Here is a 144179-nt window from a genome sequence, read left to right on the forward strand (position 1 = left end):
ATCCATTTCCATGAGGCAGCGGCAGGCAGTTTTACTCTGAGGGCAGGGGCCTGACTTCACAGCCCTCATACACCTGCCGCCCATGAGTGCCTGTTTATAATCAGGAGCCCAAGGCCAGAGAAGGGATCACTGACCCTCATCTAGCTAAGAAGTGGGGTCCAAACTAAAGCGGATACCTGCCCTCATTCCCTGAGAACGGCTGTTTTCGGTAGGTTCCACCTCCTTGATTTATTTTATTGTTTTGTGGTCTGTACACGATTCATATCTTTTAAGCCAAGTTAAGAGGGAATTTCCCCTGCAAATAAACACAAGCTGAATTGAGGGTGATGGAGAATCGGGCTAAGGGGACCAGGGATCCCGCCCGCCCCTCCCAGCCCAGCAAGGACCAGCCAGCGGCTGCTTGGGTTTCTGGAAACCTGTCCAGAGAATGCGTGTCATGTGTCTGTAGCTGAAACGTGAGGCAGAATAGCAAAGAACAGCAAAGAGGTCTGTCTCCTGAGGCTCCAGAGTAAGTGGTAAACTCACAAGTTAAAGACGCCTTGTGAGTCTGAGTTGAGGGCAGATGGCACATCGATTGAGCAGCAGAGAGACAACGATGCTCAATGCTGATAGCAGAACAACTAATTAATCCCGGAGGACGATGCTCTCCAGCTCCCCCAGGGAGTACAATTTAGCTCCAAGCTGCCGTTTTCCATTACTCCGCAGTATCACTGAGAAACATTAAGGTACATTTTCTATTTGTTACACCAGACGTTATACAAGCAATTTTCTCAATGTTGCGATACGTGTTAAGATTGAGTCTTGTTCATGTAACCACACTGATCTCGTAGAAGCTTTGGACCAGCAGACCTGGTTGATCTGTCAGACTGTTTATCATTTGATTTTTATTTCTTGTCCTCACAAACTATAACGACTTCATCAAACTTAAAATATATTTATTCCTTCAAAGAAGAGTCCCAACTTAACCATTATTACCAAAAAATTGTGTAAAAAAATAAACAACAAAATTGAGATAAATGGAAAAGAGGGCAGAGGAAAAATAAATGCTATCAAGAGAAGAGTTCCTATTCAGCGTGTCTGTCTTAAAGATCATGTGAACTTGATGTGGGTGGAAAGGTCAACACTGAGGTTCTAGCGCCTAATTCTTCTTCTTTTTCCAGGTACAACTGACGAAAAGTATACATATGAAAGATGCACAACGTGATGACTTGATACTACATATGCAGGGTGAAATCATCACCACTGTCAAGCTAATTAACACATCCATCCCCCATGCAGTTACCTCTTTTTTCCTTTCTTTCTTTGTAATTCTTGAGGTTTAAATGGTTGTTTATGTATAAAGAAATCAATGTCTGTGTTACCACACTGATAGGCCTCAAGGGAACCCTTAGCTGCAATTTTGGAAAAAAAAAACCCATTTTCTTGACTAGATTCAATTGAGACCACATCATTGTAAAAATGATGCTGATTGGTTGAACACAGAAATAGAAAAGGTCAATTCTCAAAAAATTATTTGTAACAGTGTATAGAAGGAAGTGGGAGCGAAACCTTAGGAAAATAGATCAGAAAACGTAATAAGCCACAGATCCGGAAAGAACGGTGTCCGCCACACCACCAGCTGGGAGCCAATAGGGAGGCTTCTGTGACCCGGAGTGAAGTAATGGGCACAGATAGAATCGACATGAATTCTAAGATTCTGGAAGGGCTGGGGTGGCCCTCTAACTGGGGATCTTTTTCAGGTGGGAATTCCAGCAACATTATGTAGATGCCCCTGCGAGGAAGTATGACCCAGCCAAAGCCGTTCAAGTGAAGGGCCAAAAGAGTGGGCTTGCGGGAGGGGTCCCTGTGGGGCTTACATCTTTCAGGCTGAGAAAAGCGCGGAGGCTCCGACAGGTTCCCAGCAGCTATGGGCCCAGATAGAATTGAATAAGAATAAGAATGTGGGATGAAACAGAATGTTCAGGAAAGGGAACACAAACAGTATTAGAGGGATGAGAATATGCGCTTCCTTCCGGGGATCAAGAATCCATTAACATGGGAAATAAGGTACACAACCAGCGCTGTACCATCAGACTCAACACACCTCATAGAAAATATGAGTAAACACTGGTTCCAGGAAGACGTGATGGTATAAAGTGGCTTCCACCTCTTAGAAGAATCGAAAAACGGCTCCATGGACAAGGCATGATGTGAGGGCTCCTCTGATAAATGGAAAAAGGGAGAAATAGAGGAGAGGGGCATTTGGGAGACAGAGCAGCTGGAGGGAGCTCCAGCAGAGAAGAGGGTTAGGACCGACGAAGGGCAGACGCTCTTCTCCAGAACAGAGGTGGAGTGTCAGGGCAGCCCTGACAGACGGGCAGGGCTCCTCTAGACCACGTGTGTGCAGAGCGACACAGTGTGTTATATCAAATGAAAGGCAGGCTGAGGATCTGCAGGAAACAGGGAGTCAGGTAAAGAGGTTTGAACAGTTGCTTTCTTTTTTTTGTTTGGTATGATTCCATTTTTTTAAATTGAAGTCTAGTTGATGTACAATAGTATATAAATTACAGGTGTAGAGCATAGTGATTCACAGTTTTTAAAGATTATACCCCATTTATAGCTATAAAATATTTGCTATACTCCCTGTGCTGTACAGTATATCTGTGTAGCTTATTTTATACATAGTAGTTTGGACCTCTTACTTCCCTTCCCCTGTCGTGCCCCTCCCCCTTCACTCCCCCCACCCCCACTGGTAACCACTAGTTTGTTCTCTACATCTGTGAATCTGTTTCCTTTTTGTTATAGTCACTAGTTTGTTGCATTTTTTTTAGATTCCACATATAAGTGAGATCAGACAATATTTGTCTTTCTCTGTCTGGCTTATTTAAGGTGGCATAATGCCCTCCAGGCCCATCAGCGTTGCTGCAAATGGCAACATTTCCTTCTTGTTTATGGCCGAGTAGAACAGAAACTTTCTTTATCAATGCTTTGCTTCCGGTAATTAATTGTGCAACAGGCGGTTTTGGGAGGAGTCGGAGGATGAGGGCCCAGGGAGGAAGCCAGGGAGAGTCTTGGTCAGAGGGATGAAAGGCTTGAACTGTAAGGGCACAAAAAGATGGGAAAAGGGAGTGTCAATTATAAATGATGAGATGTTCACATTGCTCCTGCTCTCTCACCTGCCCCTCAGCCAAGGCCACTCTCCATTCTGGAATCCGTCACAGCCTCAAGGAAGAGAAGAGCCTCTCAAGGATGGTCTACATCAACATTCAAGTAAATACCAAGATGTAGGCTGACTATCAAGTGAAATCATTTAGTTAAAGAACATGACGTTTGGTAAGTTAAGAGATCATCTCTCTGGGGCATTCCCGGTGGCACAGTGGTTAAGAATCCGCCTGCCAATGCAGGGGACATGGGTTCGAGCCCTGGTCCGGGAAGATCCCACATGCCGCGGAGCAACAAAGCCCATGCACCACAACTACTGAGCCCGCATGCCACAACTACTGAAGCCCACATGCCTAGAGCCCGTGCTCCACAACAAGAGAAACCACCTCAGTGAGAAGCCCGCGCGCCACAACGAAGAGTGGCCCCCGCTCGCCGCAACTAGAGAAAGCCCGTGCACAGCAACAAACACCCAACGCAGCCAAAAATAAAATAAATAAATAAAATTTTTAAAAAAAGAAAAGAAATCATCTCTCTGCAGAAACTCCCACTCATCTTTAAGTAGTGTCCCAGACAGAAAGCTCGTAGCAGACAGCGCTACGAGAAATCACGTCTGTGGCCTAGAACATAATCTAAGATGGACTGGACGGCCAGAAACGCTGCGACCCACATGAAGGAATCCGCATGTGTGAGAGCCCATGTCCCCTGCGTTACCCTTTAAGGCTGGGACTTAATTAAAACACGTCCTCACCTGCCATCTTTATACTCACACTCCCTAAGAGTGCCCTTCCGAGAAACATGGCAGACAAGGGTAATGCAGAAAAACTCCTCCTACAAATACCCAGAACTGCTGTTACTACAATTTTTTTTCATATGTAAAGGACTGTGAAGCCCCTGGTGGCAGGAGCAGAGGGCCTGGAAACGTGGCCTAGGCCGGGGTCCCCAGGCCGCGGACGGCGGCTAAGACGCACTGCCAGCTGAACACGGGAACTTCAGGCCTAAGAAGTGAATTCTTGCTGGGAAAATGCAACGTTCGCCGCCTCCATTGCTTCATGCAAAGCTGTAATGAGCAGCGATCACATGAACTGACCGCTGTGCGGTGGGGGGCGCGGGGCTGGGTGGTCCCAGCGCTCCCGGGGTGAGGGGCGAATGAGCGGGTGACGAGCGAGCACATGGCTGGAGCCCGACAGATCATTTTCTCAAAAGACCATAAGGCAGGTAGCAGTGGCAGTGGCGTAGGAGTGGGAAATACTTAAGCATCCCTTTACTTAGGTAGCCTAGTTGATAAACAGGAGCACTTGCTTTTTCTTTTTCTTCTTTTAATCTTTAGAAGGGAAAACAAGGAGACATATTGCCCGGGCGTTTTCTTCCAGTGGTCAAAAGAACTGGGGCATCTAAAGTCACTCTAACCACCAGATGACAGCCTTGAGCGGGGTCTTGAAGGGGTGGGGGCCCCAAGGCCCCGGCCACCAGGTATAGCAAGCACCACGCCCACCCACCGGCTGGAGCAAGCGCCGCCCACTTGTAGGAAAGGCCCCACCCACCTTCTGGAGAAGCCCCACCCACCGGCTGGAGCAGGCTCCCCCACAGCAGCCCTTCCTTTCCCAGCATGGGCCGCCCTGGGCCTCCCGCCTCCGTTCACCCAGAGCGCTGAGCTGTCTGGGGCCTGAATGCTCAGAAGGTTTGTCCCTGGATTCCAGGTCCCTTCTAGCCCCTTTGCTGTCCCCAGGGTCCTGACTCCCTGTCTGGTTAATGAACGCCCTGCTGAACTTAAGGCGTCCTCCATCCCTTCAGAGCCGGCTTCCTGCAGGTGGCAGGTGGTCTCAAAGGCGACCTGCTTCTCTGTTTCTCACCTGGTGGTCTCCGGGGGTCAGCCATCCTTTACCACGTTGTGATCTGGTTCTTTAAACGCTCTCCGTGGTTCAACTAGGACATGGGAACAAAGCTAGGACATGGACATCCTGGACGAAGGAGCCGTCCCTGAAACCAGAGAACCTGCTGGAGCCCAGATTCCACCAAGCCTCCGGCAGCACTGCAGGTGTGTTTGCCCAGCCCACCTGCGCCTGCACTGCATCCGCCCTCCGCGCGCCCACTGGCTGGCAGCTGAGGTCTTGAACTGACTCCTCGTCAAAACGACAGACAGAGAAGCTGCTGTCCTAAAATTCAGATCTGAGAAGTACTTTAGGCAGCTTTTGAACTGCCTGAAAAATCCCAAGAACCTGTTGAAAAGGAGTCTTCTGGAAAGTCCCGCATACGAGACGAAAGCTGAGCGTCATGATGGCGGGGCCCGAAGTGTGCTGGGGAGCTGGTGATGCAGTGACACCCCTGTGGTACGTGGATGGAGCTCAGCTGGAGAACTGCTGGTCCCACGTTTACAGATTAGGAAACTGAGGCACAGAAAGATAAAGAAGATTTGCCCAAGGTTGCTGTGCAGCTGGGTTCTGACAGAGCCAGGACTAAATACTGAGCTCTCCCTGCGATGCTGTGTTCACCGCTTTTCTACGGCAATGTATTAAAAGCAACGAAAGAGACGACGTTTGCATTACCGGAGAAGCGGAGGAACATCTTTAATAAAATAAAAGCAGATACATTAGTGTGGCTGGGGAGTGAGAGCTGGAGTAGGGAGCGGAGTGATGAACAGGAAGCAGAGGAGCAGACATGGTGTGGCCTTGGCGTCATAAAGCTGCTTTGGGGACTGTTTATCTTCATTTTCGTTTTTAATATACCCCTTTAATGTACCTCTTTTATATGCCCCCTTTGTTTAAAAAATACCATCATAATTCTATGCAAAAATGAGGCTTAAATGGATTTTCAACTATCTTAAGCCAGAAAAAAAATAAAAAAAGAGATGGTTATGTGTAATCTTTTGTTCCATTTCTTATTTAACTATACGTCCAAGGGGCAATAAAAATTAAAAGGGATCCCTCAAACTAACCATGTTTGTTCACTATGAGACAAAAGGTGATAGGGATTGCTAATGCCCCCTGGCAGCCTCCTCTCCCAAACATGCATTGTGAAAAAGTCCTTTGAAAAATCGAGAAGCAGGGCAACCATTGAGAAAGTACTCAAGGACAAACAAGGGCACCTGGGAGATCACAGCTCCCCGAAGATCCAGAAACTCCTCTGGTTCAGATCCCACCCCCTCACCCGATAGCTCCGCAGCATCATTGGCTTCCCATCATCTTGGGAAAACTTCCAATGCTGTAATTTACTGCTTTGAAAAATGAGGGCGCCTGCTGCGTTTGACATGCCTCTTTGAAACACGGAATATTTAAAATTCATACCCCAAACTTAATGTATAGATAGATCACATCTTTTTATGACTTCACTGATGTAATGAGAGCCTTGTAATATCTCACAAGGTATGTTTTATTCCTTCTAATGCATATCACGTGAAGATTAAGAGGCTGTATTATTGCCTTCACAATGACCTGCTATTTCCTGGACACAGTAATTGGCCGGACCTGTCCTTGTCACTGGGATAAGCATAATGCCTTTAATAATTTTCCATTCACTAAGCGATGTGTTTGCATCAAAAAGATGGATCTGGTTTGCCCGTGCAGGCAGGCGTTCGGCACCTGTTCTCCGAGTGCCATCTAGAGGTTTCAGGGCCCCGAGCACAGGAACTGACTGGGAGAGCTTTCTCCACGTTCATTAATTTAGCACTGGGAGCTTGTTCCCGAGGCTGAGAACTAGTATCTCTAAGAGCTGGGTTGGCTCATCACTTCACTCCAAGCGGGAACTGTGGGAATGCAGCCGAGAGGGTGCCGGCAGAAAGGGGCTGAACCTGGGTCTGGGGCAGATTCGCACTGAGGACAAAGAAACCCTTTGAAGCCGCCAGTACTCATCTGAGCTTAAAACACAGCGGCGCGCAGGAGCGGGCCTTGGAAAGGCTGTTATATTGAGTTCTTTTTCCAGCAAACAAGATGCACATCAAAGGTGATGCGAGGAAAGCAAAGGCTTTTATGAAAACCCTGCCGGTAGTGCATCCTTTCAGCCCACCTGCCTTCTGAGTGACCGGCCACCATCCTGTCCCCCTGCCCGCGGGCGGCCGTGCTGCGTCTCTGAGCTGCAGCCCGAGGGGTCACAGGTCACGGGAGCTCCCGTGCCATCGGCTGCCACTGCCCGGAGGGACCACGGTCGCCAGGCTGGTGTGTGAGGCTGATCCTGCCGTGTGTTTGCGTGTGACGTGGCACCAAGTGGAGAGAAGTGTGAGGCCAGGCGTGGCGCACTGCTTCACACCAGAGCCACAGTGTGACCTGCGAACGTCCGTGATGGAGAGGTAAGCGTGACCCATGTCGCTATGGAACTATTGCCACTAATTACCCACAATCCCCTCTTCTACTGCTGAGGCAGCAAACCCACCCTTTTGAAGGAAAGGAGGTACGAGCCCAGCATCCCCAAGCAACGCCTTAGTTTGAAATGAATGCTTAGGGAGCGTGGGGACAGAGAGGCAAACACCCTCCTGCGGCTCCGCAGCTGCACGCAAGCAGCCATGAGGGTGGGGACAGGCCCCGACTCGTGGGAAACTTCCCTGAAGAGAAATGGTGAAGAGCGGCCTCAGATTTGACATAAAATCACAGAAAAGATGGTTGAGAAAAAGCAACAAAGTGTGGATGAGGAAAAAGAGGAAAAAAAGCCAAGAGGAAAGTAATCTGGCTTAAATACTAAACGTTACTATTAAGTAGTCCCACAGTGATGGCCGTAATGAGAGCACGCACGTTCGCAGCACTTGCTGTGCACCGGCACCGGCCCCAGCGCCTTCTCTGTGCTCGTCACGTGACCACCAAGCTTCATCCGGAGCCTGCAGGTCAGGTTCACCACTGTCCCCGCTTTACAGCGGACGGAGGAGGACCTGAGTCGGTGACTGTGCCCAGCGCTCAGAGCGAGGGTGGCAGAGGCAGTGTCCTCAGAGCTCAGGCGTCTGGGCCCTCTGGCCCCTCGGTGCAGAGGCGCTGGGAGCTTAAACAGGGACATGGTGGGGGGATGGGGAAGGGAGGGCGGAAGAGTTGGGGCGGGGAAAGAGTGGATGCTTATCTCTAAAGAATAAACTAACCTGCTTCAAATCTGACCTGAACTCCCCGGGCTGTGGTTGCCACTGGGAGACGCCTGGAGTGACGCTCTGGCGCCCACAGAGACTGGGAGACGGGGCCCTGTCCTCCTGATGGTCGCATCGCAGAGGGGCTCCAGGGCCCGGGCTGTGAAACCGGCAGAGGGGAAGGCTTCCCTGCATCTCTGAGGGAGTCACAGGTTCAAGTCGAGTCGGGGGAGGGGGGGGGTGGGCGGGGAAGCCTGCCTAAGGTCACCAAATGGAGGGCAGCCGTAGGGCCGTCTGGGTCAGAGTCTGGAAATTTCCAGACGGTTTAAAGAGAAGACGCTTTGGAACTGGTGGGCCGTCGGCTGGCCACGGTGGACGGGATCAGTCCAGCGGTGAGACCACAAAGTGGTTTCATGAAATTAATGTGACTTCTGCCATCTTCCTACTGGTTTCTCATAACTGTCCAACAATCACATAATAACCAGTAAGTCAATTAAAAAATAACCAAAACACAGAACACAAAGTGGGACCTTCCTCTCTTGACGCCGCCTGACCATCTGCTGAGGACCTCCTTTCCCAACATCCAGCTTGGAAAGGTGAGCTGAGGTCAGGCCCCGCCAGGCCTAGGCTCCCCCGTTCCTGGAGAAAATAAGGAGAACCGCGCTGGTCTGACCTCCATAGACGGCCCCCCTTACCTCTCCCCCCTGAGAATGCGAAGGCACCCCAACTTCCCAGTGTCCTTGATCACATTCCTAATGCAGCTCTCACCCTTGCTGGGAGCCCACCTTAACAGAACCCCAACTTCTCTCAAGCACTAGCCCAGAGCCCCAAACATGAGAAACAACTTTCTGTGAAGTAGAAACAAAGCCTTCACTCTCCGGTTACCGACTTTTTCCCCCCGTCGATAGACACACAAACGGACCTTCACTTAGTTAAAAAATTGTTTGAATCCATTTTTTAAAAAACACTTTCATAAGTATCCAACCACTAACGAGACACTCTCAGATATGTCACAAATGTGCGTCTGTTCATTTGTTTCATGCCCATCGTTAATGCAAGTGTACTTTTTATGAAATTTCTCAATCTATTTATGGTTTTTAATTTTCTAAGTCATTAACATTCACATGTGGATTCTCACTGCACTTCTGGGTGAAAACGTTTCATGGAAAAAAACCCACACATTTTACTGAAAGCAGCACATTTGTCACGGGCTGAATGAGGCAGACGTATGAAATACAAGCCCTAGTAATGGCACCATCCACACTCTCCACCACAGGGGTAACTATCCAGCACGGGCCTCCTTTTCTGAAAACGGAAATGCAGGTGGGATCAGCATAAGGAATGGGCTTCATTTTCATGTTTATTGACTAAAGAAAGTGGCAGATTCTTTTAGGAAGGGCGCTGGTGTCCAGGATTCACCTGACAGAAGGTGAGGGGGACTGAATCCTACGCAATCAGGACCCGCCCTGGTCCTGGGCGCTCTGACTGCAGGAAGCTCTGCTTTGGCCCAAAAGCCCTTCCGAAGCTTGAGAAGCGAGCCACGCAGCTTCCTTCTGGCCAGGCCTGAGGGCAAAGAGGTGAACGTGAATGAGGTAACTTCAAAATTATTGCTTAAAAATAGGATATGGGCAATCTCAATGCCCAGTTTGAGAAGACGCAAAATCTCTGTATTTCCCACGTGAGTTGAACAAGATAACACAGACGTTTCCCCTGGGTGTATTGAAATATGACTGACGTATAACATTGCATGAGTTTCAGATGTAGGATGATTTGACACGTGTGTCTACTGTAAAACGGTGACCCCGCCATAGCCTCAAATCACATAGTTACTCTTTCTTTTTCGTGGTGAGGACATTTGAGATTTGATCTCTTAGCAACTTTCCAGTATACAATGGAGTATGATTAACTATAGTCGCCAGGCCGTGCGTGAGACCCCCAGAACTTACTCATCTTGTAACTGGAGGCTTCTGCCCTTTGACCAACATCTCCCCATTCACCCCCCAGCCCCTGGTAACCACCATCCTGCTCTCTGTTGCTGAGTTCAGCTTCTTTAAATTTCACGTGGGAGATCATTCAGTGTGTGTCTTTATCTGCCTGGCTCTTTCATTGAGCACAACGCCCTGGACATCCATCCATGTCGTTGCAAATGGCAACATTTTATTCTCTTTTATGGCTGAGCAGTATTCCACTGTGTGTGTGTGTGTGTGTGTGTGTGTGTGTGTGTGTGTTCACAAATATGCATCACATCTTCCTTCTCCACTCACCCTTGATGGGCACCCAGGTTGCTGCCATGTCTTGTCTATTGTGAATAACGCTGCAGGGAGCATGGAGGTGCAGGTATCTCTTCAAGACAGTGATTTCACTCCCTTTGAACGTACACCCAGAAGCAGTGACATATTCTTTGGGTGATAAGCAGCTAGTAGGAATGTTTAAGCTACAAAACAATGTTTCGGTCTGTGGTCCCCTTAGTAGGTCCTGTCTCAGCTCTGGAAGCTGACGTCTGGTAACATCATCAGTTTGGTAAAGCGTCATTTTTACAAATGCCGAGTCACACTTCAATCCTTTACGTTCCCACCTGCTCAACCTGTTCTCCTCCCAGATGAAGTCTTCTTCCATGGTTGATTCATATGCATTTATACCTAACAATTCTCATGAGATGGCCAGAGAGCTAGACATTTTTAACTGATGGTTGATTTCTTTAGAAGCCTCCATTCCACCCTCACCTACCACATTTCATAATCATATGAATCTGAAATTCACTCTTTCTATAACTGAGCTATCCGAATGCATGTCACACTCACTCGTAAAAGGCATCATTTCCCTCCATTTTTGTAGATACAAGAAAACAAGACTTAAAATAATCCAAGTGTGTGTGTGGGGGTGGTGGTGGGTGGGATGAACTGGGAGATTGGGATTGACATGTATACACCAATATGTATAAAATAGGTAACTAATAAGAACCCGCTGTATAAAAAAACGTATACCATTTATGATACGATCGCAAAAAAAAAGAAAAGGTACATGGGAGGGTATTTTCATCTGTCTTTGTGTCTGATTATATTTTTAGTAAACCTTTATTCTACCTTAAAAAAAAAGAGTACCTTATGCTATGATAATTAAATATTATGTTTTCCAAAAAAAAAGAATCCAAATGACTTGCCCGTAATAAAAAGCCGGCCGTTCGCTGAGCTGGAACTCGGTGCTGGACCTGGGCTCCAAGCACTGCGTTTCTGCAAGGAGTCGTCCTTACCAAGGCCTGAGGTCGTGAAACAGAGGCAGATGTGTCTCATCACGAGCTTTCATACCGAGGCAGGAGTGAACATGAAGCCACATGTGAACTTGACACCTGCGGTATTAGGGGACAAAGGTCACCGCAAACTTCAAATGACCCGGAGGAAAGTCCTCACAAGATTCCAGCCGGCGGATGCTGAGAGGTCGGAGGAGGTACGGGTGACATCCAGACAAAAATCCCCAGAAAGGGGACTCCCCACACCAGGTGCCAAACACAGAACATGGTGTTCAAGCTGAATCTGGACAATTTAGGAATAAGAAAAAATAAGGACAGTAAAATATTACAATCCACTGAATAAAACAGGAACCCGTAGGTCCAATCTGAGGGTGATAGATAAATACAGACATAAACACAACACATAAACCCACGCCTGACGGGGAGGGGACCCTTGCTCAGAGCCGGATGCTGAGTAAGAAGCCTGGAGGGTGCAGCTGTCGGAAGCAACACCCTCCTCAACCATCGGAACGAAGATGGATTCAGACGAGACTTATCAGTGGGCGCTAAAATCGGGTGGGGAAGCGCCGAGGAGCGGGGTGTTTACATGGTCCTAAAGTGCCCCCGCAGATGGTGGCCTGTGAGCCGCACGGGGACACAGAGCGGCTGCCCCGGGTCGCACGTTGGAATTCAACTTCCAGTGAAGGACGGCGGGATATTGTGCTTCTGGACGTGCCCCCCGGGGAGACCACCGCACCCTGTGGTAGCGGGCTGGCTGATTTTGTGTGTCACCTGGGCAGGGCTGAGGGATACCCAGAGAGCTGGGAAAACAGTGTTTCTGGGCGTGTCTGTGAGGTCGTGTGTCTGGACGAGATCAGCATCTGAACCTGCAAGACTGAGTGAAGGCCATCCTCCCCAGTGTGTGCGGCCTCATCCAATCCACTGAGAGCCCGGACAGAACAAAGAAGCCGGGAAAGGGAATTCGACGTCGGTCTGCGCCCGCCCTCGACTTCGGAGCGCCTTTTTCTCAGGTTCTGAACTCAGACCAGGAACCCCATCCGCCCCAGATTCTCAGGGCTTGGGACCCAGAGGGAATTTTACCACGGCTAAACAGAAATGACTACTTAAACTAAAAAATAAGCAAGTTCTTTCTAACTCAATAAAGGTCAAATATAGAGAAATCTGCCTGGGTCTACCCTTGCCAACGATGTTCTCGGAAACACTGGTGGGCTTTGCAGTAATAAGAAACTCAGCTAAAGGTCACCTGTGCAACAGAAGAGGTCAAAATGATTTTAAAAATTCGTATCGAGACTCACAGAAGCCTGCTCAGCTGGCTGGCATTATGAGGGACGTACTTACATTTCAGGATTTCTTTGATTACCTTAGGAAAATATAATCCAATGTCACAGAGTTTGGATTGGCCTTAATGACACAGAGAGAGAATATTCTGGACTCTCAAAGCTTTCTCTGTTACGGAGCAATATGTTTAATACAAAACTAAAATACAGAGATAGGATTTTTACGCCAGAGGAATTTCAGCCTCTTTCCAAAAAAAGGGGAAAAGTTCAAAGAAAGGATATGTTCATCCCACACATTTTTAAATCTTCACCAAGAGATCTTCTGTAAACAGCCAAGTTTCACTTTTCCCCCCATGACCACTACTGTGGTTGTTTCAAATGAGTTTTCTTCTCTTCGAAATGCCTTAATTAACACACTCAAAAAGGATGCGGCCATCTATGTATTGTGTTTTCCTGACAGAGATTTTACATCCAGTGGACATTTCTAAGCCCGCATGAGACGTAACCTTCCCAGTCCAGTAGCCTCGGGCCCAAGTCCTAACGGGGAAGCTGCTGGGGATAGCGGGCTGTGCTGGGAGTCTGGTCCCCGCCCCAGGCTCCCGGCTTGGGGTGCATCACCTGCTTGCTCCAACTGTGAAGCTGCACCGTGACCCGTAATTAAACAAGCCAGAGGGGAGCAGGCAGATGTGCTGGGGACGCGATGGTACAGGAGAGACACCGCAAGTTGCCTTTTAAAGTTTTATTCACCTGAAGCAAGAGAGAGCTGAGAGTATGGAGGCACACACGCTATCCCACCAGCATTTCAGAGCCCCTAGGCCTGAGGGCACTAGAGGGCACGACCCCAGCGCAACGTCAGCTCACCTCCAACCCACCCCGTCCAGCGCCTGCAGACACAGTGGTGCAGCCTCCCGGAAAACATCCACGTTTCAGCTTAGAAGGACAGAAACCCCTAATCGCCAAACATGAAGACTAAAACCGTAACGCACGATTGACTATCAAGCCACGCTGGACGCCGCGGGCCCTTGTCACCTGCTGGGAACAAGCACCCGTGCCGTCTGTCTCCTGGGCCGCCCCTCACTGGGTGGGCGAGGACGCGGACGCGGGGATGAGCTTGGGCTTGGCCTGCTGGGGCAGCACCACGTCGGGGATCTTCTCCCCGTGCTTGTATACGCTGACCGTCACGTCGATCTTTTCGCCCCCGTACTTGTTCTTGACATGGATGCTGTACTTGCCCGAGTCCTCGGAGGTCACGCCCTTGATGGTCATGCTGACATACTTGGCCTGCTCCACCTTGACCAAGAAGTGGTCGCTCAGCTCGATGTCCCTGTCGTTCTTGAACCACATCACGTCCGGGTCCGGGTTCCCGAACACCGTGCAGGTCAGGTTCAAGGTCTTGGGGGGAGGGTGGGCAGAGAGGGGAGAGTTAGAGAAAGAAAAGCCTGGCGGCCTCCGAGCAGCCTGGGCCCTCCACCCACTCAGCTATTGATCTGCCCTTCAGGACATTTATTTAGTCAACACGCTCTTTATGTATGTAGGCACCACACTAGACACCAGGGATCCAAAAAGAGCAGGAAGTTCACAACTTCCTGGGGCAGCTGGAGAGAAAACTCAAAGGTAACCTTTTCTATTTATTCCCAGATCTAATCCATGTGTAAGTTGATTAAAGAATTTGAAGGCAATCAAGCTCTGGGTTTTTCAGTAGATATTTTTAGCCTGGTTCTAAATTTCCTTTATATTCAGACTCATGGGTTCCCTTTACCAGTTCTTCTGGCAAATCCAGAGACTGCATTGTCTTATGATAAACTGCATTGTGGACACTTAGCAAAGCATGCTTTCGGTCCAGGATAAAGTAAAAACTAGTGCTAAACCCTCAATCCATGACCTGCAGGTACAGCTCGCCAGGTTTCCCTCAGCTGCTAACGAAAAGGGCTCTACATTTTCGTGTTTTGGCCTAATAAAAATTCTCTCAAGTAGCTATGTCCCCGTGACACTGAGATGGAATCACTCAAGCACCCAGAGAAGTACCAATTAGATATCAGTAATTCCAGTGACAGGTGACCAATGATAACTCCAATAAATGGTTTCCCTTATACACCCCAAATGACCTTGACAACTGGAGCGGAGATTGCTCTTTTTATTTCACACGTGACAAGGCGGCTCCCACCTTCACACGAGGCGGGTGGGTCGTGTGGGCGAGGGTGTGGGTGGGGCCCGCCTGCCCCTTCATTCACGCCCTCGACCGGCCCCCGGGGACCCGTGGCTTCAGAGCCAGGTGGACACCGGGGCTGGAAACACCGGGTGTCACAAACACACCATGTAATGTATCTCCCCATGGTGGGAAAGGTGCTCTGTGTGCATTCGGAGGGTTAGACTATTCCCTCCTTTGAGGACACAAGTTTCCCAGAGGCAGCCTGGGCCCAGCAGGACCCAGGACGCCCCCCTCCACACCGGCTGCTGGCACTGGGCCTGCCGTGGGGACCCCCCGCTTCGGCCGCCCTCCCTGGGCACCCCGTTGCCTGCCTTCACCTTTCCCTCCATTATGGTCACCACGTCGGGTAAGCCGCCGAGCACCTTGCCGCGATCTGCAAGAGCAAAGCGACTCTGCTGAGAAAACCGTCCACGGGGACGATCCTGGGGGTCGGGCCCTGGGCTGAGCACCGAGGCGCACAACAACAACAGGAGCTGGGAGGAGAGCGCTGGCCCGGGAGAGGACACAGGGCAAGGCACACCGTAGCGGGGACCCGTGCTAAGGTGCAGGGTGGGAGCAGAGGGTAAGTGACTCTGAGCACGAGGGTCGTGAAACGGTCGAGAGGAAACGCGGCCGTGAGCCAGGCATGAGGAGGAAAGTCTCACCAGGGGCTCAACACAGGGCAAGCCCCGTCCTTCTGTAATTTAGTCGGGAACTGGGGGCTTGGCCTCTAGAGAGGGGATTTTGCAGGGGGATGTATTGCAGGTATATTTTCATTTTCTGTCTACTGTGATGCTCTGACATCGTAAGTCCCGCCTGGCTGGGCAGAGACAACCCCCCGCCAGCCAAGGGCCCAGCCAGGAGCCCGCCTGGGACCTATGCCGACAGCCCGGCCAGGCCCGGCCTCCTCCGCCTGCCCCGCCCCCGGGGAGGTGGCCCTCCTTTGCCCGAAACACCCGGGCCGGGTGCCCGGAGGCTCGGGGCAGCCCTGTCGCCCAAAGCCCGGCAAAATCACTAAAAGCAGCCAATCGTACATGTTCCCTCCGCCCCGCCTGCCTTTCCTCTGGAAACCCCAGTAAAGGCCGTGGCCTCAGTCTTCCCTCCGTCCTGTCCTCTGCCCCCTGACCCCCTGGCCATCCTCCCACGTGCCCGGAGTGGCCCTGCCTCTAGGACCCGAGAGCCCAACAAACCGTCCTTCCTGGGCCTGTCCTGAGCCTCCTCCGGCGGCCGCTCCTGACTGACCAGCTCGTGAAAGGACACAGAACAGGTGGTGGAAGGTGAAGGCAGAAAGGAGGCCGGGGGGGGAGGGGGTGGCGGAGCTGGAAGGCGGGCTGTGGGGAAGCTGGGGATGAGCAGCTGAGAGCAGCAGGGGCTGTGGACAGTCCTGAGGGTTTCCAAGCGGGCAACAGGTTTGCTGTCTATTATTTAATGCACAAAATGAACACCCTTAAGTACAGACCCTCTGCCCCACCCAAAATAATATTTTGTGCTTGTTATAATCGAACATGTACTTACTTTTCTCTGCAAAAGCAGCTGCCCTGGAAATTAAAGGGGGGCAGAGAACAGAGAATAAAAGAGTCATGAGCAAATGCTATCAACCAAAAGCATCACACATTTCAGAGGTTTCTTAGAGATGAAAGCAAAATGAACAAGGAAACGTGTTTGCTTCTCCTAGAAGAACACATTCGGGTCACAGGGTCTGAGGACGTGTATGTATGTACTTTTCCTGCCATTTCCCACTGCCCTGTCTTCCAGCTGATAAAACTCACAGAAAAGTTTCTTTTTTCGCCAGATTACATTGGAGATTTTTAGATATTTTTGAAAATGTTGGTATTTGATTTACCTAAATCGTCCATTCATCCATTCATCAAATATTAACTGAATAACCTAGTATGAGACAAAGACTGTTCTCCGTGTCGGATGCTCTAAACTTTACACACATGTTTAGAAATCCCCAGTTATTCTTTAAAAAGTTGCTCTAAACACTGGGATATTGTTCAGCTAAAAATAAATGATAATTTTCTGTACCTTCCTCTCAATTTTGCTGTGAACCTAAAACTGCCCTAGAAATATAAAGTCTTAAAAAAGAACCTAAATATATAACATTAAAAAATTGCTCTGTGTGATGTGTTGCTATAATTATGCCTATTTCAGAAATTCAGCATTTAAATTCATTTAAATTAACCCAGGGTTGGGCTTCCCTGGTGGCGCAGTGGTTGAGAGTCAGCCTGCCGATGCAGGGGACGCGGGTTCGTGCCCCGGTCCGGGAGGATCCCACATGCCGCGGAGCGGCTGGGCCCGTGAGCCATGGCCGCTGAGCCTGCGCGTCCGGAGCCTGTGCTCCGCAACGGGAGAGGCCACAACAGTGAGAGGCCCGCGTACCGCAAAAAACAAACAAACAAAAAAAAACCCCAGGGTTATTATAACTCTAAAATTAATTGATAGATGCATTTACAGTTTAGAAGAATGCCTTCTTCTAAACACGGAATGGCTTAAATTGTTATTTTTAATCCCAGTTCCTAGGAAGATCACATTCCTTGGGTGAGCTAGGCGTCCACAGATGTTCCCACACTCGGCCAAGATGACACCACGTCATCTGGAACCCAGACGGAAACATAATAGCCAAGCATGCAAATCTTACTTGAGCTGCTGGAATTCGGCAAACGCTTCATCAAAAGCTGCAAGGAAATATTTTGTACATTAGTAACCGTTTGAACGTGCTCGGCTTTTACTCATTCCCTTAGCTGCTCTGCTCGTGACTTGTTTGCTTAATGACACAGCCAAATGAATAAAGTAATGTTCTCTGAATGAAAGTGGTAAAATCAGATAGCTTCCCTCTCAGCATCCTTGATCACTAAGCTAATCCCTAAGTACAAAATTACTAGGTGCTAAAGAATAATGATCTTACCTTGACCGGACAGGTCAAGTGACCGTTGATGGGTATCTTGGCCGTCAAAAATCTCGAAGGTGTATTTCCCTTTATCCTTCTCGGTGGGCTCGCAGATCTTCAGCCAGGCCATCTCCTCACTCCCACCAACTCTCATGTGCTCACCTGATGCAATCTTAGCATCCCTTTGAAAAAGTCACAGGGACATACTCAATTTAGAATCTCATATTATATGCACAATACCTGTGGGGCAATATTACACATCTTTCAGGGAGAGCCTCCTCTAACTGGCTGGAGCTGGTGTCATCATAGATTTTTCTGGATATTATACATTTACTAACTACATCAGCAGCTCAGCTCTGAAAACCTTCTGAAATTAAATCTGATACTTAGTTTTTAAAGATACCTTGTGGTTTAACATATGCTTATTGGTAATAGGTAATAGACTCAAATACTCTAGACTGTATGGCATTTTTCTGCTCAAAAAGTTAAAAATAGAGTCACCATGTGATCCAGTGGATGCACACCCAAAAGAATTGACGGCAGGGGCTCGAACAAATATTCGTACACTCATGTTCATAACAGCGCGACTCACAGTAGCCAAAAGGTAGAAACAACCCAAGTGTCCATCGACAGGTGATGGATAAACCAACTGTGGTCCACCCGTATAACAGAATATTATTCAGCCTTAAAAAGGGAGGAAATTCTGACACCTGCTACAACACGGACGGGCCTGGAGGACATTATGCTGAGTGAAAGAATCCAGTCACAGAAGGAGAATGACCGCGGCATGGGCTCAGCCAGGACGAGGGGTGAACGCTGCACTAGAGGGGGAGTCCACCAAACGCCAAACCACACGCAACCCGCTGGGCGCCCTTCTCAGAGCCCTAACCCCACCTGGGCTCTAGCGCAGGAGCCCACGGCCCCCTGAGCCAGCATGTGCACCGCCTGGCGCGTGACCCTGAGCTCAGCTCCAGAAAGGAGCCACCCGCCTTCCATCCTAAGCCCTGACCTGAGTTCTGACCCTGCCTCTGTCACAGTCCCGACACCTTGCTGGACTGGGCACAAATGCTGTTCCCAGACACCATGTGAAGCCACCCGCCAGCAGAGGGCCGGCAGCAGACACCCCCCCCCCACCTGGCTCCCCCTCCCAGCTCAGAGCCCCCAGCCTGGCTCCACCCCTGGGGTGAATTCCAGAACCCTCCCTGATCAGCAGTCCCACCCTCACCCTACACCCGCTAAGGCTGGCTTCTGCTGAATTAGCCAACTTATAAGAAGGCAAACAAGTCCTGGTAGCAAAGCACAGCTGCTGGCTGCACTGAATTTGTTATCACTGTTACCCCCTAGACAGTGACTTTGGCTCGAAGGACTATTTGTTTGTTATTGTTTTGGGACTTAAATGGGCCAAGTGGATAAAACCTCTTCCTTGGTTTTATTATTGGATCACAAAACATGCCCAAATCCCTTCACTCCCAACTAAATTTAAAACATCTTACGTTAAGGTAAGAAAGAGGAGGATGGAAGAAAGCCTAGGTGTGTCTGCTCGTTTGTGCGAAAGAAACCCAGGAGATGGGTCCCTGCAGGGTGTGGGGAGGGGCTGGAGGAGAGGGTGGGGAGGGGTGGTGGGCGCACCTGCGCAGCAGCCCCGCATCTCCCCTCCCGCAGGGAGCTCCAGGCTTCACTGAGATTTTAGGGGCCTCTGCATGTGAAATTTCCTGGTTGAATTAAAATCCAAAGCGTTTTCTTCTATAAAGAGGCCACGCGGCATCTTCAGTGGCTGTGATGCTTCTAAGTCTTCAGCGGTCCATACTTAGCAATTGGAGGTCTAGCCCTTTCTCGATGACAGAGTAATTTCACCTTCGAGCAAGAGAACAAAATCCTTTTGCGAAGGGATCTGCTGAGTTCCCCTTCGTATGCTTCTAACTCGTTTGAGATAGGTTTCAGCATTTCTTCTAAGTGGCCCTCGATGTCTTACTCAGCATTTCGTCAAAGAACAATCGGCCTTGCTGACGCCCACATTTCCCCAAATCCTCACCATTCTCTACTGATTTCTCGCCACCCACTGGCACAGAATGTTCAGGTCCACAGCTCGAGTCTCCCTTGGGCGTCCCTGACTCTGTTAGGTGGGCCATTTAGCATCCAGCAGCACATTGTATTTCTTTCTTTTTTAAAAAATAAATTTCATTATTTATTTCATTATTTATTTATTTTTGGCTGTGTTGGGTCCTCGTTGCTGCACGCGGGCTTTCTCTAGCTGCGGCGAGCGGGGGCTACTCTTTGTTGTGGTGCACAGGCTTCTCCTTGCGGTGGCTTCTCTTGTTGTGGAGCACGGGTTCTAGGCACGTGGGCTTCAGTAGTTGTGGCACGCGGGCTTCAGTAGTTGTGGCACACAGGCTCAGTAGTTGTGGCTCCCGGGCTCTAGAGCGCAGGTTCAGTAGCTGTGGTGCACGGGCTCAGCCACTCCGCGGCATGTGGGATCTTCCCGGACCAGGGCTCGAACCCGTGTCCCCTGCATTGGCAGGCGGATTCTTAACCGCTGTGCCACCAGGGAGTTCCCGCAGATTGTTATTTCGACAAATGTGTTACATTATTCTCTATTTTTCCAAGTACTGCCTCACAAGAACTTACTTAATAGTCAAATAGTAAAAAGTAACCAAGGTTATAGCTCGGTGACAGAATATAACTATAAAATAAAGTTTAACATAGCATTGAATACTATGTAATAGTCAAGTAGTAAAAAATAACTAAAGGTTATATTTTAGTTATTAAAGAACTGAAGAAATACTTGTGTTGATTCTGCTTGGAGAAGAGAAGGCATGGCAACAACCACGCTCAGGAGTCCGTGGAAATCTGCCACACGACCGTGAGCTCTGTTGGTCTCTAGGGATGGTTTCTTCTGATACAACTTTTTTGACGAGGCAGACGTGTGATCCAAGCCCTTATCTCTCAGTCCGTCTGTCGGCCTGCAATCAGTCCCCTCCTTTCAGCTGGATGGCCCTCAGCACCGTAGTGGCCAGAATCAGACCAACTAGTGTTCGATCCCTGCTCTTTCACTTACTAGTTGTGTGACTTTGAACAAATGATTTATCTTCCGCTTGCAAAACCTCAGTTTTCACATCTATAAAATGTGAGTATTAACACCAAGCTCATGGGGCTTTTGTGAGGGTTAAATGAAATCATGGGTGTGACGTGTATAACACACGGTAACACAACATACGTGTACCCGCGTGCCCGGGGACGTGTTCCCGCGGGATGTGGCATGTATTTAAACTCTGCACACCCGGCACCCAGCACAGAGCGAGCCGTGCCCTGGGAGGCAAAGCTGGAGAAGCAGCAGCCTCCTGCAGGGGACAGACGCGTTTACCAGGGAAGATAAGACCCTTATCACAGCTGCACACAACTTACTGAAAGATGATAGGCTGTAAATAACAAAGAAGCCCAGAGAAGGAAGTGATTCATTCTCCATTTCCAGGAGAAGGTCCGATTCAGCTAGAAATAGACATTTACTCATTGGTTTTAAAATATATATCCTTATCAACAATTACATCACAAAACTACACCAGAGTTTCAATCTTCAAAGCTCCTGTTATTGGAATCCTCTAGAAAAAGCCACTTCCCCACAAACCCCTTAGTATGGGATCTGCAGTGACTGCACCCGATACAGATCTCCATACTAACTACCAAAAACAGAGATGCAGGATTCCAAACACAGATGCACTAAGACGTCAGTACATCTTCTTAGTTTATGCTTCTGATCATAACTAACAGCTAAGACAAAAGCATAGCACGTCAAAATGTAAATAGGGAAAAGATATCCCAAGACATTTATCCATTCAGCACTTTGGTTTACTCACGAATAGATTTACCTCAATAATGCTTTTACAAGTAAAGTAGTCATAAGCATGAAGTTTGCCTTTTGAAATGTTAATTAGGGAAAATAACATCTAAAGGCACGATGTGGACGCTCTGAGGTCCCAGTCCATGGAGGAGCAGATGACTTTGGTATATGGACATCACTGAAAACTTGGCCTGCAAGTGTTGCCCATGTCCTCAGGTTAGAGACAGACACCACGGTCCCCGCTCCATCCGCCCCCTCTGACGGGGTGCATTAGAGATAACCCTGGGGGGATGGTCGGAAGGGCAGACCCCCAGGGGCTGGGGGCAGGCACTTGTCCACACGCTGTGACCATAATGAGAGTCTCCAGTGTTTTAGTAGCGAACATGCCCACCTGGACAGGCAACCAGCAGCAGACATGAAATACAGAGAAAACCTGCTGTTTGTACAGGGTTTCATCCCTCTCGCTTTCTTCTTTTACGTACAATTAAGTTTGTTTTGGTCCTTTTCTCTTTAATCAATCTAGTGAGAAACCAACAGACTGGAAATCTGGAGCACCTTTTCCAAATATTATTTTTCTATTAGCTCTGCTGGATTCCAGACAAAATGTGTGTCAACAGTAATTATCTTTCTCCTTCTCCACCCCCCACCCCCTGCCCCCCCAGTTTCTGTGATGGTCCCACCCCGAGCCCAAGGCTGTCATCATTTCTCAAAACTACAAAGTCTTGAGCAGACTTGGCTATGAACACATGTCCCAGCTGTAAGCCCTGGGCACCGCCCCATGGATGGCATGGCCACAGTCCACGGCACATGGACACTTACTTGTGGTACCAGTTCACTTTCATTTCTTCGGTGAAATATTTCATGAAACACTGAAGTCTTATTTCTTCTGCGGTGCAGAGTATCTTCAGTGGAGAAGCAGAGGCTCCTGCAGAAAATAAAACATACTCAGATCTGAGGAAAGCAGTCTGTGCTGTGTGAGGATGGACAAGCCCTGTGGCCAGGTTACATCCTGCTGTAAATGCATCCTCACGCATATATTCTAACATCCGTCAGCCACAAATCCTTACAATTTGCCCAGGCCATGTTCATTCATTAAATAAGCTTTTGCCACACCAAAATTATCTGAAAATCTCTTTGACAATAGCATCAAGGAGCTCAAATGGCCCCAAGAAAATATTCCCTAAGGGCACTTCTCACATCCCTGACCACTTCCATCCAGTCATTACCACAGGAATCAACTTATAAATTAGACCACACACAAGCTTCCCACATAGATGAGATTCCAAACTGATGGGGTCTGCCCTGTCTGCAAGATTGCACCCACCTTCTTGCATCTCCCCACTCCTTCTTCCTTGCATTTGCTAAAATAACCTTTCCCCTGAAGGGAATGGAGCCTCTAGGCACTCAATCCCCTATAGAACTTTCTGGAAAATCCATGTAAATGATGCAGGGATGGGAATCCCCTCATGGACCTCCGTGGCTGGAGCCCGTCTAGCTGAATGCCCCACCTCCGTGGCCTCTGGCGTCCTCTTTCTCTCTACTCCTGCCCAGAGAGAAAGGCAGAAAATGATTTTTCCAAACCCATTCCTCCGCTTTGCTTCTCCCTACATGGGGGAGGGCAGTGGGCTGACCAGATGCAGAGGGTAACAAGCTGCACATCCCTGAGCACAAAAATACGGAAATGTTGCAGTCTTAAAGAGGCCAAATAGCTTCAAGTCGAGGGTCATTTTTCAGACTACACTCGCAGTTGATAAATGATCACGAGCCCACAAGGTTTTCCAATCAAGTGGGGAGGAGGGAAAGGTACAATCCATGAAACGGACAGACAGAAGGAGAGCAGTTCTCAGCTCAAATGCAAGGATGGTGCCTGGCACTTTCCCTAAATACTGAGAATCAAGCCCTGCACACAGAATTAAACGCTACCCCACAGAACCAGATGGGTTTCATTTCAGCTAGAAAATCAACAGATAATTAACTTCGCCCACCACAGGGAGGAAAGGATGGCAGGATGCATGTTCCAAGTAATCAGATTACAGGAGCCTGATTTCCAAGAATGATGCTGACCAGGGCAACGTGACCTAGGAAGCTGTATCCCTATTTTCTGATTTTATATCCGCTGCTTCCTTACTGAGCCTTGATTTTGAAGGCTTAAGGGGCATTTGTACCTTATTAGACAAAATTTAACCAGATAGGTATTTAATCTACACAGTCGCCACACCAAAAGTAAGTTCTGCCATTGGTGTTTTCTGTTTCACAACTGATTCTGAAAGTTATTTGATTAGACATCTCAGAGTTCTATAAATATTAAAAGTGAAGGTATACAGTTTAAGCTTGGCCCCTTTTAGGCAAAATACACCTTAGACATTTTTGTAAAATTGAAGGATTGCCAACGTTAAAGAGCTGGGTGGGTAACGTCTTAGAATACACATCTCGTGATGAGGGGGGAGTTCCGAAGTGCCGTAGAAGGAAGGCTGGACTCCTAATCTAGGGACACGAGAATACTCTGCTAGTGGTTAACTGAGTGACCTAGGACAAATCACACAACTTCTCGGTGACCAGAGTCCTCATCTAGATAATGTGGGTCTCTTCCAAGGTTCTGCAAAAATACAAAGAGTCCCTCAGCACGTCTTGTCAGATACAGTTAATGGAGATGCCGAAAACCTAACCAAGGACTTTGAGTCTCCAATTGTGCTTTCTCCATCTCAAAAGTCAGCATGGAAATGAAGAGAAATGTCAAAGGCATGCACACACATACACACAAAGCATTATCCACGCAGAGAACTGTAACTTTGGCATCAACTTTTATAACGGGTTTGTTTGCAGCCAGAGAATTATAGAACTTTACATCTGGATGAGAACTTGGATGTCGCCTTGTCCAAAGTCCTTATTATAAGGATGAAGAGGTTGAGGAACCCTAACTCTCTCTATAACAGCAGGTTTGCTTCGCAGCCAAGCACAGCCTTTAACCTTCGGGACACGAAGAACAAACAGTTCTGTTCTGTGGGCTGCTAGCTGACCCGGCAGGAAAGCCTCCTACACTCTGCCACCCACAAGCCACTGCAGGATCCTCTCTGTGGGATCAGGGTCGGGAAGGAGGAAGCCCGGGAGGCTGACGTGAGGATCCCATATTTATCCAAAGCCTCTAGTTAGCCCTGAAATTCGAACAAAATTTGGGGGGGGTCCCCAAGAAGAGCCACTGATTGCTTCCCAACATGCAAACCCCAGAGGCTGTTTGGTCTTAGAAGCTCCGGGAACACTGTCTCCCCACACCCCGCCCCCCCAAGCTGTGAAGGGAAATTTGGTTTAAAAGCCAAGAAAACGAATAGGGAAATGTTTCTGTGCTCCAGGAAACAGGAAATCACTGTTTTGACAGCTCTCTACTTGAAAATTCAGAAGGACTCCTTACATCAACCCAGTATTACACCTGATGCTGCTCCGTGGAGCTATAGAATTTGACCCAAAATGCCTCTCCCGGGTGGAGCTGGACCCTCGTTCAACAGGCAGAGGCCACCAGGCACCCAACACGCATGGCGAGACCGTGACTCACGTCACAGCATCCAAGTGACTGTCAGCAGAGCACGGGGGACGCGTACCCATCTTCACTCCGGCTGTTTCAGGAGTGGCACGCTCAGCGCTGTCTGCTATCGGTTAGACCAACTCGGGGCTGCATCAGGTCTAAAAAGCCACTGATTGCAGGTGACAAGAGCCAACTTGGAACCCGCGCAGGAATCATGGCATCTTCGAGGATTAAGAATATTCCTGGGGGGCGGGGGGCAGGTGGAGGAGAAGTGAGGGTGTGTGTACGTGTGAGCATGTCTGAGTATGTGCCTGGGCTTCAGCACCCCCAAGGGCTCTCAGAAGACACAGAAGAGGCAGAGGCACAGCTTCCCTGAGGTCAGAGGTCAGAGGACAGAGGATGGAGGTGACCGAGGTCCCTGATGGATGCAGCAAGGGGACGTGGGAACCACAGATGTCACACCCGGACCGACACCCCAGGCGGCCACGACACCTCAGGGCTGCGGGGAAAGCCCACTGCAGCCTGAGCGGGACGGCCGGGGCAGCTCTGGGATAATGGGCCACGTGCGTGGGCTGCGGAGAAGCCCCCGCTTGCTACTAACACATCCACCTCGTAGATCGAGTAACGCTTGCTCTGCTCCTTTCCGGCTGCAACAGCACTGAACATGCAGCGTCCAGTAGACCCGGGGCCTGGCTCCTCGGGAGGACAGAGGCTGAAACGTGATGCCGTGTGTCCCGTGCCTTCTCTCTGCCCACCACACTCTCAGTGAGACGCACGTGGTCCTTCCAGGCTCGGGCATCTGGGACCCAAGATCACGAGAATACAATAGGAAACTGCCTTCTGTGTTGCTCTGTCCCCTTCACTGGTCCCTTCACTTTTCAAGACACCACGACCATTCGCATCACCAATGTTACAGGTCACATGATGCTTTAATGCAAGGTCATCCCATGGAGCATAAGCGTGAAGCCGCCTTTCAAGTGGCTTAATGTACCTTCGCAAAGTGGCGTGTACACCATGGAGCGGCATTCGGCCCATTAATAGTCATCAGCAGTAAAACTCATTGAAAATGTGGTCACCTACGCGACAAGCAAAAGCAAAGAGCGACAGTCTACCTTGCGGGGACGTTTTGAGAGAGTGATGAAAAAATAAACGTCAGAAGTTTTCCAGAAGAATGACCAAAAACCCTTACGGGGCAGCAGCTGAGCTCAGACCTGGGAGAGATGTGAGCTTCTGGTCCTGACTCTAGCTGCCAGAGCCCCGTGGTTAAGCCACCTAACTGCTCCGGGCCTTAGATGCCTGATCTGATGACATCAATTAGGTCACCTCTAGAAAGCCCACAGCCGTAAAGTTTTATAATCAGCAGAAAGCCCTCTACAAATATAAGCTATTATTATCAAATTAATAACCAACATCTTTGTTCTCACAGTTTCCATGGAAGGGTAAATAGAGAGGAAGAATTTATCTGCAAAGCTAAGAAGTGGTTTAGTATGTATTAAACCAGACACAAAACCAGAGGCTTCAAAATTCATCATCGCTATTCAGCATTTGTAACGCAGACGCTGAGAGCAATTATGGACAAAGCATCATCGGAGTTGACCTAAGGCAAATTACAAGAAGTGGCTAATTAGGGAGTCCAAACTGAGTTTGTTTTGTCTCTCTTAATATTTTTTTTAAGAAAAACATATTCTGCATATAATGCCGAAAACCCCTTTAAAAAGCATCACCGAGGCGGTCAGATAACTGTTCTGCCGTTGAATCTGGGGCCTGTTCACAGGAGATGCACTGTGGTTCCATTAACTGTGGAAAATGCCCTTCTCGGGAAATAGCAATTTTAGCACCAAAATGACTTGAAAGTTAGAAGGCATTTACTTACCACAGACTCTACTCATGGCCAAAATCATATCCTCGTACACTGAAAGGAAGAAGGAAACGTATCATTACGATGTCTAATTTTATCAGCAGCATTTTCATGTTTAATTAAATTGATACAGGAAATCAGGATGTTCATTTGAAAAATGAAACATTAAAATGGCGATAGTTAGCCATAAAAGGCTCATGTGTGGCGATAAATCCTTCTGATCTATTCACTTTTTAAACAAGGAATATTTTGCTCGACATAAATCCGACCATACATTTAATTGAACCTCTTCATCACTGTTTCGATCACTTTAATACATTTGTCACAAGATAGAACTTGGCTCCTGAAGGTGAACTAAGACAGCATTTCATTGAAGCCCAGAGTAATATCATACCTTGTTCTAAAACACTCAAACAGCTTTGAATGCAACTCAAGTACAAATCTATTTTCTCTTCCTGTGTCCCCGCTAAAGAAACAATATGTACTAAGGATACAGATGCTGTGCCTTTATCACACAGTTCATCCTGCTGGCGAAGTGGATTTCCTTTTAGTAGAAGGAAGAAGGTTTTATTCTACCTTTGCCAGCTATCTCAAGGACAGACACATCTTGACCTCTCTCGTCTTTCAAGGTTGCCTTATATTCACCATGGTCCTTCTTTGACAACTGCAAATAAAACACATCCCATATGTACATAAAACTGACGCCATGATACAAAATGTAATACAGGCTGATACATTCTCTTTGCAAACCATGGAAATTTAGGAGGCAAACTGGGAGATAATGCAGAATTCACAGGTTGTTTGAGAGAACTTTCTTATCTTGTTTCTATCTCTTTTCTTTAACACAACGTACCTTTGGTAGGAACAGCTCACAGACCCCCTTCTCCAGATCAGGCAACTTTTCCGGTTCATACAGAGCATCATCCTTTAGCCATTTGAAAACGGTTTCCTTCTTGGTGTTCGCAACCTATAAGACAGGAATCTTACGTTGAGTATGTGAATCGCTGTGGCTCATGAGAAAAAAGTCTACTCTGACTTGAAATCACAGACCTAAAAAAAATCAATTTTTATTATGGACAGTCTCAGACAAATGCACATGGGAAAGCTGTCGGTTCTAATAATAGCAAATACATTTCTAAATTTCAGCTTCTCAAATAATTAAGCCCTGACAGTTCCATTCAGAAGAACAAATGATTCCTCTTTGTGCTAACCCATGAAATTAGACGGTGCAAGGTTTTTTGGTTCATGTGAGATATCAATAATAAAGGCAAGATGTAAGCAGTGTATTTTAAATTTATAAATAATATAAAATATCATTACTGGTCTATAAAACTGTTGAGTGACTGCTTTTTTGGCAACATGACACTGCGGACACACAGACGCAGGGGAAAGAAAGTTTAACACAAAACGAGCCCACTGGGCACGAGGACTTTCCTGCTATAAAATTCCTCGAAATTCAATCTCTGTCATAAGCCTGAACTCGAAACTCAGCTTTGCAGAATTCCAAAGATGAGTAAGCATCTCAAGTCACATGCTCTGACCTACACGTCCCACGAAGAAGAAGAATTCTGGCTCTGTTGGAGCGGAACGTACTGATCACATCGAATTGTGTGACACGGACCATTCTGCATTCACATCCCATACAGACTCAACAACAGAGATGTCAGCGACAAAAAACAAATTACAAACATTGAGAGCACGTGATTAGTTCCGAGAGTGTAGCAGTGCAACGTATTTTAGACTTCCCGTAGCAGCTACGTCAGCTGCTGTCGTTGGTGACAGCCCTGGGGGACAATCCCCAGACGGCAGGGCTCCGGAATGTTCTACTCGCACTTGCACACGGGGCACAGCAGCATGCCCGATATGGAGAATAATTCCATACATGTTTCAGAGTAAGTGCAGGGCTGTCTCCCGCTGGTCTGGGAGCTAGGCTCTTCCTTCTGAAGCCAGGACCACGTGGTGACAGTCAGGATGGAGCGAAGCTAAACAATCCCAGCAGACGATGTCCTTTGTCCTAACACCTCAAAATCTCCCTTGTGTCCGTTTCCACGCCAAGCCAATCCCCGACTCTCCCCCACCTTAATTCAGCACTGCTGCCTCTTACTCTCATTTTCCAAGATACTTACACTGTCGGTCCTTGGGTGCTAAATAAAAACCTTTCCAATGACCTTCAGCCTCTGTTCTCTAAAACCTGTATCCTCAGTTACTTTATTTGTCCTGTAGCTCGGGGTGCGGGTGGCGGCGGGGAGGGGGGGTGTCTTTTGTCCCCAAATAACTCATTTGTCGCTTCTCTGAACTCTCTGCAATGTCTCTACCACTGTTTCTTTTTCTTTTCTTCCTTCCTTCCTTCCTTCCTTCCTCCCTCCCTCCCTCCCTCCCTCTCTCTCTTTCTTTTTGGCTGTGTTGGGTCTTTGTTGCTGCGCGAGGGCTTTCTCTAGTTGCGGTGAGCGGGGGCTACTCTTCGTTGTGGTGCGTGGGCTTCTCATTGTGGTGGCTTCTCTTGTTGCGGAGCACGGGCTCTTGGCACGCACGCTCAGTAGTTGTGGTTCACGGGCTCAGTAGTTGTGGTTCACGGGCTCAGTAGTTGTGGCACGCAGGCTTCAGTAGTTGTGGCCCACAGGCTTAGTTGCCCCGCAGCATGTAGGATCTTCTCGAACCAGGGCTCAAACCTGTGTCCCCTGCGTTGGCAGGCAGATTCCTAATCGCTGCGCCACCAGGGAAGTCCTCTACCACTTTTTCAATACGCGCACCTCACATGCACGTAAGTATCTAGGAAAAGGTCACAACAGTATCACTCCTGAGACACGGGGCCCTGCCCGACTCTCACGGTGTCTGAGTGTACCCTCCCCAAAGCTTAACTGGAGGTGTGTGAGAAATCTCTCTCCCAGATTTCCTTCCGTTCATGACTGAGGTTTCTCTTGCCTTAAACTTTTCTTTTAAAAGATGGTTTTCTGTAAAGTTATAATATGAATACGTCCACACATTGATTTTTCTCCATGTGTTTTGTTATGTAAGTAAATAGAACAATAACCACCTGCCAAAGTATTATTAGGCAGAAACCTATGTGGAAGAAGGGTTCACGGAATCCCAGGAGTGATGGGACATGAGTATGCAGGCTAGGTGGGTTAAATTGCAAAAGACTCACCTCTCAAGCAATAGTTATTCAGTTTCTCCAATATCTGTGTTTAAAGACTTATGACTCACTTTGATCAGGGAACTTATAATATTATCAAATATTCACAGGAGGGCCTACACCATGTCAGAGCACATGGGGAGCCTATTTGTCCCACTGCCATTGTGAGCATGTACTCAGGACACCCTTGTCAGAAAAAAGGCCAACTGACCACAACATAGCCGCTGCCTTAATTGACATTTACCACCGTGTATGTTTAAGGTGTACAATGTACACAACTTGATACACGTATATATTGCAAAAATGGTTCCCACAGTGAGGTTAGTTAACACATCCTTCACCTCACATGGCTACCACTGTGTATGTGTGAGCGGTGAGAACACGCAAGGTCACTCTCTCAGCAACCTTCAAGTATATAATACAGTGTTATTCGCTCCAGTCACCACGCTGGGCATTAGACCCCAGAACTTACTCATTTCATAACTGGTAGTTTGTACCCTTTGACCAACATCTCCCCCACCCCTTAGCAACCACCACTTGTTTCTATGAGTTTGGCTTTTTTTAGATTCCACCTATAAGTGAAATCATGTCGTGTCTGTCTTTCTCTGTCTGACTTACTTCACTGAGCTTATTTCCCTCAAGATCCATCCATATTGTTACAAATGGCAGAATGTCCATCTTTTTTATGACTGAATAATATTCCTGTGTGTGTGTGTGTGTGTGTGTGTGTGTGAGACATCTTCTTTAGCCATTCATTCATCAGCAGACCCTTCGTTGTGTCTTCATCTTGGCCATTGTGAGCAATGCTGCTACGAACACATGGTGCAGGTGTCTCTCCACAACAGTGACATCACTTCCTTGAGATGGACTCCCAGAGGTGGGATCGCTGGATCGTATGGTAGCTCTATTTTTTTTTTTTTTTTTTTGCGGTATGCGGGCCTCTCACTGTTGTATCCTTTCCCGTTGCGGAGCACAGGCTCCGGACGCGCAGGCTCAGCGGCCACGGCTCACAGGCCCAGCCGCTCCGCGGCATGTGGGATCCTCCCAGACCGGGGAACGAACCCGTGTCCCCTGCATTGACAGGCGGACTCTCAACCACTGCGCCACCAGGGAAGCCCTGGTAGCTCTATTTTTAATCTTTTGAGAACCTCCGTACTGTTTTCCCACAGTGGCTGCACCGATTTACATTCCCACCAACAGTGCACGAGGGCTCCCTTTCCTCCACAGTTTTGTCAACATTTGTCATTTCCTGTCTTTTTGATGATGGCCATTCTGACAGGTGGCCTTCACCCTTGATTTGTCTTCTGTTTTCCTGCTCAGCGTCTAAACATGATTGAATGTCCCCATCCAGCCAGCGGGGAGAGAAGGACTTGACCCCCACGTCCACGACCCGCTGGGGCTCCCAGGGTGTGATGGGCTCAGCTCAGTCTTCACCCATCTTCCATCCCATCAGCCAGCGCCGTTCAGACTCCCAGCCCCCGGCCACCAGCCCACCCGGACAGGCGGCAGGCCCCGCGTCAGCCCTCGCCTCACTCAGGACGCCGCTGTGCGGTCTTCACTCCTTGAATTCCTCACCTTCCTCATTCCATGAAGCCACTTCTTGTTTCTCCTCTTACTTCTCTGAGGACTTCCCCTCGGTAATTCCCTTAAAAATCCTTCTCTCCTGTTCTACTCTGACAACATGATATTTTCCAAAATTCTCCAAGTTTCCGTTATCTTTCTGTCTCTAAAGGCTGACCTTCAGCAAACCTGACCCACGGGCGTCGTGCTCACCGCCACGCGTGTCCTGCTACCTCATAAGCCTCCACAGCAGAGCTTCAGCTTGCTGTGAGGGCCGGGCTCACGGTGCGCTGGTTATACCATATCGCCTGTGCTACAGGCGTAACCAACGAAGTTCTTGCAAAACTGAATTTATCCTCAAAATCCTCAGACTTGGTCCTGCCCCTGCAGTGCCGGTTAGTATCACAGCACCACCTGGTCTCCAAGACAGAGACCTAAGATCGTCCAAGACACTGTCCTCGCTCACATCCAATTACTCACCGACTCCTGCCGGAACCGTAGCTCCCCAACAGTCTTCCAGTGTATCTCCTACTCTGTGCACGTGACCACTATGCTCGTCTGAGTTCCCATCTCTCATTGAGCCTCTTGGGCAGCCTCCCCTCCGGCCTTAAGAAACAGCCAGAGTCATCACGTTCCTGAAAACCCCAAAGGCAGGCTCCCCGCCGTCTGCAGACCAGAGTCCACCTCTGCCCTGCTGGATGCCCTCTGGTCCAGCCCCCAACTGTCTTACCAACCTTATGTATTTCTTATTGTGGTAAAATACAGATGACATAAAATTTACCATCTTCACCATTTTTAAGTATACAGTTCTGTGGCATTACGCACATTCACGTTGCTGTGTAACCATCACCACCGACCATCTCCAGAACTTTCTCGTCTTCCCAACCTGATACTCTGTCCCCATTAAACACTGACTCCCTACCCCCATCCTTCAGCCCCTGGCCCCCTCCATCCTACTCTCTATGAGTTTGACTGCTCTAGGGACCTCACGTAAGTGGAATCATACAGGGTCTGTCCTTTCGGGTCTGCCTTATTTCACCCAAGGATCATCCGTGTTGTAGCAGGTAACAGGATTTCCTTCCTTTTTAAAAGGCTGAATGACAGTCCGCGAATTTACCACATTTGTTTATCCATCCATCGATGGGCACTTGGGCCACCTCCACACTGGGTTATTGTGAATCGCGCGGCCACCATCATGGTGCACACGTATCTATCTGAGGCTGGATCGTATCGTAATTCCACCCATTACTTCTGAGGAGCTGCCATACTGCTCTCCACAGCGGCCGACTCATAATTCACCCTCTAACGCTGCGACTCCTAGTTTCCCACGCGGCTGTTTCACAGTTCAGCCTGTGGGAGCAGTTTCCACCCTCGTCGACCTGTATCCTTCTCAGTCATCCCCCCGCACTCAGCTCAGGACCACCCTCGCCGACCTGTATCCTTCTCAGTCATCCCCCCGCACTCAGCTCAGGACCACCCTCGCCGACCTGTATCCTTCTCAGTCATCCCCCCGCACTCAGCTCAGGACCACCCTCGCCGACCTGTATCCTTCTCAGTCATCCCCCCGCACTCAGCTCAGGACCACCCTCGCCGACCTGTATCCTTCTCAGTCATCCCCCTGCACTCAGCTCAGGATTCACCGCTTTGTTGACTTGTCTGCTTGTTTACCTCTCTTGTCTGTGAGTAGCTTGGGAACAGAAATGATGCACGATCGAGCTTTCCCCACAGCCTCTTCTTCTACAGAGACAGCCATGTAGCAGGGGCTTGTTAACTTAAAGTCTGTTCCCCAAAATACAGGTTTTTATAGTTAGTAGTGATTCAGGCTTACTTTATTACTGAATTGCTCAAACAAAAACTTAAGAGCATCTTATTCCCCAAACATACCTTTTATTTCCTAAAGAAATCATATGAGCAGCATAGAAATTACCAGATACATTTCACCATAGCATTCTTTCCCATATGTTCACTTACTGAAATCTTAAATAAATATTTTATAAACTACCTACTTGAATCTCCGTTCCGTTGCCCCTGTAATCTGTTGACAGAGACCACAGACGAGACTGAAAGTCTGAGTACCACCCGCCCCTAATCCAACCCCCTGCGCTTCACCACCAGTGTGATCTGAACGTAGCTGCTCCCTGACTGTCTCCACTGTCACGAGAATGGGAGTCTCACTCTCTCCTGGCTAGAACCGATTCCTCACCTTACAGACCAGCCGGACTTCACAATCTTCTGTAACATCCCAGTGCAGATACTCAGCGAAATGAGGGCCTGGCGGGGAAAAGGGAAAAAAGTTTAAATAAAGGAAAAAAATGTACACATATACACACACACATACAAATGCATTTTGGGCAGAAGAAAGTAGCTGTTCAGTCTGAAACCAAGATAATTTAATAAAACTAATTTTCAGGGCTCCGCAGTCAGTGTGTGCAATACTGATACTGAAATCTCTATTTCTAGCTGGGTGATGCTGTCTGATCTCTCCTTCTCGGTGATGTCTAATAGCTATTGCTCTTTAGCAGGAAGAATAATGAAATATTATATTTTTTTCTCAAGACGTGTGTCTAACAACATCCAACAGCATGGTATAAAAAAACGTTAAAATAGGAGAACTAATTGAGGTAAGATGAAGAAAAAGGCGTTTGACCTAGCAAGTATGTCAACACATGATATTTATATAGCATTTGAAATCAAAGATTAATTTATATATCTTTCAAAAATATCATTTTTACTTAATATAAATGCAGAAGTCATATGCTAATAATACATTCAACACAAAAATACAAAGCAGTTTTAGAAAGTATTTATTGATTTCTTCCATATAAATACATCCTACAAAGTTGTAGGAATCATATTGTAGAAATGAGTAAAATAAACATTTTTGACTACTAAAAATAACTTAAAACAATAAAAATAATGTCTTCATTTTATATTTTAAAAGCTGTATTCTAACTTCTTTTCAAAAACTATAGAAATCCCATATAAAAATATTTTTCAAATAAACCCTTGGGTTGTAGTTCAGTTTCTAAAATTTATCCATTTTCCTTTGTATCTAGTTAATATGCATTTTTATTTTTTACTTATTTATTTATTTTTAATATGCATTTTTAAAACGATATATTTAAAAAGTATTGTTTGTAATTAAAGTGAAACATCTAAAAGTTGAAAAGTTCACACACTTTTAAGTAAAATAACAAGCTCCTGGCTATTGGAACTGGGTCTACTGCCCTCTCTCCGTTTCTCCTAATAATCCCCCCAACTCACCCACCCCCATTCTTTATTCCTTTTTGTCACAATCACTGGACTCCATCTGGACGTGTAATGGAGGCACCCTTTCCTTATCACTGCAGGAAAATACCAACACTCAACAATAGATTCCAGGGCTTTTCAAGGTAGAGGCAAGAGAAAATACCGATGAAATAATGGGAAAGGTCAAAGAACAGAAGAGAGTCCAAACTTCTACAGCTAAGAAGTGGTCTGACTTCTCAATCATTTAAAATCGAAGTTAGAGTCGTTTGGCATTAAGTAGGATCTGCTCCAAGCAAATGCTCAAATCCTAAACCTTTGTCTTGTGCTAGTAGTGGTGGGGAAGCCAGCCAACCACCTACCTTGTTTCCTGAGAAATTCCTTTCTTTGAAATTCAGCCTCTTCTAGGACAGCCTTGAATGCTAAATCCAATATTTGAGGGGAAACAAATAGAAATGAAATACATTTGCTTCTCTCTGGTTGAAAGAATTTGCTTTGAATTTTCCTTTACAGACACATGAAGACCTTCCACACAGCATACCGTCTCCGATGAGGACCAGAGAAGACTGACTTTTTGCTTTTCCGTCGTGAATCTGCACAGTGTAGGTGCCTTCGTTTTCAATGGTAAACTGACCCATCACCATCTCGATAAGGCCAGTTGACTTGTCACACTTGATTCTGTGTGTCTGGGAGCACAGAAGGAAGGGGAGAATTCCACCGTGAAATTCCTCCCTCCAGTTTTCTTGCTGGCACCTAACGGTTGCATCAACTATTGTATCTTAAGGGATCATGGTGCCCCAAAAACACACAAAAAGAAATTTCAGCCACTGAACCTCTCGGTGAACCAAAGAGCAAACGAGGGACCTCTTGGTGAACCAAAGATCAAACGAGGGACATTCGGTGATGAAGCCCTAGGTCTGCGTGGGGAGTGACCTACACACGAAGAACCCAGCAGAAACTCTGCACACTCCTCGGGAATGTGCACCTGATGTGAGGTAACTCAGCACACGGGGGAAAGAGAACGGGGCGCCCTTGGCCATGTCCGATCACAAAACCACAGGCAACAACCAACCATCTCCACGGCCGCGAGGGCTTCAGTCTCGGGGACTCTGGGGACACGGGCATCACGACTGGTCGCCCCCACTCAACACCGCCACCAGCACCAGGGTTGAAGGTGCCCAGGCTCTGCATCCCCCATCCGGGCAGCCTCCAATGGGGACCCTTTCCCGGTGCCGCCCGTCCAGAGCTCACGTCTCCCTCAGACTCTGCTCTCATCGCTTGTGATGAGCTACAGAGACTGACGTGTGGTTGCGAATGGACCATGTCTTGTTATTCCACCCTTGGATACGATATCTGCAATCAAGCAGGGGTCAGGGAGGCAGAAGGAGCACATCCAAAGAATGACTCGTCTTCGATGCAGCCATCATTCAGGGCAAGGACAGCACAGGGACCGGGGCTCCCCTCAGGAACACGACTCACAACGCCACAGAAGGGCTGCTTCCTCTGGCCTTGACCCCCCCAACGCTACGCCCAGAATGAACAAAAGCATGACAACCTTTGCTGGTGACCTTTCCTGCAGGCATTCCTGCTTCCTTCCAGAGGAGCCCAGCTGGGATTTACGCAAAGGCTTCCCAGCCTGAGTAATGAGCCGTCCCAGGAAGGTGGGGCTGTGGGGTGAGATGAGCGAGTCATCGCCAGTAACCTGTGGTCAGCAGCCAACAAACAGGACGAGAGGGAGGAAAGGCCACTCCTTGCCCCGAGAGCCTGCACTCCTTCTACAGCCCTTACCTTGATGAGACTATTACAAAGAACTCCTGTCTGCGGGTAACTAACAGAAAATGTGTGAGATCGGCCTTTTTCTCACACATCGTGTGTATTTATTTTCACAATGCTCTTCTTTCTCTTTCAGGTGACATTTATATTTTGGATTCCAAATGCCAGTGTCACAAGAGAGCTGAGAAGATGGATATTAGCAAAATAGCACCTTTGTTCGACATCCCTAAGCCCGTTTCCCTCAGCGTCGGGCATCGTTTCTAAACCCTCCTGCCTGACGTTGGAAGCGGCACCTCTGCTGTCTGACCCCTTCCGCTTAATCCAAGTGTATTTCCAAGATGCCCTGTGGCCACTCCCCTGGTCAGCCCACCCTCCTCGCCCCCCGGCCCCCCACCTTGCTAGCTCTCGCGTGTGCAAGCTGCAGGGCCCACCTGTTCCGGGGCCCATTTTCTGCGTTCCTCCTCCGAAGGAGAACCCAGGAATCCACTGCTCTTGAAATCTCCCCTAACTACTCCAGCCTCTCCACACCCCCGCCTTCTCTGAATCGGTGCTCGCTGTACTGTTTTAACACGCTCTCCATTCTGTATTTTTTCTGTATCATTCTCTGATTGAAGCTGTATTTCTTCAACTCTGGGATAAGCTCCAGGAGGGCAAGTTTACGTCTCATTTTTCTAGGCTACGGCGGACAATCAAAAACCATCTGCAGACTATAAGCTGCCGTCCACAGGGAAAGGAAGATGAGTGTCTGAGGCCCCAAGGGTTAACGTGATGCCTGAGGTTCTGTTTGATCAAATATGACTTTCAGGTTTTAAGTGAATAAAGCCCACCCCTGCCCACAGGCCTTGACTTCCAGGAAACATAAAAAAATCACCTGGAAATCGGAAACTCCAATATTGTTTCAAGTAAGTAAAGCATACACTGTGTACTTGTACAACATCGCTTAGATTTTTTTCTCGATGGGAACTTGGTGTATATAAAGTGAGAGAGAGAGAGAGCAATGAACGAGAAGGCGTGAGCTCAGATTACATTTTGAGAGAGAGGCCATTTCAGGAGGTGGTGCCGATTACAGGAAGCCTCCTGATTACGGCAGCAGGACACTGCTCCCTCCCCGGAGACTCCGGTAGTTCTCGGGGGCTGGGCAAGGAACAGAGGGCTGCAACAGGTGTACCTCGCCGGGGTCCTTGAGTTTCTTTGCAGTTTTGAGTATTTGCTTTTGAATACGGGGAGCAAATTTCAAGTTGATCAGACAACGGTGCTGCTCTGGGTCTGTAAGACGCTTGCCCCCATCAAACATCTGTGAGTAGAGGCCTCTAGGAACCTGCTCTAATTAGGTCTGAGAAGTGAGAAGGAACCACGCTCACCAGCCGGATTCTTAACAATCCAGAGCCTTCTCCATTTTCTCAGCTTCTGCACCGCAGGCTCTGGGCAGGTTTGAGAAAAGAATCAGGCTTCTAGCGATTGCCGTTGTGCAGCGAGATGATGTTCGATGATTTTAAGGGGGCCATAAATACAGGCTATTATGTGACTTTCACAAAATAGCATCAATCTCCACATGGAAAAGTCACCTGTGGATTGCTAATTAAGGAAGACAATAGTACAGCCGTATTCCAAACGATAAGCCAGGTAGCAAAGACATCCGTATTTAAAGCAAGCTCTCCACAGCAGGTAGGGATGTTAATCAAAAGATGTTCTACAAATAAAGTGCAATTACACTAAATTCCATTGCATTCCGTAGCATGATCTCTGCTCAAAGAAAATTGTCTCCAATTACCTTGATCATGCGATGCTCTTCCATACACAGTATCCATACTGTGGGCTTTTTTTGCAGCCAGGAGGAAACCGCATGCTTTCTACTTACTAGCCAACTCCCCAATTTGTACAGTTCTCCAAGGATGCCATCATTCTCATGGGGAAGATGGACTGGATAAGAAAACTCACGTAACCTTTCTCCATACACGATTTCTGCCCGAGGGACGTTCGTCTAACGAAGCTTTACTAAAAACCCATCAGACACAGAGGCCAGACTAGGGATGAGGTGCCCAGCTTAGAGGGAGAGTGAGTGGGCCGCACACCTGGCATGAGCAATCCCTACATCTCAACCATCCCGTTAATATCCGTGCAGCAGACACACCGCTGAGGCACTGAGGACTCAGTGGGATAGCTAAATAGACACGATGCATTGGGTATCAAGGGAAAAGAGAGCGGAGGGGGTAAAGATGGTGGGATGTGAGAGACCCCAAGGGCACTGCTGAACAACAAAGAAAGGCTCCATCAAACAGGTCGTCTTTTAACTGGGTTCCCAGTTGCGCTGTAATAATTAGACAAGAGGACATATATGGAGACACGATGTGCCACAGGCAAAAAAGGAATCCTTGTAATATCTGTCAGCTTCATTCTACACAATTAAAAGTAGAAGAAGGGCAAAGTGTCTGTATCATAGCATCCTACACATTTTTCTCTGTTCAGATTTGCCAGGCCAAGGGGGCAGCCTAAAAGCTCAGGGAAGGTGCAGAAACTAATTTCCCAGCCGACGCCTTCCATGGGCAGCTCTCAGTGGGAGGGGGGCCTAGGAAGGCATTGCTCACATCAGGGCAAAAATACACCCCTTCAAAACTGTCATCAAGAGTGAATAAACTGATCCATTGAGGATAACCGCCACCCCACATAACCTGAACCTTTTCATAACACCAAGTCTCTAAACGTAGTTGGTCATTTTTTAATTCCAACAGGCTTGGATTTAAAGGCCTCCTGATCTCTCATCTAACCGAGACCAAATCTCTGTACATTGCAAGAATCAACCATCTCTCATTCTCATTCATGTTGTCAGCCTTCTACGCCCCAACTTCTACAGCTCGAAAAGGGATGAAGACAGACCCAGAATACTGACTTTCAGGAACTGACCTTCCCAAGTAATACCTGGCCATCTCCAAAGCCAGAGGCCACGCACACATGAACTCACCTCGCTGTTACTGACTTCTCTGTCATTAATGATAAAGCGGTAGCTGGCGTCTGGTGATAAGTGTTCAGCCTGCAGCCAGAAGCGGACCTGGCCCTTATCAAAAATCTCATAAGCTAATTCTGACTTCAGAGGAATCGCTACAGGAAGAAAAGAGATCACAAGTCAATAATGCGTGAATCCTTGTGAGAAGGAATAGCTGTGTACTATAGGAAAATATCAATCCTCATTATTAAATTTTTGGAGAATGTGAAACCCCGGAGTATTGAACTGGATTATGAAAACCAAAACAAAGAAATGAGACTCTAGTTAGCCTGGCGCTGCATTCAAAGCCTCCATGCCCCGTGAAGCCTTGCACATGCACGGTCTGCTTTCCTGATGGGCCCGGTGACCACAGATGGATATATTCTTTCTGAATTCAATGTAATCCAATAACTGAAGATCCCATTTGATACAATTCTCACTTGGATTAAACAGCCACACTCAACCCGAAATCCAAAACACTGCATGCAATGAAAATTGCTACACGTTACAATATTAGCTAATACTTGTTTTGAGCGAATTGTTGACAAGTGTGTAAAAGCTGGCGCACAAAACGAGGCCATCCTCTCCCCAGAGCGTCCCTTCCAGAGCTGCACGCGGTAACGAACATGCCTTCCCAGAGTGCAATCCTGCTCTGAGCTCCAGGCTCACTTACTGGGATTTTTTATCTCATTGCTCAGCGTCACCAAACGTTCCAGCTCTAAAATTAAGAAAAATATAATCACTGGTTTTGACCTGTACGTTCAGAAGCTGGCTTAAAAGCAAAGCAGAGATTTGACATCACATCACCAAGTTTAATTTGAGGCTGTGAAAGAAATTAGAACTGGGAGTTAAAAGGAGACATGGGATAACTGTAACTTTGAATACTCCCTCCAGTGAATGACCGCCTGCAACTAAAATCCTCACCATTTAAAGAACCCACTTACTAACGGGACCCGTTAGGACGGGTTAGGGCAGAGGTCCCTGGGAGTGGGGGGCACTGGGGGGGCAGGTGTATTCCTCGAAGAGAGGAAGACCTACAGAGGGGGTATGTAAAGGGACCCATTTCCAGATCCTCTAATCCCATATGAACTCTTTCCTGAAATTGGTCGTTAAAAGCGTCCTGCTTTAGCACCTCTCTCACCCACCCAGAATTTCACTGTGGTGTATTATCATGAATTTAAATAATAAATAATAATGATACATTAAAAAGTAAAAATGCACTGCTCCTGAGACTCCCAAGAGCAAGTTAAGAAAAATTGAAGGTTCTAAACCACTTCTTTCCTTTTCCCTCCTTCCCTCCCCCTTCCTCCCTTCCTTCCTTCCTTTCTTCTTAAAATTAGCATTTAGAAATGAGACCACGGTCACCAAGATCTGTATGCACCTGTTTATTTGAAATGAACAATGAAGCAGACTTTCTGTGACCAGAAGTAACTCCACCTAGACGGCTGATTTGAGGGTGAGGGCTGACACCCCCATTAGGTCTCACAGTGGGAACTTCCATACATCAAATGAGCTAAAGGTGCAGCATCAAGGTTTTGCCTGAAATGTACTTGAGGTCCATATACAGCCTAAAATGTGCTGGAAATGCTCATCCTTTGCAACGATTTAAAATTAAGGTGAAAACGTCATCTGCAAACTTTCAAAAGGAGCAGAGAGCACAGCACTTGTCAGAAGTCTTTAAGGATGTTTTGCTAGTAAAGAGCTGGGTGAAGCCCACTGAGTGAGGGTCAGAAAGGGCAGCTTAAAATGAAGGTGAGCAGATTCCGGTCCCTTCCCGCCCTGTCTGTGAGCAGTGAGCTTGCCAGGGAACCCAGGAAGCAGAGGTGGTGCAGCCCCTCTGCTGTTCTACTGCTGGTCCCGTTAAATGCACATGGGCTCACCCCAATGCCCCCAACGTCTGCATGGGACCTGCGAACGCCTGCGGCCAGCAGACCCTGTCCCCTCCCCACCCGTCCTAGGCGTCCCCCCTTGTATCCCTCTCCTGGGACCACACGCTTCACTGCAGCCAAGCAAGATGCCAGCTGATAAGGAAAGGATTAGACTATCAAACTTAAGGCATTTTAACTGAGGGCCCTCAGAGACTCAGAAGCTTTTAAAGGCCCAACATGGAGTTTTGAGGGTTCTGTCCAATGCTACACAGTTCCGTCCACATCACTGACTAATCATTGTACAAACTTGTAAAACTGGCTCTGACCAGCACGGGGTGGTAGATAAGGGCTGGGCACAAACATCAACCCAGGCCGTGGAAGAATCCTCCTCCCGAGGCCAGTTCATTGTCTGGGGCACTCAGACCCGGGCACCTGCCTAAGAGAAACTGCTGCTTTTCCCCGGGGCAGAGTAAACCGACTTCCTTCACTTCATTCTGCTGTTTTCTGTTTATAAGAGAGCGAGTGATTTTAACTATGGAAATTAAATATTATTTCACACACATAAAAAAATATATACATATAAATATATACATGTATGTGTTTTCTTTCATCATTCGATTATTCCATGTTGGGAGAAAAGGGAGGATTCTTGCATCTGTGCGCCTCTCATTAATTTTACGGACTTATTTGCTAATATGCTACTTGCCAAACTAATGAAACGTAACTAAAACTCACCTCTAAAAGTACAATTGGAAGGCTATAAAAGCAATATATACAGCAAGAAATAAAATACTCCCGGACCAGTGATTTCTTTAGTGGCTAGAGTACAAACTCAAGAGTTTGTGTAATTTCCAAAGTAATTTTTGGCTTTAAAAAGGATTCCCCACCCCCAGCCTCCTGCAAACACACACCCCTTTTCTAAGCAAATCAGTCTTTTCTCTGTTAGGGTCAATCTTTGAAAATGTTATAAAACCCCAAAAGGGAAGCCTATGTCCTACAGGTGTTACCTTTCTCATCCAAGACAAAGCTGGAGGACACACCATCCGTGTCACTGACGGACACAGAGTAAGTCCCTAAGTCCACTTTATCCAGATTCTTAAAGTACAGCTTCGAGCTGAAAGGGAAGGAAAGCCGGTATGTTAATTACTGTGTTTGCAGGCGTTCCTAAGAGGTGGTGATTGCCAACTCCAGAGTGGAACTTACTGGTCCCCCACGGTCTCGACCTTGAACCTCTCGTCACCTGCAATGTCCTCGTAGGATTTGCACCACGTGAAGTGAGAGGCGTCCGTCATCTCCTGGCAGTCAAAGCTCAGGTAGATTTCACCTTTTTCATCCACGCCCGCGCTGATCTCCTTGGTGCCTGCAGAGCGAGAATGCCAGGGAGCATCTTAGGAACACAGTATCCTTCCGAGTCTTTTTTGTGGAGGAGGGATGGCCCAGGCGGAGGGCTTGTTTTACATCGAATCATCAGGTTTTGCCTAGGGTCTACCCAGGACATCGGGCAGATGTGAAAGAGCGAGCCCTCTGGGCAGCTGATGGAAAGCAGAGAAGTTCAGGTTTGGGTTTTAAGTCATCACATGTCTGTCCACTTCCTTTTCTGCATCCAGCACCACTGGAGAAAACCCTCTGGGCTGCCAATCCCGGCCATAACGATCCTTTTGCCCTTTGGGATCTGACCCTTCGCCACTCCTGGGGGCCCGGGCAGCGTGGTTAGGGCACTTGTTTCCCACACGCCCGGGCTCTACTTTCTCCACTTTTTCCTTCGGGGGATTGTTTGTTTGTTTGTTTGTTCCTTTTTGACCAAGTGGACACCTGGCCCAACACAGGCCAGTCAGCATCTGTCCCTTAGGAATCAGAACTGGAGGAGACACGCCGGCCTGAGACAGGTGCACACAGATGCGCCCCTTGCCAGGAGGACAGAGGAGCACAGAGCCGGGTGGCAGGGTATCCATGGAGCCAATCTCCAGGGAGGGGAGAAATCCAGGGAAAACATGGTTTCCGGAGATCCTTCTCCCCACGTATCCCGTGAGCTCACCCCCCTCCCCTCGGAAGCACTTCCCCGCCAAGGTCCCCTCAGCTGGGCTCTTACTACTTTTAACCAAGGAGATTGCCAGCGGCTTTATAATTTCTGATCAAAACTCAGCAGTAACATAAAAGACCATCGTCATCCCTGCACGTTCTACTGCTGAAATGAAGACCCTGCCACCCTTGCAGAATGACCTCACGTGCCCCTTGCTGCCCAGGATGCTGGGCGGGGGGGCGTGCAGTGGGTCTTTGAAGACATGCTGTACTGCGTCTGTCAATCCAACTCCTTCTATAAATGTGACGGGTACCGTCCATGCATCCGCCGTCCATTCACACACACACACGCATGCCTCCTCCCAGATCACCCTGCTGTGAGGTTTGCCCTGCTAACAGCCGAGCAGATGAGGCTCACCTGGCCTGGCCTCCACAAGTACCGGCTCCGACGTGTCTGAGGGCTTCCCCACCCCACTCGCATTTACTGCCCGGACACGGAATATGTAGGTTTTTCCTTGGTGCAGGTCGCAGACCTTGAAAGAAGGAGGAAATGTCACATGTGAACAGACAGATGAAAATGACTTCATTCTTCATCACATTTTATTACAGGCGTGTTTTCTTTTTACAAATAGCCTATTCTTCCAGTCGGAATAGCCGTACAGAGGAAGTGCAGAAGGGAAAAGGAGACGGGCAGGCTCATGACCTCACTTGGGGAGAATAAACAGGGTTGCTACTGTTCTGATATATCCTCTTCTTTGTTCTTTGCATATTTTAAAGCAGAATTGAAATCATATCATCTAGTTTATAATCTGGTGTTGAAATTTAACATAATTCTACGGGAGTAAATATCATTTCACATGTGATTTTTTAGTTTGTGCAAAATATCCTATCATTGGGGCAATATCAAAATTAAACCCATCTTGGGCTTCCCTGGTGGCACAGTGGTTGAGAGTCTGCTTGCCAATGCACGGGATACGGGTTCGTGCCCCGGTCCGGGAGGATCCCACATGCCGCGGAGCAGCTGGGCCCGTGAGCCATGGCCGCTGGGCCTGTGCGTCCGGAGCCCGTGCTCCGCAACGAGAGAGGCCACAATAGTGAGAGGCCCGCGTACCACACACAAAAAAATTAAACCCATGTCTTATACATCTACGGATGAGGTATATTGTAATCTGCATTGATAACCAAAAATAAAATGTATATTAGCTAATTTCTAACGAATTCATTTAGCTGGATTCTGAGCAGTTTTTGTTCGTTCAGAAGACGACACTGATCTTGTTTCATGTTGTCCAACTGCCCTCCAGAGGCTGCTGCCCATTTACCTGTCACTCAGGTGCGGCCTTTCTTTAAGGAAGCACATTGCCTCTCTGTCTAAATCACACCCCAGAGCCCACAGCCCAAAGAATAAAGCCTCTGACGAGGGCAGCTGGGTCCCCAGGTCTAAGCCACTGTTACCACTAACCTGACCCCAGTGACTGGTGAATTGCAGGTGCTAAAAACAGAAGTATTTGGAGAAAGAGGGGACAGAGAAATTACACATCATAGTTCTGTCAAATGTGTTTACACTGTGTGTACGTGTGTATGTGTGTTTATCAGATAGACGTGCATCAGCGATCACGTGAACTGAGTGAAGTAAACATGGGCTTGGTGCGGAAAGACATAATTCTAGCATCGCTGTGGAAGGCACATCAACACAGTCCATGACCGTGAAGTGTCAGCACCGTGGGGGGTTGTCAGACGGCAGGAAGCAGAGGAAACCCATCCAGATGGTCCCCACACGCAGTCGCTCCCCATGTCCACGGAGGGGCGGGTACCTCCTTGAACCCCGCTGGCTGGCAGCAGGGGTACCAGTTCATGTGCACAGTTCCCTGGGGGCTTTGAGCTAGACCCCCGACAGGGATGAAACACGTTCCCCAGAAGACAATGCCTGAGAAGGTGTACCGTCACCTTTAGGTAGCGATGTGCCGTGGTGGCCTCGTTGACGGTGATCCACTCTTCGGAATCCTCTTCCTTAAGGTCCACGAAATACCCAGAGATGGGGCTGCTGCCTGAATACACCGGGGCCTTCCAGAGAAGCACCAGGGACGTGTCCCGGACCTCACAGAACGTCAGGTCGTAGGCAGGACCTGAAAAGTCAGGTGAGCCTGTGGACTAATTCACGAGTCCACACGCTAGCCCGGGACCAGCAGGTACGTCTCACGGAGAAAAAGGTGTGCAGGAGAGGATCCTGAGGTACCCACCCACCTGCTGGGCTGGAAACCCGGGAATCACAGGACTCACCCAGGGAGTCTGACCACCCGGGGAACCAAGCTCTCACCAGCTCCACCAGCCTAGTACCCCAGGCCCGCCTGTGACAGTAACCAAGCCCAGGTCCAGGGGAGCCTTGAGCAGTAAAGGCAGGAGGGGTCCCACCCTAACCAATCACTCTAAGCCCCCCAAAGCCCCTGGGAACTTCTACAGCTTCTCCTTCCACTGACTCTTCCAGGGGAAAAAATTAATTTGATTAAAACAAGTATCCCCCACCCCCAAAAAATAAAGAAGAAAAGGAAAAGCCATATCATCTGGCCACAGAACTGAACAATCGTCTCAGTGTTTAGAGCTTTTCAGCTTCAACTTCAGGTTCGTTGTTTTGTCTCACTTTGTTTTGTTCAAACCGTGAGCGTATTATCCATGGCATTAGGGGTCCTGATGGACCGGATACAGAGAAATCGATGCCCAGTCCCCGCAAGTTTGTGAAAACAGTTTGAAAATGTGGAGCCCTGAGTAAATGCAGAGATTTTGTCAATGTTCACTTTAGAACCAGAGGCCCCAAGCGCCCAGGTGCTCTGGGAGGAGGAGACCTGAGTGAATACACAGTCAGTAAGGTCCTGCTGTCCCTACTCTGGCCCAGCTGGAGCCTCTCCTGCTGGGAGCTGGCCTCTCTCCGCCCCTTTGGGAGAAGTCCACCTGGCACAGGCCTGCCCTGGACCAGCCTCCGGCCACAGCATCCTCGACTCGGGGGAGCAGCTGGGGGTGGGTGGCCCCACAGCCTCACACTTCAGTGCTAATGACTCCGTGCCTGTCGCTGCCCTACCTGTGTGTCCATGGCCCAGACCACAGGGCGGGGCCACCTAAGGCACAGCTCTGTCCCGGGCCTGGCACGTGGTAGTGGTGCCAGGATCTGTGCAGAGTGACTGAAGCCTGCTGGCTGCAGAGGCTGGGAAGGCCTGGGCTGGCGCCACGGAAGACCCCCTCTCCGGCCAGCCCTGCGTGTGCACGCGAGGTACCCAGGGGTGAGTCCTGGAGAGACCGTCTTACCCGGTTCCGGCGCCGTCCAGGCCTCGCACTTGAAGAGCTCGCTGGGGTCCGACGGCTGCCCGATCCCCACGAGGTTGGTGGCGGCAATTCTGAACTCGTAGAGTGAGCCTTCTGCCAAGCCCTCCACCTATTCAGAGGATGTTTAAATTATAGATGAACCCACAGACGTAGAAAACAAGCTCATGGTTACCAAAGGGGAAAGCAGGGGAGGGATAAATTAAGAGGTTGGGATTCACAGGTACACCCTCCTGTACATAAAATCGATAAACAACAAGGACCTACTGTACAGCACAGGGAACCACACTCAGTATTTTGTAACAACCTATAAGGGAAAAGAATCTGAAGAATACATATATACACATATGTGAATGTATAACTGAATCACTGCTGTACACCTGAAACTAACACAACATTGTAAATCAGCCATACTTCAATTTTTCTTAATTAATTAATTAATAGGTGAAACAAAAGCTGCGTTACGACCCACGATCCATCGGGGGAAAGGGGGTATTCCTGGTTGATTTACAGATGGAACGTGAGGGTGAGGGACCTTGTCAGTAAGTCGAGTACGTGTCTGTGGAAGGTTATTGATCCACCTGCATGTTGCAGTCACCACCTTCACCCCGACACAGTTTGCCTCATTCACTCCATAAACCCTCCCCCCGGGGATGACGTGATGACCCAGGCAGGAAGACAGGCTCAGAGACAAAAGCCACAAGGAGCCAGTGGAAGAACGGTGGGCGGGACCTGACCTCGGGCCCAGGCTCTCCACCCTCCACCCTCCACCCCCGGCGGCACCGCACCTGGGGTGTCAAGGGCCCGGGACGGGAAGCATCCTCGCCGGGGGCGGTGGGGAGTGACCTGTCTCCTCCCCGCACACTGGCTGGAGGCCCCTGAGGGTCCACTCTGCCTGGTCGGTGCCACAAAAGATGGAGGGAAGGCCCTGGACCAGACCATCAGCCCTGCCTGGTAGCCCGGCCACTGGATCAAACACAGCATCTGGATGACATTGTCTCTGAACACAACAGCTCCCAAAGCAAGCACGAGTCACGTGGAGCCGCTTTATCCCCCGGAAGGCAGGTCTGGCCTCGTGGAATGCCGGCATTCAGAAAGTACGTGGGCATTTCCTCTGGAGTTTGGGACCTGACAGCCAATAGTAAGGTGTCCGGGGACAAGCGTGGACAAAACACCAGGATCTTCGCACCGAGCTTGAATTTTGGCAATACGCGTCATACACAATAAAACGCATGAGAAATACGTATTGCATAAATATAGGTATTGGCACAGAATCTTGTACAAGACAGGGATTAGACCTCCTCTCCGCCTCCCGCAAAAAACCCCTCGCTTTACCGCGTGACTCCTGTGAATGAACAGGTGGGCGTGCTGCCCGGTAACCGCGTGAGCTACCGTCACCGACCCGCGTGCTCCGTTAAGTAAACACCTTCTCCCTCATCTCTCTCACGAGAAGCCCCGTGTGGTGGCTCACGGGGAGGAGTGGGGGCTCAGGGAGGTGACAGCTGTTGCCTGCGGGCTGTCGAGGGCTCGCCTGGTGACTTGGTTCTGCTCTTTCTTACTCCAAGTCCATGTGGCTCGCGCTCCCTGCACCCGGATGGAACGTGTAGTTGGGCAAGAGGCTCACTGGGAAGCCTGAGCACACGCCTTCCTTGGGAAACGGGGACAAACAAGCAGAGGAGCCTCGATTGTCACCGTCTCCTGCGCATCCTGCCCCGAGGCTGAGAGCTCCAGCCACCAGGCTGGAGGCCGGATGCCGCTCACAGCAACACCTGCACCTGCAAACGACCCACCTGCCGGCTCGCCTCCTCTGCTTCACTTCTCAAAAGAAGATGCTCCGTGATCCTAAGTTCTCATGGTGAATTGTTTCATTCGTTTTTGTTTCTGTGTCAAATTGCCTAATGTCACTGAACTCTGAGACACAGAACGGGGACCCTGCCCCACATGAGAAATTGCCTGTAAAAGGGAATGAGTCCATGAGCACCCACCGTCAGGATCCTCTCTTGGAGAGGCGAGGCGTTGACCTCATGCCAGTTTTCGTGGTGAGCCTCTCTCTTGTCTATGTAGTAACCGAGGATGGGTGAGCCACCGCTGAACTTAGGCACCTTCCAGCCCAGGGTCATGGAGTGGCCGTCACAGTTCAGAAGGGTGATCCCGTAAGGATGGGACGGGACGGCTGCAGGAAACACATCGGGAAAGTCACCCGGATCTTAGTGCAATAATCATTAACCTACCGCGGCCGGCTCCAGCATCTCAGAGGGACGGGCAGCAATGGGAGATGGCCCTGGGTGCCTGTCCCCTCTGTCCTGTCCAGGTCTCCCTGCTCACCATCTTCGCTTGTCTTTGTCTCTTCTTTTAAAGAGAGTAAGTTTTTAAAAAGCTTCTTTCATATATATTTATTGCAATTTCTAAATACATCTTCCGATACATACATCCATACATACATCCTCCAATATTTCAATAATACAAAGGCCAAGAAGGACACTTGAGACAAAAGACTCTCCCCCTCCTCTAAGGAAAACCTTGAGAGAGCAGCTTTCTCATCACGCCCATGAAGAATGACAACCTCACCTTCCACAGCCAGTGATGACCGATAGACTGAGGCCAGTGAGTCTTAACTTCCCCCATAGTTATAGAAACTTCAGATTAATTCAAATGAGTATGAATTCAAGTTTCCCTTTTGAACACCCTGCTCGGAAATGGACCATCTTTTCCTAACAGGTTGAAGAGGATGTGTCTCTGCTTCCCCCCTCCCCGACTCCGAGCAACCTACGTCCAATCAACCTCTGTTACCCGAGATACAGGTACCCGGGAATGAGCTGGTCTTATTGCATAATTAAAACATAAACGATTGGCTTTCCTTTAGTAGGAATGACTTGAAGAGGCTAGTGGTAATGTTTGAAAGTCCGTCCTGGGAAAAACTGATAGATTATAATGAGCTTAAAATAAGAGTTAGTCTTTTACTATATCGCCCACCTCGGTATCATCAGATTTGACATTCCTTGGAAATTCCAGTAACGTTATTCTATCTATTGTTAGATGAGAAATCATAATCTCTGAAGATACTTTTAGATTTAGTTGAAGACAAAAATAAAGAGCAAAACATTTCTCTCAGAAGCGAAAAGATAATACTACGATTCAAAATGTGTCTAAGAGGCGATCGTGGTTCTAAATCTTTCTGAATACTTTTAAGTCATGGGGTCCATTTTATATGAAACAACCAGACCAACGTTACACAACACAGAGCTGCACAGATCAAGCTTCCTAGGGCCCATCACTGCAAGTTCGGCCCCGAAGTGCTCTGTGTGGTCAGAATAATAATTTTGAAAGATCACTATTTATGAACAAAGCCACGGAGTTACATAAACACTTGAAATCCTCTGGAATGACGTTAAGTTCCTTGAGCTAAGAATAGCTGAAAAGGCCATCGACGTTCTGTTTTGAACGCACCGATTTTGAAAAGAGACGGTCACACCCTACAGCATACATTGTAATGGGGGCACGTGCGCTTGGAAACCAGTGTGACCTCTGATAATATTTTCTATTTTCAATTTGCATTTTACTAGCATATTATCCTTTCTCCCTCTCACACTGGCATTTCCAAGCCAATTGATGAGAGGTTTCCACAGAACTGCATGTTCTCTGTTCAACAATTTACATCCACTTTTCCCCTCCGGTAATATTCTAAACGGCATCATAAAGGTTTGTTCATGCAGAAATGAAAACGTAGTGGAGAACCGAAAGCTGGCACAGAGTCGCCCACGAATTACTTACTGAGGGCGGCCTGGACTTTTATGACGTCAGACTCCTGAGAATTCTCACTCGTCCCAACAGCATTAACGGCTTTAACTCGGAAGATGTACTGCTCGCCGGTGGTTAGGCCGTGCACCACAAACCTGACAAAAACACGAATCGGGGGCGTGAATACAAGGCTCAACGCTTTTTCTTCCTGCAATAGACACAGAGAGCATCTTGAACACGCCACGAACATCTGTCACTGGGACTGAAAAGAAGTTTACTTCTTCGAGTGCCTCATGGATGCATATTAATTCCAATCAACACGCCACGTCCACACGTAAGCCGGCAACAGCCAACGACTCTGGGGCTGAAGGGAGCTGGACTCGGGGGGTGGCGGGGGCACCAGCTGCTGCCCGCGGGCCCCGGGGGGGCGCGAGAAGCAAAGCCCTGGAAATCCCGAGTGACCTCACTCAGTGCCAAGGCTCCCCCTTCATTTCCAAGCCCTCTGGTTTTGTCTGCATCAAAGCTCTATTCTAAAGTAGGGTTCCTCTCCTTTCCTAAAAGAACCCACGTCTGTAAAACTCAGGGGAGAAGGAGTCACACCACACTGGCTAAGATTTGGCTTGGAGACCGGCTTGGACACCTAAAAGATTTTATGTCCTCAGTCAAGTTACCTAACCCCGGAAAGACTTTGTTTTCCCATCTGTGAAAGAGGATCATAGTACCTACTTCTCAGCACAGCCACCTCGCACACGGTAAGTACTCAGTAAACGTGAGCAATAGTTATTTATCTCCGAGTCTGCAAACATGTATCAGGCATTCACGAAATTCCTGCACTAGAATATTTGAGGTGTTTTGTTCTGGGAGCTCTTCCTGCACTTGCTGGCGTGGACTGTGCATAACATCTAACTTTAGCGTCAGTTGTGTCTCTTCTTTTCCAGCCACAGCTTTTCCCAATTTATTGGTTTTTAAAGAGTGAAGAGGGAAGGGTGTCAGAGACGTAATGGATAACCAGTGGAGGATCTGACAGCTATTTTCCTAAGCGCGTCCTGCGGGAACCCTAACACACCCAGGCCTTCCCTGCAGGCCCTGAGACGGGAGCAAGTCCGTGTCGGCAGGAAAGATGCTCGGCCCCACTGCAGGCAGAGCCGCTGTCGCCCCTGCACAGGAGCCTCTCTCCACCCCCTCCCCGGCTTTGTGCAATTGGTGGCCAGAGGGAGGGCCTGTCAGCTTTGTGAACAAAGCAATTTTAAAAGTTCAAAACATCAATACAGAGAAATAAAACACCCTTCCCGTTAACTCTCCTGTTCAGGGTAAGTCTTAAACGCTGAGTACGTCAGAGGAGATGCTCTGGGGCTTTTCTTCATCGACAGACAAAGCACTTCAGCCATGGGGTAGAACTAGCTCCCCAGCTTCCAGCTCTGCAGCCCCCATGTGTGGGTGAGGAACCCGGCCCGTGATATGGATGTCACAGGTGTTCCTGCCGTGGCACCTGCACCCGAAGGCCCCGTGGGTCCCGGGGGGGTGTGCTTCTCACGTTTTCTCGGGGGCAAGGATGTCGGGTGGAGGGGGACCCGAGCAGGCAGCACCTGTTGTAGTCGATGGGCTTGTGGTTACAGGGCTCCCAGACAGTGGACCCGGCCACGCAGCAGTCCACGTAGTAGCCGAGCAGGTCCTCTTTGTGCTTCGGCTGGTCCCACTGCACCACCACTGACGTCCTTGTGTTCCGGGAGGTGACGACGCGGCCAGGGGCTGAGGGGACCACTGTGCAGGGGGGACAGGGACACAGGCTCAGCGGCATGGGAGTCTGGGGGCACGCCAGAGACCCACAGGCCCTCCTGTCCGCAGAGCTTGGGGCTTTAGATGAGATTTGGACAAGGAAGACGGTGCAGGTCAAGGGGGCACCCAGGAGGTTCCGGGCAGTCCCTGTGCTCTCTGTCTCCAAGTCGCTCCCTTCCAAAGAAAGAGATTCCCATCACAGAATCTCCTGCCCCTGCCGCCCCTACAGACCCATCCACAAAGCTCCCCCAGTGATGCACGCGCTTTGCTACCCGGGAAGGAACTATGTTGGGATATAAAATTAGCCATTTAAAAAAAAATAGGACACAATTCTATCAGATTCAAGGGACTGCAAGGGACTCAGAATCAAACCATGGATTTCTCCCCTTGCACAATTCAGAATTTCTCTAATCTGACCTGACGTCTTCTGAGAGGGAACTTCAAGACATATGGGCAAGAAACCCTGATGCATTTAGGGTTGGGTTTTTTGGGGTTTTTTTAAAGTGGCCATTGCCTAAAAATATTGCTAATCCATTGATTGGTTTCATAAAAAGAAGATGGAACTTTGGAGAAATGTTGACCAAAACAAGGCAGAGAGATCTTCATCTCTTGTAAAATGGAATTTTAAGGCAATCTGAATTTTAAATCACGTACGACACTAACGTCTTTATCAACGCAGGTGATGGCTGTCCAACACGGGTGACGTCGTTCAGGGCCCATCTACCGTTTGGTCACTCGTGCTAACAACTCACCGATGGTGTCCTGGGCCTCAATGGGGGCGGTGATTTCCGACGGGTCGCTCAGGCCATGCTTATTTGCTGACAACACTCGGAACACGTATGGTTTCCCCTCGGCAAGATCGAAGACAGCGTATCGGGGGGACCTCACGGCCGTCTGTGCGTTCACCCGCTGCCAGCTTCCGCTCCCGACCATGGACTGCAAAGACAGGGGCCTCGATGGAGCCATGCTCCCCAGACCCGCATGGGGGGGAGGGGATGCTCCGCTCTGGTCCTCAATTACACTGCGGGGGACCCACAGCCCATGGCACCTCCGGGGCCATCAATACCTCTGTTCTGAATTTTAGGAAAAGGAAGCCAATTTGGAGAAGGAGGTGAGAAACTACCCAAAGTTGGAAATGCTACCAGAGAACATTTTTACATGAAAGCCAATAACCTATGGGAATCTTCAGGGAATCAATACATAGGTCGTAGTTTTAGTAAAGACAGGATGAACTCTAAACAATTAGAGATAATTGAGGAGCAGATGTGTAAAATTCCATCATAACTGCTCACATTCCAGTTTAAACCATTTGCTCTTTCTCAGCTATTATAGTAATAACAAAGGGACAGCAACCTAAATGACCAGCAGTAGGGTAGGTACATTATGATACAAAATGACACATACACATTAAATGTAGCCATTTAAATTATTGTATAAAGATCTTTACTCAGAGGAGAGGAATTGTATCATTTTGTTAAATGTAATACAGGATGCCAGTTGTATGTATGATATATCAAGATATAAAAACCGATGGAGAAAAAGACTAAATATGTCCCACATGTTAATAATGACTATTTTGCGTGATCAAATTATTGGTGATTTTCATTTTGTTCTATATAACATATACGTGTTTTCCAAATTTTCTACGCGGCGTGTTTAAGTTTTATCATTGGCGATTACTTTTAAAACTGGGATTACATGTCTAATTTAGTTTTTTCCTATAGAGATAAGCCCCCTTTGTGAAAGGAACCCTGAGGTAGTAAAAGTTGGGTGTACACTGACCCCACTAAGGCCGTCAGAAAGGACTGGGAAAGCATTTCGAACAACCCAGGCTTCTAGAAATTAGATTCCTGTTGAGAGAAGTCTTCTCTCATTTTAGCAAAAGTGAAGTGGCTTTCTTGGACTGACGCAGGCGTCCACAGTCAGAGGCCCCCTTGGGCCCGAGTATGTTCGCCATCTGGAGAGCAGGGGGAGGAGCAGCAGGGGAGCCCTGGGCACACTCAGCTGGGCCGATGGGAGAAAAGGACCCTGGGGCTGAAGGAGGCAAGACAGGGAGGGAGTGGGGAAAACACTGCTCGCGTCTTACAGCCAAGCTTCTAGAAAAGCTATTGCCCATCTTCTAAGCAGGGGTGGAGGAAGTTCTTGGGGTTCTGCACCCCAAGAACCGCAGGGCACCACTGCCTTCACCGCAGCCAAACTCTCAGCACATGAGCCCAACGTGGATAGGACAGGCCGTGCACCTTGGGCTGTGGCCACACGTGGGCTTTCCAAGCAGAGCTCACTCGGGGGAAGACGCGTGCTTCAAACTGTGCTCAGATGCCAAGCTATTAACCAGAGCGCCGCCGTTCCTAGCATCTTGTGCCTGGTCCTGACATAAAGTGGAAATACAGGACTAGACAGAGGATGCTGGCTCACAACCATCCCTGTGGTTCCTTTTAGGCCTGATAGGAACTAAGGCCCCCAAAGACCACCTTGGATGGGTTGGGGCAGGACCGTCCTCCGTGAGCAACAGAGAGAGGTGGGTGCCTCGCCCGGCCAGCTCACTGGGGAGTAGCCCAGTCCGGCTCCCTCCCGGGCTCCCTGCTGCCCCTCCCTCTCGGGGTCCCTGGACACCACGGCTCCCCTCAGGCTGTCCTGGAAGCTTCCTCTCCCTGATCACACACCCTGTATTGCTGCTCACCACCCGTGGCAATGGGTAGGGAATGCAAGGGTGCCCTCGGTGAGGCAGGCCTCTTCTTTTTTTTTGCGGTACGTGGGCCTCTCCCTGTTGTGGCCTCTCCCGTTGCGGAGCACAGGCTCCGGACGCGCAGGCCCAGCGGCCATGGCTCACGGGCCCAGCCGCTCCGCGGCATGTGGGATCTTCCCAGACTGGGGCACGAACCCGCGTCCCCTGCATCGGCAGGCGGACTCTCAACCACTGCGCCACCAGGGAAGCCCGAGGCAGGCCTCTTTTTAAAAGTGGGTTTGCTAGTGGGGGGTGAAATAGGGGAAGGGGAGTCAGAGGTACAGACCCCCAGTCCTGTAGTAAATAAGTCAAGGGATATAATGTACAGCAGAAGAAAGATGGTCAATAATACTGTAATTACCTTGTATGGGGATAGATGGTGACTAAACTTGTGGTGACCACCTCATAATGTATGCAAATGTCAAATCACTACATACTACACCCAAAACCAACATAATACTGTACACCAACCACGTTTCAATAAAAAATAATTTAAAATTTTAAAAGATTTTTAAATGTGTTTGCTGAAACTTGGTCTTTCCGGCACTGGGTAGGTGAGTAGGAAAATGTCTCTAAAGAGGGCCTGAGAAAGCGCCTTTCCTCCTGGGAGGGCTGACCACTGGATTTTCATGATGCAAAACAACAAGCTAGCACCCAGCAGCAAGAAGTTAACACTTGACTCTGCCCACAGGTAAGCCTTGCAGGTAAGTAGAGAAAGCTGAGGGTCATTATACCGTCTGGAGCCTGAAAACCATTCATTTCCATTCTGCCTTCCTTCACCTTGTCGTATCACACATTACTACCGTATGAGACATATATGCTCACATTAAGAGTTATAGACTTTATGTGTATATTACACGTATTGGATTGCCTAGTACATTGTAATATAAATTTAGTATCACAAAACCACAGTTACAGGATTCGTATGGTTATCCAGGTTTTTCAACAACGGTCCACAGCCCAATCACAGGCCAGCGATCTGAATGACTGTGCCACAACCTGCATTTTTAGTGCAACTGGACAGACCAAAGCAGGAGAGAGAACACGTGGCACAGAGTAAGGATACTGTGTTTGAAATTTAGTTGGTGATGTACATTCAGTGTGTGTGTGTGTGTGTGTGTCTGCAACACACAAACTATTTCTTCCTACGCGTCCAGACCTAAAAAGTCTGCAAACCAATGATTCTGTGTAACCCTTCGCCATCTGAAGTGTGAATTCCTCAACACGATCGCCACCAAGTGGCCACTCGGCTTATGAGCAAACTGAGAGCAGGGGCTGCTGTCCCCCTGCCCACATCCGGAACCCTCAGAACTTGGGAGCCTAGAATGTTCCAGCAGGAAGAAAGCTGGCGGCTGCCTCAGTGCGAGGCCCTCGTGTACAGCGGGGAGCCGGGAGCCTGACTGGCCCCCGCGGAGGGCGGCACAGCCTGAGCGGGACAAGCTCCTCGGATGCCACGCCCCTCGCAGAACCCCTCAGGCATTCACAGCTCCGCCAGTGTCTGCAGCTTCACGTTAAATAACCGATCTGAGAGCTGCCCATCCTTAAAACACACGACACAGCACCACGGGAAAGCCTACAGAGATCTGCTGCTTCAGGAAACCCACCCGGGGTGTACCTTCTCAATGAAATACATCAGCGGCTCCTTGCCACGGGGGGCAGGTGGGTCCCAGCTGAGGACGATATATGTCCTGCTGATTTCTGAGGCGTGGACGTTGGTGGGAGGTCCTGGAACCTGAACATCACCTGGAGGAGGAATTAACACCGTGAGTGCTGACAGAAGCCAGGTCAGCCCGCTTGCCGCAGCCCATCTTGGGAGCACGACCCTCGGCTACTTTACAGTCATTAAAGGCCTCACGTATCAGTGTCGGCTTTTGCTTCATTTCTATTCTGGGAAAGCAAGCAAACTGCAAGGACTATTTTTCCAGAGCCAAAGTATAATGAACTGGTAAAGATCGTCCAATTACTTCTGTTTCCAATATAAGCCAGTTCATAAGAAAGGAATCTAACCCAAAATTCATCCAGAATTCCAGTTGGAAGTGGGAGAGGAATTTACCCAGAAGAAACAGGGCATTTAACCAGAAATGCAGCTCTGACTGTATGGGGAATTTGTGCAGAGAAGGTACCAGCAATGGTGTCCTGCAGCAGGGAAGCCTTCCAAGATGGGGGTCGTACTTTCTCTAAGGGCCCTCTCTGGTTGTTTTCCTCCCATTATGCCCTCAAAGCATGGAAACAATATATCGACTTCCAAAGCAAATGGCTTCCCTTCCTGGGTAGATCTGTTCCACATCCACAAGCATCGCATCTATGTCTATATACTTAAAATTCCAGCGTGATACCAATTAGCAAGTAACTATAATAGAACAGTCGCATCGAAGAAGCCCACTGCGTCTCTTCTGACACACGTCTCTTTTTAATAAAATGCTAGGTGGGGCTTCCCTGGTGGCGCAGTGGTTGAGAGTCCACCTGCCGGTGCAAGGGACGCGGGTTCGTGCCCCGGTCCAGGAAGATCCCGCATGCCGCGGAGCGGCTGGGCCCGTGAGCCATGGCCGCTGAGCCTGAGCGTCCGCAGCCTGTGCTCCGCAACGGGAGAGGCCACAACAGTGAGAGGCCCGCGTACCGCAAAAAAAAAAATGCTAGGTGTCAGGCGTGTTATGTTTGGATGTGAGAACTTTTCATGAGGGGTAGAGGTTTTCCAGACGCACAGTCCCAGTCACTGCGACACAAAATATTATGAGCTTCCAGTTAGATTAGCACAAGATCAAGATGGCTCAAAACGTCCCCAGGACACCTGGGAGCCCTGCTGAAGATCCAGTGGTTCCCTCTGGACTGCACTGCCGCGGAGGAATTTAACAGCCGCGTGGAAACGGCCCAAACAAGCCTGGGTTTCATTTCATAAGAGTCCTGTTACCGCGTTCATCACATTTTACAGGCAACAGGGGCTCAGAGGCACAGCCGTGGGCTTACCCAGGAGCATCTGGCAAATGGGTTGGGTTTCAAACAAGGAGCGAGAGAATGTCCAGAAAGGTGCCAAGTGTGCCGGGCAGAGCAGGGCCCCGGCACACCCTACACGCCTTCTCTGGATCCACCTGCCGTGTCCACACCTAAAGAGACCCAGGGAGAGGCCCTAAAGAGAGAAGACACAGATTGCCCACCCTTGAGTGGTGCAGCCAAGCTTCCAAACTTAGTGGTGGTGCACCTCAGAGGTACTAGATGATGCAGCAACAAACCAAGGGGGCAGAGGGGAAATGACGCACATGACAAAGCAGTGTGAGTGTGGGACACACCAGTGCAGCATCGCCTTTCCTGCACGTTCAGCTCTGAGTGCCTCGCTGTGTTTAGACCTGGCACGTAACTTCGAGACCCAGAGGAAAATGGAATAAGGAGCACTTTATCTGAGGCCAAGACAAGAAGGAAGAATCCAGCTTTTGTCGGCAGGGACTCCCCGATCCGGGAGGATGCTTGGGTTATGCGGACTCTCCGCCCCACCCGGGGCCGTGCACTAATGAGCCTTGGAGATCTGCAGATGACCCCAGCCCCGGACAGAACAAGAGGACATGCAAACTGGCCCCGGGAGCCAAGGGGAGGACCAAGGAAGTAAACTGATGTCTGTTACTGACACTCCAACCGCTGAGAGGATCCTCAGAGAGACAAAAAGCAAATGGAGGCAAAACAAAAAGAGCGGCCACGGCCACGTGCCTCACGGGGTGTGCTGACCACAGCGCTGCTTGGTGGCGGGTCCTGCGCTTGCCTCTGCCTCTGGGGTCACGAGCCTCTGGATCTGGAGCCTCCGGGTCTGGAGCCCTGTGCTAACGAGCCACGTCAACACCGGATGAAGGTGGACATATGAGATGGAAACGCAGCTCAGAAATGAGCTCAGGAAAACGCAGTGCTTTCCCAAGATCACACAGCTAGTGGGCGGCTCTGCAGGGGTCCAAGCCTAGGCTTTCGAATCCCAAACACAGCTTTTCGTTCTATTGACCACAGCCTCCAGAACCTGCCCCAGAGACTCGCCTCTACGTCAGTGAAACGTAAAGTTTGTTTGGAATTGTTAGAACGCCCAAGAGGACAGAATTCACGAGAATGAACAACTGTAAATGAGTTTGCAGCATTCGGAGCAAAGGATGAATTCAGTGCGTTAGCTACAAATGACCTTATCCAAACAGCGCAGTAAATGCTTGGATATATAATAGTAGAACAAAAACCATCTCATTATATCTGCGAGAGCCTATTCTGGCCTTTCCAAGAATGAGGTGTCTACTTTTCCATGGAGCAACTCAAGAGAGATAGGAAGATTTGGATGATATTAAAAGGAGAGCATGGATATTAATTTAAATGTTTGTAGGAAGACACCAACCAAGAGTAAAATGATTAGAAAAGATCAAAAGAGGGACCTTCAAGATGGCAGAGGAGTAAGACGTGGAGATCACCTTCCTCCCCACAGATACATCAGAAATACATCTACACGTGGAACAGCTCCTACAGAACACCTACTGAATGCTGGCAGAAGACCTCAGACCTCCCAAAAGGCAAGAAACTCCCCACGTACCTGGGTAGGGCAAAAAAAAAAGAATAAACAGAGACAAAAGAATAGGGACGGTACCTGCACCAGTGGGAGGGAGCCGTGAAGGAGGAAAGGTTTCCAAACACTAGGAAGCCCCTTCGCGGGCGGAGACTGCGGGTGGCGGAGGGGGGAGCTTCGTAGCCACGGAGGAGAGCACAGCCACAGGGGTGCGGAGGGCAAAGTGGAGAGATTCCCGCACAGAGGATCGGTGCCAACCGGCACTCACCAGCCCGAGAGGCTTGTCTGCTCACCCGCCAGGGCGGGCGGGTCTGGGAGCTGAGGCTCGGGCTTCGGTCAGAGCGCAGGGAGAGGACTGGGGTTGGCGGCGTGAACACAGCCTGCAGGGGGTTAGTGCGCCACGGCTGGCCGGGAGGGAGTCCGGGGAAAAGTCTGAACCTGCCGAAGAGGCAAGAGACTTTCTCTTCCCTCTTTGTTTCCTGGTGCGCGAGGAGAGGGGATTCAGAGCGCCGCTTAAAGGAGCTCCAGAGACGGGCACGAGCCGCGGCTAAAAGTGCGGACCCCAGAGACGGGCATGAGACGCTAAGGCTGCTGCTGCCGCCACCAAGAAGCCTGTGTGCGAGCACAGGTCACTCTCCACACCCCCCTTCCGGGGAGCCTGTGCAGCCCGCCACTGCCAGGGTCCCGGGATCCAGGGACAACTTCCCCGGGAGAACGCACGGCGCGCCTCAGGCTGGTGCAACGTCACGCCGGCCTCTGCCGCCTCAGGCTCGCCTCGCACTCCGTGCCCCTCCCTCCCCCCGGCCTGAGTGCGCCAGAGCCCCCGAATCAGCAGCTCCTTTAACCCCGTCCTGTCTGAGCGAAGCACAGACGCCCTCAGGCCACCTACATGCAGAGGCGGGGCCAAATCCAAAGCTGAACCCCGGGAGCTGTGCGAACAAAGAAGAGAAAGGGAAATGTCTCCCAGCAGCCTCGGGAGCAGTGGATTAAAGCTCCACAATCAACTTGATGTACCTGCATCTGTGGAATACATGAATAGACAACGAATCATCCCAAACTGAGGAGGTGGACTTTGGGAGCAACTGTAGACTTGGGGTTTGCTTTTTGCATCTAATTTGTTTCTGGTTTTACGCTTATCTTAGTTTACTATTTAGAGCTTATTATCATTGGTAGATTTGTTTATTGATTTGGTTGCTCTCTTCCTTTTTTTTGATTTATATATACATTTTTTCCCTTTTTTTCTCTTTTTGTGAGTGTGTATGTTTCTTTGTGTGATTTTGTCTGTATAGCTTTGCTTTTACCATTTGTCCTAGGGTTCTATCTGTCCGTTTTTGTGTGTGTGTGTGTGTGTGTGTCTGTGTGTGTCTTTTTTTAGTATAGTTTTTCATGCTCGTTATCATTGGTGGATTTGTTTTTTGGTTTAGTTGCTGTCTTCTTTCTTTTTTTAATTATTTTATTTTTAATAATTTTTTTAAATTTTAATAACTTTATTTCGTTTTGTTTCTTTTCTTTCCTCTCTCCCTCCCTCCCTCCCTCCCTCCCTCCCTCCCTTCTTTCTTTCCTTCCTTCCTTCTTTCTCTCTTTCTCTCTTTCTTTCTTTCCTACAGGGTCTTGGTGCCCTGGCCTGGTGTCAGGCCTGAGCCTCTGAGGTGGGAGAGCTGAGTTTAGGACATTGGACCAGCAGAGACCTCCTGGCCCCAAGTAATAGCAATCGGCAAGAGCTCTCCCAGACATCTCTGTCTCAACACTAAGACCCAGCTCCACCCAATGGCCAGCAAACTCCAGTGCTGGATGCCCCATGCCAAACAACTAGTAAGACAGGAACACAACCCCACTCATTAGCGGAGAGGCTGCCTAAAATCATACTAACTTCAAAGACACCCCAAAACACACCACTGGACGAGGCCCTGTCCACCAGAAAGACAAGATCCAGCCTTATCCACCAGAACACAGGCACCAGTCCCCTCCACCAGGAAGCCTACACAAGCCACTGAACCAACCTCACCCACTGGGGACAGACACCAAAAACAACGGGAACTACGAACCTGCAGCCTACAAAAAGGAGACCCCAAACGCAGTAAGTTAAAATGAGAAGACAGAGAAACACACAGCAGATGAAGGAGCAAGGTAAAAACCCACCAGACCAAACAAATGAAGAGGAAATAGGCAAACTACCTGAAAAAGAATTCAGAATAATGATAGTAAAGATGATCCAAAATCTTGGAAATAGAATGGAGAAAATACAAGAAATATTTAACAAGGACCTAGAAGAACTAAAGAGCAAACAAACGATGATGAACAACACAACAAATGAAATTAAAAATTCTCTAGAAGGAATCAATAGCAGAATAACTGACGCAGAAGAACGGATAAGTGACCTGGAAGATAAAATAGTGGTAATAACTACTGCAGAACAGAATAAAGAAAAAGGAATGAAAAGAATTGAGGACAGTCTCAGAGACCTCTGGGACAACATTAAACGCACCAATATTCGAATTATAGAGGTCCCAGAAGAAGAGAAGAAGAAAGGGTCTGAGAAAATATTTGAAGAGATTATAGTTGAAAACTTCCCTAACATGGGAAAGGAAATAGTCAGTCAAGTCCAGGAAGCACAGAGAGTCCCATACAGGATAAATCCAAGGAGAAACACGCCAAGACACGTTTTAATCAAACTATCAAAAATTATATACAAAGAAAAAATATTAAAAGCAGGAAGGGAAGAGCAACAAATAACATACAAGGGGGGCTTCCCTGGTGGTGCAGTGGTTGAGAATCTGCCTGCCAATGCAGGGGACACGGAATCAAAATCAAAAACACTGATTTCTCTTGCATTCCTATATACTAATGATGAAAAATCTGAAAGAGAAATTAAGGAAACGCTCCCATTTACCATTGCAACAAAAAGAATAAAATACCTAGGAATAAACCTACCTAAGGAGACAAAAGACCTGTATGCAGAAAACTAGATGACACTGATGAAAGAAATTAAAGATGATACAAACAGATGGAGAGATACACCATGTTCTTGGATTGGAAGAATCAACATTGTGAAAATGACTCTACTACCCAAAGCAATCTACAGATTCAGTGCAATCCCTATCAAACTACCAATGGCATTTTTCACAGAATTAGAAAAAAAATTTCACAATTTGTATGGAAACACAAAAGAGCCCGAATAGCCAAAGCAACCTTGAGAACGAAAAACGGAGCTGGAGGATTCAGGCTCCCTGACTTCAGACTATACTACAAACTACAGTAATCAAGACAGTATGGTACAGACACAAAAACAGAAATATATATCAATGGAACGGGATAGAAAGCCCAGAGATAAACCCACGCACATATGGTCACCTTATCTTTGACAAAGGAGGCAAGAAATACACAATGGAGAAAAGACAGCCTCTTCAATAAGTGGTGCTGGGAAAACTGGACAGCCTCATGTAAAAGAATGAAATTAGAACACTTCCTAACACCATACACAAAAATAAACTCAAAATGGATTAAAGACCTAAATGTAAGTCCAGACACTATAAAACTCTTAGAGGAAAACATAGGCAGGACACTCTATGACATAAATCACAGCAAGATCCTTTTTGACCCACCTCCTAGAGAAGTGGATATAAAAACAAAAATAAACAAATGGGAGCTAATGAAATTTAAAAGCTTTTGCACCGCAAAGGAAACCATAAACAAGATGAAAAGACAACCCTCAGAATGTGAGAAAATATTTGCAAATGAAGCAACTGACAAAGGATTAATCTCCAAAATATACAAGCAGCTCATGCAGCTCAATATCAGAAAAACAAACAACCCAATCCAAAAATGGGCCAAAGAGCTAAATAGACATTTCTCCAAAGAAGACATACAGATTGCCAACAAACACATGAAAGGATGCTCAACATCACTAATCGTTAGAGAAATGCAAATAAAAACTTCAGTGAGGTATCACCTCACACCGGTCAGAATGGCCATCATCAAAAAATCTACAAACAGGGCTTCCCTGGTGGCGCAGTGGTTGGGAGTCCGCCTGCCAATGCAGGGGACGCGGGTTCGTGCCCCGGTACGGGAGGATCCCACGTGCCGCGGAGCAGCTGGGCTCGTGAGCCATGGCCACTGGGCCTGCGCGTCTGGAGCCTGTGCTCCACAACAGGAGAGGCCACAGCAGTGAGAGGCCCACATACAGAAAAAAAAAAAAAAAATCTACAAACAATAAATGCTGGAGAGGATATGGAGAAAAAGGAATCCTCTTGCACCGTTGGTGGGAAGTAAATTGATACTCTATGGAGAACAGTATGGAGGTTCCTTAAAAAACTACAAATAGAACTACCATATGACCCTGCAATCCCATTACTGGGCATATACCCTGAGAAAACCATAATTCAAAAAGAGTCATGTACCACAATGTTCATTGCAGGACTGTTTACAATAGCCAGGACATGGATGCAACCTAAGTGTCCATCGACAGATGAATGGATAAAGAACACGTGGCACATATATACAATGGAATATTACTCAGCCATAAAAAGAAAAAATTGAGTTATTTGTAGTGAGGTGGATGGACCTAAAGTCTCTCATACAGAGTGAAGTAAGTCAGAAAGAGAAAGACAAATACCGTATGCTAACACATGTATATGGAATCTAAAATAAAAAACATGGTTCTGAAGAATCTAGGGCAGAACAGGAATAAAGACGCAGACGTAGAGAATGGACTCGAGGACACAGGAAAGGGGAAGGGTAAGCTGGGAAGAAGTGAGAGAGTGGCATTGACATATATATACACTACCAAATGTAAAATAGATAGCTAGTGGGAAGCAGCCGCATAGCAGAGGGAGATCAGCTCGGTGCTTTGTGACCACCTACAGGGGTGGGATAAGGAGGGTGGGAGGGAGACGCAAGAGGGAGGGGATATGGGGATATATGTACAGGTATAGCTGATTCACCTTGTTATAAAGCAGAAACTAACACAACAATGCAAAGCAATTATACTCCAATAAAGATGTTAAAAAAAAAAAAAGAAGCCATTGCTAGGAGGGAAAAACAAGTATCGTATATTAACGCATATATGTTGAACCTAGAAAAATGGTACAGATGAACCGGTTTTGCAGGGCAGAAATTGAGACACAGATGTAGAGAACAAACGTATGGACACCAAGGGGGGAAAGTGGCGGGGGGGTTGGTATGATGAATTGGGAGATTGGGATTGACATATATACACTAATATGTATAACATAGATAACTAATAAGAACCTGCTGTATAAAAAAATAAATAAAATAAAATTCAAAAATTTCCCCCAAAATACGTATTTTATACAGGCTGGTCTCCTGCAGCAAACATCTCTTCCAATATAACTGGGCCATTTTTTACTCACTCAAACATCTGTGTTTTTATCAGCTGTTTAGGAGGTCATAACGTCCGCCTTTCCTAAATTGTTTTCTTTTGTTACTTACTTGTTGGGCATCTTTCCCAGTTTCTGAGTTTTTCTGGAAGCAGAGGTTTTAACTAAGACTTTATTTTATTTTTTAAATTTTTATTGGAGTACTGTTGCTTTACAATGTTGTGTTAGTTTCTACTGTACAGCAAAGTGAATCAGCTATAAGTATACATATATCCCCCCTTTTTCTGATTTCCTCCCCATTTAGGTCACCACAGAGCACTGAGTAGAGTTCCCTGTGCTCTACAGTAGGTTCTCACTAGTTATCTATTTAATACATAGTATCAATAGTGTATATATGTCAGTCCCAATTTCCCAATTCATCCCACCCCCCCCTTCCCCCTTGGTATCCATATGTTTGTTCTCTATGTCTGTGTTTCTATTTCTGCTTTGTAAATAAGATCTTCTATACCAGTTTTTTCAGATTCCACATATATGCGTTAATATACGATATTTCTTTTTCTCTTTCTGACTTACTAATTTTTAAGTTTTCACTCACTGTCCTCTGTGAACTGTAGTTACAATTCCAATTAAAATCTTTGGATTCCTGGTTAATGATGCTAGATTCTACTTCTCAGTAAATTTATATTCCCAGATATCTAAGGACTATTAAGAAGAAGTGTGCACAAAATCCAATAGAAAAAAGGAAATGCAAACTTTCAAACCACAGGGACATTACTTGATAGGAAAACTAGTCCCTTTTAGTCAAAATGTTAGAAATAAAATTTTTGCTTAAAAAAATAATAAAACAAAATACTGTTCAGTCGTGGAGTCTGGGAGAAAGGACCCCAGCCTCGGCCAGGACTCAAGTCTCAGGTTGGGTCTGGTTACTCCTCTGTAGGTCCCCGAGGATGCCTGAGAGACCCCACATGAAGCCATGAAGCCAGGACTCTCACTTTCATTCCCGCCCTCTGCCCTGCTGACTTTTTAAATTCCATAGACCTTAAGCTTGACCCACAGTTTTTATTTTTACATGTGAAGAGGGTACCCACCACTCTCTAATTACAACCCTAAATCCCTAGGGTATAAGCAGCTGAAAGGAAATGGTAATGAGTTCCTTACCTTCAAGGTCCTCCTGATAGATTACGATTTCTTTATCTCCCTCCCAGTGGACTGCTGCGGAGAGAAAGGTCAGTGCTGAATTTGACGTCCAGAAAGCGCTGGATTCCCAGAATCACCTTTTTTTTTTTTTTTTTTTTTTTTGCAATACACGGGCCTCTCACTGCTGTGGCCTCTCCCGTTGCGGAGCACAGGCTCCAGACGCGCAGGCTCAGCAGCCATGGCTCACGGGCCCTGCCGCTCTGCGGCATGTGGGATCTTCCCGGACCGGGGCACGAACCCGTGTCCCCTGCATCAGCAGGTGGACTCTCAACCACTGTGCCACCAGGGAAGCCCCCAGAATCACCTTTGTGTTACGACGACAGCATTCGCACTACTCTGAGGTCCTCAGAGTTGCTGTTTTGGAAGTGGTCTCAAAGAGATCCAGGGCTTCTTGGCTCTTTGTACTGGATTCAAAAGGCCACGCAGGGGGCCTGCGTGGGGATGCGGGGGACGCGGGTTCGTGCCCCGGTCCGGGAAGATCCCACATGCCGCAGAGCGGCTGGGCCCGTGAGCCATGGCCGCTGAGCCTGCGTGTCTGGAGCCTGTGCTCCGAAGGCCACGCAGGTAAGGAAAATGCAGTGACCCACTTAAAACCATAATTAAGGGCCCAATCCCATTAAGGAATCTGGGTCATGTGAAATTAAAATTCAGAAAGGGAGGGGCTTGGCTTCAGCACCTTCTGAGTCTCATCATGTGTTGAAATGACATCAGTGGAGTAAGAAAAGTCTAATTCTGAACCAGTTTAACTGGATTTCAGTGAAGAGCCTTAGGAAGATGAAGCACCTTCGTTTCACAGTGTAAATGTCAGCCTGGCATCCCCACCCCTAACGTGACCTTGACGGCCACCCGGAGCCCATGAGGCACAGCTGTGCTGTGCTCAGCTCTGAAGATGTTCTCCAGGCTCAGATACAAGATGGGGGGAAAAGAGAAAGAACAAATCACACAAAACTGCTGGAACTTGAAGTCTGCGCGCCCTACCTTGTAACGGTTTGAGGTCAAGGGGGTCGAGGGCAGCCACAGCCTCAGAGACTCTGGAAGGCCGGCTGATCCCTGCATTGTTGACAGCCCGCACGCGGAAGATGTAGGACCTTCCTTCAAAAAGTCCGGTTACGGGGTATTTACAGATCTTCACGGGGCGGTCATTGCACTGAACCCAACTGTCAGTTCCCACTTCACATCTTCAAATAAAAAATAAGAGTAGAGAATAACAACTATATCAGTCTAGTAAGTATATAGAGCTGTATACATACATTACGCACATATATTATATATATATATATATCACAGTTACAACAGGAGAACATCTCCCACCGGTAAAATGAATGCTGTCGAAATATTGATTTACACAAATAGTAGTATAAATAAACTTTAAAAGACAGAGCTGTCTAGGAAATGTAGTATATACACATATACATCCCTGAGTCTTTCTAACTTATAGCTGAAGCTCAATTCCCCCCTTCAAAAACATTTAGGCAAAATCTCCTCCAAAGTTATTTCAGATCTATCCCTGACAGTTCTCTTTCAATTTACACCACAGAATCTCTGGGTGCCCCTAAGCTCCCTGGCTCGTCTGCTGCCTAGGCCCAGGAAATCAACGGTCCTTCACCCGGTGTCCCAAAGACGCATCTTTCTCCGCCGGGTCACAAAGTGAGTCCTCGCTGCGAGGCTGGCTCACCATCTACTCCAATCACGTTAAGATGTTTCTTTCTAGAACGCTTCTCATGAGGAATTTGGAAGTCTTTAGGAAATATTAAGTCCTGACCAGAAATCTGAAAATGTAGAAAAGATTGACCTCCATTTTTCCCAGGTTGAGAAATGTCAGTACAGAAACTGCATGTCAAATTCCTGCTGGCATCCTCAGCCCGACGTCACCATGCCCAGGCCCTCGTCCTCGGAGGGAGGAACAGGGCTGAGCACAGACCTGCCGGCCGGAGCCCCAGGCTGGACCCTCAGCGGAGCCTGCAGGCCGGGCTCAGAGCAAGCCTGGAGAGGCAGGGTGGGATTTGATACTGGTGCCAGTTAGGCAAACTGAGCCTCAGCCAGCACACAACGGAATCGCGTGTGGGTACACAAGGCCCCGCCTGGCAGGTGATACTTTCCAATTACCCAGCCAGGAGTGACTAATAACCAAATAGTGAAGTTACCTATATCCCATCAAGAACGGCGTCACAAACTTGAGATTAGAGAAATACCTACACACCTCGTCCTGGGTAATACTCTTTTGAGGAATGTTTCCATCCCCAGAGGAATCAGTGGACACTCACCGATCAACAAAATAGCCGATGACCGGGCTCTCCTTGGTCGTGTTGGGTGGCTTCCAAGTTACGATGACATAATCCCGGTTTACATCGTGGCACTGCAGGTCCATGGGCGCGCCAGGGGCCCCCGTGACCAGGGGGTCAGCGTCTGGGGTGGGAGAGGAGAGGGGAGTCACATGATCAGGGTCCTGGGTGCGGGGGGGACAGCTGAGGCCAGCTGACAACTTCTTCAAACTCAGTGAGCTATCTGCTTGCTCTCCTCCCCCGCCTAGTCCTCACGCCCTTGATGGACTGGTGACGAGAGACATACATGTACCGACGAGTCTTTAAACTCGAAACACTCTGTCCTCTATGACACACTCAGTCTGTGATTTTCCGTAAACGAATCCAAGTTGAAGTTCACCTTCTGCGGATGGCACGTCATCACATAATGTCATGCCGTCCAAAACCGACCGATGTAATGATAATAACAATGAGGCCTTTTGAACACCTGAGAGATAGTACCTTAGACACTTGTGTGTTTCACAGTCCTCCGAAGGTCTGAGGACTTAGATTTTTTTTTCCTGCAAGTCGTGAGCACACTTTGGGTCCGTACCCATGCATCCCTTCCACAGCCAATTATGGTCACAGTGCAATTACGTTTGTTTTCAACTGTTAATTACGGCGGCACTGAAGGCCAACAGAGCTATTTAGAAAGTTAATACACTGCACATTTAATTTCCTCATGTAAAATGTGTATTTATTCAGGACCTAGGGCAGTTGGACCTTCTTAGCAGTGTAAGCACCGTACACTTCCTTGTTCCCATCTCCTCAGCATATTAAAAGCTAAGGATTTCTTCACACCAAGTCAAATATTGTCTCTCATATTCAAAGTCCTCAGAAAGTTGTCAGAACACTTAAACTCCCCATACGTGCATTATTTTCTTCCTGCTGGCTGCGCAAGCAAGGCAATGTCAGCTACTGCATTTACTGTGCTTTCATGCGGCAAAACACCTTGCTAGAAGGCACGCACGGAGAATGGAAGGCACATTTTAACGCCAACCGAATAAAAATGGTAAAACTTCGTGGACGTGTCTAAAACCCCAGCCTTGCAGGTTTATGCTGTCTGGTGGTGGGTGGGGGTGCTTGTTGGCACTTTTTTTTTTTTAAGTTAAAATATTCCCGGATGATACAGCCTTTCCATCATGCATGGATCTAACTGAAATGGTTTGGAAAAAATAATATACTGACAGTGTTATTCCAGGCACATATAACCTGGAGCCCGAGATGGGCATACAGGTGCAGGAGACACGGAGAACAGGGCAGGTAAGGCAGGGGTGGGGAATGGAGGGCAGAGTGGCCAGGGCCGCGGGGAGAGGAAGAGGGGCGTCCCAGCCAGGAAAGCAGCCGCCGGACACCCAGAAGAGACTGGTGTCCCGGGGAGGGGCCGGCCGGGCCTCAGCCAGGAGGGGCCTCTATGCCCGAGGCTGCTGCACAAGCTAGGGCCGGTGCAGGGTAAGGGCTTGGCTGGGGGGCACTCACTGCCCCGCACACAGGGCTGGGGCTTCGCAGGGGGCCAGCTCCTGCTTCCCAGAGAAGCGCCCAGGCCTCTGCGCTCTACACCTTCACTGGAGAAAGAGAGAATATTTTCTTCCAAAACTGCTGTAAGAACTTTAGATTATATATACATATGTGAATATGTATGTGTGTGTGTACACATATACATACACATATATACACCTGTATGTATGTATACACATATACATATATATAATATTATATATAATTTTATCCATTTTATATATCCCTTACATAAAAGTATGTATATGTGACATATACATCTACACACGTATGAATATATACACCTACAAGCCTATATATGATAGGCATTTATAGATAATACATAAATATCTATGTCATACGTATATGTAAAGATAAATACATGTATATATATATAACATCGACCACTGTGCCTGGGATATCACGAGCTTTGTTTTCCTTTCCATGAGTGGGATGGACAGGCTCTCATGGGCTGCTGGGAGGATGAAACATGACAACACGCGTGTCTCCTGGTGTAAACGCCCCGGAGGTGTGGCCCCCGTAGTTACTGTCTTAAACACACATGTGACTGAAGTCAGTGGTCATGACAGTGTCAGTCCTTCCTGCCACGGCCCTGGCCCTGTCACAAGGCCTAAGCGGGGGGAGAGGGGAGGGAGGCCCAGGCGGCCCGGGAACGGGCCCTTCCACTCCGGACCCCACTCCCCGCGTGGATTTCCTCCAGAATCAGCAGTTCGGGGCTGTTCACTCCAAGGAGTCATCCTACGAATTCCAGCAATTTATCAGCCACAGGGACACAGAGCTCCGCCTCTGCTCCATCCCCAGTGACACCTGCTTATGTCACGGATGCAATCGGGACGCGCCCAGGAAACACCTCCCGGTGGTCAGGCCATCTCCGGGGAGCAGCCTTGGGCTGCATCTGGGCCCCGTCCCACCCCACCCGTAGCCTGCGCACCTCGGACAAACAGGAAAGCGCTGTGGTCGCTGACCCCTCCCCTGGACACGATCCTCAGGGTGTAGAGACCCTCGTCGTCCTTGTTGAGGTGGCTGAAGGACAGCAAGGCCTGGCCGTCCCCAAAGAACATCTTTATCCACTTGGACTCCTTCAGCAGCACGTCTGGAAGACGGTCAAAGGAGACGGGCTTCAGGGACACGCAGGGACCCGGGGCACACGCGGAGGACAGAGGTGCCCACCAGCCTGACCCCGAGCACAAACACCCACGTGGGGCTGGGGGGACCAGGACACGCGGGAGAGGAGAGAGGTCAGCACATGGAGTGTGAAAGGCGGGACTCAGCTGCAAGGGGCCCTGCTGCGGCTTCGAAACGCACTTCACCCAGACGCTGACACCAGGAAGTCCCCCACCAGCGTTCCTTAGAAATTAATAACACAGTGCCAACAAACCAGTCAAAAGGCAACGAAACCAAAGAGGCAAATTTCGGGAGAAGAAAGGGAAGTGACGAAAAATACTCAACACTGGATATCAAGGAGACACAAAATAAAATCATGAGAAATTATTGTTCACCTACTGATTTGCCAACATCCATAACTGGAAAGTGCAGAGAGGACAGCCTGTCAGGTGCAGCCTTGAACCTGCCTGTTCCATTCGAATCGGCCAAGACTATGAAACTGCGGGTCCCCAGAATTCCAGGCACCTCCTAGTCACGGGAACACCTTCTAAGATCCATGCCAACATCCTCTGGGAATGTTAGGAGAACTCTCCTCGAATCCATTTCATTTCCAGAAAGGGTAACTTAGAATCTTAGAACTTAACTCTTAAATTAGAATTGCAAAGGGTAAATTTATCTCCTTTGCCACCACAAAGAGGCTCTCTCCCTTCCTCTCTCCTTCCCGGACCATGAAGATCAGACACAACTATCCTATTCCAACCGAAGAGCACAAGCCCAGTGCCCTCAGATCCCAGCAGCGGACTCCCGGGGGTTGCAAGGTCACAGGCATCTCCTCTGCACCTGGGACGCGTACCTGTTCCTCTCCTCTGCGCTTGGGCCCAGGGGTCCCCCTCCCCCTCCGCCAGCTCAGAGCTCTTCTCATCTGTCAACGGCCTATTTTTTCTTTCCATAAAGCTCTCCATCATCACCGCAAACCTGCTTTCTTGGCTAACTTTAACAGTGCGCGGGGCCAGTGCCATGCGTTTGGCAAATTATCACAGCCTATTCTGGGACAGTCCTTATACTTTACAGAGGCTCTGCTTTACCATTTTGTGTATTTTCCCCAACTGGATTATAAACACCTTATGGGCAGGAATGGCGTGTGACTCTGTGCTATTCTGCATTGGGTTAGGCCCTGAATAAACACAGGCAGAATGTTCTGTGACTGAATCCATAGGGAGCAAGCTCCCTTAGAAGCAGCAGCCAGAGATGAAGCTCCCTTCCACAGTCTACCCACACACACCACACACACACACACACACACACGTCACACATACACACACACACAGCTGACAACTTCTATAGTTGTCACCACACACAGCACACACACACACACCACACACATCACACACACACACACATGTCACACATACACACCACACACACCACACACACAGCTGACAACTTCTATAGTTGTCACCACACACACACCACACACACACACGTCACACATACACACACACCACACACACACATCACACACACCACACACACCACACACACACAGACACACACCACACACACACACACACAAAGACACACACACCACACATACCACACACACACTACACACACACACGTCACACATAAACACACCACACACACCACACACACACACCACACACACACACGTCACACATACACACACACACAGCTGACAACTTCTATAGTTGTCACCACACACACACCACACACACACACCACACACATCACACACACCATACACACACCACACACACAGACACACACACCACACACACACTACACACACCACACACACACACGTCACACATAAACACACCACACACACCACACACACACACCACACCACACACACGTCACACATACACACACACCACACACACTACACACACACACTACACACACACACACACGCCACACACACACACACACTACACACACACACACACACACACCACACACAGCACACACACTACACACACACCACACACACATCACATCACACACACTACACACACACACACACTGCACACACACGTCACACACGCCACATACACACACACACCACACACACAGCTGACAACTTCTATAGTTGTCACCACACACACACCACACACACACACCACACACACACACACCACACACACACACAGACACACACACCACACACACACACGACACACAGACACACACACACACCACACACACACATCACACACACCACACACACACACACACCACACAGCTGCACAGGGCAGCCCATGCTGGCTGGCGGAAGCAGTGGAGCAGGGCCCCGGGAATGGGGGGGTCCCAGCCCTGCCACTTCCCGGAGGTCGGGGGTAGGGCGAGGAAGTTCCTTGTCTCAGCTGTCCACTTATGAGGGGGTTGACAACACTTCCCTCCCAAAGACCTGATGAAAATCAAGTGAGTTATCACACTCAGAATAGAGTCGGGACGCAACAAGCTCTAATAAATGGTAGCTGCTGTTTCAGCAGAGGAAAAACATAAAGACACAGACACCCCGCTTATTCCTCCTAATCACACGGAGACCCTCTTTATGGAGCTATAACAACCCCCATGACTCATCTACCTCCAGGCCTCCCTGCTAACCCCATTCCCAGGGAAGTTCAAGGTCAACGCGTGTCCAATCTGCCCCAGGCTCGCCTGCTTTGCTGCCCGCAGCTGTCACGGAGGTGGAGAAAGCGCCAGGTCAACACTAAGGCTCAAAACTCACCATCACCCCAGTGAGGCCGGGGTCCGAGCCCAAGCACGGCGGGTGTGGGGGCAGAGCGTGCAGGAGGCCGCGACACTCACCGTCCCGGTACCACTCGGCCCGCGGCTGCACCCGCTTCAGGTCCGGCGTCACCAGCAGCGTGCACTTGAGAGCCAGCGTCTCGCCTTCCCTCCGGAAGGTGACGCCGAATTTCTCCAGAAACCGGACGTCGAAGTGCATGTGCGGGATCACGGAGGGCAGGGGCACTGCACGGGGCAGAGGGCGCAGTCACACAGCGGGCCAGCTGGGCAAAGCGGGCCCCTCACCACCGCCTGCGCTCGCATCCTCACGGGCTGCGCTGTGGCCCGAGCGCCTGTGTCCCCCCCGTTCTCAGGTCGAAGCCCCGCCCCACGGTGTGAAGATATTGGGGGTCGCCTTCGGGTGATTAGGCTGGATGAGGTCGTGGAGGTGGGGCCCGGGATGGGGTCAGTGCCCTTGTAAGGAGAGGACGAGACCACAGCCCTTTCTCTCAGCTCTTCATGAGGACACGGCGTCCCACACCTGCTAGCTGGGACGCAGTGTCCCCTCCCTGGTGGGCATCTCGACCTTGGACCTCCAGCCTCCAGAACTGAGGGAAGTAACTGTGTGATGTTCAAGACCCAGGTGTGCTGTTTGTTATGGTGCCCGAGCTGACTCAGCCACTCCTGAAGAATCAGAAAACCAGCGTGGAGTGGAATCTGGTCATTTGTGCCAAAGGAGGATGGAAGGCAGAATGAGCAGGGGGTGCGTGCTCTGAGCCACATGCAAAGCGTAAAGGGTTTAAATCCTGCATCAGCCCCAAGATGTGTGAGCCCCTGAATCCATGGCAGCGACGGTCAGCACACCGACACCAGCCAGGAGAAAGGGCCTTTTGCAATACAGTTTGAAAAGAGATCTGATGCTTAGAAAATATTTTTCAATGATATGCTATGTCACTACACATTTTTCTGCACAAAGAAGGAACATAATCAACTTACCTCTGATCGGGAGCCCCACAGAATGCAACGGCTCCTCGTCACCTCGGAATCCTGCAAGACAACTGGCGATCACGGCGGAGAAAGAGGACAGAAGGTGGGGAGACAGTGCCCCATCCCCGCAAGACGGCAGACTCACTTCTCACCACCACCGCCGCATTGGTGGACACCTGTCCGTGCACGTTTGTCGCCACCGCCGAGTAGGTCGCAGTATCGTCAAAGTCCGCCCTTGCAGGGAAAAAAGCAAGACAGCGTCCTGAACGTGCTGTCGGGGGCCGGCCTGGTCTCTGAGAGTCAGTGACCCGAACTCGAGCACAGCCTTCCTCGACAGCAGCTCGTGTGACCTGGACCCCCGGTTCGTGAGTGATTTGTTTGAGAACAGTGCCAGCTCTGCCCTCGGAGCGAGGTATTAACTACAGACACGGGTGACGTCTGATCCCGTACGATGCCTTGGCTTTGGCTTTGCGGGGGAAGACAGTGTACTAGCACTTCCGGAAATGCTGAACCGCACTCTCAGAGAGAAGCTTGTATTCCCTCTGGTTCTGTTTGTCTACCTGCAGCATCCGTGGTTTTATCTTGTCAATGGGCAGCTCTAATGGCCTCAACCTCCAGGAGAATCAACCCCACCTCCCTCCCCACCAGGGGTTCCCTGCGCAGACCCCCCAAAGCAGTGGGATCGCCCAGACAGGAAGCACCCACTCGTGGGCGTAACGAAGGTGCCTGGACTGGACCCGCCTGAGGCCTCCGGGCCCGGAGCGTCGTGAGGGACGCGTGTCCACCCCCGGGAAGGACAATGGCCCAGGGACCGCAGAGCCCAGTTTCTCAGGGGTGGGGCTCCTCAGCTCCCCACGTCCATCCCATGGAAGCCAAAGCTTAGCTTCTGGCTATGAACTGTCTTCCCACCAGCTTCCCCCCAAAACTTGACGTGAGGACTCTTACTCAGCTGACTCTCTGCTAGTTACTTTCCGTTGGCTACTCTGTATAAAAGTCTCAAGTGCCCAGCAAGACAGTACTATTACCCTATTCACTTGGAGAGAAAGTAGAGCCTTTAAGAAGTTGGGTAAACAAGGTCCACAAAACTCTGAACTCTGCAGCTTTCTGGGCCTTCTGCCATCTCTCCAGGCATGGGCATCACAGGCATAGTGACAAAAACACAGAAAAAGTTTACTCAGACTTCACGTTTAGATGCTTTAAGCATCCAGTGACCCAGAGACAAACCCGTTCTTTGGAAGTCCTTCGTCATCTTATTGTATTTTCTATTCCACCTGGAGCTGGAGTTTCTTTGACCAAAACATACAGTGTCTCCAAGAAACGAGAGAGAACACTTCAGGGACCCACGCTGCCTGGGAAGAACCCCGTCCCTGCCCCGACGAGGTTCTAATCCAGTTCCACTGCGCCCGGCGATGCCACCTGGCCTCTTGTCACAGCCGCTGCTCAAGGGAGAGAGAGCCGCTACCGCAGATGTTCAAACCAGTGCATTACGGTCAGGCTCACCTTGGAGGGATACAGGCCAACCTCAAGGCCCCTCAACAAAACTGCAGTTCTAGCCTGAACGCATCACATTCGTTTGCCTTGCCGTGCCATTTCCACGTACACTGCGGGTACAGCGTATCGCCAGGGGCAGAGTAAGAGTGACAGTACAACACGTAAAAATCCCGTAACCATAACACGGACGCTTTCCCCATCACTGGCCATTAACGTTCTCTGCTGATCTACACACACACTGAGCATGCGCGCGCGCGCACACACACACACACACACACACACACACACACACACACACCCAACAAAGAGGCCACAGCAGCTACCTCTGGGAACACGGCTAGGGCTGGGGGTCGAGGGACGAGTGGAGAATTTCTTCTCTTCCATAACCTTAGGCTTCGCTTGGATTTTTTTTAACCTTGCCCTTGGGTTATTTCTTCTAAACAATGAAACCACTGTGTTTTCATAAACGCATTCTTCAAACAGGAAGTATTCTTCTGGGATTAGCCCTACAACTTGCTCTACAAAGATCCCTCCCCACTAGCGGGACTCACCCTCCCTGCAGACCGGAGGGTTGGGCCGCCCACGGGCATGGGCTGGGGAGTCGGGCATGGGCTGGGAAGTCGGGAGCCAGAACAATGCAGGGGAGAGGCAAAGGCTCCTGTACAGACTGCCGCACCAAATTCCCCGACCTGGAGGCTGGGATGGAACCTGACTGTGACACAGACTCAGAAGTAGGAGCCGTAAGGCAAAAACAGACACCCCACCCAGAGCCGACAGACGGGGCAGCCCAGCACAGGAAGTGGCCCTCCCCCCGCTGGACCTGAACCAAGGCTGTCCCCGGGCCCAGCTGGTCAGCGTCGCTACCCACTGCTGAGTGAGGAGGTTACTGGTGCCTGAAGGACATCGAGTGCTCGAGAGGACCGTGCACAGACGTCACTCAGAGTGTGTCCATCCGTCACCATAAACCTGTTTCCGTCTTCTTCAATACCTCCCTCAAAGGCCTTTCTGGACGTTACTTAGTCTCGGTAGTCTCCAAACTGTGTCCCATAGTTTTTAAACCAAATCTCCCAAACGTGCTACCAATTTCTTCTTCAATATGAATTTCAGCAGTTTTTTAAAACAACAGTAGCAACACGCCCTGGACACACCACGTACTGGCCACTCACTGAAGCCCAGACACAGCTCCGTGCCGCGCGCGACGGCCCTCAGGCAGAGCTGCTCACGCCTTCCCTGCTTAACTGAATTACACTCTGAGATTTCAAGGTCAAACTTAATGTTCCCATTTGCGACCACCAATCGCTGTGAATCAGGACTTTTCTTCAATATTGTGCAAATCAGAATAAAAGCCGGGGCAAAATTATGTTTACTCAGACTATTACAGGACTGCAGTCGTCAGCCGCAAGTTCTGATTTCAGGTCTGTGCCCTCATCAGGCCAGCCTGATAAGTCTCATCTACTGACTTTTTTTTTTTTTTTTTTTTTTTTTGCGGTACGCGGGCCTCTCACTGTTGTGGCCTCTCCCGTTGCGAAGCACAGGCTCTGGACGCGCAGGCTCAGCGGCCATGGCTCACGGACCTAGTTGCTCCGCGGCATGCGGGATCCTCCCGGACCGGGGCACGAACCCGCGTCCCCTGCATCGGCAGGCGGACTCTCAACCACTGCGCCACCAGGGAAGCCCTACTGACTTTTTAACAAATAAATAGTATGTATTTAAAACTTCTCAAATACGTTTATTGAATACCTACACTCTACTTGGGGGACACTGACGATTAAAATAAAACAATGCATTTGAAAATACTCTGCAACTGTATAGTACTGTATGAACTGTGTATATTATTAATTGAAATGTATCGCTGAATTCTTGGACTGAAGTTCAAAAGAGGTTCCCTTTCCCTCCCCGGAGAAGGTCCTCTCCTTTGCCTTTACATTCCAATGAAACAGCACGGATTTCTAAGCGTTTTGAGAACCGCAGTGAATCGCTCTCCATCGTTTCTTAGCTGAGGACAGCTGGAGGAACCCAAGAAGGAGGCTTGTGACGCAAAGAAGGGGCAGGAGAAGCCCCAGGCACCAAGCCCACCTGGACAGCAGCGTCTCCCGCCGGAGTCTGAGCTGCTCTTCAGTTGACTCACAGAATTAGGACCCCGGAGGCAGACGTACCTAACACTCTAGCGCTGATAGCCGGTCAGGTAACCAGTTAGCACTTGGTACTTAGCAGGAGGGAGCAGGCTGGGGAAAAGGTGCCTTGGAGGCAGGATCTTGGTGCACCACACACGTGCACACCTGTTCACGTGCACCTCTGCAGAAGAGAGGCTCCACGGGGTCGTCTGATTTGTAAAGAAGCCCATGCCCCCTAAAAACCTCCAGCCCCACTGATTTACTGCTACAGAGCCCAGGCAGGGCGCACCCGGCTGAGGGAGGATGCAGGCGAGAGTTAGAACTTCCGGTTATGCTAACTTTTGTCTCGTTCTTTTTGCGCATCTCTTTTGTAAATGTTTTACATTCTATAAAATACAGTAGAACATATACAGATTATAAATAAACACACGTGCATGTACTGGGGGAGGGCTCATACATATTTGTTGGCTGCCCTTGCAGGGGGTGGGCTGCAGGAAGCATGGCGCCTGGGGACACCGGACAGAGGACACAGCAAGGGACCAGGCAGGCAGGACTTTGCAGATTCGGAGGAGACCGTGCCCAACTTAAAATTCTGCTCACAGGTCACTTGGAGACCCACGTGCCTGACCACAGCCCAGGGGCCCCCAGTCTTCCTCTCCTGCCCGAGGCCACGCTAGGAGAAGCACTTTGCCAGCCCACAGAGCCTACTTCGAGCCTCTACTTCATGCTGTCAGCAATTGCAAGCAAGTGATTAAGGGGCAAACGGGTTTATTTTCTGTTTGGACCTCATCCCAGGATAGGCAGAGGTGGTATCCTTTGGTCTCAATTTTTACAAACTTCCATGGGGCACGTTTGCAGCCCAAAGTCTCCATCTGAAATGCTCCCAAAACCACTCCAGGGGAGAAACTAATAACACTTCATCTATTTTAAAGAGGGGCAGGCAAACGTTTAAATGGCACATGAACTTCTCTTGTGTAGTCAGGCCCCATGTACTCAAACTCTTAAGCGGTGTTAACACGGGATTTACAACTTAATTCAAAGTAGAATTTGAATATCAAAGTCTAAAAATAAAGTGCAAGAAGAGATTAGCCCTGGAGTCGCCCTGCGAGGAGTGGGGAGCGCAGAGAGGTGAGGTTAGAATAAAACACAAGATAGGGTGTTCTAAGCACCTTTATAAAAACACGAGAGCAGCATGAAAATTCTTTGAAGAAATAGAACTCACCCTATGAGTCCCAAGAGAAAATCTTATGAGCATATAAAATCGTATGAATTACAGCTTAAATTCGAACAGTACCAAAGGGAACTAAGCTCTCTTTTCGGCACTTCAAGAATTCGGCGACAGTGGCCAAAGAATATTCATAGGAATAAATGTCACTCTTGTAACAGAAAGAGCTCATTCCCCAGCCAGTGGAGCAAAGGAGCCAACATATTCCTCACCACTTAGCCGGCCACAGGTCAGATGATGGTAACTCAGCAGTTTGGAATGAACAGCTGAGGTCAGCTGTAATTTGTGGGCTTCCCCCTGGCTCTTTTTTTCTGAAGACTCTCTACATTTCATCTGTTAAGAATGTCCCAATGTGGGTAAGAATACTGAGAGAAAAGTTAGTCTCAAAAATTTCCTTGTCCCAAATTCCTTAACTCTTGGCAAGCTGAGGCAAACTCCAAGGAATATATCTGAGGATACCTGGATACATTGGGGCCTCACTGATTTAGCTCACATGGTTCAAAGCTTCTCTTATCCCCAGTACAAATTTAAAAGTTGCCAACATAGTGTGAACAGGACTTTTTCATACCTGAGAAAGGGAATTCGTTTCTCTTTTCAAAACGATGACTAAAATTCAGCTTGCAAACAAACCAGTTGCTAGGGCACCCCAGGTTAGAAAAGAGTCACCCCACACACACACCAAATAAAAATACTCTTCAAAAGAAGGAAAGTTTCTCTTTCTAGATAGTATGGCTTACTGCCTGTGGAAATTTCTGGAAATTTTGGAAATTGAAGGAAAGTGGGATGCCTAGACCCCGCCCACTCTCAGCCTTCCGCACCCCAGCTGATGCAGGAGCCCCCAACCCTGGGGCTGATTCCGACCCCTCTTTTTCACTGACACCCACATCCAATCCATCAGCAGATCCTACTGCTCTAACTTCAAAATCGGTCCCCGCCCACCTCACTGGTTCCACCTCATCCACAGCGGTCCAAGCCCCACCATCTTTCTTGAATTTCGGCCAAGCCGTCCAAGTCTGCCCTACTATCCGTTCGCAGTCAGTGACCCTTTGGAAACAGATCTTTCACTTCCCCTTTGCCCCCAGTAACAGCCTTGTGACGGTTACAGGGTCCGGGGTGATCTTCACGGCACTGGTGACATCTCTACCCTTCTGTCCTATGACTCCCACCAACTGCTGCAGCCCTGGGGTCCTGAAGCTCCTTCTCGGAGCCTCTGCCCCACGCATGTGTCCCCTCCTCCATCCCCTTAGATGTCTTCTCCTCTAAGGCCTGCCTGGCCCCCCTTTAACACCACACCCGCCCCAGCACCAGGCCACATGCCCCGACCCCTGCACCCAGCATCGTCACCCTGATCTACTGTGTGATTCCCTTTTTATTACACTTAAGGCTTGCCGCCACGTTCTGGACCTCCAAGTCAGGAATCGAGGTTTTGGTCGCTTTAACACAAGTTCCTAGACTGTGGGGCACATAGTAGGTTCTCAGTAAACAGTGCCAGTGGGGCCCATGGGGCCAGGGCCTCCAGCTTTTCTAAACAGCCTCAAATTTACCTAGAGAAACAAGGCTATGACTCGACACAAATCTTAATCTTAACTGTAACCTGTTAGCCTCTGTCCTAATTAATCTGCATAATGTTACGATCTTTTTGTAAAAAATGAAAGCTGTGTGTACAGAAAAGCAGAGAGCAAATGAACAGCGGAATCTCACTTCTGTGAAAGAAAAATCAAAACGTGCTTGTACGGTTCTACACGTGTGTTGTGTAAGGGAAACGGCAGTGCTGTAAGTACACCAAAATACCGACCCTGGAGGTTGGAAATACGGATGAACTTTACCTTCTCTTAGTTATCTGTATTTACCGCATGTTTTCAATTTGCTATGAGAAGAAAATAAAGGTCATGTTTCCTTGAAGAGTTGAGCTTAGGAACCGTTGCCCAAGCCTGCAGGAGATGCAGCCCGGCTGCGGAGCAGGCTGTGAGGGTGTCTGTGCGTTTCCCCGCGGCCCTCACACCTGGCACTGCCGTCCTTCCTTAGGCCATTTTCTCCTTTCGTTCCCAGAACAGGAGCCCTGCAGAACCAACCACTGAATCCACATCCCTCTGGCCTGACCCCAAGGAAACAAAGGGAAGCCTCTACCACCCATATTTAACTCAGAAACACCAGGAACGTCACGCGGAATTCAGATGTGGTGTGAGCTGCCCGCCGCTTCTGTGTTTGGGAGGCTGCTCTCCTGGGCAGGTGCTGGGGCGCGGCCGTACCCACCAAGCCCTTACCTGTTGATCTCCAGCGTGTGCACCCCGTACTTGCTCTCAATCCTGTACTTTCCCGGCTCCCCTGCCTGGCAGACCAAGCTGCCGTCTTTATACCTGAAAGAGGGAAACACCTGTCTGAGCATAAAGGCCGACTGGCTGTTTTGCACGTGTCCCCACCTTCCTGTTTCCCATCCCCCGCCGCCCCTCGTGGGCGGGCGCGCGCGGGCGCGCGCACACACACACACACACGCAGCACATTTTCGCTCTGCTTCTGCCTGATTCACCACTCGGATCACAGGGCGGGAGCAGCTACGGGAAAGGTTCAGAGCCCACTCTTGGCTGTTTAAGGGGAGGTGGCTCTTGCAGGACTCAGACTACCTGGGCAACCCTCAACCTGCATGGGACAGAGCGTGGGCCAAAGGTCCCCTGGAATTTGTCAGGAACTCTGGATACATCACTCCAAGGACAAAACGTAACCAGTGCTGGTTAGACCCTGGTCCAGCCTCTGGAGGGAGGCCGCAGTGTAGCCGGAGTGCACGTGGAGAGACCCAACTGCTCTGCACCCCGCCTGGAGGAGGCTGGCCTCGGTGTCCCCCCAGGACAGCAGGGCCACGGCTCCCCCTAGGGCAAGGGTGAGTGGCTCTCAGCCTCCCCGGCCCGCCTCGTGAGCAGCCAGAGGGTAGAGGCACTACCTTTCTGCTCTACTGCTGAGAGCCCTAACCCAGGACGCATGTGAAAGCACGATGTTGTGGCCAACGACAGACCCTGGGGACTCGGTACCAGCAAGTGGGAAAATAAATGAATATACAAGTGAGTTTTAGCAACATACGTTGAAACTAAAAGTGTCGTCGGTGGGGCTTATTTAATTTTCAGCGTCACAAGGCTCAAGGAGCCCTCTCACTGTGGTTCCAGAGCCTTGGAGTTTAGGGTCTCCACTTACATGAGTAAAAGCAGAGCTGCAGGTAAACACAGGTCATTTCTGGGAACCTGGTTTTCAATAAAAGCCCTCTGGAAAATCATTTGGGTCAATTGCACTAAAATGAAAACGCCTGCCTAGGATTTCCAGGGGCCTCTCCGTGTTTTCGTGCACGCATTTCCTGGTGAGTTTCAAGAGCATTGGTCCCTGGAGTAGGTGCCGCGCGCTCCCTGCAGGTGGATCTTCTCCACCCGCTCAGGTGAGTCAACGGCTGCAGATCCTTCAAAGGAAGAGCAGCGGGGCCTCCGCCCCTGGGAGGTGCCCCCACTCACCACTGCACCACGGGAGTTGGGAAGCCCTGCACGGTGAAGCACAGCTTGACAGACATCTGCTCCCAGATGGTGTGTGACCGGAGCTGCACCAGGATCTCAGGGGCTCTGCTCAGCCGCTCCTCACGTGAGTGCCTCTCCCAGGCCAGCCTGTCGTCCACCTGCCCCGGGAAGCAGGACGTCAGGGTGCCAGGGGCGCGAGGCTCCCGCCACCAGGCCCGCGGGCATCGTGCTGATGGCACAGCTGCACCCGGCACCCGCCCACCCCTACCGCGTGCTGCAGGGCGTATCTGTCCACGTGCTGCAGGGCGTATCTGTCCAGCTTGTCCCGGGCATGGGTGCGGGCCAGGTGCACGTCCTCCTCCAGCTGGGCCAGCTCGCTGAGGAAACGCTCCCGCTTGGCCTCCCCATAGGAAGCCACCAGTGACTGGTACCTGCAGAAGCCAAGATGCCACAGTGTTCTCGGGACACGTGCAAAGGGCATGTGGTCACTGAGGGCCTGGGACCAGACACGCGGTCCCCGGGGACTTCCTAAGTGGGCTCGAGGAGAGGGTGGAAGAGAAGCTACTTCTGCTTCTTTTGCAAGCTCTCCTCTGTGCGGCGACACACAGGACCCACTCGTTTTCCTTAGAGGCTGCCGTTTCTGAGTGAATTTAAGACTGAAGTGAAGCCTTCTGAACTAATAGATTCAAATTAAGAAATAAGTCTGTATTCTAGAAAAAGTAAAAGGATACAGTCAGAGCTTCTTAACCTGTCGGGGCAGAGAAATGAGGGGCATCTCCTTTCCAGCCCGAGGGCCACCTCTGTGGGCTCCACAGGTTACATCCTGGCACTGCCCGGCCCAGCGGTGCGTCCAGCCACCCTGTCACCCCTCCCCGGCCCCATCCCCTCCTTCACCACCACGTTCCCGAGGCCCCAGCAGAGCCAGAGGCTTGCTGTTCCCTGGGCTGCCCAGGAAGGGAAAACGACAGCATCAAATGTGCAGCCGGGGAGGCGGGGACCAGGTGGACGTGGCTCATAAAGGTGGGGTGTCAGACTGGAGGACTTTCTGCTCTGTGTGGCCCAGCGGCGTGGGGAAAGCCGTCCTAGAGCCCGGGCAGCTCCCCCCCATCCCCAGCCTCTCCCGCAGCCCTGACTACCAGTTTGCGCTTCTCCAGACACAGCGCAAATCGCAGGCCTGGTGTCAGGTGTCCGGGAAGTTGGAGATTGAACACAGAGTTTCAGGAAACTCTGCAGCTTCTTCAGGCAGAACCGTGGAGACAGGAACTATAATAAAAGCTAAACCCCGAGCCAGTGTTGATTCAGCCTCGTCTTCACTTCCGACCAGCCCAGCCCAGCCCACACCTGCCTGCGTCCCCTCCCCGGACACACACCCACAATCTCCTCGCTGCTTAGAGGTCATCTCCTCGCCCCTCCGGCCTTTCCCCACACCCTCTGCTCATGGTGATTCTCCACGGAGGAGAACAAGCGTCTAGGTTTTTAGGCACGGGTGCACACACATCACATCACCCTAATCCCAACTGCCCGGCTCCCCTTCACTCATGGAGCCACACGCACAGAAATGATTTTGTAGGTCCCAGTGGGAGAGACAGCGAGCGCCTTGCTAAGAGGGCTCACAGGAACCAAGCTTTCCTGTCTGCAGCGAATCCCACTAAATGACAGCATAAGCAAAGGCAAATCTCTATTCGTGCCGCAAACTGTCCTGATAAGCTGAAAGGATCAGAAGTCCCACCTGGACCTCGTTTAGAATGTCTATGTGAATGGCACTTGTCAATAGCACCGCCAGTCCCGAATGTTTTATAATAAATATTAGAACTAGAATTGCTCCCCCTGGCCGGCCCAGCCCCAAATACTCTGATCTGGGGCATTGAAAAGGCACCCCTGCTAGTCTGTGATGGGGTGACTGTGACACTGCCCCCTTATGCAGAATGATGTCACTCATCGTGCATTTGCCCTAAAGACAAGCCCCTCGGACAGCTGCATAACGCAGGGAGGCCCACTTCTCACAGGACAGAAGTAGAGGCATCAAAGGGACATTTCTAATCCCCTGTATCTTCCAGGAGGACATCTCCAGACCCTTCAGGGCACGCCGATGCCTCATTGGTATTTATTTGACGTGAACACACAGCTTAACGCAAACTGATGAACCCGTAACTCCATCTCTCTCCAAGGACCGATTTGTCCTGTAGGTTAAACTCATACCTGCCACAGAAGGTAAGGAATAAATACGTACTTTCAGGAAGGCCAGCAAGAGTAGTGAATTATCATAAATAAGGACTGGAATTCATCGAACTCCTCAAATCACCCTACACCGGGCTCCCTCAAATGGCAGGGACAGAGCAGGGGTTGCGTTAAAATCTCCATTAACTCCGGCCCAGCTCACCAAAACCTCCAATTACTTAGATTTACTTTTAAAGGAGGAAAGACCTAATTTCCATAAGACCTTTCACATGGGAGAAATGCACATGGGTTGTGAGAATAAAATACTGTGAGGGTCCTAAAATGCAGAATCCCAAAGCATGGGTGCTGGGCTCCGTGGAGAGCTGACACAGCCCTGACCTATATCCACTGTGCTTGCCCAGAGGGACTGACATTTACCCTGGGCTCCAGGGACACAGTAACATTATAATCAGTCATCAAGAATCAAAATACATTCTTGAGTCAGATTTGCTATTGCAAGAGTAGCTTCATGTGTTTTAAGAAGATTTCCAACAGCCAGGATTGTCACAAAAGTCATCTTGGCTGAACCACATCAATCATCGTAACCCACTCCCTGACTGTTCAAATTAATACAAGCTTCCTTTCCCCATTTATTTCACCCCAGGAAACTGAGGAGTAGGAACTTTATGGGATAAGATCACACCAAGGTATAACTGATTAAAATAAAATTATAAAGCTCTGGTCTTCTCACTCCCTGTGCCAAAACCTTAAGCATAGTAGGACCCTTTCTGAAATAATCCAACACATAAAAATCCAATTTCTTAATGTACACATTCTGAAGTGATTCTTTTACAAAAGAAGTCTTCACTTGACAATAAAATAAATTTTCAGGGCAAAATTCCCATAAGACATCTAAAAGATGATTCAAATTTTTTAAAAAATAAAGGCTAATCTTTTCAGCTATACAATATTTTTACTAAACAGATTCCTTAGTCATAGTGCAACTTTCAGACTGAAACACATTGAGCCAAAACTCATTTTCCTTCCGGTTTTGAGTGTTTTAGCGACACAGAGAAAACTTTCTAGAAATAAGTAGGAGGAGAAGGTGAGGGGGAAAAGATAGAGCAGATACGAAATGAAGCATACATGAGATGCTCAAGTACTCTGCTCTGAAAAGATCCAAGTCAGTTGACCACCTGTTTCTCTGTGATCTGGAAATAATTTTAAGACCGATGTTCTTAGTAACCCACCCCATTCCTGTGACATATTCCCCATGAGCTGAGTCTGTAGAAATGTGAAGCATGAGGGTCTACAGAACCCCCTCCCTTCAGCTCTGTGTCCACACGGACACGTGGCTGGAATCCTGGCCTCTCTTTGGAAGATTCCCCACTCAAGTCCCAAGCCTCACAGCTGTTCCTTAGTAGCCGAAGAGGCTGGTGGTGGAAATTCGAAAACTCCAACTCAGCCCTTTAGGTCTTGAGGCCTCCGAATGTGACCAGCATGCTTTCTGGAGAAAGGGAGTGAGTCTGGGGGCAGAGGACAGAGGCTTGAGGCCAATCCAGCTGCAACGTGTGGACAGTGGCCGTGGGTCCTCTGGACCGCAGGGTTCTCTTCTGCACGAGGATGCAGAAAATCCATCCCCAGTCGTTTCCTTGTCGGGATGAATCAAGATGATGATGGTGGAGAATAAGAATCGACTGAAAACGGTCGTGCGTGGCTTTCACTGCAGCAAGTGTTCCCTTCCCAGTTTGCACACGTCCCCTTTCAGCTATGCCCCGCCGCCTCATTCTCTGACTGCAGAGCCCCTGCCCAGGCCCCAGGGCAGCGCGCGGCCCCCCGGGGCTGGCCCAGCAGCAGGCAGAGAGGGCAGGGCGTTACCTGTGCTTCCTTTCCTGCTCGTCCTCTTCCAGCGCGGAGCTCACCCTCCTGGCACACAACCTGCAGGTGGTCCCCCCCGGTGCCGTCTGGCTGGACTCTCTCTGCGAGGACGACTCCTGAGTGACAGATTTCTGGGAAGACGTCTGGGTGGAAGCGCGCCTTGGCGAACATGGGAAAAATCACATGTGGTGGAGAAGTGTAAAAATGCATTGTCACAAACAACATCACTCCCTTTCCACGCCCCCAAACCATCCTCGAAATGCAGGTCACCCACACCTGCACATGCGGACACACACACACACACCCCTAAGTGTGGCCTCCAGCCCGACTGCACAGGCCCATCCCCCACAGGGACGTGCCCCCAGACTCAGCTGCACGACACCCCTGCCCCTCCCTCAGGCCAGCCAGTGCCTACCAGGCCCTTTTGGCCTGAGGCCATGATTATATATATATGTATATCTTAAGGGATCCGAAGCTCCCTGAGGCTGCTGGGAGGGGCACAGAATGTTTGGCTTTGTTTGTTACCAGGATGGCAGCTAAGCACAAAGGACCACAAGTGGTTCTAAATACAAGGGCTGGGGACGGGGACCTGAGGCCGGAGCCCGTGCCCGGCGTCCACCTCCTAAATTAACACCGGAGAAACGTGGGCGGCCAGGGCATGTGCCGCTGGCCCCTGCAGACGCAGAACCTCAGAAACTCACAGATGAGCCTGCGGCTTGACACCAGCCTATCAGGCAGTGAACAAAAAGTCTACCTTTGGCAACATTATTATTAACGTAGCAAAATTATCATTGAGATGGGCTTCCATCCCATCTTCACTCGGCCCCCATTAACTTCTGTCCCACTGACATTCTTTCCCATGGGTTTCCTTCTCATCGCCCTCGCTGTTTGGTGACCTTTTAGATTCTAGCTCTGGAAGGCACGTGAAGAAGAGTGAAGTCAAGGAGCAATTACTGAAGGTCCACGACTCAAGAGCTAAACCAGGGGCTAAGAGCCAGTCTACCAGGACCTGCCGGGATCTACTAGGATCTGCCAGGACCTGCCACGATGCCATGCAGTGCCCCACATAAAGTTTGCTGTGCAGCCGGGTCAGCCACGTTCCCCGTCTGGCTCTGGACACGGGCATCGGGGAGCACGGCCCTCCCTACCTCCCCGGCTAAACCAGTTCACCTCCAGTCTTCAGGGGACTGGATAAAGCTTCTTGCCTTGAAATTCAGACAAAGCTCGTCATCAAGGCTCGGCCTGCCCCCATCAGTGAATTACAACTTACTTTTTCGCTGCATATTCATCCACAAGGTACCTTGTTTGAATATTACGGTATGACTGGTCAAAGTGTTTGTGTCTCTTTTGGTAGAAGGGCACAGCAACAAGCGACATCTTTGTGGACACCTAGGAAAAAGAGTAACAAACAGAGCAGAGGTCCTGGAATTTCTAAAGTAATCAGGCTCCTGCAATTCACACTAACCTTTTAGGTTGTTCCAAAGAGGAAAATCAACTCCAATTAGCAAAACCCTTGTGGGGGAAGAGAATGTAAGAAAGAGTCTATAAGAGGAAATAATCCTGGACGCCTATTAAGTTCCCTGGGACCCGACTTCATTTCTTGTTTGCTTCCATAAAAATTAGAAGATTGAGCCGCACGTTTCACTTAATTGTAAACTCACCCAATGTCTATAAACTACCTAGTTTGTTCAAGGCAACCGTGAAAAGCAATGTGAGCGATAAGGATAAAAATAATTAAAGCACAGGTCACAGAAGTAAACAAACAGAATACAAGAGAGGAAGAGATAAGAGCAAAGGAGACACAAAACGTGCTGGGAAGTAACGGGGGGGGGGGGGAGCACGTGGCCCAGGGCCACGGCAGTCAGAGGCCCTGAAGCAGGTGACATTTGAGAAGAGCCCATGGACTGGGGAGGTGATGGGCGGAGGTGGGGCGGGCAGAGGGCATCCCAGGGGCAAAGTGGGAAGCAGGAAAACCCTGGGGCTCAGGATCTCGGGAAAAGCAGACAGGAAACGTCGCCCCGGAAAGCATGCAGCCACATGGAGGTTTCGGCATCCACGCAGGAGGTGAAGATTCTCCTGCTCTGAAGGGGGGTTTGAGAACAGAAAGGTCTCCAGGAAGCCTTCCAGACCCAGTCCCCTAAAATCCCATCTCACTGGCTACTTGTCGGCTTGCTTGGTTGGGAGGGGCAGGCCTGGGGGCTGAGCCCAGCTCCAAAGTCTGGGGGATGCGGGGAAGTGAGTGCTTTTGGCTAACTTCTCCCCAAACAAGAAGTCTTCGAGACCCACCCTGCAGCAAGGATGTGGGGATTTGAAGCAGTGCAGGTATTAGACGGCCGTTTGCTGCACGTGTTCACCCAAATAAGTAAAATGCCAACTTACCGGGCTGCTTGACTCTCTCTAAAAAGGGACGCAGACAATGTCCCTAAATCCCTGTGATTTTTTTTTTTTTTTTTTTTTTTTTTGCGGTACGCGAGCCTCTCACTGCTGTGGCCTCTCCCGTTGTGGAGCACAGGCTCCGGACGCGCAGGCTCAGCGTCCACGGCTCACGGGCCCAGCCCCTCCGCAGCATGTGGGATCTTCCCGGACCGGGGCACGAACCCGTGTCCCCTGCATCGGCAGGCGGACTCTCAACCACTGCGCCACCAGGGAAGCCCGCCCTGTGATTATTAACCTCCCAAATAAAGGGGCACAAGAACTCCTCCAAACCCGAGCTCCATTTTTGTCCTCTGTGTTGAAATTGGAATAATCTGCCCTGATTTAAAGAAGGATGCTTAGGAGGCCTCACAGCACAGCCCCAGGGGACACGGGGGTGGAAACGGGCAGAAAATGCCAGGTCCTGTCCTGAGACGGGCCCTCACCCTCATTCCTCATTGCAGCGCACATCTCTAAGCAAATGTTAGAAAACCTTACGAGCATAGAATTTGCTCCAAGTCTATGTCTCAGGATCCGTTCCCTTTAGACTGTGATTTCCTAGAATCACAGAATTATAGAGCTTGGAAAGATCCTCGGGGATTATCCAAACCCCTATTCTATGGGGGGAGGACGAGTGGGGCAGGGGACCCGACAGCCAGAGTGGAGAAGTGATTTCCCTAAAAACATACAAAAAGTGCCTGCCCATCCAGAGGCCACCAGACTTCTCTTTCGGGGTCTTCTATACTTCTCCACACTAACTCATCTCAAAATTCCCTCCTAAAAACCAACTACCACGTCTCCATTGAGGGTCCAGCGTGTGTCTTGCATACATTTGACTATAAATATATAATAGAATGCTGCACCTAAAAGAACCCAATAAAAACATACCCCCTCCATTCCACCCCCGGTTTGAAAGAGGTACCATAACGTTGAGGTCAAGAGCACAGGTTTTGACACCTGACAGGCCTAGGATTGACTTCCGACTCCAGCACTACTGTGAAGTGACCTTGGGCTGACCTATCATTTCTCTATCTTGGACGTTCTACTGAATCTGCACAGTGCTGGCACCGTGCTTGGTAGGGAGGAACAAACAACTGGGAGCCACCCCTAGCACACTATTGTTTGTTGTTGTTAAGTTGAATTCTGCAGGTGTCTGAAAACATGCACTTATCACTTTAACACTTGCACAATATCCTTGACTGCATCTCTGGGATTTTCCAATGAGTTACTCAGGGTGAATCTTCAAGGAAAGCTTCCGCCCATAAGGTACGCACTCCGTTGCTGGGGACAGGTCACTGGATTGATGTGTTGGGGCACACGGGTCATCACTTGGAGCCAGTTTCATCTAGACGCCTTCTCCCATCACCCCTGCACTCATGGAGGAAAAGTCAGCTACAGCAGAAAACCCCAGAACAGCCCCTGCACCTGCTGTTGCACCAGTGGTCCTGTCCCGTCACAATATTTACTTACATCTGTGTGGAGTCACCCTTCAGATCCGGGTGTGTTTCTTGGCAGAGGGAAGAATCCAAAAATGGCCTAGGTGACCGGAGAGGATAAGCTATCTCGACATGTTTAGAGTGTGGCAGCTAGCACCCTCAGAGCTCCCCCTTGGTGGGACCCTGCTCCTGCTCAGAGCCAGCGCCCTGCGGGCTCCGAGTGCAGTCAGCACCCGGCGTGTCCTGGGCTGACGTGACGCCAGTGTGGCCGCTGAGTCCTCACGCCTCCTGCCGGGAGCAGGCGCTTTGTGGCGATCAGGGGCAGGGCCGGAGTCGAGTGCACGTGGTTCCCGCGCTCTCGCTCTGACCGTGGACTTGCTGGAGGTACGACCCCCAGAACACCATGGGACTGCGGCGGTACCCAGGGCTCAGCCCACGTGATTCTCTGCTAGCTGAGTGGACATGATGCTGACCCACCCACACTTGGAGCACCTGCCCTGCCCCGCGCCGGCCAAGCCTGGACCGGGGGGCCATTGCATTTCAAGGACAGAGACATCTTAGGGACGCCTGCTCCGGGGAAGGCAGCAAACTCCCACCTTCTGTGCATGGGGCCCCCTGCCCGCACTCACTGACTGTATGAGCCTTAAGCCCAGCCCAGGTGCACAGGAAGGGCCACCACACAGCCCAAGCCCACGCCAGGCCACCCATTTGGGCTCTGCTCAGTGGACCTCAAATTCCAGAACCTGGGGACTTCCCTGGTGGCACAGTGGTTAAAAGTCCGCCTGCCAATGCAGGGGACACGGGTTCGAGCCCTGGTCCGGGAAGATCCCACATGCCGCGGAGCAACTAAGCCCGTGAGCCACAACTACTGAGGCTGGGTGCCACAACTACTGAAGCCTGTGTGCCTAGAGTCCGTGCTCTGCAACAAGAGAAGCCACCGCAATGAGAAGCCCGCGCACCGCAACAAAGAGTAGCCCCCGCTCACCGCAACTAGAGAAAGCCTGCGTGCAGCAAGGAAGACCCAATGCAACCAAAAATAAACAAATAAAATAAAAAAAAAAAATTCCAGAATGTGCCCGGGTGTCCCTGTCTCCACTGGGGACCTGCAGACAGGGGGGAGGACGCCTCGTGGAAGCGAGTTCCCTGCAGGCTCAGCATGGGCTCGGACCCCCCTCAGCCTGGGGCCGTGAGGGGCGTGGCCAGCTGTGCTAGGGGGACCCCACTGAGAGGAGGGTGTGGTGGGCGGTGTGCACAGAGCTCTCTCCACTTTCTCCTCTTTAGGGAAACGACCCCCAGCTGACGCCTCAAAACACAGCGAAGACAGCGGCCCCCAGCACAGTTCTGGGGGATGAGTCCGCATGGAGGGGGCATCGGGGGCGGGATTCCAGCGCTGACCCTGCCGCCCACCCAGCTCTCGGGTCTCAGTTTGTTTTGCTGAGAACAGAGGGGCCAGAGGAGGAGGCAGGAACATTCCTTCAAGCGCCAGCAGCGCCTGGATCTGTGGCCAAGTTTAAAACCACCGGAGGCAACACCGCTCCGCCCACTGACCGCCCTCAAATACCACAGAAGCAGAGTCGACCTTGACGAAACACACAGGCTCTGGTGTTTTCAGCAATCGTGAGTGAATTTACACAACTTGAGATGCGTCACCTTATTCTGTCCTGGTTCGAATCTCGACCTTTCCTATGAGGAAACCGCTTCAGGTGATGAAACTAACCCTCAGGTCACTGGTTCCCGGTGATGAAGCCAAATTTCCAACCCGGCGTCTGACTCGGCACCGGGCTGCTTCCCACCCATCATCGCTCCTGACACGTTTGGGAATCATGACACTGAAATGAAACGCGAGCCTGTCCTCAAGCACTGGGGGCCGTGCGTCCGTGACAGGCTCCATCCTGATCCCTTCCTGCGAGGACTATTTGGAACCGATCTCTCATGTCACCAAGAAGGGTTTTAATCTGTGAAAACGTTTCAATGAAAACACATTTACTTCCACTTAATAAAAGAAATTGTTGTTTGTGCAGCTAAAGTTGTTGAAGTCCATGAACACACCAAGTTAAAGCTCTTCTGGAGAAACAGAAAGGGCACAGTTGGTCCACAGCCCCAAGGAACTATGCCCTCAGTTCCCAAGACGGGTTCCATTCACATCGGGGACTACTTTCCCCAAGGTTTTTCCAAACTACTCGGCTCCGAAAGTAAATATAACTGAGCACAGCATAACTCTCAAAATCCTCACCATCCAACGTGGCCTGACGTCTAATGTCTGTCAGCCAGCTTCCCACGTGTCCCCCAAAGAGTCTCTCAGCCCCAGGACTGAATGTCTTAGCAGGTCGCTCAGCTACCTCTCTCCCTGAAGCTCCAGGGTTCTCCCAGGGAGCCTGATCCATCCGGGCCCAACACTTAAGCAGGATCAAATTAGATGGAGAGACAAGATAATGTGCTGCTTCCTGGACAGAAGCTTTCCAGCAACCCAGCGACTTACCGCATTTTTCATAAATTGCGAGAATTAAAAACAAATCAACGGTTACACAAATATTTCATCCCATAAACTTTACCCACAGGTTCTCCTTGTTTTCATGAAGCACGGGCACATGGGTGAAGGTCCCTAATTCAGAGTTAGCGTCATGCAAATTCGCTGCACATAGAACCCAGATGTAGTCCAGTAAATAGCTACTCTAAATGATCTTTGCTGCGTGTGCTCTTCGACGCCTGTCTTACTTCTACTCAGTGAGGAAGGACCTTGAGATCAGGAGGTGGAGAGAGCTAAGCATTTCCAAGCACTGAGACCCCACGTTCCTGCCTCGCTGCCCCTCCCGGGCCTTTTGGGTGCAGGCATCCAACTCCACTGCCTTTTTCTGGGGCAGCGTTTCAAGAGCATGACTGGAGGAAGCTCAGGCTCTCTTAGGGGAACTGAGCCTGAAAATCCTGCAGGATCATAACGCATGAAAAAGCACAAAGGAGAAAAGCATTATTGTGAGGTGAGAACTTAGTGACAAGAAGTACTGTTTTTGTCCCCTCCCCTAGATGCTACAGTCCAGGTCTGAGCTGAATAGCCCTGCTTTCTTTCTGTTTCTCCTAAGAAAATATCCAATTTTATTTCACACCATTTCAAACCTGCCCTCTCCTGACAGAGGCTCTCATTTCTGTGACTTGTGAAAATTGCAGATATCCATCAACCAACTCAGGGACCCAAAGGAGATGCTGCAAAAACCAGGGCTAAAGTGCGAGGGCTGGGAAGGGGCTCAGAACCTCCTAACAACACAGAAAGTATTCGATCCAGTCAGAGAAACACAGACCTTGGCTCTAATTACTGGCTGACTTTCTGCATGGAGCGGAGTTCGTTGGTTCCCATGGCTTCACCCTGACACCCTCTGCTTAGGAAATCTGAGTGCAGCCAGCTTCTGCACGCTATCCTTCCTTCCTCCAAAGCCTCACGTCAGAAAAGGAAAGAAGCGGAGGAAACTCACCCAGAGAGAAAGGAAGGTGGCGAAGAGGAGAGAGCGTCTGCCTCACGGGCTCACCGGGCTGCAGGCTCCGGCCGAGGGAAGCAAAGCACGTCTCCCTCCAAACGTCCAGCCTCCCTCCCATTTATGGCTGAGGAGATGCTATTTATAGACCCTTGGGAAGCCTGGCCCCTCGCTGATACCTGCATCATAAATCATCAGCCTGCTCTTAGGAGGGAAAAAGTTTCATTCGAGGCGGAAAAATCGAAAAGTGAAAAGCATCCTTCCCGACTCACAAAGTGCATGTGACCGAGAAAAAGAGGGCAGGGCCCTGACATCCCCCACCCGCCCTCCCCAGACTCCGCTGCACTCCGAACATAAATTTGCAGACTTATCTTTAATGCTTTGGGGCTAAAGTTTCCCTGGTACCTAAACGGACACTCGCAGATGAGTCTCTAACACAGACTTGATTGCAATAAGCATTTCACCGTTTTGACACCAACCCCCGAGAGTGCTGTTAGCCGTGGATGGAGGGAAGGTGGCCTCTGGGGTGCGTGTGTGTGTGTGTTTGGTTGGGCTTTTAAACATTTATTTCAGAGATGACTCAAGCTCTGACTTGGTTTCATCCTGGGGTTAATTTAGCCAGAACTTCTACCTAAAAGAGGACTCATGCCTAGTCGGCAAGTTACGTCTTATTTATAGTTATTACCACCGGCGTGTGTGGCATCTAACCCGCCCAGATGACTGCAGGGTGCAGCATGTGTCCAAGTATAAATAACACACGACTGGCATGATTGATCAGGGCTGTCACAGGGAGCCTATCGCCGAGAGGCGGGCCGAGTCGGAATGCCCCGCCTCAGAGGCCAGAGCTGACTGCAGCCGTGTCCCAGGCTCGGCTGCAGTGGGGCTGTTTCCTCGCTGGCACAATGTGTGTGAGAACAACCGGCTTCTGCAAAAATTAGTGAGAATAATATATAGGAAGTGCCTGGGAGTCCAAAAAACTCCCTGTTCCCACATCTGGTTTATCAGGAACGTAGCCAAGGACCAGCAGCACAGGTCAATGGATGAGCGAGATAAATACCACAAAGGCACACAAGACAGGGAAGCAACCCCAGTGCCCATCGACAGACGGATGGATAGAGAGGACGTGGTACATACATACGATGGAATACTACTCAGCCATAAAAAAGAATGAAATCATGCCATTTGCAGCACCATGGATGCACCTAGAGATTATCGTACTAAGTAAGTCAGACAGAGACAGACAAATACCATATGATATCGCTTATATGTGGAATCTAAAAAAATAGTACAAATGAATCCATATATAAAACAGAAACAGACTCAAAGACATAGAAAACAAACTTATGGTTACCAAAGGGGAAAGGGGGGGAGGGATAAATTAGGAGTTTGGGATTAACATATACACACTATTGTATATAAAATAGGTAACAAACAAGGACCTACTGTACAGCACAGGGAACTATATTCAATATCTTGTAATAACCTATTGAGATAGTGGAAAATAATCTGGAAAAGAAATATATATCGATATATATGCATAACTGAGTCACTCTGCTGTACACTTGAAACTAACACAATCTTGTAAATCAACTACACTTCATTAAAAACACAAGATATCAGCAAGGCACAGAGTAAAAGCTGTTTACTTCACCATCTGAGCATCCTTGCGTCCTCTCCATCCAGCCATTCACTCTCCTCCCTAAACACTGCCATCTATGTTCCGAATGTGGGCTGAACCTGCAAGCAGACAGGAGCCGAAGAGACGAAACCCGGAGGATGTGGTCAGAGGTGCGAGTTACAGCCACCCTGCCTGGCTTCCCAACCACAGGGATCCCTTTTTTTTTTACTGAGGCCACTTGGCATTGGGTTTCCGTCACGTGCGACCTAAAGAATCCTGACTAATGCAAAGAAAAGCTTCAGTGATCTTACTTCTACAAATTTAGCTAAAATTTGCAATAAGATAGAGGGAAAAAAATGATATCAAGGAGAAATGGCAGAGGACATAAAAAAGGAGACTGAAAGCTAAAACGTGGCGTCAGAAACGTTCTGAATCATGGAAACCTCGGCGTCACATGGATTACGGGGCCAAGTTAAGTCCTAAGGATTTCATGAAATTATAGCACAGGGCCAAAATAGATGCTCAATGCAGAAAAATCTGTTAGAATACTTGAAAAAAGTAAAATTATTCTAAGATATTTTGTTAACTTCCATACATTCTGTCTCAGAAAGCACCAAAAGAAATGGTCTAACGCAGTTTAGAAAACGTCTATCCAACGGGCCGGATATTCGTGACTATTTCACGTTGCAAAGATTGAAGGCCCGTCAAAAAGAAGCTTCCAGGCTTTGGCGAGAACACGAAGCAGAGCATCAATCACGGTGGAAACGGCGCTGCTGGCTGCCTGGAACGTGTGCTGGCCTTTATCTCCTCATGTCTACAGTGCGTCCCCCACTAACAGATGGCTGCCAGGAGAGGCGCCCGGAGAACTGGGCCCCCTTAGCCCCAAATACGCCAGCTCTTTCTCCCGACTGCTCATCTCTCTGTTGTTGAGGGTTTCACTTCTCACCAAAGAGAACTGATCCTAACATTCTTGCTGCAGTGGCCCATCCTGAGCCTCTAAGCTGGACACATGCACTGCCCAGCTCACCAGCCCTGCTCAGCCATCTTCCCAGCAGATGCCACCTGACAGGCCCCAAAGGGGAGGGGGGCAATGCCCATCACAACTCCCCCACGAATTTCATTCCCTTCAGACTGCTGGCCTGCCTGCATGCGGGCTTAAGCCTGTCCCCCCAACCCTGCCCCTGGACCCTGTGCCCCTGGACCCTGCCCCCCCTGGACCCTGTGCCCCTGGACCCTGCCCCCCGACCCTGGCCCTGGACCCTGCCCCCGTGGACCCTGCCCCCCCGACCCTGCCCCTGGACCCTGCCCCCCCTGGACCCTGCCCCCCTGGACCCTGCCACCCCGGACCCTGCCCCCCTGGACCCTGCCCCCCCGACCCTGCCCCTGGACCCTGCCCCCCCTGGACCCTGCCCCCCTGGACCCTGCCCCCCCTGGACCCTGCCCCCCTGGACCCTGCCCCCCCGGGCCCTGCCCCCCCTGGACCCTGCCCCCCCGACCCTGCCCCTGGACCCTGCCCCCTGGACCCTGCCCCCCGGACCCTGCCCCCCCCGACCCTGCCCCTGGACCCTGCCCCCCCGGACCCTGCCCCCCGGACCCTGCCCCTGGACCCTGCCCCCCCTGGACCCTGCCCCCCGGACCCTGCCCCTGAAGCACAACCATCCTGTGAGGTAGCTGCTCCACTGAGGCAGGCACGTCCTAGAGGAGCTCAGTAAATGACTCACCCAAGAGAAACCACAGAGCAGGATTTTAAACACCAGCTTCCTTTCTGGCCTCCTGTCCATGTTCTCAGCTGCTCCAAAGGGCAATCAGAATTTTCTCAGCCCTCTCAAACAATCCCACATTTTAGGCAATGAAGCAGCACCTCGAATGGTAAGCAAACCCTGCATATGAGAAACGAGAACCGTAGACCCGGACAACTCCATTAGGCCATCAGCCCCATCACTGGCCCTCCCTTTCAAGCCCTGGAAATGTGAGTACCACAAAGGAGGTACACTTGGAGAAATGTGCTTTGTCCTTCTCTCTCTCTTCAGAATGTCTTTCTTCCTAGACATGTGTGTCTGTGTGTTCCATATTTGGATTATACGGGAGAATGGTTTAAACCTCAAGAAAAGCACATGTCTAGATGAGAACTTTCTGAAAATGTTCGTCGTACGAGTGTGACCTTGTTCAGGAGATGAAACCACCCCCTTTTTAAAATATCTGTGTTCAAGAAAAAAGACTACAAAATGGAGAATTTCATCAGAGAACTGGAGTTTATTTTTTTAATAACATAGATTTTTTTGGTAACGTATCCTTTACTCTTTTTTTTTAAATTTATTTATTTTTGGCTGTGGTGGGTCTTCGTTGCTGCGCACGGGCTTTCTCTAGCTGTGGCGAGTGGGGGCTACTCTTCGTTGCGGTGCGTGGGCTTCTCATTGCAGTGGCTTCTCTTGCTGCGGAGCACGGGCTCTAGGCACACGGGTTTTTGTAGCTGTGGCTCGCGAGCTCTAGACGCAGTCTCAGTAGTTGTAGCACACGGGCTTCGTTGCTCCGCGGCATGTGGGAACTTCCCGGACCAGGGCTCGAACCCGTGTTCCCTGCATTGGCAGGCGGATTCTTAACCACTGCGCCACCAGGGAAGCCCTACTCTTTTTTTTTTTTTTTTAAAGAGAGGTTTTTAGAGCAGTTTTAGGTTCACAGCAAAATGGAGTGGAAAGTATGGCGGTTTCCATCTACTCTGGTCCCCCCACATACACACCCGCCCCCATGACCAACACTCCACAACAGGGATGCCTTTGTCACAATTATCACTCCAAGTCCTCTTACATTAGGGGTCCCTCTTGGTGTTGTACTTTCTATGGGTTTTGGCAAATGTATGACATTTATTCACAATACAGTATCATATAGAGTAGATTCATCGACTAAAAATCCTCTGTGCTGTCTATTCATCCCTCCCCCCAACCCCTGGCAACCACTGATCTTTATACTGTCTCTACAGTTTTGCCTTTTCCAGAATGTCACACAGTTTGTGGACTTTTCAGGTTGGCTTCTTTCACTCAGTGATATGCATTTGAGGTTCCTCCATGACTTTTCATGGCTTGAAGGTTTATTTCTTCTCAGTGCTGAATAATATTCCATTGTCTGGATACACCACAGTTTATTTTATCCACTCACCTACTGAAGGACATCTTGGTTGCTTCCAAGTCTTAACAATTATGAATAAAGTTGCCATAAACTTCCCTGTGCAAACGTTTATGTGAGCATGAATTTTAACTCGTGAAACCTGTTTTCATGAGTTTTCCAACTCATCCAGCACCATCGCTGGATCATAGGGTAAGGGTATGTTTAGTTTTGTGAGAAGCTGCCCAGCTGTCTTCCAAAGTGGCTGTATTCCCGCCTCTGCATCCCCGCCAGCAGTGACGAGAGTTCCCGTTGCTCCGCACCCTCGCCAGCATTTGATGTTGTCAGTGCTCTGGATTTTGGCCCTTCTAATAGGTGTGTAGTGGTATCTCCTTGTTTTAATTTGCACTTCCCTGATGACGTGTGATGCGGAGCATCCTCTCATATGCTACTTGCCATCTTTGTATCTTCTTTGGTGAAGTGTCTGTTCAAGTCTTTTGCCCAGTTTTTAATCAGGTTTTTCATTTTCTTTTGTTGATTTTTAATAGCCCTTTGTATATTTTGGATGAGTCCTTTATCAGATATGTCTTTGGCAAATCCTGCTCCCAGTCTGTGACTTGTCTGTTCATTGTCTTGACAGTGTTCTGCACACAGCAGACATTTTTAATTTTCACCAAGTCCCACTGATCAATTATTTCTTTCATGAATCGTGTCTTTGGTGTTGTACCTAAAAAGTCATCGCCATGCTCAAAGTCATCTAGACTTTTCTCTTAGAATTTATTGTTTAAAAAGAATAAAACGAAAATTCTAGAACTGAAAAATCCAACTATAGAAATTAAGAACTTAATAAACATTTTTAACAACACTCCCTTTCTCTCCTCCGCTCCTAAGGCCAATATGCCCCCCTGTGTTGTGGACCCCATCCCTCTCATGTGGAATAATCTCCAGAGCTCATAGAGGGTCAGGAACACTTTGTGAGCCTATCAGCCAGAAAGGAAAAGCTCACAGTTCACGGGACATGTGAAGAGGTCCTCAACAGGGCACTGACTAAGCAACACATCAAATTACCCTAAAGTAAGGCTGCTCTCACATCTCTATAAGCTCAAGAAGGAGGGAATGCATTGAACATGCTAAATAAAAACACAGACGGTATTGAGAAGATCCAAGTGAAACTTTTAGAAAGTTCCACGTCTGAGGTTTTTCAGGTACTGATGGGATTGACGGCACATTACTTCAGAAACAAATATCGCTGAATACTGATGATGCAACAATAGAACATATACAAGATAAAATACACAGAGAAAAAAGATGGGAAAAAATAAAAAGAGCCTCAGAGAGCGGCAGGACATCTTGAGGCAGGTGATAACACACATGGAATTCGGGTCCCCAAGGGATCGGGCTGGACAGAAGAAAATATTTGAAGAAATAACTTGCAAAATGTTCCTAAAACTGCTAAAACTATAAACCCACAGACACAAGAAGCTCAACAAACATCAACTTCAAGAAACATGGATGAAACTATGCAAGTCATATCGGTATCCAAGTGATTAAAGTCAGTGACTAAGAGGAAAGCTTAAAAGCAAAAAGAGGAACAAGACATTTTCTGCAGAGGAATGAAGCTAGGAAGGAGTTTTCATGGAAACAATGCAAAGGACAGTATTCAGCCAAAAGAAGGAAAAAACCTTTCAGAAACGAAGGTGACCCCCGCCCATGCACACACACAGCCAGGGTGCTGTGAGTGGGAACCCCAGGAGACACCCCTGCCTCATACCCAGGGTGTCGGCCGAGGCCCGGGGGGCACCTGGTCTCACCCTCCTGTCTGCTCAGGGTGTCCACGCTGTCACCCCGCAGCCGCATCACTACCCGAACGTCCTTCCAGCGTCCTCCAGCCGTGGGAACAGGGCCCCCAGCCCCACACGCGCTCCAGCTGCAGCCTCGCCCTCCTGGCCTGGTTCCCAACCTGCACATGCTCGCATTCCCCGTTTATCCCCTTTCCATTCGTCCTTTGGCCTCTTCCAATCCACCTTCTGTTCCCATCACATCACTCACCAAAATAGCTCTGTCACCCATGACCCCGTGTCACCACCTCCAAGGGACGTGTCTGCTCTCAGGTTCCTCAACCTCCGGCCACCGTCTGACCCCTACGGCCACCTCCCTCCCAAGACATGCGATCCCACCGTGAGATGTCAAAGCTGCCCCAGGGCACTGCTCACGGCCCCTTCTCTTCCCAACTGGTCCCCCTCCCCTTACCCTTCGGAGGCTCCACCTGGAAGCAGGTGCCTCCCCGGGCGGGGGGCGCCCAGAGTCTGTGTCCAGCTGCCCTCCCTCCCCCATCGGAAGCGTAGATGGAACCTTACACTCAACAAGGCGAAGACTGAACTCGGGCCCCCTCCTGCTGCCCCGTCTCCGTGTCCAGCGGTCCCCACCCCACGAGCAGCACGAGGCAGGGAGCACGGGCGCCTCCCCTAGGCCCTTCTGATCCTGCACAGTCTTCCTCCTGGACACCCTCAGTCCCGCCACCTCGGACCCCCTCCAGGGCCATCGCCCCAGGCCGTTGGGACCGGCTCCTGCTGAACGGCGACAGCCTCTCTCCGCGCCCGTCCTGGCTCCTCTGACGCGTACTCTCCAGACCACGACCAAATAAATGTCTCAAAAGGCAAATCGGAGCAGTCACCCCACGCCCCTCAGAGCCCTTATGTCTTAATCTAAAGACCAGCACCTTGACGTCTGAGCCCCGCCCACAGGGTCCTGGCTGGAAGGCTCCAGGTTGGTTGCACGGCCTCCCTCTTTCCGCTCAGGTAACCCCTGTTCAGACCTCATCTCGAGCACCCATTTTTCAGGCGCCTTTTCCGAGCCCAGTCTGAGTGGGGTTCCTCCGTTACGTCCTCCCCAGGGCCCTCGCTGCGACTGGTACCCGCGCATGCGCACTGACTCGGGCGCCGGTCGGGCTCGCGCATCTCACCGGCAGGGTTCTGAGCACCGGGTGCTCTGCTGGCCATGAAAATACAGGGGCTCAGCTCCAAACCCACTCAAAAAACACTCTCAACAAAGAAGAGCTTCCTATTGAATATACCAAACTAGTTAATGTGCCTCCTTCACTGTGAGCAAGAAACTGTGTGGTGACCCGACCAGTGTGCTCGTCCCAACATCAAAGCAACCGGGTGGCCTGGAGCATTTCTCAGCGTCTCTGTAATGGAGCCCGAAGTTTTTCCATCTTTTGTAAATCAAAACTAATCCTAGGAAACCTGGCCCCAGCTCTCGGCCTTGTACCTTGCAGGTATCATGTGCGCATTCTCTTCCGTGTCACCTTCGTCGCACTCCTCACCGAGATGGGGGTGCCGGGAGCCCCCAGGGCCATGGGTGACGTGCAGCCCAGCTCACCCGGGGTCAGATGTCTCCCAACTCGTGAGGTTCATCTGGACCAGACAGAGGATAAAAATTGTCTTAGCAGAGGAGAGACCCAAAGAGGCTATGAAAACCCATGTGGGAGAGGAAAGGCTGACGTTGAAGTGGCTTATAGTTGTCAAGGCAACCACAGATGTCTACATCTTGGCAACGTTCAGGATTACAATGCGATCCTTAATGCAATATTCACGGCTGTGTTTTAAAACTCCGAGAACTGCCACCTGACTGTTAGAACTGTACCCTGTAGGCCTTTCTTCTAAACCAACTGTCCCCAACGGCCAAGGACTGGTGCAGAGACAGGAGCTGGTTTAGATCTGGACTCTCACTTTGACCAGATCGTGCCTGGCCCATCGTACAAGCTCAACAATATATTTTTACTAAATGAGAAAGCATGGCCTTTATCCTGTAGACGCTATTTACGGGTTCCTGTGTACAGCTATGGCCCTCAATTAATGGGAAATTTATCTCTACCCTGTCATTAAATAATCATAGCAAGGGCAGAGGAGGTAAGACGTGGCCAGAGGGCCCTGAGCTGTTGTCAAGGGCACTGGCTCCGGGCCTGGTTTTCCTGTTTGTTAATCTGTTGCTGAAGCTGCGTGCCTTGGGCAGACTCTCTCCACCCTCCCAGGCCTTGGCTTCCCCACTGGGAAAGTGAGACTTAAATTAGATGATCCTTGTCTAAGCCCAGATACGCTATGATTTCAGTCCTGAGCGATCACGCCAGGAGAAGAGAGCCTCACCCACTCCAACACGGTCGCCAGCGGCCTGGCCCAGAATAGGATCCAGGAAACAGGAACCAGAGCACAGGATGGTCCTGCCAAGAGGATTCTGACAGCGCTTAATGGCTTAAAGATCACCAACAACACGACGAGCCAGGTGCTTGTAAACTAGAGGCTGTCATAAAACAAAGGCGGGTGGAAAGTGCAGGCGTGAGTTCAGCTGGCAGGGACCACCTGTCCTGTGCACAGCAGGAGACAGACCGCGTGCCCCTGGGCTCCGGGGGGCTGCACGCGGTGAGGACAGAGACAGGCCCAAGGCCAGCCCACGGAGGACGCTCAGAACCAGACAGAACATCCCGTCCGGCCCTCACTTCACCCTATAAACTCAGAAACTGAGGCCCAAAAAGGTTAAAAAAAGTTGGCAGGGTCACATGCCTTGCATGGGTTTGAACTAAAATTCAAATAGCTTTATTTTCAGGCCCTCATGATTTAGCCTCCAGGGAGGAGTTGGTTCCCACAGTTGGTGTGTGAGGCCAGGTCAAGGTCAAGGTGACGGCCACGACCAGTTCAGCAAGTGACTTGGGCCACGACCCACTCAGGGAAGCCACAGCCAGGGTGAGTTACGGGGTGATCCACACACAGGTCAAGTCTGCTGAGGGGCCAGGCCCACAGGACGCATCCAAACATGGGCTCTGAGGTCCAATTCTTTTTTTTTTTTTATTCAAGTATAATTGATGTACAATGTGACATGTTACAGGTGTACAATATAGTAATTCACAATTTTTAAAGGTTACACTCCATTTATAGTTATTATAAAATATAGGCTGTATTCCCTGTGCTGTACAGTCTATCCTTGCAGTTTATTTTATACCTAATAGCCTGTACCTCTTACTCCCCTCTCTGTATATTGCCCCTTCCCCCTTCCCTCTCCCCGCTGGTAACCACTAGTTTGTTGTCTACATCTGTGAGTCTGCTTCTTTTTTGTCATATTCACTAGTTTGTTTTTAGATTCCACATATAACTGACATCGTACGGTATTTGTCTTTCTCTATCTGACTTATTTCACTTAGCATAATGCCCTCCTAGCCCACCCATGTTGCTGCAAATGACAAAATGTCATTTGTTTATATGGCTCAGAAGTATTCCATTGTATATATAGGTACCACATCTTCTTTATCCATTCATCTGACGATGGACACTTAGGTTGCTTCCATATCATGGCAATTGTAAATAATGCTGCTATAAACATCTTTTCTAATTAGTATTTTCATTTTTTTTGGATGTATACCCGGGAGTGAGATTGCTGGGTCATATGGTAGTTCTATTTTAAGTTTTTAAAGGAACCTCCACACTGTTCTCCATAGTGTCTGCACCAATTTACATTCCCACCAGCAGTGCACAAGGGTTCCCTTTTGTCCACACCCTCGCCAACGTGTGTTATTTGTGTTCTTTTTGACAATGGCCATTCTGACAGATGTGAGGTTATCTCTCACGGTGGTTTTGATTTGCATTTTAAGGTCCAGTCTTCCTAAGCACGTGGAGGTCAGGAGCAGGCTCTAGAATCCAGTGCGGCTCGGTTCTCACCTCCTTGTTCCTGAGAGCAGACACAGTCAGGGCTGAGAACCAGGGTGACATCTGGGCCCAGAGACCTGCTCTGACAATAACTAGGCGTTTGAACAAGACAAGGCCTGGAAAACCACAACGATTTTCCCCAGGACGTTCAATTCTGTGTTTACTTGAAATCAAGAATATGTTTGTGTTGGCTCCCCAGGCTTCCTGGAAAACCCCAGATTCTCCCATTCACAGCCATGTGTCCACAATTCTGTTATAATGAAGGACCTTACAACTTATCACCCAGGCTGAAACCATATATGGAATCTAAGAGAGAAAAAAAATGTCATGAAGAACCTAGGGGTAAGATGGGAATAAAGACACAGACCTAGTAGAGAATGGACTTGAGGATATGGGGAAGGGGAAGGGGAAGCTGGGACGAAGTGAGAGAGTGGCATGGACATATATACACTACCAAACGTAAAATAGATAGCTAGTGGGAAGCAGCCACATAGCACAGGGAGATCAGCTCGGTCCTCTGTGACCGCCTACAGGGGTGAGATATGGAGGGTGGGAGGGAGACGCAAGAGGAAGGGGATATGGGGATATATGTATATGTATAGCCGATTCACTTTGTTATACAGCAGAAACTAACACACCATTGTAAAGCAATGATACTCCAATAAAGATGTTAAAAAATAAAAGAGAGCAATGACCATAAAAGACACTCTGAGACAACAGGCATGTACCTACTGTCACCTGGGGAGTCCGATTTCATGTGTCACCCAGACGGGACTGAGGGATGCTGGGAGAGCTGGGAAAACGGTATTTCTGGGGGCGTCTGGGTGGGTGTGTCTGGAAGAGATCAGCATTTGAGGTAGTAACTGAGTAAGACCACCCTCCCCAGTGTGGGCGGCTTCATCCAGTCCTTTGAGGTCCTTCATAGAACACACGAGTGTAGGAAGGGACAACGCTCTCTCTCTTCTTGAGCTGGGACGTCCATCTCCTTCTGCCCTCAGACGTCGGGGCCCCTGGTTCTCGGAAACTGCACTTGGACCAAGTCCCACCACCGGCTGTCCTGGTCCCCAGCTTGCAGACGGCTGATGGTGGGGGCGGGGAGCTTCTTGGGCTCTGTAACCCCACGGGCCACTTCCTATAATAAACCGCCCCTTGTGCCGTCTGTCCATCCGTCTGTCCTCTGGAGGACCCTGACTACCACACCCTCACTACAACCAGCATGAGCCCAGCCCCAAGGATGGGGAAGTCGTTACCTCACATCTTGGGGAAGCAGAACCGTTTGGGGGCCCAGATGTACTTCATAAAAAGTGAAACACTCAAGAGGCGCTCTCTCTGTGAGGATGACTTTTTTCCTCCAAAAGACTAGTATTTTTCCTTCGGGTCTGATTAAAAGCTGAGCTCACAGGGTTTTGCTATTTTCCCCATGAGCGCTGCACTTTCTTTTTTTCATGCTCATGAGGAGCTTTCACAGAATCATCTCACTTGATTTGAGCGTTACGTTGTCCTCCTTCTTTAAAAGATTCCTTTTCTCATACAGACTATTTTACTTGGAGAAGACGAGAAAAAAATGTACAGATGATGCCCCCAGTGGTAAAGTATCCTAAGTTCATGGAACGGTTATTTACATAAAATTCTAATTTCAGCCAATTAGGTATAAAACTGCAGACCTAGGGCCTGCAGCAGGCCTAGGGCCTAAAAGTACTCAATTATCCATAAATTAAAAGATGACCTTCCGGGTTTCCCTGGTGGCGCATGGTTGAGAGTCCGCCTGCCGATGCAGGGGACGCGGGTTCGTGTCCCGGTCCGGGAAGATCCCACATGCCACAGGGCAGCTGGGCCCGTGAGCCATGGCCGCTGAGCCTGCACGTCCGGAGCCTGTGCTCCGCAACGGGAGAGGCCACAACAGTGAGAGGCCCGCGTACCGCAAAAAAAAAAAAAAAGATAACCTTCCTGAGTTGAATTTGGCACTGATTTTAGAAATTTGAGCAAATTATTTTCAATAATGCACATAAATAAGGCTATTATTATTCTTCCCCAGGAGAGGCAGAAACTGTGTCTCATTTTATTTTTATTTTAAACAACTATTCCTGGGGCTGGCATAGAATAGACACATGATAAATACTCCTTATTTGATTGTCTGAAAGAAAATTAAATGAACTGACCTAAGAGATGTGGTCCAGTCAGGAGTGGAACCTGCTTTAATGCTGTGAAAAGTAAAGATACAAGTGTCAACTCTTGACTTTTTTGATGTACAAATGAAATGATGTTAAAGTATCAAAAATTAACAATATATAAATATTGATTATTATTATTACCCCATTCTAGTTTTGTAATTCAGCGTTAACATTTTATTATGAATTGTCTGCAGATTATCAAGTAGTCCTTTAGCCCAAAGTTTCTTGAACATTTTAGTCAAACTTTTTGGACCCCTATGTGCCCTTAAAAATATCCCAAACAGCTTTTACTTATGTGGGTTATAGATCTACCTACATGTACCACACTAGAAATTTTAATTCACTTTAAGGTAACAAAACCTAACCCATTTTATGTTAACACAAATAACATATTTATGAAAAATAACTGTATTTTTGAAAACAAAACAATAGGTAGAGTGGCTCTCTTTTATGTTTTTACAAATCTCTCTGACGTTTGGTTTAAGAAAAGACAGCTGAGGGTGTGTTTCTGCATTCAATTTGTTGCAGTCCAATTCTTGGCTGAAATGTGTGGGAAAGATCCAGTCTCACGTTGACAGACAGTTTAAGACTGCGTGGATCTTAGCAGCCTTTTCAGAAGTGAATAGTGTTTTCTTTTACTGCAAACACCATCTGGTAATTTCTTAAAGATTAGTTGCAATGTGGAATCCAAAACCATACCAATGACCTTTACACGCCTGTTACGTTACATCCTTTGGCCTCTCTTGCAGCTTCGATGCGCCTTCTACCCATGGACGATTTGTAACATCCTGTGTTGGCCACTGGAAAATAAGACTTCACTGAATTTACACAGAATCTTCCAAATCCCATCATACGGTAGCAAAAACTCACACTGTCGATATAGCCACCGACCTCATCAGTATTATGAAAATGATTCTTGACACCCAGACTCTGTAAGCGGGCATCAGAAACTTCCAGGCCACTCGGGACCACATTCAGAAGTGCCGTTTTAGCCTCTGCTGAAGCTGCGAACCTTCCAGGCTTTGGAAATCCTGACAAAGTGACTATGCAACGTACGGCCACTAGAGGGCGCACAAAACTGGCAGAACCATCAAAAATGGATTCATACCAATTTCTTTAAGAAGAAATTCAAAAGCGTTTTATAAGAGAGAGGAAAAACACCATAAGCAAATTTAAATAATTATATTACCAATAATCTTTTGCAATTTTGAAAAAAAGTTACATTAATCCTAACTTGGTTCCAGCTAGTCACAGTAGTTGTGTCAGAAACACATCAGTGTAAAAGCTCCAAGCTGAGTAACGGCAGGTTAGCTATTTGCAGTAACTCTTATACTGAAAGTAAGCCTTTAAAAATCTGAGGGTGTGTGTGTGTGTGCGCGCGCGTCTGTGTGTACACACTGGGACATTCAATTTTATGTGTTAACTTGGCTAGGCCGTGGCACCCAGATGTTTGGTCAAACACCCACGTAGCTGTTCCTGTGAAGGTATTTTTTGGATGGGGTTAACATTTAAATCAGTGAACTCTGAGTGAAGCCGATTATCCTCCGTGATGTGAGTGGGTGGGCCTCGTCCAATCAGTTGAAGGCCTTGATAGAAAAAGACCAAGGTCCCCATAAACACGGGGTCCGCCAGCAGACCCCCTTCAGGCTCGAACTACAGCTCCCCCCTGGTCTCCAGCCTGCCGCCTGCCCTCCAGATTCTGGACGTGCCAGCCCCACAGTCGTGCAAGCCAGTTTCAGTCTCTCTCTAGCTCGGTTTTTACACTGATTTTATGTGTTACATCCTGTTGGTTCTGCTTCTCTGGAGAACCCTGCCAAGCACACACATGCACACACGCGCACAGACACACAGGCCGACGAGGAATTCCACAAGGAACAGCAGCCTGAAGCGGAGGGAATAAGGAAGCCCCGTCCATGACGGCTGGTCACACGTAACTGTCATTTGACAGCCTCACGTAGAAGGCAGAAATCAAAATCCCACGTCCGGAATGAGGTGAGGAATCCAGTAGGCGACCCCCCAGGAGCTCCCCAGGGACCCCCTCAGGATGGGGACACGGTGGGTGCAATAGTACAGCCTCAGGTCAGGTCCCGTGTACCCTCCGGAGGACAGTAAGCCCTGACCTTGGCTAAAGGGAGTCCCACCCACCCACACGATGCCCCGCAGACGTAAATGTAAATAACATCCGAAAAAGGGCATCTCATCTGTGGGGAAAATTATTCCTCCAAATACAATGACTAGTATCTTGTCAAAGATAAAGTAATGTCCGTGAAAACTACCGACGAAAACAGATCCACAGAGACTTCACTTATGGCCACCGTCGGGCAGACTGTAACAAAAACGCTACAGCCTCAGCCGTCAGGGAAACGCAGACCAAAACACAGCGAGGTGGCCCTTCACCCCCTCTACGGCAGTGAGCAGGACAGACGGGGACAGGCCGGGGGGCCCCGAGGAGGAATTTCAGTGATGCACCCACGTTGGCGAACAGTCTGGCCGCTCCTCAAAGCATCTGACACAGAGACGCTGGGTGAAAGGATCACGTGTCCATAGGACACTGGGATCCCAGCATTCCCAGAAGCATTCCTCATAATATCCAAAAGAGTGGAAACAACTAACTGATTCATGGATAAAACAAAATGTGGTCTAATCACAAAGACCACATGTTGTGTGATCCCATTTTATGAAACGTCCAGAACAGGCAAATCCACAGAGGCTGAAAGTAGATTCGTGGTCGTCTGGGGCTGAGAGATTGAGGAAGAATGGTACAGGGTCCCTTCTGGGGTGATGCAGATGTCCTAAAATGGACTGTGATGGTTGCACAACCCTGTAACTATACTAAAAGCCATTGCATTTTATACTGTAAATGGGTGAATTGTATGGTATGTGAATTATGTCTCAACAAAGCTACAGTAGAGTGAAAAAATATGTGAAAATGTTGAAATAAGTAAGAGACAATCCTGAAGATATCTAAGATAACAGGAAAACATATCAGATTTTAAAAACAACTAAATAGAGCTTTTAGAAATAAAAATTAAATGACCAAAATCAAAAACACAATGGATGGATTTTACTGCAGAGTTGGCACAAAAATATAAATATGTGGCATTTAAATCAGAATAAATTATCCAGAGGCAAAAATTAGAGAGTGACACGGAGATGACAGATGCAGACAGTGGAATTTTTCCAGAATGGATGAAAAATACCAATCCTCAGACCCCAGACTACTAACATATCCCAAGAAGATTCAATGGTAGAAATCCACACCTAAACTGATCATAAGGAAACTGCAGAAAACCAGATACAAATTAAATCCTATCAGAAGGCAGAGGAAAAGAAGGGATTTCCTCAGTCATGACGTGTGGGAATGAGCTGACCTCTGACCAGCCACAAGGCCAAACGGCAACCACGGTGCACAGAGAGCACACAGCCACCAACTTAAAACTCCACAGCCAGAGACGTGATCTTTCAAGAATGAGGCAATGTCAGTGGTATTTTCAGACAAAGAGAAAGTAAGACATTTTGCCACCAGCAGAAAATACTAAAGGACGCAATTCAGGCAGAAGGAGCACAGCCGGAAGAAAAGTCTACAGGACAAAAATACATAAGGGACGGAGAAAGTAAGAAATGGTCCCAACTCTACATAAACGAACATCCATCAAATTCATGGAAACTTTTTTAAATTGGGATGAATTTTTAAGACTTTCATGACATCCTAATGGGGTATTTATGAGGAATGGCCCATACAACTGGAATTTACCTCATTGGCAGGACATATTTATTTTAGAAAAATTAGGGAAAACTGCTCGGGGCATGCATGACCCAGGGCTGTGTATTCCTTCAGGCCAAGTTCAGCGGCCTTTAAGCCAAAATGGCTTTTACATTTTTAAAGGGATGTTAAAACAAAACAAACAAAAACAAAGAAGTCTATGTCACAAAGACCAGTAGGTCCACCAAACTTAAAATACTTATTCTCTGGCCCTTTACAGACAAAGCTGGCTGACTGCTGGTCCAGATCATCTAAGTTATAGGATGGTGTTTTTTTCTTTCCTGTCGTAGATGCAAAAAGTTAATTAAAAGAGCAGTTTGTTGTCCTCAGGCGGAGAAAATGTGTAAAGTGTGCTGGGGGTAAGCGGTAGGAAGTCGACTTATGAATTAACCCCCCAGGCGCCCATGCTGACCTGCCACCTGAAAGGGGTGTCCCCAGACCCCTGTCGGGTAGGCAGCCAATCGGCATCACCATTCGCCTCACGCTTCTGGCCCTCGTGCCGGAAAGCACAGCTTTCCAATCTTAAGTGACACACAGAAAGTCTATCGTGCAGGACTTCCCTGGGCGCAGTGGTTAAGAATCCACCTGCCAGTGCAGGGGACATGGGTTCGATCCCTGGTCCAGGAAGATCCCACATGCTGCGGAGCAACTAAGCCTGTGCGCCACAACTACTGAGCCTGCGCTCTAGAGCCCGTGAGCCACAACTACTGGAGCCCACGTGCCACAGCTACTGAGCCCATGAGCCACAACTACTGAAGCCCGGGCGCCTAGAGCCCATGCTCCGCAACAAGAGAAGCCACCCCAGTGAGAAGCCCGCGCACCACAACGAAGAGTAGCCCCCGCTCGCCGCAACTAGAGAAAGCCTGTGCGCAGCAACAAGGACCCAATGCAGCCAAAAAAAAAAAAAAAAAAGTCTGTCGTGCAATCAAGCAAAGTCTAGAATCACAATGACCAAGGTGTGTGGATTCAGCGTGAGTGTGATGCTTTCACTCTTCCTAAGTCAAGTGTGGAGGATGAAGCCATGGGAACTGGGTGACTTACCTGCCAAAAGTTTTCTTCTCCAAATAAATGGGAAAACCAATGATGACTTAATGGCAGCCCAGAATCTGTATGTATGGATTTACATTTGAAAATACAAATGAAGTGTTTTAGAGGTAAACCCTTCTAAAAACATTTGAGGGTGTGACGGAAGAATGCAGTATAAACTCTAGAGACAGTCTCTGTATAGCCAACCTGGGGGCATCACCTTTCAAGTGACAAGTCAGCATTGGCTCCTGGGGTTTTAATTAGTGCCTCAACCCCTGCCACATACGCCAGCTCTCACCACACACTCCCTTTGCCTGAGAGAAACACTACATCCCAGGCACTAGCAGGGAAAGAAGGATCTAGAATATTCATTCTTCTTTCTTCTCTCCAACAATGTCAGTTCAATTCATGTTTGTTGCATTCCTCTATCAAGCAACCTAATTTTCAACCACGTCAAATATTTACGTGAAGAACATTAGCTGGTGTGTTAGCTGGGAGTTTCGGGATAATTAGCTCAGAATGATCTATAACATTCGTAGTATTTACCCCGCTACTTCAGACAGTCCAGGACCCCATGCCCGCTGAAGGGCTCCGTGTCCCAGCGCTTACTTATTCTTGCAAACAAAGAAGAAACTGGGTTTGTGTGCTAGGTTTTCCCGCCAGCAAAATTCTGTGTTGAAATAGTTGACCCATACCAGCTGGTGTACCCAAGACACTACATAATTTTTTTTTTTTTTTTTGCAAAAACATAACTGTGCTCCCGGAAAGGCGGTGACATTTCAAAATCCAGCCCTCTCTCTGGTGCAGGCTGCACAGGATCCCAGAGAGAGAAAATGGCCCTAAAGATGTAGTCCGGCCCCTCCTGGCACAGACTAGGAGGCTGACGTCCTCAGGAACGAACCCGGCTCACCCAGAGCCCGTGGTACCCACATCCGCTGCCCCGAAGGTCCCCGTCACTTCTCTGGGTCAGCTTCCGGGAAACCCAAAGGGACAGTGTGCCAGCTTCCTTGGGCCAAGTTCCTCCGTGAGTCTTTATCCTATGACCGCCTGTCATTTGCCTTTTAAATTAAAGAATGGCCGCCACATGTAAACCTTTTCCCCCGAGAGAGAAGGATGCTCCAGAAATATACCTACGGGAATATTCGCTTACTTAACTTTCAACATGATTTGAAATTTTGAAGAGAAGGATGTTGGGTTAACACAGATGAACAAATCCAGTGCGTGAGGGGGCCAGGCCCTCTGCTGGGGATTAGCCATTTCAGACAAAATGTGCATTACTTCTGAAAAATCGTCTGCCAGGGCCAGAGAGGCCCGTGAAAGGAAGGGCCCAGGACACGGGGGTGTGTAATGAAGAGGACGTGGGCCTGACCGGCCCCCTGGAAACCACGTGGGCCCTTCCGAAGCCCACACCTGTCCACCAGCCCCTGCTACTGTGCACCCACTACGTGCGGGCACTGTTCACATTTGTGGTCAAAACACCAGAGGTCACAGTAAGACAGGACCCAGAGAGTTCACACAGACATGCTGGCTGGTGGTCTGCACTGCGGGGAAGCAGAGCAGGGAAGGGGCCCGGAGCCCGGCCGGCTTGCGGGCTTGGAGAAGCAGCTGGAGAAGCATCTCGTCAGAAGGAGATACTGTCGGATAAATTAGACAGAGGCATCACTTCCTCAGTATTCCATGAACTTGTGGTTGCCAAATGGGAACACTTCCTCGAGTGTTCTGCTTAGGTTCCTAATTTTTTATATTATAAATCCTGGATATAATTTTTCTAGCCTCCTTAATAACTGTGGGCTGCTATGTGGGATTTTCCAAAAGGCCCCTATTGATAGCAGGAAGCCACATTTGTTCACTCCTGAGGGTGACTTTCACACACCGTGGTGGGCACACACGAAGGAGCCTATCGTGTGTCGTGTTATTAACAGAAATGTGTGTCCCTGGAGGATTTAACTCGTCGTAGGGCGTGTGTCACCTTTGAAAATAGAGATGCATCTCTATTCTCTAATTAACAAGCATTTATTGGGTGGATGCACTTTAAGTAATGTTACGTGTACATAAAAGGGTTTTGAAAGTATCTTACATGCCCTGATCTATGTTATAGTAGCTGTAATGTCATTTAAAACATTTGGCCCTTTCCCCAATTCAACGTCCTGAGTATTCAGTTCACACTTGGCTCTAAAGTGTAATGTCTACCGTTGTCCAGCAGATGGTGGTATTGGACGCAGCGCTGCCCATCACAGCCTGGGACGCGGGCCTGGAGTTCTAGACAGACCCCCGGAGGCCCCAGAATCGTCCCATCCGGCGGAGGAGGCCCGAGCATTTTCCCCCTGCTTGTTCTGAGGCGAGAATCCAGGCTCACAAATGCAGGGGGTGCAGTGGACTCGAGGTGCGGTGAGCTCTGGCCAAAACTGGAGCGGACAGAAAAAAACGCTTTCTCCCACTTAAAAGTCAGGTGAGGTACCAAGGACATGCGGGTTTATACAGAGACTGCACATGGAATTCGAAACGGAAAGGTATAAATTATCTCTCTAAATAGAAGAGCAGCAGTGGGACCGGCTGCGCCGGGTGGGCACCTTCCACCGGCTTCTTCGCCCAGGTTCTCTCTCCACCTCCAGGGCTGCATCTGCCATGTCAAACGTATTTGCCTCTGTGATGGTTGGTTTCATGTGTCGACTCCACGGGGCCCAGGGCTGCCCTGATTTCTGAGTAAACATCATTTCTGGGTGTGTCTGGTGGCATCCCCCCATCCACTGTGGGCCCGAACAGAACCAAAAGACAAAGTGGGGCACAGGCACTCTCTCTGCCTTTCTGCTTGAGCCCAACATCTGTCCCGGGCACTCCTGGCTCCCAGGCCCTCAGACTCGGACTGGGGTCTACACAGCAGCCCTCCAGCTCTCAGGCCTCAAGCTGCCCCCTCGGCCACCCTGCACCTTCAGCTCCAAGACAGCTCATCACAGGGCTTCTCTGTCTCCAGCGTCACGTGAGCAAATACTTTACGACAAGTCTCTTTCTAGAAATAGATGTAGTTATGTATGTATACAGACACAGATGTTCATCTATGTATCTATATTGATATCAGTATCTATCTATTTATCTCTGTACCTCCTACTGGTCCTGTTTCTCTGATGCAGCCTCCATGATCTCTAACTGGAAATCACAAACGATGCAAAGATCACTGGGCGCGTGGCACCAGACGTCTTATGGACAGGAGAGGAGGGTAGACAGGCGGGCACAGGAGGGCAGCAAGTGCAATGTTAAAGCCCCCTTCCCATTGCCCCAGAGGGCACGTGTGTGTGTGTGAGAGAGAAAGAAGCTCTGATATTGGTAATTCTGCCTATTTCAACTCGTATGTGAGGCTGCATCCCAGCAAACTGATTTCCTGACACGTGAGCCACAATGCGAGGTTTGAAAACACTGATCCGTAAGACAGCTGATTCCTGCTGGCATTTCTGTTGCTTAGAAGTTGCCCAGCTGTGTGGGGTGGGACTAAGTACTCGCTATTAGAACTGAAAAAAACAAAAACGAAACAGAAGTGGGAGGTGGGCAGGGGCATCGTGGCAGCTCCACCTCCCACCCCCTCAGCTTCCCACTCTGTCTGCGCTCACTCGGGATGCACGTGGCGGCTACAGCATCACCCCCTCCTCCCTGCAGTGGTGCAGCCCTGAGACTGAGTCCAGGTTGTGCTTAAAGGAGGGATGCCTGCCCCCTGCCTCCACCAGCCTGTGACTCAGATGCAGAGCTGAGTTCCCCCATCACAGGAAGGAAAGGGACACACACTTTTAAACCCCTTAAGCTGCTGTTGGCTTGAGTCTCCACTATTCGTGGCTAAACCTGCTTCAGCGCTGACACACCAGCCATGTGAAATGCACCGGGAACTCAAAAATGAAACCACGGACACGTCTCTGCCCTCCAGGGACTCACGGTTTAGTAGAATGGACTAAAAATAAAGTAAGTAGTAAATGGATGGACTGACGTGGTGAATTGAGCATTGATCAGTTTTAGCAACAGTCAAGTGTATGTAATCATTGGTTTTGATTAACAATTCGATTATAAACAACTAAGTAGTATAATTACAAGTTGTGACCAACACTGTGAAGGACGGAAAGAGATCCGGGGCTGAAACACACCAGGCGGCTGGGAGGGGGGGCGTGGTTGGAAAAAGTGACATCCCTAGCAGACCCCCCCCAGACGAGCAGGAGGGTGGAGGCACCCAGAGACGTCGCAGGTCTGGGCTAAGGAGGATGAAGCAGTCGGGGTGGGGGTCAGAGGTGGCAGCCAGGGAGTCACAGCTAGAGGAGCGAACTTTGTCTCAGAGTCAGTGCATCATCCTGGCTTTCATTTTCTGTCTACTGTGATGCTCTGACATCGTTAAGTCCCGCCTGGCTGGGCAGAGACAACCCCCCACCAGCCAAGGGCCCAGCCAGGAGCCCGCCTGGGACCTATGCCGACAGCCCGGCCAGGCCCGGCCTCCTCCGCCTGCCCCGCCCCCGGGGAGGTGGCCCACCTCTGCCCGAAACACCCGGGCCGGGTGCCCGGCGGCTCGGGGCAGCCCTGTCGCCCAAAGCCCGGCAAAATCACTAAAAGCAGCCAATCGCACGTGTTCCCCCCGCCCCGCCTGCCTTTCCTCTGGAAACCCCAGTAAAGGCCGTGCCCTCAGTCTTCCCTCCGTCCTGTCCTCTGTCCCCTGACCCCCTGGCCATCCCCCCACGTGCCCGGCGTGGCCAGCTGTGCCCTCTTTCCAGGGGACTGTAACATGAGACCGACTTCTCCCTGCCATCACCCAGTCACCTTTATAAATGAAGACCTAGAACAGGGCAGAGAGGAGGAGAAAGTCAGCCCCCTCTTGATGTCTCAAATAATGAATTCAACATCAGTTCTGGTAGGCGGTGTTTGCTAGAACAGTCAGCCTGTTGGTGGCAGACAGAGAGGTGACAGGAGAGAGGGGGGAGGTGGGGAGTGCGTGAGAAGGCGGGAGCTGTGCTGACGGAGGAGGTGCCTGCAGAGGCCGGAGGGAAATGGGGAACCGGTGTGGACGCAGGGGCGTGGGTGCAGGTGCGTGCGTGCAGGGGCGTGGGCGCAGGCGCGTGGGTGCAGGAGCTCCAGCGAAGGTGGAGGGTGGTGTGGAGGTAGCTGTGGGCGAGGAGCAGGAGGAGACAGGAAGGGGTGACCCCGAGCAGGTCACCGAGTTAGCATTTCTGTGATCTGCAGGTGGCGGCTGAACAGAGAAAGGGTCCTGGGCTCCTGGCCAGGCCGGGGTCACCTGCCTAGGTCTCCAGGATGCCATCTCCCAGCCTCTGCCTCCTCTGAGCCCAGGGTTCAAGGGGAAACGGAGGAGGGGGTTGGGAAGCAGTCAGGGCCCAAGGGTCTCTGGTCCCTAACACTGTCTCCCCTGACCTCAAGGCCATGGAAAGCTGGCTTTTTTTTCTGGAAGGTGGAGCTCACTCCTCCCTCATCTCCCGGGGGCACAGGGGACCCTTCCTCCTCTGCGTCCCTGCTCCTGAGGGCACAGGAGCCCAGCAGTCCTGGACTCTCTGTGGCCACAGCCCTGGGCGTGGGCCTCAGTCACTCCCATCTGTGATGGCCGTGCCCTCGTGTCAGCAACACCCCGAGGACGCACGTGCCCCCCCAACAGCGAGCAGGTGAGAGGCGGGTTGGTCCAGGCCCCGTGAGCCCTGACACGCGGTCCTCCCGGCCTCGGCTTCGTGCGGATGTCGACGGCCCTCACCCCATCCTTCTCCTCTGACCCCACCAGCTCCCGAAGCCTCACCGGGCCCCCGGGAGGCACTGACCAGCCACACCTGGTCCTCCTGCCTCTTCCCTGGCCTCTGACACACTCCCCAGAACCACAGCGAGCCCACGGCCGGCCCTGCTCGGCCACGTGCCATCCCTCACCTGTCAGGCTCAGCCCCCCAGAGTGCAGTGTCCCGGGGTCCATCCTCCACCTGGCTGGGTACCACGTTCTCCAGGAAGCCTTCCCTGATGCTCAGGACCCCCAGTCGTGCCGGCAGCGTAGACACAGCTGCGCTAGGCCTGCTCACAGCTGGGGTCCTCACAGCTGGCCACTCCGCCCCCCCAGCCCCCGGCTGCGTCTCGTTCTGTCTGCGGCTCCGGCGCAGCGGGAATTCCACCACTGTTGAGATAACAACTCCTACGTATGGTTGTGTATTATCGCCCCTCCCTAGAACACGAATATCTGTTTGGGTTTAATGCATTTGAATTGTGCCAAATCAATGATCAGTGACCAGATGGGGCAGACCATCCATTCCTTGGGGCCAAGGGTTAGAGGATGACTTCCCTGACCCAGATATAAATCCTCAGACCTTGACCTGAAAAGAACACAGCAAGCCCATCACAGAAAGCCCTTTAACTGCTAAGGAAAACTGTGAGGAATTAACAGATGCCTCGGCTCTTTTCTCCACTGCGGTCACCTTTCTCAGCAGCAGAGGCCCCTGCGAGGTTCCTCATTTGCTCCTGGATGCCGTCCCACTGGAACCCAGAAAACAGTAGGAGATTCAGACCGGAGGCCGGCGGAGAGAAAGAGCCTTTGTCTGCCAGGAGCGGCCGATTCCCACAGTCGCTTTCACACACACACACAAAGGAAGGCCGTGGATACTCCTCTGCTGTTTTCCTGTCCCTGGGTGTTTACAGAGCAGGACGGAAGGCAGGAAAGCGCCTGCCGTGCAGAACTCCGCCTGGGAAATCAGGGTGTCGGTTACAGAGTCTTTCCAAGGAAAAGGTAACGGGAGGCTGAACAGCAGAAAAAGTGGGCAAAGAAAACCCGGAAATCGCCCCGGCAATGTTCACGCAGCGGGAGAGCTGAGGTTTGGGGCTCTTCCTGAGCCAGCTGCCCCAAAGGTCTGGTTATTTGCTAGAATCGTTTGTGACCTGCCTTGGAGGACTTTCCAGGACGCAGCACCCTGATGGGAGCCATAGACCAGGCCTGAGGAGTCACCGCCGTCGTACTGCATCCGGGGACCCGGCTGCCCTCCCCGCTCATCCCGGGTCACCATCCTGGGCCCGTTTCAGACCCAAAGCAAAGCTGATTCTAGAGCAGTAGATGTGCCCACATCCTTCTATGTTACCGCTTGAATCACAAAATCACATCTGAAGAGTAAACACTCTCTAAACGCCAACAGCTGCTGGGCAGCTCTTGCGCTGGCTATGGGGGGCTAAGCCTCGACCCCCCGTGTCCCAGGGCGCTGTCAAAGGAAAACAGCCTTTGTGACCTAACAGCCTTGATAACAGGTTACTCGTAGATTATTCTGGGGGCCTGTTGCCTGACTCGGCATGTGCAGTATACCTAAAGGGTTACACAATACTGAAACCACAGCCATGGGCATGATGGATGTTTCTGATATATTAAATTTTTCCTTAGATTGTATGTGCAAGCCCAATTGTACCATTACTGCTCAAGTTTTAGAGGGTTTCCGAATTATGCCAGGGGAGCAGAAGAAAATGTTTTCAGAGCACGTTAGAAGGATTAACGTCAAATCTGCAGAAAAAGGAATGGGTTTGGATTTGAATCTCACTAGTGCCTGAATATCTCCCCCAGCTGGGTCTACTCTGTCTGCCTGAGGACTCTGGGCTCTGCACATCAACCACTCCATCCGAGCTGTGATACCAGGACCCTCGACCAAACTCCAGCAGGGCCACTGGCCCGAGGCTGTGTCCTGGGGGGACCAGACCCCATGGAAACACCTGCCCCAAAAGCTCAGGGTCGCCGGGGGAATTCACCATCTGTCCCACCCACACCCAGCCGTAGTCCTGGCCTTTCAGAGCGTTTACTAAAAAGGGGTGACAAGTGTGGGTCCTTCCTCTGTCCCTCTGAGATGCCCATGTACCCTTCCACAGCTCGGGAGCATCCTTCTCAGGGGCCTGAGCACCACGCCCTTGAGACGGAGCCTTCAGGAAGGACGGGCTGGCCTCCCAGGCCCTGGGGAGGGTGCGGCCCCAACTTGGCAACTGTCAGCTACAGACACGCGGCCGGCTGCGGAACAGGGCCGGGTGTCGGCAGCGCCTGCTGGTCCCCTCTCTCCCATCCCCGCTCCTTCAGCCTCCTGCTGGGGCGCCATCACCCCTACGTGAACCCCAGGGGCCCTCGGCTCTTCCCGCCGTGGGTGGGAACTGAACAGAGCCTGTTGTCACTGCTTCAACTGAAGTCCAGCTGTGTTTGTCTTCGACGGGCTTCAAAGGTCAGGAAACTCACAGTCACACCCAAGCCTTGATCTGGAGGGAGGCACAGTGGCTCCCAAGACGTCCTGATGAGACTCGGGTGTGGTGAGTGAGACAGTGGCTTTGGAAGGATCGGGGGCCAGAGACGCGGGAGCTTTGGGCTGGGACGCTGCGGGCACAGGCCCGTGACAGTGGAGCTGGAGGACGGCCGGGGAGGAGAGAGAGGGGAGAGTGAAACGTGAGCATGTGTTTGAGTTTGGGTTTGGCGGATTCTCCTACAGAAAAATCGGGGGCCTGCTCACTGAGCTAATGGCCCTACCTGCTCATGCGCCTTCTAAAGGCTGCTTGGACCGTGGATTTTCATAGGGAAACATAAAATGGCCAGGTTGGTGCCAGTCACTTCTGGAGCCACAGGGTTTTCACCTCCATCGGGGCAGCAGCCGGGCGCTCTGCTTCCTCCACATAAGCGCCTCTCCAAGATCCCGGGCCTGGCGGTGGGGCTCCTGGATGGGACACGCTGCCCTGCAGATCATCTTGCGCTCATCTGTGGTGCCCAAGGCTCACAGGTGCCAGCCAAGTGCCCACCTTCCCAGCAGCTGACCGAGATTCTGGGGACGCAGGGGTCAAACGACCAGGCCCACCCATGTCTTCATAGAGCTTGGGGACCACAGACCACAGCAAACAGAAAAAGACCTGCTCTAACTGGATAGTAACTACAGAGACGTGATCTACATGGATAATAATAAAGACATAAGTGGATAACAATAAGAAAGACCTGATATAAATGGATAATAAGAAAGACATGACACAATAGATATTAACAATAAAGACGTGATCTAATTGGATAACAATAATAAAGGCCTGGGCTTCCCTGGTGGCTCAGTGGTTAAGAATGTGCCTGCCAATGCAGGGGACACGGATTCGAGCCCTGGTCCAGGAAAATCCCACATACCGTGGAGCAACTTAAGCCCGTGCGCCACAACTACTGAGCCTGCGCTCTAGAGCCCGTGAGCCACAACTACTGAGCCCGTGAGCCACAACTACTGAAGCCCGTGCGCCTAGAGCCCATGCTCCGCAACAAGAGAAGCCACCACAATGAGAGGCCCGTGCACCGCAACGAAGAGTAGCCCCTGCTCGCTGCAACTAGAGAAAGCCCATGTGCAGCAACAAAGACCCAATGCAGCCAAAAATTAATTAATGAATTAATTAAAAAAGAATAATAGCAAAGGCCTGATAAAACAGGATAGTAATAATAAAGACATGACACACTGGATGTTATCAATAAGGACACGACATAATGGATAATAAAAATAAAGACACGGGGGCTTCCCTGGTGGCGCAGTGGTGGAGAGTCCGCCTGCCGATGCAGGGGACACGGGTTTGTGCCCCGGTCCGGGAGGATCCCAAATGCCGCGGAGCGGCTGGGCCCGTGAGCCATGGCCGCTGGGCCTGCGCGTCCAGAGCCTGTGCTCCACAACAGTGAGAGGCCCGCGTACCGCAAAATAAAATAAAATAAAATAAAGACACGACGTAACTAGATATTAACAAGAGCCATCAAGGAAATCAAAGCATGCTGAGTGGACAGACAGCGGCTGGGTTGGAGGGTGGTGTCAGAAGGCCATCTCCTGGGCAGGACTGAGAGAGAGACAGGTGGACATGGGGGGCCGGAGGCGTGGGGACAGAGGGCCCTGGCAGAGGGGACAACAGCAAACACTGTGGGACAGGCACAAGCATGGCCCAGGTGAGGACCAGCAAGACAGCCCGAGTGCCTGGAAAAGCGTGAAGGTGGGGGAACAGTAGGGATGGCGTGCAGGGGTTGGCAGAAGCTGATCGTGGGGCCCTGTGGGCCAGGGTTGGAGTCTGGGGTCCACTGAGGTGTGTTAGCAAGCCACCAGGGGGTCTGTGTGGGAGAGCGACAGAGCCATCCCAGAAATGGTCGTCCCCAGGGAGATGACAAAGGCCAGAGGGTGAGATTCGTGCCGCGTCCTCCCCATGGGTTTAAAACCCTGTCGGTTCCACACAAAACCCTGCACACGTTATCCATAATCGCCAAAACTTGGAAGCAACCAAGGTGTCCTTCTATAGGTGATGGATAAACTAACAGTGATACATCCAGACAATGGAGTATTTACTTAGGGCTAAAAAGAACTGAGCCTTCAAGCCATGAAAAGGCATGAAGTAGCCTTCAATGCATACGACTGAGCGAAAGAAGCCCATCTGAAAAGGCTACAGACTGTATGATTCAACTCTACGACATCCTGGAAAAGACAAAACTGTGGAGAGAGTGAAAGACGAGTGGTTGCCAGGGGTTGAGGAAAGGAGGGATGAAGAGGTGGCGCACAGAGGGTTCTCAGGGCAGTGAAACGACTCTGCACGCCACTGTCATGGTGGACACCCGTCATTATCCATTTGTCCAAACCCACAGAACGTCCAACACCAAGAGTGGACCCCAGTGTGAACCAGGGACTTAGGGTGAGTATGGCGTGTCATTGTAGGTCCGGCGATGGTAGCAAATGTCCCACCTGATGGGGATGCTGATGACGGGGACACTGTGGCGTGTGGGCAGGGGTGTAAGGGACTACTCAGTCGGCTGCTGTCTCCACAGCCAGAAGCGCACCACACCTGCCACGAAGGGCCACTGCAGTCCTCAGGTGGAGCAGGTGTCTCCGCCCAGTGTGACTGGGCTGACACCGCAGTTCTCGGGGGCTGTCCGGGACACCCCTGCTGTAAGTGGGGTTCCTCTGTGCCTTCCTTTATCCCGCGTGTGGTTTGTGACAAACACCATCTCTTTGGGGCAATCTGAATTTAACAACACGAGGTGGCGTCCGCCAGGACAGGTGCTGGGCAAGGGTGAGAAAGCAGTTATGTCAGCAGACAAGGAGCTCCATGACCCACAGTGGTGTTTGTTAAAAACGCAGGTCCCTGGCTCCGCCTCAGATGTATTCAGTGGGACTCCCTCCTGTTGGGACCTAGGAATTCCTATTTTTAAGCAGTTCCCTAAGTGATTCTCCTGGACTCCGAGCTTGAGAAGCACTGATCCCGCTGGACACCGTGACAGACAAGTGCACACACCCGACCTGTTAGAATCGTATCTCACAAATAAGGAAATGCGACATTACTGAGCCCAGTGGTCTGTCCTACAACCTAGCAAGAGACAGAACCGCAGTCCAGATGGATTGCGAGCGACCCCACAGCAGTGGTTTCCCTGCTGAGTTACAACCAGCCCCAGGGGAAGCTCTGTGGCGTTCACATCGCTCTTTAAAAAAGATTTATTTATTATTTAATTTATTTTTGGCTGCTTTGGGTCTTGGTTGTGGCACGCGGGATCTTCATTGAGGCAGGCGGGATCTTTCGTGGCGATACGTGGGCTTCTCTCTAGTTGTGGTGTGCAGGCTCTAGAGCGCATGGGCTCTGTAGTGGCAGCACGCGGGCTCTCTAGTTGAGGTGTGGGCTCAGTAGTTGTGGCGCACGGGCTTAGCTGCCCTGCGGCACATGGGATCTTAGTTCCCCAGCCAGGGATCGAACCTGCGTCCCCTGCATTGGAAGCTAGATTCTTTACCACTGGACCACCAGGGAAATCCCAAGTTCACATCACTGATGACCAGTTGTCAGTGGTTGGTACCCACCCTCTGAGACACCCCAATACCGTGTTTACAGCATGAATTCTTTGGGATGAGGCTGGGTACATTCAAATGCTTGATTTCCTTTGCTGAAATGTCTGGGGGCGTCTTCTAAGGTGCAGGAAATCAGTCAGGCAGTTACGGGGCATCCACCTGACTGCAGTGCCCAGGCCCCTCTGCAGTTAGTGACACGGGGTAGGGACACCCCCTACCAGCCCGAATGGAAGTCTTCAATGTGGTGCTTTGTTTATGACCTCCAAAGAACTGTGCACAAGGAAATCTTCATAAAAATAGATTTAACTGAATTTGTCTGAAGAGGTTAGAAAACATCCTTCCTTCTCCCTGGGCGGGAATATTAGACTTCTGTGAATTCTCACCACATCCTTCGTCTGCCCCAACTTTCCTTAGAAGATTCGTCATCTGTCTGCGACGCCTGTGTGTTTTGTGCCGTTACATCTAATTGAAGAGATGCCAAAGGCCAAGAAAATCATTTTAACTGATTATCAAAATCCCAAGACTCAGCAGGAGAAAAACATGAAGCCACGGGTACGTTCAGCTTTAACTCTATTTCTGCAGAGGAAAACGCTATTGAAGAACAACGCTGTTAGCAGCATCCCCTACCATGAAAAAATAAATGTTTTCAAGAGGGAAAAGTAAATTTTCAAAGAATCCCTACAAGTTAACAGCAACACTGGAGTCCATACTCGTGTTCAGTGCAAACAAGTGGGCGTGCACCGCGTTTATTACACACTTTCCATTCCAGGAGGCTGAGTAAGGAGTGTCGGTGTGATGGAATCGGCGCAGCTGCCGAGCGGCTCAAGAGTGGGGTGCGCAGAAGGACGCGTGCTCTCTCCTCCAGGGTTGAGGGATGCAGACTCCAAGGCACATCGAGGAGACGACCTCTGGCTTTCCTGCCCATCAGAGCCTCGCCCTGAATCACCGTCACAGAACCCTTCTGTCCAGGGTTTCAGGCCATCTCTCCACCGTGTGCGTCAGAACTGCTTGCCCGGTACTGGTGCTGAAGCCATGACCCACCTCTGCTGCCCTGGCCTGTCTCAGACCCTGCATGCCCCTCCCAAAGCGGCTGCGGCTGACGCTTCCGTGCACGGCAGAGGGTCAGAGCAAAGAGCAACGGAGACCTTGTGTGCAACAGCCCACGTCTGCCACACTCGTCTAAACTCCGGCTCGAAAGTCAACAGGGTGCAGTGGACAACCTCTAGACAGGCTCCTCCCCCCGGCTCTGAAATGCACACGGCTCACCCCCCCTCACGCACAGGAAACGGCCGCCCCAGAGGCCGGGGGAGGACACCCCCCACTCCCCTCTTCCAGCGCGGAGGACATTTCCAGGGGGTACTCCTGATGTCTCTCTGCACCTCGCCGCACCCACCTCGCCCCAGGGCAGGAGGGGAAGCTGCGTGCTGGATTTGGGGCAGGCCCTGCCCCTCGCACTGGGCTCTCTCTGTGGGATCTCCCCCTGCAAGGAGCAGGCGTCCGTCTGTGCCGGGCGTTAGTTTACCAAGCTGACTGAGTGACAGCACGGAGAAGCCACTGAATGAAAAATGCCGTGCTACTCACAGGGCCCTAGAGATAAGAGGCGTGCGATTGGCCGGTTTTAGTGATTTTGCAAGGCTTTGGGCGATGGGGCTGCCCCGAGCCGCCGGGCACCCGGCCCGGGTGTTTCGGACAGAGGCGGGCCACCTCCCCGGGGGCGGGGCAGGCGGAGAAGGCCCGGCCTGGCCGGGCTGTCGGCATAGGTCCCAGGCGGGCTCCTGGCTGGGCCCTTGGCTGGCGGCGGCGAAGGGGGGCCATCTCGCCGCAGCCAGGCGGGACCTAAGAGGTCAGAACATCACAGTAGATGGAAAATTTTTAGTGTGTACAATCCACCGACTCCTGTGGACCTGCAGGCCCGGATCCCGTGGCCTGATTCCAGTGGCGTGTACCAGCCACTTGGTCAGTCAACCCAAATTCCACTTTCTCTCCCCTCCTGTGCTGCTAAGTGTCTGCTCGACCGCTGAGCCTATGTCTCAGTTTATTCTGAACTTGGTGGGTAGGGCAGGAGAGCGAGACAATCCCCTCAGGCCCCAATTCTGTGCCCCTCTGGACGCCAGAGGGAGGAGGTGTTTTTCGGGAAATGGAGGGGGAGCGGCGGAACCCAGGGACGCGCTTCCAGCTTCACCCGATGCATTCATCGGCCCCCAACCCTCTGTGGGGCTTGGGCCGTGGGCTCCACAGTTGGGTTAGGCCTCGTTTCTTATTTTCTCTGTTGTGTGATGCTTTGACCCGGGAGAGCCTCTCCTCCCAGGGCCCGGGATTCCTGAGAGACGGCGAAGCGCACGGGGCAGTCTCTCATCCACGCCCCCCAGCCCTGCCAATCCTGCCCCTGCTGCCCCCAGCCCTGCCTCACACGAGCCAACATCTCCCCTGCCTGGCACCCCGGGCGGAGCAGGGGCCCCTTCCAGCCCTGGGGATCGTTCAGAGTAGCTGTGCCCAGCTGTTCACGGGAACCCTAAGAACAGCTCTCCCCTCGCCCCTGCGCCGCGTCCCCGACGAAGCCAGCTGTGCGCTGACCCCTCTCCAGGCTGTGAGTGTAATAACCTCGCCCCCGCCAGCCTGGCCCCTGCTTCTCCTGTGTCCACACCAACTCTCCTAACCCACAACCAACATCGTGTCGTAGAGGACAGCCTCTCCAGGAAGCAGTGACGGGGGGCGGCCCACAGCCTGCTGGCCGAGGGGACAGGTGAGGAAAGGGGGGACCAAGGGGTTCATATGCACCTGATCAGTATGAAGAGACCCCCTGGCTTAGAACCGGAGCTGCATGGACCCTCCGGAGTCCCCAGACTCCACATTCAGACGGGGGACTCCAGTCCTGGGCCTCGCAGGTCGGGCCGGAATCTCCCAGCCCCAGGAGCACATTCCCAGGCAAGGACCCCCACCCAGGGCTCCGCTCCTAAGAAAAGACACAAGAACAGCCGCGCAGGTTTCAGGAGCGCTGGCATCGCCCAGTGATTTATTTCATCTCAGGATAAACAGACAGGCGTACAAGGTTTTATGCGATTGGTACCCAGGACCTAGAAACTGAAGCGTTGATCCATAAAGCATCAGCCGGCCTGAACTGTGTCTTCAAGACACCTGTTTGCCTTTAACACCCGGCCACACTGCAGCACTGCTTACAGCTTTCAAAAGCCTCAGAGGAGCTTTCATCTCGCATGAGAACACATCTAGGCCTTTATTTCAATTCATCTCAAACCAATTCACCAAGCAGGTACGAAGTGCCCTGCCAGCTCCTGTGGTCCAGGCACCTTCCTGGAAGGGGGGAAAGTGTACAGAACGTGGCCGCTGACATACGTTCAGACGCAACCAGAAGATGACACATTCCCATCTTTAGCTCTTCTTATCTTCCCATGAATAATGATATTGCAGAGGAAAGGGAAAAATAAGGACACTGATTTTTTAAAAACACCAAAACAAAACATTTTTAAAAACACCAAAACAAAACATTTTGTAAGCTAGGAAAGCGTCTGCAATAAAACAGAACACAAGAGAGCGCTTCTGTTTACATATCGCCCCAGGAAGGTGTTACAACAGATTATGTCCCGAAACCATCTTAACTTCAGGAAAACACAAAGGACCTCAAAAACGTTGCATCTCACTTCAAAATCTTTCACAGGAAGTTACCCAAGAGACCCACAGATCAAACAGCAGCTAGCAGAATTACTGAAGGGACACCAGAAATGAACAGGAATGGAGCAGGTGATTCATTTTAAGGATTTGTAGCAAAACTGATACAAAGGGAGGAGTTTTAACTAAGTAGCAAAAGAACTTCCATTGTCTTCAAGGAAAGGAGATTGGTGCTGCCAGAGATTCAGAAATCGAGTCACCGAGTTCCAAATCCAGTCCCGTAAAGCTGCCAGAGGCCACGCCGGCACTGCGGCTGTTCCCCGAACCAAAGGTAAAAACAGAAAGGAAGTGAAGACGTCTTAACCCCATTCCCTTGGATCCCAAATGAACCTTGATTAACAATACAAAAGTCATTGCTTGTGAGCTAACCAAAAGATCGAGCTTTCCCAAATTATAGCCTTCCCCCTTAAAATGCCACCGCTTTTTCAAATATCTGGGAATGTCAGTGTGCCCGGGTTTCTTAATTTCATGTGAACTACGGATGGATGTCATAAATGCATTAGCTTCGTTTGACTCAACTGATCGAAGAGCAGGAATATTTTTGCACCAACTGTTTCTCTAAATAGAGCTGCATACAGACTTGGCACATCACGTTGAATGTGACATGATCCGTCCTCGGAACATCAGACCTGGAGGGAAGTCTCAGCCAGGGCTGCCCCTCCCCTAGCTGTCCTCCAAACCGAGGATCTTGCATGGGGTGGCTTTTCCGTTGGTATAATCGGTGCACCACCCTCCTGGCCCTACACCCCAGGTACTGGCCTCCAAAAGCAAATTAAACTGGTCCTCTCAGCATGCCAGGTGCTCTGGTATCTGTTCTCAGTGATATTACTAGTAGAAGTGTGGTCTGCAAGGTTCTAAATCCTCTACCCATCCTTAGGCATCCTCGGGCATCTCATCCTGACAAATCCCTGGGACTCCGGGGCCAGCTCCCACAGAAAGTGATGCTACGTCTAGTCCAGGCATTTCTTCGTTCAATTAAAGGATGAAATAATATACAAACACTCCAGCTGGGCATGTTATCGTGTGGCTGTGCACACGTGACATCTAACAGGTCTCCCATCTTCTACGGGGAGAGTTTACTTTGGAAGCCCACTTTCAGCGCTGATGTTTTGAAACGGTAAACATCATAGGAATGATTTCTCAAGTAAAATCACAGTGATAATATCTCATGAGTTTGATACGGAAGGAATGAAAATATTAGCTTGGTTCCATTTCATGTAAAAGTTTTACCATAAATAATGAAAGTCTAGAGAAAAATGTACTATCATATGAAATGCTCATGTCTTTAGAAGGACATTATTTATTTTGGATTTCAATTCTTTTCCTCCTGCCACGTCTCCAGTCTATTCCTACCAAAAGGCCAAAGAAGTCAGGCAATCTGAAGCCTGTTTTTCTTTCCTAAGACGATGGACCAAGTTGCCGAGCATCGTCTCAGGTCAGGGGCAGTGACGGGCAGGCACACACGTCACCAGGATGCACCCGCTGAAACGGTAAATACCGTGCTCTGGCGCAAGCATGATTCAAGCTATCATTCCTAAACAGCTTAACTGATCACTTTCATAACCACAGACTCTTTAAAAAGCATAACCTATGTCCCACATACCCACTGATTGGCACAGACAGAGGTAACCCCCCCATCACTGGATCCACGAGTAAATCATAGTAAGGTACACATAACTTCATCTACTTATGTGCCAATACCTTTCAATGTGTACTTTTCCTATTGTAATAAAAAAAAATGTAGATTGGACTCAGAATGCAGATCACTTGGCCTCTATTTATGAGCGTATACACTTTATCCTTAAAATTTTAATAAACAGTAAGCCCTGTGTGTACACACTTGGAAAGTAAAATATTATAACAAATGAGGAAAGATCAACGGATTTGTTTTTCATCCTTGTGCCCTACCAAAGTACTGAATTTCATGTTACTTCTACTACGGTATTCTGGAATTCACAATTAGAAAAGTGTAGTTTACTTGCTAAACTACGTTATACATATATGTTATTTCCCCTTACGTTACTACGCTGTCACTCCGCCACAATTTCTTAGACTGATGCTTGTAAAAATGAATTTCCCTCATCAGGATGACAGAATTCATATTTAAAACATCATAAGTAGTGGGTTCAACTGTGCCTGTATGTTATTCTTTAGAACTCTCAAAAAGAAAGGATTTTAACCTTCTTTTGCGGGGTGTGGGGGGGATACTACTCTTTCTGAGCCCACTATGAAATATCAAAGCGGCTGGGCACACCTGGTGGGTGCCAAATGCTCCTTTTAAAGCAGACAGGCACCACGGCCACTGTCAGCTTTTCCTACTGATGACATGCGCCTTGGAAAACATTCAGTCACCGAAGATTTAGAATTCAAATAAGAGCAACTCGTTACTACATCACTGAACAGAATTATTAACATCTCTTAACTTGAAGATATTAAACCCATCTCAGTTAAGCGGTGAGAAGGACTTGCTCTTGAGGTGTGTGGGCCTTTGACCATATCTGGGCCCCTTGATGGCAGAGGAGATACTTTCAGTTCTCACTGGACAAATCTTATTGGGAATCAAAGATTTCACCCTTAATACTTACTACATTTGGAATGGAGCCAACCGCAAGTTAAGCACACGTGGCAGGAACTTTTAAGCTAAGTTAGAAAGGGTTTAAAAGCTTTACTTACCAGTTATAATTTTAAACCTCAAGCCGAAAAAAGTATGACCTTCTTTCAGTCCTTCCACTAATATAGTTCACGTTGGCCTAATTTGGGATCTCAGCTCTGGGAGGTGGCCCCGAGGTCCCCTCTCATGGTGCAGGAAGCAACGGTACCTGGTACCCCACACAACTCAGGTCTGGCCTCCCGGCCACTCCGCGAGTGATACCGAGGACAGTACACCCCGGTACACTCCAGGCCTCACCCACTGCACCCGGAGGCTTCATCTCTCATTCTGTTTCTTTCTTTCTCAGGTATTTTGTATCTTATTTGTAAGGTTATCTATCTGCACACATCCTACATCTTACCGTCGACCCCATTAAGCAAAGCAAAGCAAAGCAAAAGGAATGCAGACTAGGCAGCGGGCCTTAATACAGCATGGCAAAAGGTCTTCAAGGCCCCGCGACAAGCTTCTACCTTCTAAGCCTTTAAAGGATCCCGTGGGCTGGGCGGGGCCCGCCGGGGCCCACCCCCGACTCTCTCCCTCCCCGCCTCTACTCCCCTCGCCCCTTCCAGTTTCCCAGTTGGGACCTCGGCCCACGGGGCGTCCCCTGGCCCAGGGCTGCCGAGGGACACGCCCGGGTGACCCGGCCCACCCTACGCGGCGCCCTCCTCGCCTCGGTCTGGCTTCTCCTCCGGCAGGTTGAGCACGAACGGGAAGAACAGGCCCCGGGCGTCCGCGGGGGATCGGAGTGACTGGAGCTCGAAGCTGCCTTCGGGGCCCGCGTCGCCGGCGCCGGGCTCGCCGTCCAGGGGCGGCACGAAGCGCCAGGTGCCCGCGCGGCTCACGCAGTAGATGGTGCCATCCAGCGCGGCGCAGCGGAAGGGCTGTAGGCCCGACGGCGCGCCCGGGGGCCGCAGGTGCGAGGCGCAGCGGCTCCACTGCTTGGCTAGGCAGTGGTAGCGGAACACGCTGACCCCCCCCGCAGGCCCGGCCCCCGGCGCATCGCCGCGGCCCCCGCACAGGTCGAAGCGGTAGATGAAGCCGTCCAGGGCCACCATGTCGGCCGAGCGCTCGCGGCTGCTGCTGCACGGACACTCCTGCCACTCATCGCGCCGCGGGTCGTACTTGAGCAGGCGGTAGAAGAGCGAACCCCCGGACACGTAGATCTCGCCGTTGCAGGTGGTGGCCTCGTGCGCCACGGCGAAGGCGCCCCGGGGCAGCGGGGCCACGGCGGCCCAGCGGTCAGCGCGCGGGTCGTAGCGCTCCACGCTGAGCAGGCACTCGCCGCCCACGGCGTACAGGTGGCCATCCAGGGCCAGCAGCTGCAGCTGCGAGCGCGCCTGGCGCAGCGGCCGCACGGTGCTCCAGCGGTCGGTGGCCGGGTTGTAGCAGAAGACCCGGTCCGAGGGCCGCGCGCGGCCGTCGGGGCCCGGGGGCCCCACGCCGCCGGCCACGAAGAGGTAGTTGTAGAGCACGCACAGCCCGCAGCCGCGAGCCGGCGCGCCCTCGGGTAGCCGCGTCAGCTCGCGCCACTCGCCGGCCGCCTCGTGGAAGCAGTAGACGGCGGCGTCGCCTCGGCCCTCCGCGTCCCCCGACGGGCTCTGCGGCCGGCTGCCCGCGCGCTCCCCGGCCGGGCCGAGCGCGGCGGCCAGAAGACTGGCGCGGCCGGCGCGCAGGCGGCGGCGCAGCAACAGGTCGCGCTCGGCGCCCGACAGGCGCCCGAAGACGGCGGGCTCGCGCAGCACTTCTAGGTAGTGGTCGCTCATGAAGCGGTAGGCGGCCTCGCGCAGCTCGGCCAGCCGCTGCCGCTTGGCCGCGCTCAGCACCTCGAAGCAGTTGGCCAAGCTCAGCTGCGGCGCCACGGCGTCAGTGGCGCGCTGCGCGGCGCAGGGCAGCTGTAGGCGGCGCGCGCCGGCCACCACGTCGGCCACGTTGTCGGGCCGCACGCCCGCCATGCGCCCGCTGTACGCGTAGGCCAGCAGCAGCCGCAGCGCCGCCCAGCCCACGCCCTGCACCCGCAGCACGTCCCGCGACGCGCGCGCGCGGAAGTAGTCGCTGCGCGCCGCCAGCACCGCCTTGTGCGCCCGCAGCCGGCGGCCAGACACCTCGATGAGCAGGTCGGGCTCCCCGTGCTCCGGCCCGACGCCGGGGGGCACAGGCGGGGCGTCCCCGGCCTCTTCCGGGGACGTGGGCTCCTCGGCCGGCGGGCACTCCCCGGGGGACGCGGGATCTTCCGGGGACGCGGACTCTTCTGGGGACGTGCGCTCCTCGGGGGACACGGGATCCTCAGGGGACGCGCGCCCTTCCGGGGACGCGGCGCCCGCGCTGCCGACTTCCCACTGCCTCTGCACCACCCGCCGGCCGCGGCGACAAGAGGGCGGGGAATCGTCCCCGGAGCTGAAGCAGAGGGACGCGCTGAGACTGCAGGGTGTCTGCGCCGGAGACGCAGCGCCCTCCCCCCCGGCCGCGTCCGGCAGCTGCAGGCCGCCCTCTCCCGGAGCCTCGGGAGCGCCGCCCCGGCCCCCGGCCTGGCCGCACGCTCCGTCCCCCGGGTAGAGGACGCAGGGGGCCACCGGGCTCTCCATGCGAGCGCTCGCTCCGGCTGCCGTCCCCGCTCAGCAGCCCGGCATGACTTCGCCCGGATTCGGGCTGCCCAAGGTCGATGGCTCCTCCGGGGCTCCCGGCTTCACACGCTTCTGCTGGCGCGCGATCAGATTTCACTTGTGTCCACACTGGTTTTCAATCGCACGCAGCTCCCCTCGCGCCCGCCCGCTCTCCTCTCCGGCGAAAGGGGTGTGTCGACTCGAGCGCGCTCCCGGCTGAACTTGTGAACTTGGCAAGGTTCCCGCCCGGCGGCCGTCTGCAGGGGTCTTTGTGGCTCGGTCTCCGCACCGCGTGGTGATGATCAGTCCACGGACAGGACCGCCCTGCAGCCGCAGCCGCGGCTCTGTCTGTAGCTCCTGCTCTGCGGAACTGAGCTGTCAGGTGCTCTTAAGGAACTGGGCCTGCCCTTTCTTCCTGAGTCAGTGTTTATCCCTCCACATTCCATCACATCTCTGTCTCTGAGGACCAACGAATCAGAGACGGGCTGCAGTCCACACTTCAGAACACTGACTTTACTGCTGTTTCACAGGGAGCCGCCCCAGGGAGCTTGTTTTTTGTGCGTGACTCCCATGTGCGATTAAGGTTTATGGATGGTCAGCCGGACAATATCTGTGTGTGTCCTGGCCTCGGCAGCGCTCCTGATGGGCCTGCCTCGACAATGTTCACCTGGAAGCGGGGAGGGCATGATTCAGTCGCCAGGTGGGTGTTAGGAAGACACAGTTACTGCACACACTAGACCGGCTTTCCTCCTTCATCCATCGGGAGGCTTCCTCTGCGACTTCCTTTGTTGGAATATCAGGTGTTTCCATGTCATGTCACCATGCTCTTTGTGTTCCTGTTTATAGGAGAAAGAGACAGAATGTTGGAATTTGCATTTTTCCATAGGGCTATCTTGTGTCAGTGGCAGCTACCCCATTTCCCTCCACAATTTTCAGGTTATAGGATTCAGATAGGGTGGGAATGGGGATTGTGACTTTTCAGTGCTGGAAAGTTTGGTGAATAAAACATATGGGATTATTTAGATATTAAAAAACCGTTCCTCCCCTGATTTTTGAGGCCTATAAAGAAGAGCCCAATTCAGCCATGAGCCTTAAATACATTGGGTTGAACCATACGAAATTGCTGGGTTTTGTGTGTCAATACAATGGCAGTCAAATATCAACCACTTCCTCATTTCGACCTAATGAGATGTGTATGTAAAATTGAGAACTTTCAGTGAGAAAGCATGGCCCGCCTATGAAACCTCAGTTTTATTGTGGGACAGTTTTCCTGAAATCTTTTCCAGCCAACTATCTCAAATTCATTTACAACAAATATTTGGAGAAAGGTGCTGAGGACTCTTCTCTGGAGTTGGCCTCGGAGGCTCCAACTCTGGAATCTATTTGAACGGCTCATTCCTGGCTCTGTAGCTCTGAAAAACCTCAGAGAAGCAATTCTCCAAAGAGCACACGTGCAGCAAAAGAAAAGCCAAGGCAAAACAAAACAAAACAAAACAAAATCCACGGAACTACTTGGAAGGCAGATGTGAGCACCTGCAGATGAATTATAAAAAAATAATAAATTATCTCTCCTAATTGGCAAAACCTTCACTGAGACTCCCCAGCCTAGAAGGGGGCTCTTAGCACAAGGGGAGGGGCAAACTGGGCTCTGGTTTTCCTAAGAAGAGGCTGCGGACAAGAGAAACGGACCAAATACATACAGCTCAGATGCGTCATCATTATAGGGTATGTTCACCTCTCAAATGGGATAAAGGGATACTTAACCACCTACCCTCAACCTCTTCTGATTTTCTACTAATCGTACTTAATACTGTTACCTAATCCCTATAAATGCTCAGCGTTGAGAGAATGGGTGTGTATAAAAATATATGCTTGCCTGCTCTTTTTGCTACCGTGTTACGAAAAAGACTTTCCCATTATTCTCAGAAATACAAGTGTGTTAGAGGTGGAGATTCAAGACATTCAATTCTGTCTCTCCCTTCCTCCCCGCCTCTCTCTCTGTCTCTCTGTCTCTCTTCCCCTCCCTCTCTCTTTCTCTCTTTGTTTTACAGAAATCTTTAACAGTAACCTTTGGGGCATATTCACCGGGTGCAGGGCACTGTCTAGGACATGTGGAAAGGCAGCATGGAGACAGTCGGGATGAGCTGAAACTCTGACCACGGGCATGTGGGTCACGGAGGTGCCACGTGTTTACTCAGCTGTGCCCCAGCCCGTGATGCTGCTGGGGAGGTCCTGCGTCCACTGAGATGGAAATGCACTCTGGCCCACAGCGACCGGAATGTGATGACAAACTGGAAACCTGCACAGATTTTATAAGCAAAGCTTCTGGCCTCTTCCCAAACGCCAGAGGTGCTTTCTTAGTCAGCTGAGTCATTCAAGAGAAAGTCAGATAAAAAGTAAGACATATACATATCTTTCCCAAATATACATATAAACGTCAATGTCTGAAATAAAATCAGAGAACTGGCTCTCTTATTTGCTTCATTCTTTTCACACTTTCTCTGTATGATGCAGAAGACCTTGGACCTCAGAAAACTAACTACTTTTTTTTTTTTCTTTTCTTGGCCAGGAGAAGGGTTTCAGCACTTCCTGGTTCTTTCTCTGGCTTGACTCTCATCGGGACGTGCAGAAGCCCAACCTCTGAGAGTTCTCTTCGTGGAAGTCGTCACAGACTCAAAAGAAATGCAGGGAATAGGACACACTGAAAAACCTAAGTCTGCAATTCTTAGGTTTTCAAAGCTCTACAGAATCCGTTTAAAGCCTGAAAGAATCAGGCTAAGTAGACATTTTGTCATAGCTACAAGAAGCAAGAGCTGCATGTCCACAATGACACAAATATGACCCAGGTGGTCAGTGGTCCAAGCAGGCACGTCCTTGCCAGCTCCCTGTGCGCCCCTGGCATGGATCACAGACCAGGCTGGCAGAGCCGGGGGTGGTCCGAGACCTGGGCACAGCCATGTAATCCCATCCAAAGTGTGACAGCTGCTCACCCACTCAGCTGGCTCTCTGCCCCGTGACCAGGTCAGGAGTCCCTGTTCACCCACCCAGCCAAGGTGATGCCGAACACCTGAGTGTTGTCAGGTGAGACAGAAGACCGTCTGTCACTGCGACGCAGGCAGCAGTGATGCTGGATCCCAAGAGCTGGGAGGCCACCCAGCAGGTCCACTTTCTGAAGGAAGCTTCTGCAGCGTGACAGGTCCTGGCCCCTGCCCGCCTGGCAGGGTAGAGGGTCAGCTTCCACAGGAAAAATAAGGAAATTAAGCAGAGGGGCCACTTCCTTTTTCAAATGATGTTAAAGAAAGTCAGCATTTGGAGCTATATCTTCTTTCCCCAGCATGGCCCATTACTGTGATTTGGCCTTAAAATGGATGGGAAGAAGCCAGCCCATTTTGTGTATGTCCTCTGAGCACTGCAAGTCTGCCAAGACACTTAGGGTCAGATTCTTTGGATTGGAGGTCCGGGATTTGCAAGGGGACATCCCCCCATGTTGCAGTTGGCTCCAGCATCAGAGTTCCCCTAAGGGGCTCCTGGAGGACTCTGTGCCAGCACCCACCCTGGTGACGGCAAAATAACTGCAACTCCCCGCCCGACTGAGGCATCAGGAAGGATTTCTTCCCTGAGCACTGCTTCTGGGGTCTGTTACAGTCAGATGAACGGCAGCATCTTCGCCCCATGTAGCGACGGGAGGGGATCTGTCGGTGGAGGTGTGGGGTGTAGTAACAGGCTCCCTCCTGACTGTAGTGAGAAAATATTTTAACAGGAACAAGTCTGCTTTAAATATAACTTAGGTAGCATTTCTCCCTGAAGGCTATACATTTCTTCTCCACATTGTAAATATCTAAACAGAATTTTTTAGTCTCTCTATGACTTTCTTCACTCTCAATTTGAATTTTTTTAAATAAATTTATTTATTTTTATTTGTTTATTTTTGGCTGCACTGGGTCTCCATTGCTGCGCACGGGCTTTCTCTAGTTGCGGCGAGCGGGGGACTACTCTTCATTTTGGTGTGCAGGCTTCTCATTGCGGTGGCTTCTCTTGTTGTGGAGCACGGGCTCTAGGCACACGGGCTTCAGTAGTTGTGGCACGTGGGCTCAGTAGTTGTGGCACACAGGCTTAGTTGCTCCGTGGCATGTGGGATCTTCCCAGACCAGGGCTCGAACCCGTGTCCCCTGCATCGGCAGGCGGATTCTTAACCACTGCGCCACCAGGGAAGCCCAATATGAATTTCTTAAAGAAGATTGTCTATGATTTCCCAAATGTGGACATTATTTTTGTGCTTAAGGTGGATATCAGGTTATTTAAAATTAAATATGCTTCATTAGAATAATATAGGTTGCTAAAGAGACTCTCCGTTTCAAATAATTAGTCATTTTTTTAATATTAATGAACAGACTTAGGAAGTTTATCTAAATGTCTGTAGCACCTATTGTTGTAGCCGATTCCTCCTCAGTGTTCTCCAAGTCACGCCCGACACGTATCTCATCCGTGTGTCCAGCCACACGCCTGTGACAGCAGAGTCCTGGAACCACCACTTGTGCCCTGCCCGCCGCCTGCTTCCCACACACCAGCACGACCCTGTTCACATAGTGAACAGCCAATAACTCCTGGGGTTAATTCACAAAGAAAACCACAAACAGAAGAAACATCATCGAATCTTAGAAACTTGCAGGGAATGTCAGGATATCTGTTTGATCATAGAATGTGTTGATTCCCTTCAGCTGTTCCTACAAATATTGCTGATTCCTTCTTCCTTGGGCCCAATTAAAATGAGGTGGCGGTTCTGGGTGCGCAGGGATGCAGGTGGGTGGGAGCGGATGCCTCGGTGGGGGTGGGGAAGGCAGCCAGTGACCTTCACCCCAGCCCTGATTCCCACGTTCTCTGCACTCGTCACAGTCCGTGGTCTGGCCCTAGCAAGGCCATCATAGCGGCGTGCCTGGAACACGGAGTCCAACGCCGCCACAAGGAAGCATCATTCACAAAATAGGTTTTCATTCCTCAGTCATCCTGGGAGCTTGGCCGTCTGGCTGCTAAAAGCTGGGTGCCACGTGGTCTTGGGAGACGCGGAGGGCGCAGGGCCCGGGTCCCTGTGTGCAAGGTTCTGTACACGCTTCGGCCGAGGAGACACCCATCACCTGGATGAGAGGACCCCCAAGCCGGGTGTAGGCCGTATGTTCCGTGAGGTTTGGGGATGGGCGGGGCTGGTGAGCAGCCTGGTGTGTTGAATAATTAAGAGGGGAAGTGACGTCCTTCAGCAGGTCTGGTGACGTTAATCAGGGTCTATTCTGCCAGATTACAACCTATCATTTTTAATCTGCTCTTCATGAAGGACATTTCTAAGACTCAACGGGCTGTAACATAACCTGAATGCGCGAGTGATCATGAAACAGCTCACACCTATTCTATTTTACAGGGACTGCTGTCACGTGTGTTACATCACTGGGACATACGCGACCCTCGCAAGCCACCCTTCTGTGGGGTCGTAGTTTTTAGCCCCGTTTTACCAAAGAGGAAATGAGATGTGAACCGATGTCACCATACAATTAATCAGCCCCGCACTTAGTAGGTGGCAGAGCCAGACGGGGACCCGCTGTCCGGCCTCAGCACCCAAGCCACCAAGCACTGGGCCCAATGCTCTGCGCCCTTCTGTCTGTTAACAGTTCTGAGCGTGAAGCGCTCGACTTTGCGGCATCCGTGCACTGGGCTAGTGGACGCCTACGAGGCACTCCCATGTCTGGTCCCCTGCCCAGCGCATCCTGGGATGCGAGCAGAATTCTGGTGACTCAGGACGCCCCCAGCTCTGAGAGTAAAGCAGATAGAGACACAGGGCAGGTCGTGGCGGGGATGGGCTCCTGCCGGTGCTGTCTGTGTGGGCCTGATTTAGGGGGTAACGGCGCCTGAACCTTCTGGCAGGGCTTCACTGGAGGAAGTAAAATTAGAGAATTTCCTAAAGAGAAGCTTTTACGTAATAGCTATTCTCAAAGTCCAAACTCCTTAGGCTGGTAAATGAGGCATTGAGCCATCTGTTCCCAAGTCTCCGCCGCCCTCATCTCTCCCTCCTCTGCCCAGAAGTCCTCTCCCTCCTTCGCACAAGCACAGAACTGCTGCCACGCCCCGGTAAAGCCTGCGTGGGTGTGTCTGTGCATGTGAACCCCATGTAGGTGTGTCTGTGTGTAAACCCTACACAGGTGTATCTGTGTGTACAAACCCTAAAGAGGTGTAGCTGTGTGTAAAAACCCTACAGAGGTGTATCTGTGTGTAAACCCTACACAGGTGTATCTGTGTGTACACCCCATGCAGATGTACCTGTGCACGTAACCCCTACACAGGAGTATCTGTGCGCGTAACCCCTACACAGGTGTATCTGTGCGCGTAACCCCTACACAGGTGTATCTGTGCACGTAACCCCCGTGTAGGTACATCTGCATATGCATTCCCACCTCAGGGTCTCTGCCCGCACAGTCCCTGCCACCCAGAGCCACCTCTCCTCCTTTGAGCCAGAATTCTTGCTCATTCCCAGGCCCCCAGGGACCTGCTGTCACAGACACTACCTTCCTCACTTCCCAGGTCAGCAACTGTGTGGTCCATGTTTGCACAGAATGTCGTATTTCAGCACCTCATATTCATGTGTGTCATCCTTCTCCATGAGAATGTGGATTCACGACAGGGAGATGCATTAATCGTTCTAACCTTGGCACAGGGATGGGCTCTGCCAGGGCTCCCAGAAAAGGCTTGATGGATGATGAGTGAATAAATGTTAACCAGAGAACCTAGAAAAAACAGCTCTGAAAACATTCAGATAAAAATCCCTATTATAGCAAGTTCTTGCACTACGTACAATTTATGTATGTATGTATGTATTTACGCCTTATGAGTGAAACATGATACAGAGCTCACAAAGAAAAGGTTCTTCAGAAGGGACTGGTGTTTGTGGACGTTGGATCAGAGACAGGTTTTTACTGTCTTCTATCTAGCTATGCCCAGTTTCTATATTTCCTGAAACAAATATACACTGGCTCCACAGTCATAAAGGGTAGTGGGATTAAGTCACAGGGTTGCTCCAGCCCAGCCCACGCCCCACCTTCCCAGCGCCTGGTCCTGAGAGCACGGCCCCAGGCCAGGTCCTCCCACTGAAGGGTGATGCAGGAGAAAGGCTTCGGCCAGGTGGGTGGGTCAGGGAGCTGAAATCAAGGGAAAGCTTGTCCTCGGGAGAAGAAAGTGAAGCCAACACAGAGCAAAACCTAGAAAGAGAGGAGACAGTGCCCTGGGTGAGTGACCCCCAGCCAGGGCTTGTGATGGCTGCGAGCTAAGAAGTCTGTTTCTGGCTTCAGCGAACATGAGTGGGATTCGTGTCCCTGGAAACTGAAATAACTCTGACTGTAAACAAGAAGCCACCTTGCTGGGTCTCCGCGGGGTTTAGACGGACGTTTGTAAAGAGCTTCGCCCCGCACAGGCCCCAGCTCCTGGTAACCACGCACCGTGAGGTGCCGACCCGGACAACGCCGGTCCCGGCTCACGGAAAAGCCCCACCAGGACGGAGTGCACAGCCCTGCAGCCTGTACCCAGAGCAGCTCCCAGGCCTCGCGGCAATTTTCCATTTTGTCCTCACGTTCCACATATGAGGACGGGTAGAGGAATTGCCATGATCTTGATTCCAGACACGAGAAAATGCTGGAGGCCCGGAAACACTACGTTACTCGTCTCAAAAGACCAAACGAAGTTAGCAGCAGACCAAAACCAGAGAGCACGTTTCCCCTCTTTCCCCGTCTCTGGGGCATTTTACATGAGGCCTCAGAAAAGACGCCTGCGGCTTGCACCCGTTCACTAAGTCGGCGGTCACGTGGGTTCACAGGCCCCACTTCCCACTGCTCGGGAGTTTCAGAAGTTTGGTGGCAACTGTGAGTGTCTCTGTGCCCTTAGCCATTACCCAGGACAAGCCGTCTGGGGAAGATGAAGCCCAGGGCAGAGAGATGAAATTGACCTTAATCCAGCGGGACAACTGGGTCGTGAAAATCTGCTGAATAGCTTCACTCTTCTCCTTCCTTCAACAGATCATGGGTCTTTATTGTTAATTCAAGAGATGCAAGCAGCGTTAGAGCTTCATGACTCACAAGACAGCCCTTCGCTGGTGATGTAGTAACGCACCTGAAGTCACCACGCTTTAAAGCAGGGGGGCATGGGGGCATCGCTGCCGCGCTCAGGGAAGTGTGTGTCTTCAGCCGCCACCTAATGTGACATCACACAGACGGGCCCCACCTCAGTCCCGGCTATGACACAGCCCTGTGCTCCCTGAAGCCAAGACCCTGAAGAACTGAAAGGAAAATGGATGAGGGTAAACCTGTGCATTCATTCAAAAGGGGGGCTCCAAGTTACTTTGATTGCAAATTATGCCCTAGGTTCCGGACGTGCCATCAGGGAGCAAACCCTGAATATTCTGCAAGAGAAGCACCTGCCTTTGCTTGTGGCTCGAGGTTCCGGAGTTGTTGACAAGCGCAGGGCGTGAACACTGAGATCACACACAGAATCACAGAGACTCTGCAAAGAGGCACCTGGATTGCAATCCTCCCTGGAAACCTCTAGCTCTGAGACCCAATTCTGAGCAATATTTGGGCAACCTTAACTCTTTTAAAATAAGTCTATTGTGCGAGTCCCCTGAAGTGAGAGGGGAACGTCCCAGCAGTGATGCAAAGCTAGAGCCAGAAGTGAGACTGCCTGGGTCAAACAAACCCACGCTTTCCCCAAATCTTCAATCCGTTCAAGTCCCACCAACGCTGAGAAATAATTAACAACACGCAGTCATTTGCTCATTCACTGAGTGGACGTACGCTGAACACCTACAGGGTTCCAGGAGGTGCCCTGGGTCCTAGAAAGTAGCAGGAACCAAACAGACTTGGCCGAGGCCCCAGGGAGCTCCCAGTGCAGGGAAGAAGACGAACATAAGCCACGACTACACGAATTCTAGAGGAAGTACAAACCACGGCAGGAAACATAAACAAGGATCCGGGAGGTAGTGATGGATAGACCTGATTTCTACTTGGGATCAGGTAAGACTCCTCTGAGAGCAAGAGGGAGACAAACACAGGTCAGGTGGAAGAGAGAACAGACACCTTGCAGTGGAAACAAGCTTGACCAGTTCCAGAAGCTGAACAGGCTGGGTGCAGCCAGGAGCCCCAGGGTCAGGGGACTGGGCCCCTCCGTGGCGCCCTGGCATCTTAATGACAACGGGAATTCTCTGATGGCTTCAGAGAAGTGAATATGATCACTCTTGTGTTTTAGAAAGAGCGCTATGTGTCCTTTTGTACAAAAAGACTGATTGAGCTACTTTTAGACTGATTTTCTATCACTGCCCAAACCACCACACACATTAAGATGGATGAACTAAATCTACATGTATCAATGTGCATAAATTTCAGAAACATAATTTTGAATTTTTCAAGGTCTGCCATTTGCAGAAAGATACAGTATACTTTACATACATTTAAATGTGAAAAAAAATACTATATGTCATTCGTGGAAGTGTGGAAAGGACAGGTGTGAATTCCGGTGCAGTGGTTACTTCTGAGCAGGAAGGGAAGGGACGGCTGTCTACCTGCTCTGTATCACTTGGCTTCCTGAAGATTCAAAGTATAAACTGCAAGACGAGAACGTGTATTGTCTCACTGGGATACATGAATATTTTTATTGCATTGTTTACAGTGCTTGAGTATTTTATAATTTACCACTTAAAAATGTTTTTCCAGGGCTTCCCTGGTGGCGCAGTGGTTGAGAGTCCGCCTGCCGATGCAGGGGACGTGGGTTCGTGCCCTGGTCCGGGAAGATCCCACATGCCGCGGAGCGGCTGGGCCCGTGAGCCATGGCCGCTGAGCCTGTGCGTCCGGAGCCTGTGCTCCGCAACGGGAGAGGCCATAACAGTGAGAGGCCCGCGTACCGCAAAAAAAAAAAAAAAAAGTTTTTCCATATGTTTAATCAGTACTTATCAATTAAATAGTCAATCTGGCCTGCTACTGACCCTCATGGAAGCCACACGATCTGTAGGACAATTAAGTAAAGTCATTCACTAGGTAAGAAGATCCCTAAGTCACTGTATGCTTCGTGCTGGAGTAGGTATTCCTGTGTTTAAAGTTCCAGTCAAATTGAAATATGGGAAAGTTAAATAAAAACTCACAATTTTATCATTTTTAAAGCTCTAAGCTCTTGGTTTGATAACAGAGAGACTTGTCCGAAATCACACGCCTATTACTGGCCGGTTAGAACCCAGGTTTCTCTCCTATTAATCTCACTTGTTTATTTACCATTATTGGCGTAAATGGAAAGCAAGATAGAAACCCCTCTCTCTGTGGTCCGCCCCGCTTTGCTTTAGTTAAGGTGTAATGACAGAGTCCCTGCCTTGCCCTCCTGCTGCACCTGTGTCCTCAGGCTTCTCAGAAACGGTGCTGTTGACCTAGTACATCCCCCCTCCGGCTCAGCGGGTCCTGGGAAAGGGCCTGAGCCTCGCATGGAAATCGCAGCCAAGCAGAACCACCTCCTGCCTGGATGTCCGGAGGAGCAGCATGGCGGGGAGATTACAGGGAGAGGAATTTACCCGAATTCAACACGTGGTCTCTGTCCTCAAAGCGACGAGGGTGGCTCAGTGGGACAAGAATGCAGATGAAATGCTAGCTCACCTGTTTCTGAAGCAGAAATCAAGACAGATGTTCTGATGACTATGAGTTCACCCACGTGAGCCTCAAGAGAGGCCATTCCCATCTGGCCAGTCCTGACACAGCCAGGAATGAGTGGATGCAAAGACGAAATATTTAAATTATCTTGAGATTGAATCCGAGGAAACGATGTTATTAGCCTGCTGCCTTTGCAAACTCTTGTAACATCTGACTCAAAAGAGTTTACAGATGAAGGTTGCCAACATCTTGATTTTTATGGCATTTTCCCCCTAAAATGTGGCTTTGGGGTGAATGGCTGCAGTGGGTTCAGGGTGAGAGAGGTCACTTCAGTCTCAGAAAGATGAGTATTTTGGAAAACGGCGCTCCACCCTGGCAAATGCCACAGTAGGTCAGGCGTGTGAAGACTCTGGGGGGCTTCGCAGGCGGGCGGGCGGTCCAGTGGTTACTACTCCGCCTTCCAGTGCAGGGGGCGCGGGTTTGCTCCCTGGTCAGGGAGCTAAGATCCCACATGCCCCTGGGTGGAAAAAACCAAAACATACAACAGAAGTAACATTGTAACAAATTCAACAAATATTTGAAAAATGGTCCACATCCAAAAAAAGAAATCTTAAAAAAAAGCAAAACTCTGAGGCTGTGACTCCTGCGTGTGACGCTAGCACCGACATGCGCCCCCCCCCCCCCGCCCCCAGACAGCATCTTACCACAGTCTGTCCATCCGGGTCCGGAATTCCACGAGGAGGCGGCCGCTCCCCGTGTGCAAAAGGCAGCTGTAAAGCGGCACAGCGGGGGTGGGGGATGGTGTCTGCATTCCTGGTCACAGCACAGCTTCCCCCCGCCCGGAGCACCTGCTCAGAGCATCCTCACCAGGAGACGTGGGCTCCACCGCATCAGCACCCCACCCGGGGGCCCCAGGCCACACAACCGATGCTCCTT

The 144179-nt window shown here is 50.2% G+C and overlaps 2 protein-coding genes across 2 annotated transcripts; both read right to left on the minus strand.

The window, feature by feature from the left end:
* Window positions 1-12565: 12565 nt before the first annotated feature.
* Window positions 12566-92713, minus strand: MYOM2 (myomesin 2). The gene is made up of 36 exons (XM_022570851.3): window positions 88457-92713; window positions 87187-87345; window positions 83420-83582; window positions 83152-83309; window positions 81925-82017; window positions 74976-75064; window positions 74840-74890; window positions 73925-74089; window positions 70917-71078; window positions 68432-68573; window positions 67146-67345; window positions 66129-66182; window positions 56731-56858; window positions 53143-53326; window positions 52201-52375; window positions 50648-50769; window positions 48862-49049; window positions 46862-46988; window positions 45512-45690; window positions 43986-44100; window positions 42752-42908; window positions 42556-42662; window positions 40354-40398; window positions 39660-39796; window positions 35469-35613; window positions 35290-35349; window positions 33885-33952; window positions 27842-27955; window positions 27565-27652; window positions 27004-27042; window positions 22433-22538; window positions 17797-17960; window positions 17530-17566; window positions 16404-16426; window positions 15227-15282; window positions 12566-14092 (listed from the first exon to the last, which is right to left on the minus strand). The coding sequence occupies exons 1-36, from the start codon at window positions 88561-88563 to the stop codon at window positions 13775-13777; spliced, it is 4425 nt and encodes a 1474-aa protein (XP_022426559.1). The 5' UTR covers window positions 88564-92713; the 3' UTR covers window positions 12566-13774.
* Window positions 92714-97790: 5077 nt separating this feature from the next.
* KBTBD11 (kelch repeat and BTB domain containing 11) lies at window positions 97791-134628 on the minus strand. Its single transcript, XM_089903594.1, has one exon. The coding sequence runs from the start codon at window positions 132568-132570 to the stop codon at window positions 130639-130641; it is 1932 nt and encodes a 643-aa protein (XP_089759720.1). The 5' UTR covers window positions 132571-134628; the 3' UTR covers window positions 97791-130638.
* Between the last annotated feature and the right edge of the window lie 9551 nt (window positions 134629-144179).

This window comes from Delphinapterus leucas, chromosome 21 (assembly GCF_059928025.1).
Source record: "Delphinapterus leucas isolate spDelLeu-1000000601 "Yukka" chromosome 21, BTC_Dleu_Yukka2, whole genome shotgun sequence".
Taxonomy (NCBI): domain Eukaryota; kingdom Metazoa; phylum Chordata; class Mammalia; order Artiodactyla; family Monodontidae; genus Delphinapterus; species Delphinapterus leucas.

What these genes read in the sequence shown, in the direction of transcription:
- MYOM2 (XM_022570851.3), bottom strand. Translation starts at nt 88,563, where the DNA reads ATGTCGCTTGTTGCTGTGCCCTTCTACCAAAAGAGACACAAACACTTT. An exon ending in GTGAGCTGTTCCTACCAAAG is followed by an intron (nt 27,653 to 27,841) that starts GTACGTTGTGTT and finishes TTTTATTTGCAG; the next exon opens with TTGTCAAAGAAGGACCATGG. An exon ending in AAAGTGAACTGGTACCACAA is followed by an intron (nt 17,961 to 22,432) that starts GTAAGTGTCCAT and finishes ACTTTTTCAAAG; the next exon opens with GGATGCTAAGATTGCATCAG.
- KBTBD11 (XM_089903594.1), bottom strand. Translation starts at nt 132,570, where the DNA reads ATGGAGAGCCCGGTGGCCCCCTGCGTCCTCTACCCGGGGGACGGAGCG.